General features: G+C 38.5%; 5 protein-coding genes across 9 annotated transcripts; 3 read left to right on the forward strand and 2 right to left on the reverse strand.

Moving 5' to 3' along the window:
* Nucleotides 1-952: 952 nt before the first annotated feature.
* On the reverse strand, nucleotides 953-8,890 carry rbmx2 (RNA binding motif protein X-linked 2). The gene is made up of 6 exons (XM_079847889.1): nucleotides 8,811-8,890; nucleotides 8,154-8,269; nucleotides 5,190-5,241; nucleotides 4,968-5,097; nucleotides 1,712-1,892; nucleotides 953-1,604 (listed from the first exon to the last, which is right to left on the reverse strand). The coding sequence occupies exons 1-6, from the start codon at nucleotides 8,813-8,815 to the stop codon at nucleotides 1,051-1,053; spliced, it is 1,038 nt and encodes a 345-aa protein (XP_079704015.1). The 5' UTR covers nucleotides 8,816-8,890; the 3' UTR covers nucleotides 953-1,050.
* A 1,047-nt stretch (nucleotides 8,891-9,937) lies between these two features.
* gpr119 (G protein-coupled receptor 119) lies at nucleotides 9,938-11,897 on the reverse strand. Its single transcript, XM_079847922.1, has one exon. The coding sequence runs from the start codon at nucleotides 11,306-11,308 to the stop codon at nucleotides 10,220-10,222; it is 1,089 nt and encodes a 362-aa protein (XP_079704048.1). The 5' UTR covers nucleotides 11,309-11,897; the 3' UTR covers nucleotides 9,938-10,219.
* A 7,428-nt stretch (nucleotides 11,898-19,325) lies between these two features.
* slc25a14 (solute carrier family 25 member 14) lies at nucleotides 19,326-31,709 on the forward strand. Of its 5 annotated transcripts, none has more exons than XR_013818918.1 (10): nucleotides 19,326-19,484; nucleotides 20,057-20,155; nucleotides 20,845-20,983; nucleotides 23,148-23,242; nucleotides 26,083-26,168; nucleotides 27,372-27,467; nucleotides 27,590-27,714; nucleotides 27,809-28,022; nucleotides 29,241-29,388; nucleotides 29,502-31,703. XR_013818918.1 is itself a non-coding variant. In XM_079848091.1 (9 exons), the coding sequence occupies exons 2-9, from the start codon at nucleotides 20,092-20,094 to the stop codon at nucleotides 29,280-29,282; spliced, it is 861 nt and encodes a 286-aa protein (XP_079704217.1). In that variant the 5' UTR covers nucleotides 19,326-19,484; nucleotides 20,057-20,091; the 3' UTR covers nucleotides 29,283-31,709. The 5 variants fall into 5 exon arrangements, 3 of the variants coding, with proteins under 3 accessions (XP_079704217.1, XP_079704218.1, XP_079704216.1); XR_013818919.1 differs by having other exon boundaries at nucleotides 19,331-19,484; nucleotides 20,060-20,155; XM_079848091.1 differs by having other exon boundaries at nucleotides 29,241-31,709.
* A 5,254-nt stretch (nucleotides 31,710-36,963) lies between these two features.
* pof1b (POF1B actin binding protein) lies at nucleotides 36,964-65,769 on the forward strand. Its single transcript, XM_079847865.1, has 13 exons — nucleotides 36,964-37,601; nucleotides 43,434-43,502; nucleotides 52,156-52,373; nucleotides 52,916-52,949; nucleotides 53,364-53,444; nucleotides 55,312-55,404; nucleotides 56,886-56,999; nucleotides 58,206-58,358; nucleotides 59,038-59,157; nucleotides 60,961-61,089; nucleotides 62,781-62,851; nucleotides 62,956-63,082; nucleotides 64,849-65,769. The coding sequence occupies exons 1-12, from the start codon at nucleotides 37,089-37,091 to the stop codon at nucleotides 63,077-63,079; spliced, it is 1,719 nt and encodes a 572-aa protein (XP_079703991.1). The 5' UTR covers nucleotides 36,964-37,088; the 3' UTR covers nucleotides 63,080-63,082; nucleotides 64,849-65,769.
* A 19,261-nt stretch (nucleotides 65,770-85,030) lies between these two features.
* LOC307145206 (protein sprouty homolog 2) lies at nucleotides 85,031-92,494 on the forward strand. Its single transcript, XM_079848093.1, has 2 exons — nucleotides 85,031-85,482; nucleotides 89,719-92,494. Exon 2 carries the CDS (start codon nucleotides 89,787-89,789, stop codon nucleotides 90,636-90,638), a length of 852 nt encoding a protein of 283 aa, XP_079704219.1. The 5' UTR covers nucleotides 85,031-85,482; nucleotides 89,719-89,786; the 3' UTR covers nucleotides 90,639-92,494.
* The last annotated feature ends 51,685 nt before the right edge of the window (nucleotides 92,495-144,179 follow it).

Raw genomic sequence — 144,179 nt, forward strand, 5'->3', positions numbered from 1 at the left:
TATACGATCCAGATTCCAGAATGGCAGCACAAGAAGGGATCCAGAAAGGTTTGTTTGAGAGGCGCCCTCTACTGTACAGACGTGAATTTGCATTTCCTTCAGCCTGAGGCTTATTCATTTCATTTATGGTGAGAAAGGGCGTGTTATGGTGTGACATTTGCCAAAAATCTAACTTTTTACATTAGAAAACAAACTAGAAAAAGTAATGTAAAAGTAACACAACCAGTGTTTGAAAATAGGTACCTGTGTGTGTGTATATATATATATATATATATATATATATATATACTTTTTATGGAAAGTATATATATATATATAAACATATGAAATCCAAATTTTATTATATGTGTGCATTTATATATTTATATATATATATATATATATATAAATGCACACATATAATAAAATTTGGATTTCATGTATTAATTTTTTATTCAAACAAAATCCTGTCATCCAGCCATCTCCTCCCTTCCTCTTTCATCATCCTCATTAACAAAAAATGTGTTTTAGGTGGACAGATCAATACAGTACAAAGAACATGTAGGATGTTGGAAAATAATGTATTTTCTGTTAACCAAATGCTTTTTAGTCTTCGCTATTGCTTCAATGCAAATGAACAAGCGTGCCGTTATTTGTTGCGTATTCTGCGCAATACGCTGTATTTAATATATCATGATGACTCACGAGTTGAGTATTTGCGCTAAATCTGCGCAGATTTGACAGCGTTACCCGCCACAGTTGATTTTTACCCGCATAATTTCAAACCCTGAATGCAACCGAATACTTTCCATAAAAAGTAACGTAATTTTAATAAAGTAACGTAACAAAAAAAGGGAGTAACACAATATTGTAACTCATTACTTTTAAGTGTGACTTTCCCCAAAACTGCAAATGAGTATATTGTGTGATATCAGGTGGTCATTATACAGTTAATTACTCCAGACAGATGTTTAATAAAAAATCTAAAGATTTATTTACATTTTCGAATTACACACACACAAAAAAACACAAAATTTGTATAAAAAAAAAAGAAGTAAAATTACTATCTGCTCAATTTCGCCTGTGTTCTCTTTCACGACTGTGATCTCTGTGCTTGGCAAACCCTCTGTCATTACCTCTGTCTCGCTCCCTTCTGTCTCGGTCTCTGTCACGTTCCCTTTCTCTCTCTCGTTCCTCATTTCTCCCTCTATCACCCCCTCTTCCTCTGTCCCCCTCCCTGTCTCGCTGTCTTATGTCCTCTCTGTTTCTCTCTGTCCTGTTGTCTTCTTCTCTACCCCTGTCACGCTGTCTCATGTCCTCTCTGTTTCTCTCTGTCGTGTTGTCTTCTTCTCTACCCCTGTCTCGCTCGCCTTCATACCTATCTCTGAATCTGTCCGCCTCATCTGCTCTGTCCAGTGGATTCCTGGGATCCTGTCCGGGTCTGTCCCTTCTGCTCCCTGCCAGTCCCTTCACAGCGTACTTCTCATATGCCGTGTCCTCCTTCTCCTTCTTCACTCTGACAGGGGAAGACGCTGACGCCTCAGTCCGTGCCTCGCGTTTTTCTTCCTTCAGTGCCTTTTTCTTCTCTTTCTTTTCCTTCTTCTTTTTCTTCTTCTCCTTTTTATCTGAGGTATAACAACATGAGCCAATCAATTATTAAATCAATAAAAACGCGAATTGCCTCTTGAAATAATGTAGTTCCATTGACTGCACAGATACAGCCTCTCCTCACCTTTTTTGGGCTTTTTCACGGGTACAGCCTGATCTTCCTCAGACTCGGCCTCAGAAGACTGGGGCACGTTGGGAGCGCATCCCTCCTCTCGCAAACGTTTGGTGACATCATCGATGTCATCTGTGTCCTTTGGTGGTCGGTAATTTGCGACATGGTCCACACGTATGGTTCGACCCTTAATCTGTAGAGCAGAAAAACAATTCAAAAAGAACAAATATATACATGATGTCAAAAATGTAAAAAAAAAAAAAAAAAGGTTATATATGGCAATGAGTTAAAAAGGGCCCTGATAACTGTACTGATATCATAATGAAGAAAAACAAAATCAAATAAATTAAATATATAAACATTAATTAAACAATACATTAAACAATACATTTAAATTATATTATAATCTATATTAAATAAAATATAATAATTTAGACTTTTTATAATATGATTTGTAAAGAAAAACTAAAAATATTAAATTAAATATATAAACTATATATTTGAATTATATTATAAACTATATTAAATAAAATAATTTAACATTTTTATAATGTGCGACTCCCCGAAAATGTAATATTTCTAAATTAATAATGCATGATATTGTTTAAAAAAAAAAAAAATTTATCTCTAAAAATATATAATTTAACTTTTTTAATATTTGCCTTTTTAAGATTTTTTGAAAAGCGTAGATACAAATAATGTCACTGATCCACAACTAGGCTAGCATTTACCAATTATATACAGTGAGGAAAATAAGTATTTGAACACCCTGCTATTTTGCAAGTTCTCCCACTTAGAAATCATGGAGGGGTCTGAAATTGTCATCGTATGTCCACTGTGAGAGACATAATCTAAAAAAAAGAATCCAGAAATCACAATGTATGATTTTTTAACTATTTATTTGTATGATACAGCTGCAAATAAGTATTTGAACACCTGAGAAAATCAATGTTAATATTTGGTACAGTAGCCTTTGTTTGCAATTACAGAGGTCAAACGTTTCCTGTAGTTTTTCACCAGGTTTGCACACACTGCAGGAGGGATTTTGGCCCACTCCTCCACACAGATCTTCTCTAGATCAGTCAGGTTTCTGGGCTGTCGCTGAGAAACACAGAGTTTGAGCTCCATCCAAAGATTCTCTATTGGGTTTAGGTCTGGAGACTGGCTAGGCCACGCCAGAACCTTGATATGCTTCTTACAGAGCCACTCCTTGGTTATCCTAGCTGTGTGCTTCAGGTCATTGTCATGTTGGAAGACCCAGCCTCGACCCATCTTCAATGCTCTAACTGAGGGAAGGAGGTTGTTCCCCAAAATCTCGCATTACATGGCCCCGGTCATCCTCTCCTTAATACAGTGTAGTCGCCCTGTCCCATGTGCAGAAAAACACCCCCAAAGCATGATGCTACCACCCCCATGCTTCACAGTAGGGATGGTGTTCTTGGGATGGTACTCATCATTCTTCTTCCTCCAAACACGTTTAGTGGAATTATGACCAAAAAGTTCTATTTTGGTCTCATCTGACCACATGACTTTCTCCCATGACTCCTCTGCATCATCCAAATGGTCATTGGCAAACTTAAAGGACAATTCCGGTATTTAACACTGAGTCTATTTTGTAGTTTGTTTTGGATGAACAAGGGTGGTGGACAAAGAAATTTTGACAATGGTTCCTGTCGCGACTTTTTGACTATTTTAGAATTGCCTGTGACCGCATTAGAATGGGAGTCAATGGCCATGCACAAACATGTCCTTAAAACAATCCTTAACGTTCGTTTTCAAAACTGTGCAACTCACCGAGTGGTTAGTGGTGTTCGTTGATAATTAAAAACAAATATATCGCCGCAATGTATGATTTCAATCCGTTTATTTTTCTATAGTGGAACTATTTTTTCAGATACCTCACAACCGCATATAAACTTCCGCTCTTCCGCAACTTCCGTTGCTCTGCTCACGCTAGCCTTCTGAGAGACAGAGAACCGAGCGAAAAGACCTAAAAGACTACAATCAAATGTAAACAGCCCCCTTTCCGTTTCCGGTAGCGCAGTAATATCAACGAGCAATGAGTCCTCCAACGGAAATCAATGGATTTTACAAAATGCCAAATAAAACACGACAGAAACTGTATTTCGCTACGCTACTTGTTTTTAATCATCAACGAACACCACTAACCACTCGGTGAGTTGCACAGTTTTGAAAACGAACGTTAAGGATTGTTTTAAGGACATGTTTGTGCATGGCCATTGACTCCCATTCTAAAGCGGTCACAGGCAATTCTAAAATAGTCAAAAAGTCGCGACAGGAACCACTGTCAAAATTTATTTGTCCACCACCCTTGTTCATCCAAAACAAACTACAAAATAGACTCAAAGTGTTAAATACCGGAATTGTCCTTTAAGACGGGTCTTGACGTGCTGGTTTAAGCAGGGGAACCTTCCGTGCCATGCATGATTTCAAACCATGACGTCTTAATGTATTACCAACAGTAACCTTGGAAGCGGTGGTCCCAGCTCTTTTCAGGTCATTGACCAGCTCCTCCCGTGTAGTTCTGGGCTGATTTCTCACCTTTCTTAGGATCATTGAGACCCCACGAGGTGAGATCTTGCATGGAGCCCCAGTCCGAGGGAGATTGACAGTCATGTTTAGCTTCTTCCATTTTCTAATGATTGCTCCAACAGTGGACCTTTTTTCACCAAGCTGCTTGGCAATTTCCCCGTAGCCCTTTCCAGCCTTGTGGAGGTGTACAATTTTGTCTCTAGTGTCTTTGGACAGCTCTTTGGTCTTGGCCATGTTAGTAGTTGGATTCTTACTGATTGTATGGGGTGGACAGGTGTCTTTATGCAGCTAACGACCTCAAACAGGTGCATCTAATTTAGGATAATAAATGGAGTGGAGGTGGACATTTTAAAGGCAGACTAACAGGTCTTTGAGGGTCAGAATTCTAGCTGATAGACAGGTGTTCAAATACTTATTTGCAGCTGTATCATACAAATAAATAGTAAAAAAAAATCATATATTGTGATTTCTGGATTTTTTTTTTTAGATTATGTCTCTCACAGTGGACATGCACCTACGATGACAATTTCAGACCCCTCCATGATTTCCAAGTGGGAGAACTTGCAAAATAGCAAGGTGTTCAAATACTTATTTTCCTCACTGTATATATATATATATATATATATATATATATATATACATAAACATATACATTATAAATAACAACAAATAGCATATTCCATAAGTACACACAGCGACTGGAAAAGCCCTTCACCTTGATTCCATTAAAGTTATCCACAGCCAGAATGGTGCTCCTTTGATCCTCATAGCACAGGAAGCAGAATCCTTTGGATTTGCCCGTCGTCTTATCTCGCACCAAGTTGATGTTGGCAATCTCTCCGTACCTGAGAAGCACAGAGGAGGACGAAGCTTGACTAGGAGGAAATAAAACAGAAGCACTGCAAGAAGATGTGTTTTTGATGCAATTAGGACTTACTGAGAGAAAACACAGATGATGTCTCCTTCTGTCAGATCATATGGAAATCCACCTGCAGATTACAACACATTTACATTCAAAGCTGAACAGCTCAGCATTTAGCTAAAATAAATGATCAATAAATACAGAACTAGCCTTAAAATTGTTCGCTTTAGTCTGGCAAATGAATGCGAGTAATTCATATGAATTAAAGGTCAAATCAGTATTAGTGTGAACATGGTCTTCTAGAGAAAGAGTGTGATCATGCCATTGTCTACAGAAGAACACGTTTAGTGAAAGAGGCAATGCTGCCATCATCTGGCACAGTGCAAATATAGTCCATCCAGAGAGTATTGCCTACTACACCACAGACCCCCCCCCATGACCATCCTGGAGAGAGTGAGTCGTCGGACACCCATCCTAAAATTTAAAAGGCAGCTATATATATTTTCATGTATAAATATACAATTTATACTGTGAAAAATGAATATTATAAATATGCATAGAATTTAATTTAGAAAATATTTAGTTTCTGTGTTGTTACTATGTTTTTATAAGCACTATAGTATAGTACTGTTAGATTTATTATTTATTATTTTAATATTTTTATACATTTTATTCAAATGATTTATTTAGTACAATAGTTTGATCTTTTTTATTTTTTTACACTTCTTTCTCTGAAACAAATTATTTATTATTTTAATCTTTTTGTGTATTTTTTAAATGTATTTAGTAGGACTTTTTAGTTTTTACACTGTCTTTCTCGTAATCAATTTATTATTTTAATCTTTTTATGTTTTATTTAAATTATTTATTTATTTAGTATGATAGTTAGATTGATCTTTTTTTTTTTTTTTTTTTTTTTACATTTTTTACAGTCTTTTTCTAAATCAACTTATTCTTATTCTATTCTTATTTATTATTTTTAAGTATTTTATTCAAATTATTTCATTTAGTATGACAGTTAGTTTAACTTTTTATTTATTTATTTAATCCTCTTAATCCATTTATTACTATATAATTAAATATATTAAATTATTTATTTATTTAGTATGATAGTTAGTTTAATATATATAGTCAAACCAACATTTATTCAGACACCTTCACATTATCAGTTTAATTGCTATACTTTAGACAATGGTAATAAAATATGACAAGGTTATCAAATCAGTTGATATTTCACTGGTTTTGTCCATCCTTCTGTTAGACTGTCTCACAAATGAATTAGGTTGAATAGCTGTTAAATTTAAGTACACTATTAGATAATACCAATTTAGGTCAACCAATTACCAAGAAATGTTTAATTTTGTTCAGTCTGTGGTGTAAAAAGGTCACATTAACAATAAAGGAAAAAACTTAAGCAAAACATGGTCAGGTCAAAGTGTCTGAATAATGTTTGGTCCCAAATTTTTATACATTTTACTGGTAATCTAGCCTGGTTAAAACCAGACCATTCTCAGTAGTAACTGAGTTATGGTCTGGCAAAGCTTCTTTAATAACTCATTTCCAAAGGGGCGTCACTAACGGACGTCGCTCAAATGCCTCTGGGCGCAATTAGATAGACAGAGCGATCAGAGCGATCGTCATCGTGTAAAGCCATAATGCTGCGTCCATTCGCCTAAGTTACACTACGCCATAAAAGTATGTACTCTTTTTGTGAAGAAAATGTATTTACTTTTGAATGTGTAGCAAAAAAGTAGGCAAGCTTTGGGACATACTACTTCGTCATCTTTAAAGGACGGATCTGTCGCGTGCATCCTGTCACGTAAACTGCCCTGTCAATCATCTTGTCACAGTTAAAATCCTCTATTAAATCTAATTTAATTTCCTACCGTTTCGGAGAGAAATGTAGTAGCACGTTCATCTGCCAGTGGGTCTTTCATGGAGACTGTCCTCATGTGTTTGCAATTTGAATATAATAATGCATTTAAAGGTGAACTAAGTAACTTTTTTTACCTTAACTGAACAGCTTCGGAGTCATTGGAATGGTTATATTACTTATTTCGGGTTGAATGGTGGTCGTTTCGCACCCCCCTGGTGCCCGTGAGCGGAAAATACGCACTTGCAACTTTGAGCGTCAGGAAGTCTCGCGTGATATCAGTTCTCGCGATGTAAACAATTGCTTTATGGCCAAAAGAAATCTGCTAAAATGCGGTCATTATTGCGCTCCCTCACGCTGTTTGAACCCGAATGAAGAAGACGTTTTAAAGAATGTCCCATCTGCTTTGATGTCGTGATCTACTAGCCTCTGGTGTCTGAGAATCGCCAACGAGTTTTTAAAACAGTGTTGTCAAATATCTATTCCGAAGCTGTGGGGGGAGCTCTAGAGAGAAACCTGCGAGCAAAAAGCGAGAATACAGCGAAGAAATCCCGAACTTACTGTAACTGTATGCAGCTTTAAAAGTTGGTGCGCTTCACCAACGGAGTGGACGTCGCTCAAATGCCTCTGGGCGCAATTGGATAGGCTAGACCTAAAACCAATCAGAGCGATCGTCATTGTGTAAAGCCCGCCTCAACATTTCTGATTGGTGCCGCGATTTCGACGGCATGGAAATGGGCTTGAATGAGCTCTTTGCCAGACTACTTGCAGAGCAAATCTAAATTTGCCGAAAGTTGTCTGGGTTTTCCCAGGCTACTGGTAATCCACTGTATGAAGGATTTGTGGGCATAATATGTCACAGTTTACTTTATTTTGCTATCCTCACTTACATAAATGAACTATAGTGTCCTGCACCCACTAGTAATAAACAAGATATCAAAAATGATATCTGGTGTCTGAATCCTTTTTGGTTTGACTGTCTGTGTGTGTGTGTGTGTGTGTATATATATATATATATATATATAGCCTATATATATTACATTAAACCTTTCCCTGGACCCCAGTTTAAAAAACCCTGGTCTAGGTACACACCCAGCTGTGTTTTGGTACACAGTCACAGTGTTATAATCTAATAGGCCTAATCTATAATAGAACCAGTCACTTACCGATGAAAACCCAGGCACTGTCCTTATAGACTGAATGCCAGGACACACTGTCTTTGACACCCAGTTCAGCCTCTCTTTCATTCAGTTCATTGATGAGTTTCACTTTGGTGAGTGGACTAAAGACAGATAATGAACATATATTTGCATTATATTATTTAGTACAATATGCATTCTCTTTAATGATGTTTATTATTATGTTGTGGTCTGTGCATGACGATACCAGAATTACTTATGATTCTTCCATTAGGATGACTTTTCACATCTTGAAAACAATTAACTTCTTTAAAGTATGTCAACTGTATTCAAACATTTTATCCCAAATATCCATTTATGGTAATACAGTATCCTCTAATTATGCAATAACTGTCACGCTGTATGCCGAAAGAGTAGTCGTTTTATGTTTTCATGTCGGTGTCCTATAAATTATTCAAAAAGAATAAATGAATCAAGAATAAGTAGTTTACTTTCATGTTTTACCAGATTAATATTTAGCTTTTAGCTACTGCTACAGACACTGAGGCTAGTTTTCACCTTTAGCGACATTTCCTTTTCCATTACTGAGGGGTCTAGTTACTGTATTAGACTAATAAAAACATATGACAAGAAAAGTAAGGGAGATATTAAATTTCAAAGCATAAATTTCAACGCATCACTTACTTCATTGTGAAGAGCCGGAGTCACTCCGGAAGGATTTAGTTCCACTAGCGAGTTTCGCGTTTTGCACGTGGTACTACTTTTTCCGGGTTGTTGAAAAGGACTGTGGGATATGTAGTTAACTGACTGTTAAACTCATATTTCTCCTTTTGCATTAATTGTGTGTTTGTAGCTGAAAGTGTATTTATCATATTTTGCAGCAAGTTTAAGCCTACGGCTGAAGAACTAATGAACATATGAAGCATACACTGATAGTTTTATTGGCATATTAAAAAGGCGTAACAAGATGCATAACGTTTACATAGGCTAGCCTACATGTAGCCTATACACAATTTAAAGGAGTACAAAAATGAATGGTCTACATTAAAATAAATTGAAGCCTATCATTTAGAAGCCTATCATTTTAGAAATAAAATAATTCACTTATTTTATTTGAATACACTTATTCTAACAATAATTTCACTGTTTACACATGTTTCCTGGCAACTTATGCTTGTTAAGTTTTATGCATTTATGCTTTTTAAGTTGTCTTCCAATTAGTGGTTGGCCTTTTGTCATAACACAGGGAAACTTTTTGATGCCAAAACCTCCACTCTTGTGGAGGACCACAAGCAAATTATATGAAGCCCCATTTATACTGTCGGAAAAAAATGATTGTGAAAAATAAATGTCATATCAAAAAGACAACATGTTTGGTCAATATTAAATAAATTCCTTGAATTTTGTCATTGTACTGAAGTCAAAGCAAATATTTAAATATCATCTAATATATTCTTTAGCACAGTGTTCTTCAACCCTGCTCCTGAAGGACCCCCAACACTGCACGTTTTCTTTGTCTCCCTAATCAAACACACCTGATTCAACTCATCAGCTCATTAACCCATGTGATAATTATAGTTGTGTTAGGGGTCCTTCAGGAGCAGGGTTGAAGAACACTGCTTTAGCAAGTGTTTGCTAGCCAAAATCTAATACTGCTTCAAAGTACATAAACATTTGGTTTGCATAGTTCATTGTACTCTTACTGTTAACCAGACTTCCTTTCCCAAACTTTTTTTTCTATATCACCAAATTACATTTATTTGGGAATGAATAATGGATAAAAAAACACACACACACTGTTCTGTTGAATATGAGTTTAATCTATATTACAGTCATCTATTTTACAACTGAAAAAAAACACAAGAAAAAAAAACAAGAGGAAAGGGGGAACTAAGTGCTGTGGTTATATTTAGAATGTAATGTGTTTATTGCAAGCGGACATGTTAAGCAAATAAAGTCTGTTTTATTTAGACAAATACTCTGGTCTCCACATCCATTAACAAAGCCATTAACGACAAAGCAAGGACTAAAAGGACATTCCCACTCTATTGGCAATATTTTCCTGATGTAGTTCAGGAATTGTGACAGACCTACTATAATTTCCCGGAGAGGCTATCATCCTGAAACGGTACTGCCTGAGTGACAGTCGGGTGGTCTGTGGGGTATCTGTGCGCTGTCTCGGAGTGTGTCACACAACACAACACAACTTTAACATGAGCGAAGAGCTCGCAGATCTTGTTCCTCACCTCTCGCTGCCAGCAGGCGTAGACGAGGGGATTTATAAGGGAGTTCGAGAGTCCCAGCAGCCAGAGATGGTTCTCCAAAAAGTGATAAAGTTTACAGTTTGGACAAGACACCTGCACAATACTGACCACAAAAAAGGGGCACCAGCAGAGAGTGAAGCAGCCAACCAGCATTGCAACAGTCCGCAGGGCTTTTACGTGACCCCAGTAGCGGCTAGACGACAGAAAGCGTGTACCCGATTGCTGGGCGGAGATGCGCTTCTGGTGGCCGCAGGCGATTTTTAGGATGTCCATGTAGAAATAGATGAAGACCGAGAGTAGTGGGAAGAAAAACAGGCAGAAGACCACAATGATGGTCTTAGGCTCGATGACGGAGAAGAACGTGCAGACATTGAGATAGTTTTCTTTCTGCATTGGTTTCAAAAAGCTGGGCGAAAATCCCACAAACATTGAGATGAGCCAGACAACAACCAGAGCCCCAGCAATCATCTTCTCATTCATAAGCCGCGAATAGCGCAGGGGCAACTTTATAGCCATGTAGCGGTCCAGTGAGATCAAGAACATGGTTAGGATGGAGGCCGCAGAGGGTGCGAGGATAAAGGTCATGCGCAACAAACAAATGCCCTTCTCCATGGAGGTCGTCGTTCCTTCCAGAGCATCAGTGGCGATGCCCGTGATGGCAATGCCAACTAGGATGTCCGCAATGGATAGGTTTAAAACAAAACACCAACTCTGGCAGCCCCTTTTGCGGATAAGCAAGACCAGGGCAATGGCGACTAGAAGGTTGGTAGAGATGATCAAAATGGATCCTACACTAAGGATACAGCCCATGGTCACCACCACTCTTTCCATCTTGGCAGGGGTTGTGAGCTCAGGACTGGCTGATGTCACTCTATAGTTCTCCAGTGAAGTCTCCAGAGACATGTTGAAAGCGATCATTGTTGCATTAAATGTCTCATTTCATTTCAAAGTTGAGAGTTTAAACAGACCAAGATATTGATGGTTTCAAGAGGAGGAAATGGACACAAGGATGTAGATTTTTCTTTGCTCCCATTGGGAAAAGCAAAACTTTTGGCTGCTGTGGTTCCGTTTGTCCGACCCTTGTTCTGTCTGGCTGTCTTCCAGGTCCCATAAAAGCATGCTTCCTTATAAGCGACTATATCCGTGAGCATTCGATTATGATGAACCTAACCTTGCTGAAGTACAAAGACAATGCTGATCTATTGATGAAATCTTTATCCTTGGCTTTTCATTAAGGAGTAATCTCAGGATACTATTCGATTTCCAGATGACGATGATGATTCCAGATGATTTCCAGAAACGGTGACGAGAAGCAGAACTCCTTTCTCATGAAATCTCCGTAAAACTCCAATAAATTCAACAGATGAAAAGATGTCCAGAACAAGGATTCCAAGTCTTTCAGATTCGGTTGGCTTTCACTCAAAATGGGGTGATGTGCCAGTGTCCGTTTTGTTGTCCGCAAATCTTAGATGTCTCTCTGTCAGCAAGGGGGATCAGTCCACTTACTCTGAGCAAACAAAAAGGGGGAAGAGAAACTGATGAACATGGAAAGAGGTTTGGGTTTGGAGAGTGGGCTGGGAGGTGGGTGGACACTAACAGCGTGGCTGTGATCACTCATGAGTGAACCAACTCTGAACAAACAGAATCACTCATGGGTGAATAAACCTTTACACAAACCATTTTACATTTTATCATAGGAGCCAGGGTCAATGCACAGATATGGATATTTTTTGAGAGCAGGACGAATCAGTTACATTGATTCCGCAATAATGCACTTCAACTTCCCTCTCGAGGTCATATGAATGAGTCAAAGCCCTCAAGTACAATGGGCTTAAAATTACACAACTGGTTTTTAAAAATCTGCACACAGTTGTCCATTCCGAGGAAAGATCTATTTATAACAGTGCTACACAATAAAGCCTGACTCCCACCGGCCAACAATGTGGTGATGTTATTCATCCCTACTAGACTTTTCACTGCTATTGAAAGTGGATTTTGGTCAGCAGTTGTTGTGCCCACTGCTACGCTCAGCTCACAGAAAGCTCTTGGATGCGATTTGTGCAGAACTGTGTCTACCCCTCGCCGACACATCACTGCCCGTCTTCACCTTGAGGTGGATAAATAAGGAACGTCTTGGGCTCTTTGAAAAGAATACTGAAGATTCTTCAGGTTGTTCAGAGCATCGGGAGAATGTCTTTAAAGCGGAGACTGCTTTCCATGTTGTTGTGCTGTGCGTATTGCGTGGCGTCACTCTTTTGCCTTCACCCGGACAGAAACAACTGTGTCTCGAATGGTGCCCGGTGAGTTTAAAGGCCACCTTAAACTATTTAAAATACATCTAATCTTCATTTTCAAGCAATTAAAGGGATAGTTGAGGCATTTTTCAAAAGATCTTCTTTTGTGTTTAATACATTTGTAGCGACTTGAGAGTGATCAACCCATACGAAAAAAGTTACTTTTATTAAGTATACTTTAGTAAAGTTCAAGTATATTTTTAAGTATTCTTTATGTAGTAAGTATATCAAAATGTACTAGAAGTATACTAGTAGTACTATTTCAATGCTGCTTGGGATTAAATTGGCCCACTTTTTAGTAGACTATAAAGTATACTTTTAAGTATACTTTATCAGTAGTGAACATTGAGTACTATAGATAAAAACCTATTTACTATTTTAATACTTGTAGCACATTTTTTGTTTATGAAAGTAGCCTACGCTTTGAAATATACTCTCAGTAACTTATTTAATAGTTTTATACTGCTTTCTTAGTTTTATAAGTTTTCTTTAAGTGAACAAAACATACTGCTATAGTTTACTATATATATATATATATATATATATATATATTGCACTTTAAGTTTACTAGGCTACTATGTTCCTATTAAGGTTTTTTTTTTTTATTAAAATATTACTGTTAATCTAGCTTCATACATCCTTTTTTTATCAACACTTGAATCTGGGTAAGTTTGGATAAGGCAACATTTTAAACAAAAGCTGAGAACAACGCATTTTTGTTGAAGACTACGTCCGGATCGAATTCAGATCGTGTCCAGCCAAAGCTTCACAGTCGTTTCCTCTTCATGGGTTCGACATTTCATTAAGTAATGTTAGGCAGTTTTGATTTATATGCTGTTTAATGTTTGATGATTGCGTTATTTTACATTTGCGTAAGCAATCTTCTATTGTTTATTCTTCTTCACCTGTGATTTGATCTAGAGATTCTGTACTCTTTCAGAAGATGCATAGTTGCGCTCCCCTACCGTATAACAGTGAAAACATGGATAGCCAGAAAATTCAGTCAATGGTGGGGAAAAGTAGATTGAATGTTTTTAAGATTGAACATTAGTCTGGGGAGTCTGCTCTGTATTTTCTACTGCACAAGAGGTGTGATCAACGGGCATAGTTCAAATGACTGTACGTAATTGGATAGTCCTTCAACCAATCAGACCAACGATCCAGGTGACGCACTTTGCATCGAAAACTCCAGGCAGGAAACGTGTCAACAAACGTGTTGGTTTGGAGTATTGATCAGCGGTTTGCAGAAGCAACAATGGCATCGAGTGATTTTTGCAGGTTGTGCAAAAAAAAAAACATGAAAGTGAGTGGTATTCACACCCACTCGAGTGATTTGTTTGCTAAACTAAAGAAGCCATTGAGCATCTTCGAGAGGTTAAAGGAACTGGATCGGATTAAACCCGCCAATAGCGCGCCAGGTGGATAAGCCAGTTTGTGATTGGTCCCCGTAGATTTGTAACGGAAGCAGGATAGAAGAATGTACAGGTTTCCAGCCTGAGCTGTAGGGCGAAATCAAATCGCCGGCAGATCGGGCTGGGTTTACCCAGTCTAGGGGAAAAGTAGATTTGAAGTAAATTCCTCTGTACACTACCAGTGGACTAGCCTACACAAAAATTCAGATACTCAGACTCAGGAACATATCTGTTTTCTTTATAAATCAATATTTTCAAACAATGTAAATTTATAAGACAGTGTGTAAATCTATGTGAAAAAGTATTTAATAGGCTTCTCAATCAAAAGAGTAAACACAACTAAAGCCAAGTATACTAAGAATACTTAAAAGGGATACTTCAGGATTTAGCATTAAGCTTTGTATTAGTAGAAAACCTGTAGTATTTTCGAATTACCGTGCTTTCCACCCTCATATCCCCCTGAGAGGAGAGATTTATGTATTTTTTGTCTGGAAAAAATCCTCAGATGACGCAAAAAACGTCATTTTGCGTCATCGGAGGATTTTCTGTCCAGAGGCTAAAGACTACAGCCAGTAGGAGGGGCTGTTCCACATGTTTTCAGCCCGCCCATAGAGGGTGGGATCTCACTCACAGAATGTACACATAGTTTCAGCCGTCTTTCTTTGGAAGCTAAGCTAACAGGCTCTTGTTCTGAGGAGAAAGCTGAGTAGTAGGAGAAAGCTGAGTAGTAGGGGTTACCATCCTCTTTTTCCAGGACATGTCCGGCCGTCGAGATCGTCCAAAATGTCCGGGATTCGGCTTTTGCTTTCTGCAGTCGCCATTCATTGTTTACATGCACACCTTTTGTTTCAATCTAACTGAATTCATTCTGATCGGTGAATCTGAATGTAGTGTTTACATGAACGCTAAACAAGTGATCGGTTGATGTGCGTTTTAACATTGCTAAGAAAATTCCCGCTCCTCTGTGAGAGATACGAGACCGGTGCGTCTCACAGCTCATCCGTAATCACGCCACCGGCCTCGCGGCGTTCTCCCGCGGCCCTCAGCCTCGTCCTGCTCGCCACAGTAAACATAATGAATGGCGACTGTAGAACGCAAAAGCCGAATCCCGGACATTTTGGGCAATCTCGAAATCCCGGGCAAACTCGTCACGGAGACTCACTAGTAGCCTAGCCTTGTTGTTTTCAACTGCGCTCTCTAACCGGTAGGCGTGGCTTGGGAGTGGCCTCCTAGGGCAGCGAAGTAAGTGCATTCTGGGAGTTGTTGTCTTTCATCCACATAAGCCAAAAATACATTTTCTGGCTTTTCTCAGTCTAGAAAGCTCCAAATTAAAAAATTTCTTCACATTTCTTCTACATAAATGACCTATTTTAAATACACATTCATCCTTCCAGAGGTGAAGTATCCCTTTAAAGTCTGTGGTGAAAATCATGCTTTTAATGTTGTTTATTTGTCTATGTGGTGTTTTTAATATGCTTTAAGACAACCCATGTGCAAATTCCATGTGCAAATTGTGCAAGTCAATACCATTGCTTGTGTTAACCAACTCATTTTCTCCTTAAAACCGCAGTGAACCAAAAACTCGGTTTAAAATCGCTGGTGTTTCTGACGTCACAAACTACCTTGTAACCAATCAGGTCAATGTGTGATCGTCAGCAAGTGGATCTCTGAGCTGGGCTGCGTTCAGCCCCGAAAAAAAGTTGCAAAGCGTTTTTAAAATGGAAACGACTCGATGTTATAGTCACTGCCCTTGCTGTCCAGAATAAAAGAGAACATCCCAATCGAGTGAAGGGATTTGTGAAAACTGTGGTTCCTAATTATTGTGATCCAACATTTGCCTCGCATTTCAGGATGAAAAGACAAACATTTCAGGTGAAGGATAATCCACATCTTACGTCCGAGACTGTGATCTATATGACCTTATTATTTTTATTGTATTAGGCTTAGCATTATTTCTGATCACTGTTGATATGCTATATTTTTACCATAAAACTTTTACGACAAACATGTCCTCTAATATCTTCAATTGTTGCGTATACCGAGCTGCAGCGGACGCATTTGTAAACGACTTTACTTGGACCCATTGTGCGAGCTGTCTCTTTAATACCGCGTCGTTTATATACATGTTGCTGCAGATTGGGCTGACATTTTTGTCTGACCTAAACAAGAGAAAACGTATCTCAAACCCCGTTGCACACCATTTCCAGGAAACGTGTCGTTCAACCCGGAAACCATAGCAAAACGTTGCACACCGGTTCGAGCTTCAATGTGCCCCTGTTGGGAGTGAGTGGAGGCGGGGCTAATTTGCATATTCATAGATGATTTTTTTTTCAGGGAAAACACTTGAATATGTAATTTTGGTGATAAAAGATTAGTTTTAAGGGATAAAATGATTGACTACAAGGGGATTCTCGATCAAAACATTGAGTACAAGTATAGGCCAAATATACTTACACTTTTCTGTCAGTATAGGTCAAGTAAGTGCAATTTTAAGTATATTTCTGAGAAGTACATTAAAAGTAGACTAAAAGTGTACTTTCTTATTTTTAGTTTTAAGGAAGTGCTAATAGCACACTGTTTCGTAAAGGGAGTAATGACCGAATTTTTATTTTTGAAATGGAGAATCATCCCTTTAGTGAATCACGTGCATGATAGCTATAACTCATGAAGTTCATCACTTCTGTGTGTTGCAGGAATCTGGTATCAGTTGTTCAGCAGCTGTACCAGCGTGTGATGAGGCTCCTACGCACAACTCTGTGACACCACATCTAGAGGGAAGGTGAAACCACAACCAAAGTCTACGGACCACTTATCATGACATCAGCATTATTGACATAAAACTGTTGACTTTTAAGCGTGAGAACTTTAAAATATATTTCCCAACATCATTAAAAGGTGCATCTCCTTTTACAATGAGTTTGTGTGTTCAAATTTATGATACCGAAGCATTAAAAAGCCATATGAGAGATTTACAATGGACGGAAATGACACTTTTTGTGATCTCTTTGCAGGTTGGGGTGTTCATTGCGAATGATGCTTATTGACGTAATGATGACGTCTTATTATGCTGCTGGTGTGGATTTGTGGGAGCATAGTCCTGTTAAAGATGGACAAATTTTGCTTGCATTATAACATGCGATCTGTATAACCTTATAGAGCAAATGGACAGACAATACAGAGAGAGTCAAAAGGTGATTCTTTGGTTGAACAAAGAGACGTTAGTAGAAAGAAGTGGTTTACATATTAGTTATTGAGTGGTGTGATTGGGGAGTTCACAGTTTTCAATTAACAAAATTACAGCTTTTCACAATACATTTTTATTTTTGTATATATATATTTTTTTTACATTCTGTTTTATGCGGGGAAAGAAGACATTTTATTACCGTTGAGTGATAAAAAATGTGTAAAGATGAAAATGAAATAAACTTTTACAATTTCTGATCTCTGAATTTTATTTTATTTTGGTAATCCAATATATATATATATATATATATATATATATATATATATATATATATATATATATATATTGTCATTGCATGAAGGACCACCCACATTTGACATCTCAGCTCTTTCCTTTAAAATATTTTTTTCTAAAATTCCTTCTTACAATTAAGGTTAAGGAAATCTCATATAAAATAAGTCATAGAGTCTATCCTACCAAGCAATTTTTACAAAAAAATTAAGTGATATTTAAACTAAATGCTCTTTCCGTGAAAGTTCTACAGAAACAATTGCTCATATGTATTGATCCTGCCAAGATACACAGTGTTTCTGGAAAGATGTTAAGAGATTCATTGCTGATAATATTTTAAATAGTTCTCTCTATACTTATACTTATCCTATAAATATGTGATTTTAAGTTATTGTATTAACCTCTTAAGTGTCACCGGCCCACCGGTGGGCCCAAAATCATTACATATTTAAAACGGTAATATCCTATAATAAACATAAACTAATATTGACAAACTATATATCATTTGAAAGGTTACAAACTCTAGTTTTCATATTTGGTGAATGATTTTCAAAATAAATTAGAGAGGAGCTGTAATTTATTAATTTGCAACAAGAATATTTTCATATTCCTAAGGCGTGTTCAGACCTTTATTTTGAAATAGCAATGAACATGAAAAATCATGAAAGAATGGTTGAAACCTCAGTTTGTTTTCATGCCAAGAGTTCAAAAGGTATCATCCATTAAATTATTTTAGAAAAAAAGATATTAAAATATTTTTAATAACACATATGGAAATGGAGGCGCCCTTATATGGGCAGTAATGGAGTCTGGTTGTCACCTAGTGAAAATGTTTGGTACTGCACCCAAACAAAATCTCACTGAAAGCTCATTTTTTGAGATATCAACCTAAAATTTGAAACACAACTTATTCAGATTTTTGGCTTTGATTTTCTAGCAGTTTTAGAGTCGGCCAGGTTTTAAAAATATATATTTTATATAAAATATGAATAATAATTTTTTTTACATTGTACATTTTCATAAACTCAAACTTCTATAACTTTTTTTCCCTTTCACTTTCTTAATTTATTTCACTTCAACAAAAATCAGCAAAATGTCTTCTTTAAAACAAGACCAATTTTACGTCTATACTCCAAAGCATTCTTTAATTACAACCATTTAAAGTCGAAATGTGCATTTTCATGTATATTTAAAAAAAGGGGGGTGACACTTAAAGGGTTAAGGACCGTTGCTCAAAGGATGTTGATTTCCTTATACATTTTATTTTATTTCTATGTAAATTTCATATCCACAAATGTAAATTCACAAATGGCAAACCCAATTTTACAGTGCTTAAAATGTGCAAAGCTGCGATGTCAAAATCTAAAAATATGCAATATGTTCTTAATTTAACATTTTCATAAACAGTATATATTTACACTTATTCAACAATATATAGACATGTACCCTCTGTTGTTTTCTTTCTTTTCCTTTAATTTTCTCTTTTTAGTAATTTCTATTGTATTGTGAAGCATGTGACATGTTCTGCTGTAATTATGGACATGCTATTGTACATGCTATTTGTTGATTAAAAAAAAGCATAAAATAACATGAATTTCTTTAACGTCACCCTGGGGGAAAAAAGGTTGTTTTTTTTAAATTGTTGTTTAAATCAAACCTCACTGATTTCTCCCCCTTGACGGACAGGGTGACATTGAAAAATGGAGGGGGCGGAGTCTAGTCTCTTTCAAACTTCCGGGCGGGAACTTCCGGTTGCGGTGAGTTGAGTTCCTGCTAGAGACACATGATGGTAAACTAAGAGCCGTAGGTGCGCTCCTGGAGTTTGACTGCGAAAAGTACAATAATCCTACATGTGGTCGAGACGATGGGGTCAAAAATAAAATAACAGAGGTGACTGAACCACCAAGCGTCAGGTACGTGAGCTCACGGAGCGATATCGCCTAAATGTCGCGATGACTCAGTTTTGTACTTTACGAGAGTAGTTCTGCGTACCTGGCTAACAGTTACAAGCCGTTAGATGTCCGATTCGCAACCAAGTAACGTTATAGCGGTCTTTCACACTACGCCAACGCCATAGACCCATTTTATTTATATTGGTGAGTTTGTTCGCATTCTGTTTCTCTTTTTAATTTGCAATGATAACCTAAAAAGTTAAATGTTACACGGGTTGAAGAGAGAATAGGCGAGAGCCGCGGTTGCTTGCTGTCACTCAACCTTCTTGGCGACGGAAGTAGGTGGAACTTCAGATCACTCCCACCAATCAGGATCGCAGATAAAATGACTGACAGACTTTACAACCAATAGAATTACCGCAAATTTCCTATGGCGCTTGCAATGATTCTTTAATGCGGTTCGTCTTATTCCGGTGCACATTTGTCTATGCATCTGGGAAGACTGGCTGTAACACAGACGGGTAGCGCTATGTTGTACAGTGTGAGATTAAAACAGCTGGTTTGCTCATATTTTGGGTTCCTGCTGTTTTTAGTAGGACTCCATCAAGCCGAGGGGGCCGCTACAGAAATGGCAAACCTGAACTGGAAGCCGTTCGTCTATGGAGGAATGGCCTCAATTGTCGCAGAATTCGGTGAGTCTCAGTTGTGCACCTGCTATTTTTTATCACCTATTAAAGAGCACTTCTTCATTTAAATTTGCATAGTATATTTATTCGGAATACATGTTATTATCTCATATGAAAGTGACAGAATGCATATTCATATTTGAGAGAATATAATGTATTATTTATTTTTGTTCAGACGTATTTTTGTTTACGTGTCCAATAGCTGATATAAAGAACCGAGTTTCTTTCTACATTTTGACACTAATATGTAAATAATAATAAGGTTTCCACAATAAAACGGGCATTATAAATATTTTAATTTTTATTATAATCATTATTATAATTGTTATACTGTTATATTAGTATAACATTATAATTGTAAAGTTGTTACATAATTATTATTATTACTTCTATTAGTTGCTTTACTAAATATACTGTTATTTATAACTGCCAAAGTATTACCTTTAGAATCGCAATTGGCGTGTTTGCACATTGGAAGGACTATATAATGAGCCTTGATTGTTAGTGGAAGAACGATTTGCAGAACATGAAAAACAACATTCCCAGCCACACAAAGAGAGCGAACTGTTCGAAATAGGGTAGGACATTCGATGACCGATATGAAAAACAAAGCAGCCTTTAGATACAGTACTAATATGCATAATAAAGTACTTCTAGATTTGATCTGAAATGTAACCCATAATTGAATCTTGCAGGTACGTTTCCCATTGATCTCACAAAAACGCGTCTCCAGGTTCAAGGGCAGACGCACTGCATGGAGGTCCGATATCGGGGGATGTTCCACGCTTTGTTCAGGATTGGAAGTGAAGAAGGCGTCCGGGCGTTGTATTCGGGGTGAGTTTGAATTATTTAAAGCTTCTGAATGACAACAAATGCTTCACTTTAGCATCAGTGTTATGGTGTTTTACTGTACAATTTCTGAAGATCAGAGTTGTGTTCCCTTTTAGAGGTATATGTGTAACCCGTTCAGTGGGTTTTAAATACAGCTGATAGCTGTAATAAACTCTAAATATAGATGATATTTAATTCGCAAGGTTTGTAGAGGAGCTGAGTCAAGTGAAACTGGCCCTCTGCTTTGGCATGCGCAGAGTCAGACTGCAGTCGTTCCAGGCTACTTGGTCATTTTATCTGTGCGTCTCAGAGCATCTTGTTTTTCAAACCATCATCTCATATTAATCTGCTGTTTCTTTCCCTGGCCTGAAGCTTATGGTTAGGACGGAGGTTACTGCCATTGCTTATCATTTTCTTTTTAAAACACTTTAAGGCTATGTATTAATTCTTAGTGATTCAACTTTTTTGCCTGTCTCACAATAATTCTGGTGAAAAAGTAGACTTGGATTGAATAAAGGACGAGATTGATATATAGAGACTGGTGGGCTTTTTGAAATTATTATTATTTGGGCCAGTAAGCAGCAATCACCCACTTCGTTGATGAACTCAAGTTCACTGTATTCAAAACTTGTTCGTCATTTCACAAAAACATATCAGAAATCAACTCCCTCTCTGAGATGCGATAGCAATGTTTGATTTGTGATCCGGCTGATTCTTTTCAATGAACGTTGAATCGTTTTGCAAAGCGCACTGAACGATTCATTTATGAATTGAACTCATCCGTTTGCTGCGGTTCTCGAGTCAAAAACTCCCTGATTTAATGGGAAGCTTTAAGAAAATTAGAGATGCAGTGATTTATCGACCGCCCGTATTTATTTAAACTACTGTTAAACCTGCTACCTAAAAAGCACTGTTTATTTCATATGTATCTTTGTTCTGCTGTATTGATGTATTTATGTTGGCCTGCTGAATGTTAAATGGATCCGCTCCTTGTTCATTAGAAAATGTTTGATGATGCAGCAATAAACTAGCTAGTACGACTTGTGCATGCGTTTTTGAACTTTGCTCATTTAAAACGTGATCGAAATACTTACTGACAAAACTTAAAATAAGAGAGCAAGTGACAAATATCAGTATCTGAATCTGCCAATAATTGTTTGTTAAAATTGGTATCGGCCCAAAAAAAACCTACAATGCATCCGCATCCCTAATGAAAATCATATTAGTTATTTCAGAACTAAATCTGCTGTAAAAGGTCGAGCTGTTAAGCCCATTGTATGAAATGCTTGATTGTGGATGCATAGCGTTCTTCAAAAAATGTTGATTCCTCTTAGCCCATGTTACGCCTGCATATAGTTTATGCTTCTATTATTTGCCACTACAATTACGGACAATTTGTATTCCCCAATTTTTTAATACTATATGGTATATTTAGTCATTTTCACTTGTTTGAACACTTGAATTATCAGTAGCCTAACTTAAATTGTTATTTCAGTCTATTGAAAGTTCATGTTTTTAGTAATAAAACATTAGCATATTTTCAGATCAGTACATATTAAATGTCTGCTCTTATCTAACCTTATTGACTAGTGCTGGCTAAAGTAAATAATAAATGTGCTTCATCGATTAGTACCTTTTACTATTAATACTTAAGTACATTAAAAGTCAAGTTGTTTTGTACTTTTATTCATGTAGATTTTAAAAGTAGTGCTTGTAGTACTTTCACTGGAGGAATACTTTATTAAGTTTACTCAAGTACTTGATTTGTGTACTTCGTCCACCACTTATCACAACATTTTGTGCAATTTGCATTGATGAGGCCAGCCTGTTTTTGGTGAAATGGTGTACTTTTGTTGAACCAATTTGCACAAATGTTTGCATATGTGCTTTGCATGATTTTGTCTTTGTCTTCTAAACATATGAGAAACTTTTGATGATGTGCACACTTTAATGTTTTCTGACATTGAAGACCATTCATTCTTTTTTAGTTTGGCTAATCCTTAGAACTTAATTTATATAAATCCTTGCATTAATAAATGTGCTTGTTAGTCATTGCATGGTCTTGTGATGAATTTAGTCTGTCATTGAAACTGATTTAGATTTCCATTTAACCTCAGAATGGAAAGAAAGCAATGACCTTGAAGTTGTGTGTTTTTTTTATTCCTAGAATTTCACCTGCGCTCCTCCGACAAGCTTCCTACGGCACAATCAAGATCGGTACCTACAACACACTGAAGAAACTGTTTGTTAGCCATCCTGAAGGTGGGTTTAGGATGAATCCTTTGATCATACTGTTCATTTCATACTACATCTTTTCTTCTCAGTGCAGCATTTCTGTAGTTTGAGAACAGAATGGAAAAGCTACAAAGCTTTAAACTTTGTGTTTGGCACTTTGATGCTGTTATCTTCAATTACATGATCTTACAATTATATTAATATCTAACTATATCTAAAATATAAAAACATTGATATCAAACATCTCTGTGACATAACTTATTGATGATGACCTACTTTGACTGTAGCGGGTAGCTCTATGACAAGGAATGAATTGTTTCCAGAAAATGATCTACACCGTAATGTGTTGAGTGATATGGGGTAGTCAATGTTGCACACATGCAGTCACAAATGTTTTTTTTTTTTAATTAGAGTAGCAATAGCTTTAAAGGGATAATTCACCCAAAAATGAAAATTCTCTAATTACTCACCCTCATGTCCTTCCAAACCCATAAGACTTTCATTCATCTTCGTAACACAAATGAAGATGAAATCTTTTTTAATGAAATTACGCATTAAACTGCCACTTTGACGCCTCAAAAAGTTCATAAAGAGATTGATTGATCACAAATAAATATTCATGAACGCGTGGTGGTAAAAGGAAGCTCAAGCATGTTCACCTGACATGAGAGAACCAATGAGGTTCATTCTCATGTTACGCAGCACGTTTGAGCTTCAGCAAGAGGTTTGTTCTCGCGAATCAAGCAGGTTCGGTTGAGCTTTTGTTTATGTTCGCTGGTCAATGTTTATGTGAATAAAAGCCTAAATTCAATCTGTTCATCATATAAAGCGATAGTCTCTTCAGAAAATTTGGACTAAGCCACTCGATTCATATGGATTAACGATTTCTTTATAGTTTTACAATCTCTTTATGACATTTTTGAAGCGTCAAAGTGGTAGTTGCGTTTGCGTAACTGTCTGTGGAGAGACAGAAGGCTCTTGGATTTCATCAAAAAGATCTTATTATCAGAATTATCATTTTTGGGTGAACTATCCCATTAACTTCCCAGACTACTGAAATTAATGTTGAGAATCAGTCCAACGTTCATGTAGTTGTCCAAATAGTGTTTGTGTGGATTTACATTTAGCAATTGTTAACAGTTGCCCTTGAATGCATTTCAGACCAGTCCCATTGTAAGGTTACATTTTCAGTTAGCTACCTAACACTGTGCCGTAACTAGGCATGATGTAAGTCAGAGAACAATAAATCCTGTCTCTCGTGCGCTAATCTGAGTTTGTCCTAACCAGCTGTGATTAAGTGGCAAGTCGTTTTCTTTGTATAAATCTGGCATTGTGATGAATAGTCATGCCCACAGTGAAGTCTTTTTGGTTCAAGGTGTCGTTCCACAAAACGGATGGTATTCTGGGAAATTTAATGATTTTGGTTAGCTTTCTCTTACAATTCTGGTTCCATCCATCCCATCTGATCCTGACATGATGAAAGAAAAAATTCAGTTCTCATTCATTTCTCTAGGGTGAGTTTCCCGTTGCCAACTAAGGAAACACACCCCTGACTGATTTATAAGTGTTTTTGATTCACTAAAATGAACGGTCACATAAGAGCAATTTGTTCAGGAATTGCACTGAATTGTCTAGCTGTATAGTTTGTGATTTATTAAATGGTTAGTTCATCCCAAAATTTAAATTTTCTCCTGTTGTTTCAAATCCGTTGCAATTAAGATGTCTTTGATGAAACCTGAGCGAATTCGCTCCCTCCATTGAAAGCTCATTGCACCAAAACTTTGACGCTTCATAAAGAGATTGTAAAAGTGTATTCAAATGGTTTTATCCAAGTCGTGAACACATCAAATATGGTGAACAGAAGCTATAATGTGCTTGATTGAAGAAGAAAAAACCCCTCATTGGAACATTATTCTGTTTTCTCACCTCCTGTTGCTTGCTTGGTGGTTTTAAGTCGATGTTGTTACACAATGGGATATAGATAACAGGGTTTCAAGGAACACGTATTTTTGATTTGAGTTTTAAAAAAAAAATGTTTTATGTAGCATTTAGCTAAATTTTCCACTGTTATGAGGCTCTACCAGTACTGTTGTTGAAAACAAGGTGTAACCACCATCACTAATGTGCGGTCCAAACAAAGGCAGGTCTCTAGCATTACCTTATCTGGTGCTGGCGCCGCGGATTTCCATCTGACCTGCTACAGAATCTTCCCTGCTCTGCAAACAACATTAATTGAATCCCTGTGACAAACACACAAAGAAAAGTCACAGCTTGGCCTTTCTATTGTATTAAACATGCTGTATTTAGACTCTTCTGGCCGATTTCTATTGCTTTTACTGCATGGTTTTCCAAGGATGTTGCCACTTTTTGTCAAATGCTTATTTTGATACAGGCTTTGCCTGCTGGTGTGGGGATACCAATACCCGTTCTCCTGCCAAAATGAACGGCTGTTCTGACTGTTGGTCACATTGATCAAGGAATCACTGTAATTATTGATCTAAATTTGATCCACACTTAAATTTTGTTCTTTCTCCTCCTGTCATCACACTGAACTCTAATCTCATTCATTTTTCTCTCCTCTTGGGGTCTTATCATTAGTGCCTTGCTCTATAAAGACTAGGTGCCACATCTTAAAATTCTGAAACAAGGCTTTACTCAGAGCATTTACAAAAATAAGGCTTTAGTGCACTTTAAATTAGTTTATCTATGGTTGATTGATTATTGCATGTCTTATTCCTTCCTTATTGTGTTTGTTATTGATTTGAATCATTAAACTGCTAATTGATTTGTAGCTTCTTTTTTTAGTCTTTAATGAAACGTGTTACAGAACATTCTGAATCTAATGGGTGCTCTTGTCTGTTTTCCAGATGAAACTATGGTGATTAATGTGTTTTGTGGGGTGGTGTCTGGTGTTTTGTCCTCCTCTTTGGCAAATCCAACTGATGTGCTAAAGGTATGTAAACTCTCCTCCGAAAAGCCACAACACATTTTAGTATAATAATGCAGAAAAGTTAATATAACTGTGCATGTAATTAGTCTTTTTCTTTTCTGTTGCGGAATTATCCGGAGAGAATAAGTAAATGTAAAAAAAACTAAATATGAATAAATATAGAACATTGAATTTGACACACAAGATTTGTTTGATCCAAAAACTGTGAAATATTACTACAATTTAAAATAAAGTAATGGTTAAAATCATAAATAAAGGCATTACTCCAGTCTTCAGTCACATGATCCTTCAGAAATCATTCTAATATGCTGATTTGATGCTCAACAAACATCAAATCAGCTTATGATAGTTGTGCTGCGTAATATTTTTGCTTATGATAGTTGTGCTGCGTAATATTTTTGCTTATGATAGTTGTGCTGCGTAATATTTTTGCTTATGATAGTTGTGCTGCGAAATATTTTTGTGAAAACAGATTCTGATTGTTTTGATAAAAAAAGTTCAAAAGACCAATGTTAAAATATCTATTGTAGATATTATATCTTTACTGTCACTTTTGATCAATTTAATGTATCCTTGCTAAATAAAAGCAGTATTATTATTATTATTATTATTATTATTATTTTAAATCTTGCTGACCCCTAACTTTTGAACTGTGGTGTTTGTGTATGTGTGTGTAGACATATTTATTTTCATATTTATGCTTAGGTCTTCTAAAATTAGTTTAAATAAATGATAATAAATTTCGATTCTCCCACATTCCTGAATAGACAGCAACATTGATTTCAGTATTTTGACGGCTTGGCCAGCACACAAATTTGCTTACGGTTACGAATTGCATGTGAACACATTTTGTGTACATACTTTGTGTTAATAACCGAACTGCTTGCGGCTGTGTTAAAGATAAGTATGTTTTCCCATCTAGGACGGCACGATATTGAAGAAAAATGTGACATGCCATAACTTAAATAATGCGATATGTGATACGAAATAGCTTGAAGTGTGTAAAGTAAATAAATTATATTTAAAAAATAAATTCATATAACCTATATATAGGTTTCCGCTACATTTTGAAGTAACCTATTCAAATCATTCAGATATCGCAAGCTATGTACATTTGTGATATTTAAAATTTCAATATATATCGTGCAGCCGCTTAGACCACTGAGATTGTTTTGTCTGATGTCTTGTTTCCCTCGGCTTTATCAGATTCGCATGCAGGCTCAAGGCAGCCTGTTACAGGGAAGCATGATGTCTAATTTCATCAACATTTACCAGACCGAGGGCACGCGGGGCCTGTGGAGGGTGAGTGCTTTCATTACGTCCTGTCTGAGTCTGAGACATCAGTGGTGAGATTTCAAAGCATGCGTGGCCGTCGGCTGTTTGAATATCTCCTTCTGGGATTTTCATGCCTGTCTTGTTTTCAGGGTGTCATTCCTACTGCACAGAGGGCAGCCATCGTGGTGGGTGTGGAGCTGCCAGTCTATGACATCACCAAGAAGCATTTGATTCTTTCAGGCCTGATGGGAGACACAGTGTTAACTCATTTCATGTGAGCATTTCTAGCAGTTCTTGCTTTTTGATGTAAAATTTGAATTATTAAAACATTGACCTCATGAGTCACATTGCTGCTTCTGTTTATTTAGTTCCAGCTTTGCGTGTGGTCTGGCAGGAGCGCTGGCCTCCAACCCAGTGGACGTGGTGAGGACGCGTATGATGAATCAGCGTGTGCTCGCCGGTAACCATATGTACAAGGGCACCCTGGACGGACTCATGCAGACCTGGAGAAATGAAGGATTTTTTGCTCTCTATAAAGGCTTCTGGCCCAACTGGCTGCGTCTGGGTCCCTGGAACATCATTGTATCCTTTATCAGTAAAATACTGTGTTTTAGGACCTTAAGGGGCCAAGTGCGATGGTTCAAGTGGTCTGGTTTCAGACCTGCTTGATTCTATCAAACCCAGTGCTTTTGCTTGCATCTTCATCACAAACTTGCATGGCGCTTTATGAAGTAGGTATTATGCACAGCAGAGTGAACAACACTTGGGTCACTATATGTGTGTCGCATGAAGGCGGCTTTCTGCTGCATGCTAACAGGCTCACGGGAGACAGCTGATTTGCTCTCTCTCGCTCGTATTCAAGGTAAATCATCACCAGTGTCATCCCCTACACTGTAAAAAAAATGATTGTTGGTAACCTGGTTGCCTTAAAATAGAGTTCATTGAAATAAGAAATTTGAGATTGGTTTAATCAACAGAAACTCAAAATATTATGTTATTTGAACCACATAAATTATCCAGTTGATTTGACAAAAGAAAAACAATACATTTCAAGGATAAATCATGAAAATATTTTTTTACAGTGTACATCTTTTGTTGAACTAATGACGTTGTCCTTGGCTAAAACGCATGAGTAGGTTACTTAACTTCTTGAACAAGTGCGGACACGAGTTCACGATCCGCGTGACAGCTTTCACATTCTGATTTTTCATGCGAACCATGCTCTGTTTCGAACTAAACTGCCAGTGTGAATGCACTCTGTGAAATGTCCTTGGGTTTGTAGTGTTTGCATAGTCCAGCCACTAGAGGTCAGTACACTGCAACATGAGATCGATGGATATATAACACACACACACACACACACACACACACACAAAGTGGGCCCCAAAAATACTTGGACACTTATGCCAGAAAAATATGTATTTCTATTATTAATATAGTTTCATGAACATATCACAGGTATTACAATATTATGAAGTGGCATTTATTTTAAGTAACTATGACTCAAACACACTTTTCAATCAAAACATGGTTACAAAAATCGAAACAATAGATATATTGTTGAAATCAAAGACAAAGGGAGTGTCTCAGAAGAGTTAAGTTAGTTCTTGCATCATTTGTTTGCAGATACCAATGGCTTCAATATTTTCTGTGTAATGCAATGAAATTCCAACATTTTGAAGTAGACTTAAAGGATAAGTTTGTTGATTTTCGACCAGAACATGAGAATAAGATTTGTGTTTGTAAACGCATATGTTGACATCTATCTATTCTTCCTGTGATCCTTGACTTAAATTTCAGTTCTTCCTCACCTTTGAGCAGCTGAAGAAGTTTCCGTTGTAGCTGAATCTGTGACTTCGCCGAACTGTGTCTCTGTGTGTGTGTGAGTGAATGGAGCTTTTGTCCTTCAGCATTCATCATCCCTTCTCCATCACACACACACCTATAAGTATGTTTATTTAAGAACTTGTTTTATTCTTTTCTCATTTGTATTGCACATACTTGACACATTTAAACACTCGTTTTTGCACTCTTTAATGCTTTATTTTTCACTCCTGGCAGCTATCTGTCCGTCAGCGTCATGTTCACAGGCCCAGTGGTGATCTCGTAATATATGCTTAGTCAGCTTGGAGCCGCGCTGGTGAATATCTGAATTAAAGTGCGATAGCTGGAAACCATCAGGCGTAGTTTCTCCTCACTCATGGCATCAAACGATTATGCTCAAGTTAAGTTACTAAAGACACGTCCACCGGGTGAGGATGTAGAGCAATAGTTAGTGTATTACTGAATATAAGTAGATTTGTTTTCTACTTTTTTTCTAGAATATTGAGGTCAGCACACTCTAAATGAGATGCTATCCTTGTAAGTTAAAGTGTTCACATGTAGACACCGCTTCAATGACGAATCTTTTTGCTTTATCTGTAGACTGCAGATATGATAGGACATATCCATGTTGCAAACTTGTATACAGGTCAAATTAATACCAAAGGAACTAGTAAGTTGGTGATGTGACCTCACATCCTGGATCTTTGAAATCAGTGGGCCCCATTCATAAAACTCAAGCAAATTTTAGTGTAACTTCAATTATTCATAAGTCCGTTCTTGCTCAAGTTGTCACATTCAAGTCAACGTTGCTTGTTTCACAAGGCCCAGTGTGCGCTAAAAGCTTCTTTTATCCAATGTTATGTCTAAGACTTCTGAAATTCTCAATGAAAATAGGTGAGGAGTTTATGCTTGAACACGCACAGAATTGAAAATCACTTGTGCACAAGATACATGTACTGTTTTTATTTTTTTCTCTTTTTTTTTTTTGCAGCGATCTCTTAATTGCAACATAGATTGTGTATGCAGTTTGTGTGTGTGTGTGTGTGTGTGTGTGTGTTCTGAGAAGCACATGCAAGATATTAAACATTTTGGCAACTGTCAAGAGTGTGTAAATACTGCAACTGTATGATAGAACAAAAATAAAATATTAGCATATACTTTTTTTTTTTTTGCATTTTAGGTCAGATTTTGTGGAAAAAAAGGGGTCAGTAGCATTTCTGGCGCTTGCCTCCTTTGCCAAAGTGTACATGTTTTGAACCAGAACTGCACTGTTGTTTCTGAGTTTTTAAGTGACATTATTATTATTATTGGAAAGGTACTGTTACATATTTATCATTGTATGTCAATATATTTCAAGCCTTACCGCTTCCTGCTTTTGTATTTATGCCTTTGCCTGATCGTTTTATGCCTCTTGGTGTGCTAGCCAAACATGAAGGGTTTATCTTCTGCTATAATTCAATGTGCTCTGTTATTCATAACCTTTAACATGTCCATAAGCAATTCAATCTACTGTAAACTAATCAAACATTCTTGCTTAAGTTATATGGGCAAACTGTTCTTCATACGACTTTAAGGGGTTTTCCTCTTTGATATACTTGCTTCCAATTCTTTCTCAGACTTTGGCTTTTGCTAGATTGGTCATTACAGCATGGTGCATGAAATATTCCTCTGGATAACTTTTGAAAATGCTTATTTCATTGTGTAGCAAAGACCAAGAACCACATTAACGAATGTGCCAGTGTTTTTATTTCAATTTACTGTTAGTCACCCATAGATCATGGTGTTTTTTGTTTTTGTTGTTTTTGTCTTTTTTTGCTTTGCAGATTTTCAATTTTTTTTATTTTATTTAGCAGATATTTGCTGTTTTATCATATGAAATGTTCTTTTGTGTAAATGTACTTTAATTGTAAAGGGTGTTCATTTGGATGTATAATGGAAGTCATGATGAATGTTCTGACGACACTGTCTTACAATGATGAAAATTATACAATTTACTCCCAATTTAAAATTTACTGCAGCAAATTCATTTGATAAATGAGCTTATGAAAAAGGGCAGAATTAAGTGTTCACACACACACACACACACACACACACACACAATGGAATATTTGCTGTGTGTTTTGAAAGTGGGTATAAAAGCAAATAAAATCCCCAACGCTGCTCTTTTCTTTTCTTCAAAAATCGAAAAACATCCAATATCCATTGCTGTGTATTATATATGCTTGCAATTGCCAATTTCTTTGTGATCCACTCTTTAGTTAAATGTCTTTGGTGAACACATTATTTATTATGATCTGTTGCTTGAATAGACAATGATTGTATTAAATATATCTGATTTTTTTTTTTTTTTTTTTGTGTGTGTGTGTGTGTGTGGCTGGTTTGATTTATTTTGCTTTGTCTGATGTAACTGCACCCTGATAATAAATACAGTTTTCACTGAAAGTTCGTTGTCTATAGGTCACATTTAGTTCCATTGAGGCATAGGACCAAACAAAATTATTGAACAGCATCATCATACGGTTGTGTTTGAACGTTTTTATATTTATTTATCTATATATATATATATATATATTACACTCACCTAAAGGATTATTAGGAACACCTGTTCAATTTCTCATGCAATTATCTAATCAACCAATCACATGGCAGTTGCTTCAATGCATTTAGGGGTGTGGTCCTGGTCAAGACAATCTCCTGAACTCCAAACTGAATGTCAGAATGGGAAAGAAAGGTGATTTAAGCAATTTTGAGAGTGGCATGGTTGTTGGTGCCAGACGGGCCGGTCTGAGTATTTCACAATCTGCTCAGTTACTGGGATTTTCACGCACAACCATTTCTAGGGTTTACAAAGAATGCTGTGAAAAGGGAAAAACATCCAGTATGCGGCAGTCCTGTGGGCGAAAATGCCTTGTTGATGCTAGAGCTCAGAGGAGAATGGGCCGACTGATTCAAGCTGATAGAAGAGCAACTTTGACTTAGTGATGGCCAGATCGAGGCCTCGTGAAGCAAATGAAACAGTTGAACCAAATGTGCCATATTGTTTCGAGGCTTCGAATCAATCCGACACCCGTCTCAACGGTGACACCTAGTGGTCACTTGCAGGTGTTGATCTGAAACAACCTTGACGAGCCATTAAAAAAATGTGTTTTTTTTTATTATTATAATTTTCTAATATGTGAAGCTTGTAACCTATAGGCTCCTCACTGTGCATAATGTTATTTTGGTCATGAAAAATGAATATTAATAAAATAAATCAAGCCACAATGTCTCACTTTTTTAGAGATTTTTATTCAAAAAATATTAATTTCTCTGCTGTGGAAGGACTTAGCCTACTTCTTTTTTTACAGATAATTTCTCCAGCCTTTGAAAAAATCCTCTCACAAGGGACACTTGTTGCTGGCATACAAAGATATTTTTTAGCAAGGACATACAAATGAAGAAAGATTACTGCTCTCTCTTTCCAGTAAGTTAGTGGATCACAAGTTCTGGGCAAATATGCATCGTTGATGTATTTTTTCACTTCCACTGTGGCATCAGCTGCAGTATATTGGGTACTCATATGTAGACCTATAAAATGTATATTCACACAATATTATATTATATTCACATTGAAGCTATTTTTAACATGATTGGCAGTTGTGATTTGGACATTAGGTTGTAGGGCATTGGGCTATGGACTTTATAAACAGTGTCCCAAAAGGTTGTAATTATATTTCAATTATAATTATATTTCAAACAATGCATACATTGCATAGATGGCCCAACAGTGTCAGTAGCAGGCCTATGTACAGGGGGAATGCCATCCTCTGCACCCTGCAAAATGGCAGGATGAGTGCTCCTCAAATGGCGCATCATGGATGATGTATTGTTGCAGTAGGCTAGATACCGATCACAATACACACATCTCACTTTATTTGGGGTTTCTAAATGGAAATGCTCCCACACCACAGATGTACGGCATCTCTTCTGGGGAGCCTCCATTTTATCTATCTATCCAAATCTATCTATCTATCTATATGAATCTATCTATGTATCTAGATATGTATCTATAATCTATGTATCTATATATGTATCTATCTATAACATATGTATTTATATATGTATCTATAATCTATCTATATATGTATCTATAATATATGTATTTATATGTATCTGTAATCTATCTATATGTATCTATCTATTAATCTGTCTATATGTATATCTATGTATTAATGTGTCACTATATACTCTGTCTGTCTCTAGCATCAGTCAATGTGTTGTGTAAATTTAAATGTAAGCCTAAATTGCCTAGAACTAATCAAATCGCACTGTCACTATATCACCAAAAATCCGCTACCTCAAAGTCAAACTCCTCTCACAAAAACCCACGAGGTCAAAATGCGTTTATTTCACTTTTATACAGATGTGCGATTGTGTGGTTTGTTCCCGACCGTGTCAATCAAACGCTGATTCGGCAGACCACACCTGATGAAACACTTAGTGAAACACTTCGAGGCTTCGTTTGGTCATAGTCACGTGACATGGGTGTTTCGAATCACGCTTCGGATCAGTGTTTCGACACATCTGCGCTTCGGGATCTCGCAAAGCTTCGGAACGACTGTTTCGCGTCAGCCATCCTTACTTTGACTGAAATAACCACTCGTTACAACCGAGGTATGCAGCAAAGCATTTGTGAAGCCACAACACGCACAACCTTGCGGCGGATGGGCTACAACAGCAGAAGACCCCACCGGGTACCACTCATCTCCACTACAAATAGGAAAAAGAGGCTACAATTTGCACGAGCTCACTAAAATTGGACAGTTGAAGACTGGAAAAATGTTGCCTGGTCTGATGAGTCTCGATTTCTGTTGAGACATTCAGATGGTAGAGTCAGAATTTGGCGTAAACTGAATGAGAACATGGATCCATCATCCCTTGTTACCACTGTGCAGGCTGGTGGTGGTGGTGGTGTAATGGTGTGGGGGATGTTTTCTTGGCACACTTTAGGACCCTTAGTGCCAATTGGGCATCGTTTAAATGCCACGGCCTACCTGAGCATTGTTTCTGACCATGTCCATCCCTTTATGACCACCATGTACCCATCCTCTGATGGCTACTTCCAGCAGGATAATGCACCATGTCACAAAGCTCGAATCATTTCAAATTGGTTTCTTGAACATGACAATGAGTTCACTGTACTAAAATGGCCCCCACAGTCACCAGATCTCAACCCAATAGAGCATCTTTGGGATGTGGTGGAACGGGAGCTTCGTGCCCTGGATGTGCATCCCACAAATCTCCATCAACTGCAAGATGCTATCCTATCAATATGGGCCAACATTTCTAAAGAATGCTTTCAGCACCTTGTTGAATCAATGCCACGTAGAATTAAGGCAGTTCTGAAGGCGAAAGGGGGTCAAACACAGTATTAGTATGGTGTTCCTAATAATCCTTTAGGTGAGTGTATATAATATATATATATATATATATATATATATAAAATTTTACATACACACTATATTGCAAAGGTTTTGGGACGTCTGCCTTTACATGCACATGAACTTTAATGACATCCCATTCTTAATCCGTTGGGTTTAATATGGAGTTGGCCCACCCTTTGCAGCAAAACAGCCTCAACTCTTCTGTGAAGACTTTCCACAAGGTTTAGGAGTGTGTTTATTGTAATTTTTTACCATTCTTCTAGAAGCGCATTTGTGAGGTCAGGCACTGATGCTGGATGAGATGGATGGCTCTCAGTCTCCGCTCTAATTCATCCCAAAGGTGTTCTATCGGGTTGAGGTCAGGACTCTGCAGGACAGTCAAGTTCCTCCACACCAAACTCACTCATCCATGTCTTTATGGACCTTGCTTTGTGCACTGGTGCGTGTTCATGTCGGAACAAGAAGAGGCCCATCCCCAAACTGTTCCCACAAAGTTGGGAGCATGAAATTTTCCAAAATGTCTTGGTATGCTGAAGCATTAAGAGTTCCTTTCACTGAAACTAAGGGGCCAAGCCCAACCCCTGAAAAACAACCCCACACCATAATCCCCCCTCCACTAAACTTTACACTTGGCACAATGCAGTCAGGCAAGTACCGTTCTCCTGGCAACCGCCAAACCCAGAGTCGTCCATCGGATTGCCAGACAGAGAGGTGTGATTCGTCACTCCAGAGAACACGTCTCCACTGCTGTAGAGTCCAGTGGCGGCGTGCTTTACTGCATCTGACGCTTTACATTGCACTTGGTGATGTAAGGCTTGGATGCAGCTGCTCAGCCACGGAAACCCATTCCACAAAGCCCCCTACGCACTGTTCTTGAGCTAATCTGAAGGCCACACAAGGTTTGGAGGTCTGTAGCTATTGACTCTGCAGAAAGTTGGCGACTTCTGCGCACTGTGCGCCTCAGCATGCGCTGACCCCTCTCTGTGATTTCACGTGGCCTACCACTTCGTGGCTGTGTTGCTGTTGTTCCCAATTGCTTCCACTTTGTTATAAGACCACTAACAGTTGACCGTGGAATATTTAGTAGAGAGGATATTTCATGAATGGACTTATTGCACAGGTGGCAACCTATCACGGTACCACGCTTGAATTCACTGAGATCCTGAGAGTGACACATTCTTTCACAAATGTTTGTAGACGCATCTGCATGTCTAGATGCTTGATGTTTTACAACAGTGGCCATGGAAGTGATTGGAACACCTGAATTCAATGATTTGGAGAGGTTTCTCAATACTTTTGACAATATAGTGTATATTTCCTCATGAGTTATTAATGCAGCTTATAGGTTAGAGTCATTTGATTAAAAAAAAGGGTGATGCATTTTTCAATGATATTATGAGATCATCATAGTGTTGCAATCAGGCATGGAAGAAACATTGCACCTCCATGCCAAGGGTTGAACAGTTTGGCCACCTGCCCAGATCTTTTAACCATCAGACTTACACCTACATGCCAAGTTGTGGCGTACTATCGGTAGAATTCAAAGGTATTTTCTTTGAAAATTTTACATTCATGAATATAAAATATTGCAAGAAATCATAACAAGTTAAACATGAAAAGGGTCATTTCATCAAAGAGCACATATTTTTGGCTGATACAAAAGTTTGGGGATAAATTCCTTTCTATAATGTTTGAAAAGTCAAACCAAAACACATTGCAATAAACACAGTTCCAAACTAAGTGAATATGGTTTCTTCAAACTGATGACAAACGAAGCAATTGGGTGTTATACTGGGAGCAAATACCTATATTGAACTCTGCAAGTTTACAATTTACTGTAACAATTATTTACTAGGTAGAATAATTATTTTGTTGAATCCAGATATTTTGAAATCTTTTTATTATGTCACTTGAAATTATTAGATATATCCAAAAAAAAAAAAAAAAGAACAAAAAAAAAAGACAGTTGACGGTAGCAATAATTGACCTCCATAGTATTGTTTTTCCTACTGTGGAAGTCCTACCGTCAACTGTCACCAACATTCTTCAAAATATCTTCTTTTGTGTTCAGCATAAGAAAGAAACTCATACAGGTTTGGAACAACTTGAGGGTGAGTAAATGATGACAGAATTTTCATTTTAGTGTGAACTGTCCCTTTAATAAATGTGCCAAACCTTTTTTCCACAGTGTACAGGTGGGCCTCCCTGTTGCTCCTTTCAGATATTTGAGCTTAGGGAGGAGTGATTGAGAAAACACGCCTCTTCTCATTTATACAACATTACTGGAGAAACTTCAGGACAGGAGTCGGTCAGCGGCGCGCACACGGGCTTCGCAAACTTCACACACATTAATATCAATGATCATTCTTTTTTAATTTTCTGGACTTACACAACCGCAGAAATGACTCTACCATACTCTCAAAGCGTGAGGACAATGAAAACCGTGACCGTCGCGGAACCGAGCACACAGACTGTCATGACATCCACTCCTGTCGGGATAAACGACGGTTCGACGACTTATCGCACGGTAACCCTCGCTGGATCTCAGCTGCAACCAACCTCTCCTGTCGGGATAAACGACGGTTCGACGACTTACCGCACGGTAACCCTTGCTGGATCTCAGCTGCAACAAACCTCTCCTGTCGGGATAAGCGAAGGAACGACTTACCGCACGGTAACCCTTGCTGGGTCTCAACAACTACAGCCCGTCCAGTACATTAACAACCAAATGCAGGGGAACGTGATGTACGGAGGCGCGCGTTACCTGGTGCCCATGCAGCAGCAGCAGCAGCGGCCCGCGGAGTACGTGTACCTGAGTCAGGCGCCGGCGACGCGCGTCATGCAACAAGTGTACGTTCAGAACGCTCAGCCCATGAGCGTCAGCAGCGTCGACGAGGCCGACTACAGACAAGTTGTGAGTGTTTATTTATGCTTCTAACTTTTCATTTTGCTTGACAGTAGTATCTAAATAGTTAATATCATTTAGGCTACTACTACTTAATCTAGCTAGGGGTCCAGGTAGTTTGGAAAAGTGGAGAAAATGACCAAAATTGACAAAAGATGCTGCTGATGCTGTCGTGTCGATACAGCTTATTGGAGTTTAATGTCAGCAGCAGCACATAGTTCAAAAGTTTTAGGTTTCTTTTGAGCCCCCTAAGATCAGAAATTTAAATTTAAAATGAATGTGCTGCTAATGCAGTTTCCCAACTTTTTTTTTTTTTTTTTTTTTGAGTCACGGTAACGTTACCTCTTAAAATTTTTCAATAACTTGTGGCACCCTACACTAGTGTTGTCACGATACTGGAATTTCTAACCTCGATACAATAGCTTGAAAAGTGTCGATATTCAATACCATTTTCGATACCATGGGAAAGAACAGTTGTATCTGTCATATAGATATTTTTGATATTTTCTAATTTTTGTTCATCCATTGAAAACCTAGGAAATCAATAATCAATCCTTTTATATGATGACAGATTTCAATGTAGGCGTTTATATATAAACATTGCTCAGTTATTTTTAGCTATCTCACCTAAATGTTTCAATGTATTTAAGAGATGTATTCAATATTTGTGTTTTACAATGGGCTAATTTTGTTGCAATAGCACAAGATGTCTTTTCTTTTTTAAAAAAATCAAACTAAGTAAACAGTTAGCAATAAAATAAGAACAAATAAACAAATGACTAAGGATAGCACAAATAAATACAACAGAATAAAGATGCTTTCACTTTAAGACCTGACTCACGTATCCAGTATACACGTGCTTTCTTTCTGAACTGTTTACATTCACTCAGGATGATTGTGCTTATGTGAATACTTGGCAAGAAAGACATTGTGGCATTATTATTATTATTATTATTATTATTATTATTTGAGTATTTGTCCGTTTAAGCGTGTTTGGCACTTGCAAACTTTATGAGAGCTTTATGTGCACGCTTTGAATGTGAGCGCAAATGAAAAATTAAAATGATGAAAATGAAAAAACTTTGCATTTTTACTATCCATTTGTGTGTGTTCTTTGCTATCATTAGAGACATTAGAGATTGGTGGTGTATATGTTAAATGCTACACATTTTAGCAATTTAAAAATGTTTGAAGGATTTTTACACGGCAACCCTGCTCTCACCAGACGCAGCACCCCGGTTGGGAATCACTGTACTAATGTAACGGAGGCCAGAGCTGTGCAGGTAAACCTCACTGCCCTGATCTCAAGAGGATATTGGATCCCAATGAATATTTTAAGGGTATATTAGTACCTGGACCAAAGATGGAAAGGATTGTTCAATTAAGCTATTCAATTATGTGACTTCAAAATTGTTCAATTACCAAAATTTGAATAATGAGAAAGTCAGGCTACTGTATGCAGTGAAAGATGTCATAGTAGCTTGAAGCAACAACTACTGAAACTCAAACCGAAAATAGTTAGCAAGCAAAAATGGAAAGTGACAGTGCCATAATATAACATGAATCAACGTCGACATGGCTTTTCAGAAATACGTTTTAGTTTGCATAGCATCACATTTTAGTTCACAACATTGTTTTTTTTGTGAGTTATAATAGCTCCTACCATTTTACCTTATCTGATTATAATAGCAATTAGAGCTGTGCGAATCGCATTTTTGATTTTGGCTTCCAACGATTATGAAAACAAGATAGTCGAGGTAAAACGATCATTGTGGCGCTGTCACATTCAGACGGAGCGCTTTCGTTTCAGCGTTAAGCCAAACTTAACATCCAGATCAGCCGAATAAGTGAGTGTTGTAAAATGCAGTTGCTAAACTAAGGGACGTGCCTAATATTAAACAGTGTCATTAAAAAGAATTAAGCCGCTGTGTTCCCCAGACGGCTTTCCGTGCTCGTGCTCCGAGACGGAGCAGAATGCGCATAAGAAAAGTATACTGTATGATTCGGATTAGCGATCTCAATGCCTACTTACTAAAATGTCAAAATGCCATTTTGGCAAGTATCCTCGTAAACACAGTCGTTTGTGTCTTGACTCTTAAGTGAATGAAAACAGTTGAGAAAGAAAACGAGTGCGTAACTGTATATTGGATCCGTGCATTCGGTCTTATGCCAGGCTCACACATCACATACTCCCTTTGCAGTGCGTGTACAGTATTGCAGCCTATGCAGTGCAGAAGCAGCACAGTCTCTTGTGCTTTCACATATGACACGTTTGCAGTGTGCAACTGATCTGCGGCTGTATACCACAAACACAGCATTTATTCATTATTTTTATTTTAAATACAAAATTTGTTACCGAAAAATGCTTTTTTCAGCATCGTGATTCTCTTTGTACACAGTACCGTTGCACAATAATTTCATTGACGTATTCGAACAATGTATTATTCAATTATACTTTTCTTATTAAAATCACAAACATTTTAAACTAAAACTTACAATTGACAAAAGGGCCGACTCTCATGGCTTTCTTTTGTATTTAAATCTTCATATAAGAAATGCGGGTCATAAAGAACTTGTTTTTTCTTAAATTAATAACTTTTGTAGCTTTAATAAGGATTAATCTAAATTTAATGTATCCAGGGGAGACTATGAGGTGTTATTTTACATTTGATTACTTTTACTTAGCTACATTAGTAACCTAGTATTAGTTTTTGCTGAAGGAGCCCATCGATAATTGTGAGATTTTACTGATATCTAAAATGACTCGTATCATTAAATAAGACGCACTAATAATCATGTTAAATAATAATTATGATTTTTGCCATAATCAACCAGCCCTAATAGCAATCATTGCGTCTAATGTCAGTGTTGCCAAACTTTTGTAACATTATTTTAAAGCAGTTGTTTTCAAGAAGGCATATAGAGTGCTGCAGCAATGACATATTTCATTTTTTAAGTCATCATCACACTGGTTCCTATAGAAGCTTTTTTCACAATATTTATTGTGAAATTTCATCAAGCTTATGTTAACTCTTTCCATCTTTTTTTTTTTCTTGAAAGATTGAGCTAGAATAGCTTGCAAGAGTTATAAACACATCAAGTCATGTTAAGTTTGGACTTTACGTTCAGAGGATACAGGTCTGAAGGTTTCTGTTAAGTTTTTCAAATATGGGTTACTCTCAAAAAATGTCATTGGTTTGACACATCAAAATTATTTTGATAACTTATTGTCATGACAGTCCTTAGATGATCCACATCAAATTTGTGTGACAATCGAACCAGTTATCTAGGACAAGTTTAACAAAGTTAATCTTTATACCAGTATAGTCTCAAAGAATTCTGTCGTTCCGAAGTTATTGGCAAAAATGTAATTTTTTTTTTGCCCACCCAATTGGCCCAACAACAGTTTCCGATAAACGGATGAAGGTTTCTGCGCGTTCGTTTTTTTCAGTGTAGCAAAGTAATTTAATTCCAATTAAACTTTTATCTGACTCCATTTTATCACAACCTCGAATTTAGATTAGAATGCCAATTGGTAATTGGCCATTTAAATAATAGTGTACGCATTTGATTTATTCTATTTAACTCTTTATTGAAATTACACCCATTCATCCGGATTCCTGTAACGCTTTTGAGTCTCGAACCGGCCAGGTATACGATCTCATAATCACAAACTCGTCAGTCTTGGTCATTAGACCGAGCTGGTTGACTAATATTCTAGACGGCCGTACTCTACTTACTCATTCTATATTATTTAGTCCCCATAGATCTGAACACACTTAATTACGGTAAGATTATATCTAACCAGAGGCCACGACCATTAAAGGTCCCGTTCTGCGTGATCCCATGTTTCAAACTTTAGTTAGTGTGTAATGTTGCTGTTAGAGCATAAATAATATCTGTAAAATTATAAAGCTCAAAGTTCAATGCCAAGCGAGATATTTTATTTAACAGAAGTTGACTACAAAAAACGGCTCGATTGGACTACATCCCTCTACTTCCTTCTTTAGTGATGTCACTAGAACCGTTTCTTGACTAACCTCCGCCCAGAGGAATGCTCCCTCAACTCTACTGGCTACTTGTCCACTTCTTATAACTTAGGCTACTGTGTTTACTCAGCTCTTACGGTGATTTTCTGAAGTAAAACTGCCGCTTCATCTTTTGTGTGATGTACAATAAACTTTATTAAACTCATCAGTATATGTTTGATCATCATTCAGACAGCAGACTTGTAGGCTATTAATAAATAATGGATACATAGCCTACAAGCAGATGACAAATACGTTATAATAACCGTAATTAAACTACTAAACTATACCTGTTTCATCTCTATGTGCACTCTGACTCTGTAGGCATTATTGTCCGACTCGAAATGAACGCCGTTACTGAGAGTTTCTGATATTATCATCATTCCGTGAGATGAATTTTTCCTGACAGACTGAGCGCGAGCTCATGAAGCTCCGCCCCCTGTGTCGTCCAGCAGCACCTCATTTGCATTTAAAGGGCACACACTGAAACAGCTCGTTTTTCTGAGCCCCAAAAAATGTCAATTTAAACATGCTGTAAAAAATGATCTGTTGGGTATTTTGAGCTCAAACTTCACATACACACTCTGGGGACATCAGAGACTTATTTTACATCTTGTGAAAAGGGGCATATAACGGGACCTTTAACAAGCTGACCAACTTAACTACTTCTAATGGTAACGTTGTATAATCATGCCATGGTTTCCCACGTACACTTAGTTAGAATAATATTACAATAGTAAGAGGTTGAGGCTCACTCTATTTAGATTGGTCTAACACACTGTTCTAAACGGAAAACCCTTTATTAGCCTCTACAGTCTAAGTATACATGACTAATGCCAATGTGTTAGTTGGAGCTCTAAAACTTCAGTCGGTGCGCTCCTCTGCTCCACCTAAGCTGTATTTTAGTCCGTTACCAATGACACCAAACACGACTGTTAATTAACTTGCATTGACATAGAACATCATAACAATATATATAATCTTTCTAAGTGAACCGAGTGAAGAGAAGAATGTGTTAAGGGAAGGAAATGGGGAGAAGGAACAAATGTGAAGGAAGGACGGGAGGGAAAAAAAATCTTTCCCGCAACTTCTGCCTGTGGGCGTGTGGAGACAAATGGCAGTATGTGTGTCCATATCTCAGGAGATCAAAGTAGCTGAGGTTCTGTTTGTCTTACAGGGTCACTGCATGTCAATTCGTGAGCATTATTAATGTTTTGATGTGAATAAGGGAAAGTAGGGGTTAGCTGACAATGGCCACATTGGCTACGCTATTTCACAGTAACTAAGTGGTTTTGAGTTGCACGCACAAATAAATACATGTTTCTCTATGTTGGTTTCAAACATCTATAAATGTGAATTCTGTCTTCCAATCTAAAATTACAATTATATCCTAACATGTCCTGCTATTGGTCAGTGCATGTTCATTAACTTTTTCTTTCTGTCAAATAATAACCTTCAAGTAGGTTTTTTGTAATCAACAAAATTCATGTTTATTCACTGGAGTAAAAAGTGTGACAACTAGCTCCCCAGTCCCAACAAATGAAATTATGAATCTTTACTGCATATTGCCTATATTATACTTACAATAACTTATAGTTTAAAATGTTTGTTAATGTTAATAATTTAGTTATAAAGTTAGCCTTTTCCCCTTGTACGTTTTAGATTTTTATCTAATTTTAATAAAGACACTCCAAAACCACATGAAAAAAAGTTGTGCACAATGCAATTCATTTTTTTTTTTTTGACTTTTAAGAACAAGACAAAACATGTTCAAGAAGCCTGATTCATTCATGTTTTCTTTTTCTATATTCAGAACATAAATGGACAAACATCTTTCTACAGCCATTCATCCAGTCCCGTCAAGAGCCCTGAACCATCTGAGGTAATAAAATAACATGTACTATGTTTGCAAACAGGCATATATTCACTAACATATAAGGCTGAATACTTTTTGTATGAAATCATATGGTTAGCAGTAGCACACAAACACACACACACACACCTAAAGTTACCCTTGACCTCTTGACTTTCATGCCTTTATGCAGAATACATGAGCAATAGATATACTGTATTACACATGTTTTCCTCTAGGTTTGTTCATGCCTCTGGCTCGCTAGATGAGCTGGTAGAACTAGCTTTACTGTAAGGCAGGCTTTGGTGTGTATGTGTAGTTGCACGCACATGCTAATATGACCGCGTTTGAGCACAAGTGCAGTACCTGCAGGGTTTAGGGTGTGTCTCAGAGAAAGAATGGACTCTGTAATTCCCAGAGGAGACAGTGTGTTAACACCCATTTAGATTGGGCCCGGCAATAGTCATAATATTGCAAGGAAAGTGTTAGAGGGAGTTGTCCTTTATCGCAACTGTTGCTGTCAACCAGCCTGCAGGTGATTAGAAGATGACAGGTATATAAAAGAGCTTAAATGTGTTTTCATAACATACAGTCGAGCTGTGGTCACACTGATGTTTTTTTTTTTGTTTTTTTTTTAAACTTAGTGTATCAAGAAAACAGCAGTGTCAGTGAATTGTCATTTACGTTCAAGTTGCAGTATTTTAAATGATGCAAAAAGTGTCTAAATATTTCTTTAATTGTGTGTATGTGAGATTTCACAGATAAATAATAATAATCTTGAAATTTCAATATGTCATCCACACTACTTTCCTGCAACACTGAGAAATAAGGTACGATTTTTTTGTTTTGTTTTGTATTGAGCCGAGCAGTTAGGCCATGTGTCCACCGAAGTGTTGAAAACACCAGACGCTCTTCTGAAAATGCCTTGCTGCGTTTTTTTCAGTTGAAATGCTTTGGTTGCTCTGATACGAAATATCCGCGGAAGTGTAACTAGTATCTGATTTCACAGATAATTTGTTTCTATATATAAAATGACAATACAATGAAAAGTGTTTGCTTTGGCTCTTGCTTTAAATGATTTTGTTCTGTTGTTGTGCTTGTTTTTGTCGTCTGATGCCATTGTACAAGCCGAATGTGGCAGTTTATCGGTGTGGTGTTTGTCCCTCCCCTCTTCCACTGTGATTGGACGGCTGGGTAAAAAGTAGGGGTGTGCACGAATAGTCGAATATTTAAATATTTGATCTGACTGTAATTATTATTCGAAAAATAAAAATACTATTAGAATTTTGCTAAATATGTTGCTTTGCTGGTCGTAAGAGAATGAAATCCTAAACGCGCAAACTAAAACTCATTGTTATAGCTAAATGCGCTGTGAAGCTTGTTAACAAGTTGATCGTATTTGATCACAGAATGTCGTCGTCTGCATCGAAGTTTGGAATTACAAGGTCCCCAGATAATACTAATCCAGTGCGAATAGTGCTATTCTCGGGTGAGACACCACGAGTTTTCACCACCATGAAATCCAAACACCAGTCGAATGAGGAAAGACCGCTGTCCATCACTGCATTCACGACTGAGTGAGCCGAGAAGATAACTTATCTGATAGCAAAATGATGTCGAGACATATGCTTCCTTTAAGTTTGGTCGAGGGAGACAGGTTTAAAGGGGTGGTTGATTATGATTTCACTTTTTTAACTTTAGTTAGTGTGTAATGTTGCTGTTTGAACATAAACAACATCTGCAAAGTTGCAATGCTCAAAGTTCAAAGCAAAGGGAGATATTTGCTTTTAAAGAAATCGCTTTTTAAGGACTACAACAAACGGCTGGTAGGGACTACACAACATTCCTCCAGGGTTAGTGACATAACCAACCCTAGAATTTACATAAACCCCGCCCCCGGAACACGATTTATAGATTATCAAGACAGAATATGCTAATCAATGACTAGAAGATAACTACACATAAGCAACATAAATTCATCAACTAACCATTCAGAAATGTCCTGTTGCATTCTACATATTGTCACTTCTTCTTGAGTCTCTCCATCATTGTCTGAATCCGGTTATAAAACATAAAAGGCTAAAAGTTTTTGAAATTTTCAGTGCATGTCTGTGTGAGTGCAAGCTGTTGAAGCTCCGCCCTCTGTGCCGGGAGCAGCAGCTCATTTGCATTTAAAGGAACAGACACAAAACGGTGTGTTTTTGCTCACCCTCAAAAAGTGACAATTTTAACATACTATATAAAAATTAGGGCTGGGGGAATTAACGCATTAATCTTTGCGATTAATTTGAGATGTTTAACGCGGAAAAAAAAAAAAAAGCGCAATTGACGCAGCACTTTCTTTTTTGCCTCGTTTTAATGATTTCCTGTTGCGGCTGCTATTGGAAATATGCCGTCCCGCCCCTCCTTGTTCGGCGATCAGGTTTCATTCTCGCGCAGCTTTCATGAGCGGGTCTTTTCCACTCCGTGTGCGTGTGTGTGTGTGTGTGTGTGTTAACAGCCCAAACGAAACGCTCCAATCATGTACCGATCACGCACTGGAAAAGCAAAGTCCGCTCAAATAATGTGAAATTTCTCTGTAGTACACTTCTGTTTGCTGAGCTGGTATAGCCATGCTGGGCAACAATGGTAAAATTACCTGCTCTGATCACATGCTCTGGTAATAATAGCTTTGTAGGACTATATTTTATTTTGATAATTAGTAAAAAAAAAAAAAAAAATCTGTTAAACTGATTATGTTGATTGATTATTGAAAAGAATAATATATTGATATATTGATGATTAATATTATTTTAATAGGGCTATTTTTTCCTGTGTTGTTTAATTTAATTAGGTGATTCTAAGTTTAAATAGGCCTATTGATGATTACAAGCTTGGGGAAAATGCAATTAATTGCAATTAATTACAGCAAATTGTGCAATTAATTAGTAAAAATTTTTTAATCGATTCCCAGCCCTAATAAAAATAACTGTGGGGTGAGCTAAAACTTCACATACACACTCTGGGGACATCAAAGACTTATTTTACATCTTGTGAAAAGGGCATTATACCACCCCTTTAAGAACAGAAAACACAAAGCGTTGTAAGAAACTTCGCCTAGCACACCGTTATTGGTGTCTCTGAAGCGTCTGTCGGTGGAGCGCATTTTCCCTGAACCCGGACTCATTGTTATCAGACTTAGGAGTCAACTTTCACCCGAGCATGTGAATATTCTTTTTTTTTTCCAACATGAACATGTGAAACAGCGCCAGAAACAGCGCCAGAATTAAGCCAGAGGTGCCGAATGTAAGCCAGACTCGGCCCAGACTTTGTTGCTATCTGGGATGCATTTGTTCTGTATATTTTATTGTTTGCACATATTGTTTAATGTTTTCAACTAAAAGCTATAATGTAAGCTTATATAATCTTGTTCAAAAATGATGACAAAAACATAATGTTAAAAAAATAATGGGTCTCATTCACTAAGCATGCTTACACACAAATGTATGTGTGACGTGCTTACAAACGATTTCATGAACAAATCACGATTCACCAAAAATTCGAAATTTACGGAAAAATATAGGAACAACTGAAACCACACGTACGCAAAAAGCACTTACTCTGTACAGCCTTATAATCGTGTTAAGAAATTATATTTCATCCTATCATGACTATAATTATATTGAAGTATTTTGCATACTCTGAGTGAAATACATGCTTAAATCACCCCGGGGGAATAACCTGTTTTTTAATAAACTTGTAAACGCAGTTTACTTGCATTGTCAGATTATTGATTTGCATGTAAACTGGTAAATCGTGTTATTTCAATAAACTGATTTTTGGTCGTTTTAACTTCGGTACTACGTATCAGAAGAAAAAAAATTAGACCTGTAAGTTGTTATCTGTTCAGGTTCCTATCAGTTTTATTTTTAACACCGTCTCTATGGGCACTGCCAGTTCATTCTGTTTTTAACCCTGGAATGTGAAGGTCTAGTGCTAAGGTTAAGTCGTCATCGGTCTTTCATGTGGCCTATCCTAAAGTTTGAAAAGCATTACACTCAAGCTGTCATAGGGTTGTGCTGGCAAACATGCTGGGACAGGAGTTGGGAGCACATCATAAGCTTCGAGTTTCGTTCACAAAGGAGGATTTAGTTGTGATTAGGCGTATTGCACTCAACACATTTAGGTTGAATTGTAGAGTTGTAATGTGAGATAGCCTAGCACTGAAGATTGGAGGAGTTTTACATAATTTCATTGAGCTGATGCAGGCACAATGATGAATATAAAAATGGGTTTTAGTGCGCGAGCATCTTATACGAACAAACTGTAACTCTGTGCTGTGGTTCTTTTGAAGAATTCTTGCATCAGATTCATGCTATCCGAGGAGAGGTGAGGATTGTTTAGCAAGCAGTCTTTAAGCCCATGAACATACAGACACAAGGATTATCCAAACAAGAAGCCAATAGTAGTAATCCAAACTGACGTTACGGGAGACTTTACAACAAGTGTACGACGACTGACAAACACTGATTAAAAACATGGGGGTGTTTAATTATATACGCAAGAATACAAGAGGCTAATGAAGTAATCATGAAGACTGATAAGGGTAATTATGCAAACTAACCAGACGGCAATGGAAACAAAGGAAACAGGAACAAATGCACAGAAAATGAAACCAGGAACATCAAGGCAACAGAATAACAAAATAAGAGTCTTTGAACAGGGGAACCGTGACAGTAGTGGGTTTAGCTAGCTGTTTTGTTGACTATTATTTGATATTGCACTTTTACAGATCAATTATCTGCCGTCTCCAATGGAATAGTTTTACATAAGTTTCAAGTTTTTAATAATTATATTTAAAATTCATTTTTCCTTATACATATTTTTTTTTAATAAAAGCAAATTTAGAAATGGCTTGTAATTATGATTTTATACATTATTATTATTAAGACTTGAATGGTTTAAATTTGGAATTTAACTTGAATTAGACCCTTCAACTCATTACTTGACTGTTTGACGTTTTCCTGTGATTTGACTGTTTGACAGCTGACTCTGAAAAGATCATGATTTAGGCTTGGAGCGAAAATTGAGTGCAAAAAAAAACATGTTTCTTTGCCACATCTCTGAGGGATTACAATATGTAAAAATTGTATTAATAATTTTAATGTATAGTTCTTGTGTGCATGGGAGCATTTGAATTTGGCATTTAAAAATCCTAGGTAAGACCTTAAATAAATTAGCTTTTAAAATGAACCAGAAGGACTCGGGATCATGTGATTCTAAATCTTATGCAAAGACTCTTTGTAAAGGGTTTCAGTCTATTTTCATTTAGAACATTCAACACTTAATGACTAGTTTGGAATGATATGGTTTTACTTTGGTAAAAAACAAAACTGTAGTCCCTCCATTCCTTCAAATGTCAAATCTCTCAGTTTCTCTGTATCTCTCTCCACTTGCTTCCTGTGGTCAGACACAACTTTAGTTTGAAAACCGAGCTCCTCCTTCCTTTCACTGTAGACAAGAGCAATGACCTGCTGTTACACTGGAACAGAGGAGCTTTTGGCTCACACATTGACCTATTTTTGCACACAGTAAGGTATTGTGGAAAGCAAAAGGCAGAAAGGACATCCCACAGCTGCAGGATTAGTTTGTTTGTTAGGTAGTAAAGATTAGTAGTGTCTTCTCATAATTCTTGGGAACTCGCTTATCAAAAGGTTAGATAAGACTTAGTTGTTATTTTCACATAAAAAGTAAAGGGACACTAAGCTGCAGTTCCTATTTTGAGTAATTGTTAGGTGAACGTAAAGTATTACTTTTGCCCACTCAACCATATGTACATTTCTGGAACATGTCAACAACAACATGTCCTATGTGAACAGACTTGGACTCGAACTTGGACTCTACATATCATATAATTAATTTGATTAATTATTATTCAAATGGAAGCCCTAGTGATTATGGATTCAAACTTATATATAATATAATATAACCCTACAGTTTATATAAAGGTAAAGTATTTTTCATATCTTTATTAACATGGTGGGATATATATACAGTATATACATTTTTTTTTTATGAACTTTCTGTAATGTTGATTTTAGGATTACAGCACTTTCTGTGCATTCCTGTGCAGAGTTGCTCAATCCTGCTGTGGGAATCGATGTTACAATAGTACAACTGAATGAAATTTGCATATAAGAAGGGAGTTCAGGTGATCTGGAATTACTCCTAGAAATATTTTGTGCATTGACTCTTGACATAACCCATATAGAAGTTTTTTTGGTCACACTTTAGACTATGGTCCAATTCTCTCTATTAACTAACTATTAACTAAGACTTTTGCCTCAATAAACTCCTAATTTACTGCTTATTAGTAGTTTTTATAGTATTTAAGTTTAGGTATTCGGTAGGATTAAGGTATGTAGAATATGATCATGCAGAATAAGACATTTATATGTGCTTTATAAGTACTAATAAACAGCCAATATCATAGTAATATGCATGATAAGCAACTAGTTAATAGTGAGAATTGGACCCTAAAGTAAAGTGTTACCTTTTTTTAAAATGCACACTCTTATTGATTATGCATAGGCCTAAGTGGCAGTTTGTTGGACTTATAATTCTAGTGATACTACCTCTAGTCACTGAGTGAAACTAGAAGAATTAAACTATATTATGTGTCCTTGCTTGCTGTGTGCAGAACATGCTGCAACTTGTCAGATGGTAAAAGTAACTAATGTCCAAAGTACGTTTCAATCATTGATGATTTCTTATCTTCCTAGTCTTGTAAGAACACACCCAGACACAATCTTTTATTAACACAACTCTGCATCAACTCATGCACAGCTTATCCTGTAAAAATGACAAGTTTAGTAATATGCGCAACTGTTAACAAGCTGGGCTCTTTGTTGTTGCAGCTCCAAACCGGTTTCGGCACAGTAGTCTCAGTAGTCCTTGAACTACTCTGAGTCTCAGAGTCAGTCCACACACCCAGTTAACACCGTCACTGCTGGTCTTCCTGCTACAGAATGTGTGGAATGTTCTCAAGGCCTGACACACCCACTGTCAAAAAACACTTTTGTCTTTCTATAAGTGCTCTCAAAGCAGATGCTGACCCCTGCAAACACCTGGACGAATGTCTCTTTTTATAGTACTTCTGCTGCATTGCTTAACATGCACTTTTTGCAGAATGCATAGGACAGAGCAGAGAAACTTGTAGGATACTTGCTCCAGTTGCTCTTCTAGTAGAGCATGGTGCTACTAACACTAAGTTAATACTTTTTAAGAGAAATTTCTCTTGAAGTTGAAAACCTGGTAATCGTAAATGGTACGATGGTAATGGTAAATGACTTCTAGTTGTGTCAAGATTATTAAAATTGAAACCTAAAGATCTTTTGTAGTGTCAGTTCAGTTATTAAACCAGACCCTGAGTGATTCTCTCTCACGGATGAGTGGAATCTGGCCCGACCACTCAGACACACCTCAAGTTCTCGAAGTTACTGGAGGATTGACGAAACTGCTGCTCTGTCTTGCATGTCATCAATCATTTTGTTACCCAAACACTGCTGAAGCTTTTAGAATGCAAAAATGTCAATCAATCTGAAACGCTATTAACTAGGGATGAAAACGCTATTAATTATGGATGCACCAAAATAGAAAATTTGGCCAATGATTATTTTAAAAAGTAGCTTTCCAGATAGATAGAGAGATAGAGAGATAGATAGATAGATTTGACAGCACTTATAAGTTCTATATAACTTAGCACTTACAAGTAACTTAGCTATAGCACTTATAAGTATATAGTTATACTATATATTATATATAGTTGCAAAATGTAGCTATTGGCGCCCAGCTCTTTATATAAAGTTGGATATATAACTTAGTCCAACTTAATCCGTTTACATACAGTATACTCGATACTCGCATAGACAATATATACTATACAGCAAAATTGCTTATTGCTTCCTATATTATCGCCCAGCTTCTTCTAAATGTAACTTTAAGGCTTTGAGATATTTTAAACATTAACGTCATGATTTTTTGAAAAGCTGCTTTGGAACAATGTGTGTTGTGAAAAGTGCTATGCAAATAAATTTGACTTTGAAAAATCATAGCAATGCATATAATTAAAAAAATGGTAATATTGGCCGAGATGATATTTGTGCATCTCCACTACTACTACTATTACTACCGTAATGCTTTCTAGCAGATTACAATGTACAGAATGCAAAGTTTGCATAGAGACAGATGAATATTTCCATCAACAGCTTCAGTAGCTGCATATGCCAAAGTCTTTGCGCTCCCCTGGAGGCCTTATACCTTTATGGTTCACTCAATTCCCAGCATGTAGTTTGGTCTTCTGCTTTTAAGAGTATTCTTAGAGATGTCACTCAGGAGTGTCTGAACTGGATCGATAGTATGCATCACTCACAATCTACTACTAAAATGTAACACATATTTGTAAACGTTAACCCACATTTCTGAGCAGACATAGGCAGAGTTTGTTTGCTTCTTTGAAAAGTTTCCTCCATTTTGACATACTAACAGTTATGTAAGCGTTATGTTTTGCATGTGTCAAGGAAAAACAGTGTTGATCCTGTAGCTGATTTGTTTAATATTAAACTTGCAGAATAACATCTGATAAAATTCATGTAACTCAACAAAAGTTGTGCACTCATGCTCTTCACATCCTGCCCTTTTCCAGTCGGACTTGGTGGAGAGTTCAAGCATTCAGGAGGACATCGTGGACTTGAGGGACTTGAAGAATGGCTTCTCGTCTGAGATTAAGACCGAGGTATTTGAGGTGGAACCCGTCGCCAAGATGGACAACCGCTTCTTTGGTGAGCTTCTTGCTGAGGTTTACCGCAAGAACTCCGATATTCACACCTGCATCTCCGAGCATGTGGCGAAGATCCGGGGAAGGTAGAGCACATCCTTCAGCATTTTAATGCTTTTTAAAACCGTTATTTCATAATAAGTACATTTTCGCAAGCTAATTCATGAAATGCCATGCTTCAATTACAATAATGAGATATAATGTGCAAATTGCTTTTCACATATTCTGTCTTAGTGAATTCCTCCCTGTGTGCCTTAAAGGAGTATTTAAATTAAAGATTTGCATGCTGATAACAGCCCTTAACCCTGTCAAACACTAGCTAGATGATTGATGACTTAACTGAGAAAACCTATTACATACCAAAATTAAATCTCATCTCTTCACCTAATCTGCAGCCACTTTCTCAAATGATTCATTAGAGTGATCAAAAACCTGAATCCTCTCCGCCTTGTCTAAAGCTGTCTGAGAGCAAGGCTCAATCTAGTGATTCATGGCAAGTTAAGAGGTTCTGTACTTTACACCTTAGAAATGATTGTGAGAACAGCAACACCAATGGACGCCTCTGCTTTAAGGCTCTTTTTTTTTTTTGGTCATTTTGACTCATTCATATTGTTCTCCGTCTCTGCAGGAAACACCTTCTGGACTCCACCATTGACTACAAGGTAGGGAGTGGCAGATTGTTCAGTTCCTGTGCTTTGCAAACAGGATTTCAAGTTTCAATCATGGTTAATTCTAACCCCCTTTAAATAAGTACATTTTAAAGTGCAATTTATAATATGAACAAGGTGGCTTTATTACACCTCTACTATTATGAGAATGTTTTTTGACGTTTTCATTGGGGCATAAATAAAAAAAATAGCAGTGTGAAAGAACTGTCCTTAAATCTCAAAATCTAAAAAAAATTAAAATATAAAATGTCATAAAATGCAACTGCCCAGAAACATTATATTTATTAATTAATAATTCATGATATTTTGGAAGAAAAAAAAGTTTGAAAATAATGTTCTTGCAGCTCTTGGTCGAAGAATATATGATGAACTTGTTAAACACGTGTTTGTCTGTATGTGTGTTTGCAGGTGGACAAAGATGAAATAGAGTCTCTGATTCCCAAAGGAGTGTCTGAACTGACTAAGCAACAGATCCGCTACCTGCTGCAGGTGAGCGCACATTATGAACGACTGCCCTGCCCACTTCCAGTCAGCCCCACCCACCTCTCAGTACACCCCACCCTCAGACGCCTCTCCTGACTGCAGCAGATTATTAGCTCATAAAACCTGTCCCAGGAACACATGTTCCTCCAGGCACAATGTAGCCTCTCAGTCATTGTTTGAGCTGGGAGTCTGATAAAAACAGATAATTGCTTCATCTTCAGTCATTTTTTGGATATTCAGTCAACTTTGAGCAAGTTAGATTAGATTAAGTGCTGTCCTTATTTTCTGTTCATATATATAAGAAAAGAGAAGAAAAAAGAAAAGAAAACATATACATATACACATATATATATATATATATATATATATATATATATATATATATGTATGTGTGTGTGTGTATATGTTTTCTTTAATTTTTTCCCACAAAAAAACGTTAATATATGTGATTATTCATTTAAGATACACTATATTGTCAAAAGTATTGGGACACCCCTCCAAATCATTGAATTCAGGTGTTCCAATCACTTCCATGGCCACTGTTGTAAAACATCAAGCATCTAGACATGCAGATGCGTCTACAAACATTTGTGAAAGAATGTGTCACTCTCAGGATCTCAGTGAATTCAAGCGTGGTACCGTGATAGGTTGCCACCTGTGCAATAAGTCCATTCATGAAATATCCTCTCTACTAAATATTCCACGGTCAACTGTTAGTGGTCTTATAACAAAGTGGAAGCAATTGGGAACAACAGCAACACAGCCACGAAGTGGTAGGCCACGTGAAATCACAGAGAGGGGTCAGCGCATGCTGAGGCGCACAGTGCGCAGAAGTCGCCAACTTTCTGCAGAGTCAATAGCTACAGACCTCCAAACCTTGTGTGGCCTTCAGATTAGCTCAAGAACAGTGCGTAGGGGGCTTTGTGGAATGGGTTTCCATGGCTGAGCAGCTGCATCCAAGCCTTACATCACCAAGTGCAATGTAAAGCGTCAGATGCAGTAAAGCACGCCGCCACTGGACTCTACAGCAGTGGAGACGTGTTCTCTGGAGTGACGAATCACACTTCTCTGTCTGGCAATCTGATGGACGACTCTGGGTTTGGCGGTTGCCAGGAGAATGGTACTTGCCTGACTGCATTGTGCCAAGTGTAAAGTTTAATGGAGGGGGGATTATGGTGTGGGGTTGTTTTTCAGAGGTTGGGCTTGGCCCCTTAGTTTCAGTGAAAGGAACTCTTAATGCTTCAGCATACCAAGACATTTTGGAAAATTTCATGCTCCCAACTTTGTGGGAACAGTTTGGGGATGGGCCTCTTCTTGTTCCGACATGAACACCCACCAGTGCACAAAGCAAGGTCCATAAAGACATGGATGAGTGAGTTTGGTGTGGAGGAACTTGACTGTTCTGCAGAGTCCTGACCTCAACCCGATAGAACACCTTTGGGATGAATTAGAGCGGAGACTGAGAGCCGTCCGTCTCATCCAGCATCAGTGCCTGACCTCACAAATGCGCTTCTAGAAGAATGGTCAAAAATTACAATAAACACACTCCTAAACCTTGTGAAAAGTCTTCCCAGAAGAGTTGAAGCTGTTATAGCTGCAAAGGGTGGGCCAACTCCATATTAAACCCAACGGATTAAGAATGGGATGTCATTAAAGTTCATGTGCATGTAAAGGCAGGCGTCCCAAACTTTTGGCAATATAGTTTGTAGATTCACACATATATAAACCAAAACGTTTATGTTAGCTGTGATTAATCACAATTAATCAATTTGACAGCACTAAATATAATATAATATAACGGTCAATACATATGAAGCACTTTAGTTGGCAGTAGTTTCAGACACAAAGTAAAGTCTTTCTCTCCCTCATCTAGACTCGTGTGACGGCTGATAAGACCATGCGTCTGTTGATGGCCACGTTCAGCAGTCTGCGAGAGGAACTAGTGCGTATGCAGGAGGATCTGAGGGTGAGTGCGATTATTCTACCACTAAACCAGCCGACAGCCTCCTGTCCAGCAGAAGCAGTAGATATGATGATGAAACATATCAGGTTTTGCCTCGTGGGCGTGCGTTTGCTTTACAGTCCAGCTTTCAGCTGACCTTGTGTTTTTCAAGGTGTGATGCGTGTATACACCGATTCAATGGTATGATGTAACAGCTACACAACAGCCCCCAGCCCTTTAACACTATATTAGCATTATTTTGTTGAAGGTAAAACAATTTTTTTTCTAGTTCTTCGATTATACATGAGAAAATGACAAAAGTCAAATGTAATGTCAAATGTAATAATATGCACCTTACTTCTGCAAATACAAATTCAGATTGTGATACAGTATGCCAAAAGAATATCTGCTTTGTTGGTATAGCAGAGGTAATTTCCTCTTTGACTGAACAAAGCTTCTGCTCAGTTTAACATGAATCATCACAAATACATGCAGCATATTTTCAATTGGTAAGCCAAAATGGAGCAGCCAACAGCTACTGAAGACAGCAACTACGTCAGTGTCTGTGTTTTCACTAATTAGCCACTAAAAATAATCAAAAAAAGATAATTGCTTATAATAAAGCTTTGTGTGCGGTCTCTTTTGAAGCAAGACGTATTGCAAACTTGATTGAGAAATACGGAAGTGATTGCACTGAATGCACTGTGCATGAATGGATGCTTACGTGTGTGTGTGTGTGTGTGTGTGACATCTGACTGATCATGATTGGTCAGTTGAAGCATTCTGATGTCATATATTTTATGGTATGACTAGGGCTGCATGATTTGGGAATTTTTTTTTAATCAATTATTGCACTCAATTAACATGACTATAAAATATGAATAATAATAATATTGTTATTTATTATTATTATTATTATTATTATTGCTATTGTAATATTTCACCTTAAAATAAAAAACTACTAATAGTAATATTTATGGCTGTCTTAATTTTCAAGCACCATCAGGCTTTTATTTACGCGGAAACCGCAGGGAGCCCTTAAAGCTTCTCTTTTTTTGAAAACAGCTGCTTTATACAGTAAGCGCTTCTCATTACATTTGGGAAGATGGTTGGCACTTGTTGTCTTCCGAAATGCATGTTATGAGTGACCCAAACTCAGGACACATGCAGAGATGATTTCATGTGGAGTCGCTCTGAAACACTGAAAACACCAGATTGCTCTAAGCCATATTACAAATTCAGTTTATTTTGATAATTTTATAATTAGCTCTAAAAGGTGTGGTAATGTACAGTCAAAATAAATTAATTGATTAAACCAGACAGTGATAAGAGTCACCGTTTTGTAGTTTGTGGAGGGTTTTTGAAGATATAACCTGTTAGCATATAATTTGACTAGCATCTACTGAATTTACAAATCTATAAGCCTTTTTTTTTTTTTTTTTTGTGCATGCACAATTATATGGTTAGTTGCAACTTGCATTTGGATTAACTGTGTGCATTTGCAGAATCTGGAGAGTGAGAAGGAGGAGCTGGAGAAAGAACTGAGCTATAGGAAAGATCAAGGTTTTCAATATGAGAAACTACTGGAGAACGTACGCGAGCAAAGCAGACAACTGCAGGTACCATAAAACTTCACTTCATCACTCCTGTCAACAATACAACAATTTAACAGCAGCATTTAAGTAAGAAATGTATTCTTATTAAATCTACTAAAGTTGTTCAATCAAGAGCAGTGAGTGAATTTCTGTTTTTCTTTTGTTGTTTGACTTATATTAACAGCATATATAGTAGCAGGTACTGTATATTACGCTGTTGTCACTTTAATCTAATATACACATGTGATTTCTTTACTTGCTGTTTACATCCACAGATATAACCCACTGTGCTCATGTGAACTTTGTGTGTTTTTGACATAACCTTGTGTGTATTTGACAGTTTAAGCGCAATAAGACGTGAAAGAGAACTTAGTTTAATTCTCTCGGGATGCGCCGTCTGACATCCAGCTGTCTATGTGCGAGCTACGGATGTGTGCGCTCAGAAAACCATATATCAGAAGTTTAGACTGATATGGCTTTAAAACACATGCAGATAATAAACTTACATGATGATGAAGAACTGCAATGTCACGTCAGCGTGACCGATAATGATAATCAAAGATGATAATCAAAACCAAACAGATGTTTTAGTTTTTGACAGAGTATCTGATGCACCAGATGTAAAGGCTCCGCCCTCTTCTGGAAAGCAGGGTGGGGAGCAGCAGCTCATTTGCATTTAAAGATACATGCGCGAAAAAAGTATGTTTTTCCTTCCACTCAAAAATGGTAATTTACAACATAATAAATTATCTGTGCGGTATTTTGAGCTAAAATTTCACAGACACATTCTGGGGACAACTGAGACTTATATTGCATCTTGTAAAAAGAGGCGTAATAGGTCCCCTTTAATCAAGTCAAATACTTTTGCATATGCCTGCTTCCAGAGCAAGACATCGACGATTAGTTTTTCATCATCGCACCATAGGCCCCGCCCACTGGCATTCAGTCGCTTAACGACTGACATTTGCCTACGCTGGATGCTAGTGTTTCGTCTCATCCCAGGCAAATAGAACCCATTATAATCAATGACGCTCTCTACACTGCCCTTAAAATGTATAATTTCAGATAGAGGGTCAGAATGAGGATTGAAAATAATCATTTTTCCACACTTATATTTGTTTTTTTGTTTTGTGCAAAAAACTTGTCATGACCCCTTTAATCATGACAACTAACAACCTGTGCATGTTATTAGATATCTATCTCAGATCTTTCATTTCCATTTTCTCTTAGGCGGCTTTGAAGGAAAGTAACAATGCTCAGCGTTCTCTAGAAAGTCAGCTACTGACCTTCCAGAGCAAAGACCCCAGCAAAGACTTCCGCATCAAAGAGCTGGAGGGCAGCAAGAGGGCCCTGGAGCAGGAGAACGAGCTGCTCAGGAAGAAGGTGGGCAAACCTCAGGGTCTTCATCAAAATTCTGTTGAATAATTATACACCATACACTCACATTTATTATGTAAACACAAACTTTTATTTCCGATTCGATTAATCGCGATTAATCATTGCCCAGCACTATTTATGTATATATGTATATATGTCAAAAACCTTTATTATACACATAACACACACGACTCACAAGAACAGTTAATTTCCTATCAGATATAAATGAAAATGATGATGACTTGAAATGACTTGTGGCTCATTGAGTCACATCCATCACCGCTCTGAAGTTTTCAATAAAAGAACCAGTCAAACGTTTGTAAAGCAAACGACACTGGTCACACTGCATGTTTGTGTGCAGTGAAGTGCGCCGTAAAGACGTCACAAGAGAAACATTGTTCACGGTCCTTTAAACTCATCACTCAATTCACATTGCAAAAAATATAATTACTTCTTTGTAGACTCTGGCTGGTCCAATCTAACTACATGCTATAATATTATGTTTCAGTATTTACTTAGCATTATTTACTATTTTACTATATAATTAGCAGTCTTGTAGTTTGCTCAAAAATAGGAAAGTAGACATTATACTGTGGAAATCATTGATTCTAGGGTTGTATTTTTTGTCTTCCCTTCCCTCATGTGTCTTCTTCCTCTTTTATGTTTGTCTGTATCTCTTCCGCAGTTGACAGGGCAGTGCAGTAGTTCCACTGTCCAAATCAAAACACAGGAGCTGTCTAGAGAGTATGAACGGATGCTGAATGATCTCCGGGGGGAGAAGGACAGAGAGCTCCAGAACCTGCGGGTAAATAAGGAAGAAACAAAAAAATGCAAAAGAGTTGATGAATTTGTACTCAATGTACAGGGTTCCCATGCTTCTTGAAAGTACTTGAAATTATATTTTATTACCAAAGAGCATGTTCAAATGATCTACTCTATCAGTACGATCCGAGGCTTATTTATATAGCCGAATCGTCTTGGTTCCTCGACAGGAACCAAGCATCCCTCCGACGACTCACTCTCGTCTAGCTCCTATCCCAGTCAGGGATGCGGGGGAGAACTCTGGGTTCGGGCCACATTCCAAGCTCGGAGCCCTCCCTCGGACATAAGGGATTGAGCTACATAAAATAGTTTAATCAAATTTCCATCGAATAATGCCTAATAAAGTATGTGTGGTAATGTGAGGTTATATATTTATAAATATTTGTTATTGTCAAACCTTGTATTATTTGAACTGGAAAGTTGTTTAAGTCCTTGTTTTATAGTCATTTTATGGTTTAGGATGTTGCATAAACGCTGATCTCCCCCAATTAATTTTATTTGTGCATGTCTTAAAGGTCTTAAAAGACTTAAAATTGATTTAAAAAACCCTGCAGATATCATGTAAAATATTTTGAATATTTTGTAATGCCTAACAATTACCTTGTCCACATCAATTTCATTTAATTGCAAAATGTATGTATATTTTAATGTTTTAATCAAGTAATTATTCATAAAAAAAACTAAACTAAAACCAGTGTAAAATAAATGTTAAAAGCAGGAATAATAAAGCTGAAAACTGCATCTCTCGTTCAAACTCGCTCTCTCTCATGCACTCTAGTCTCTACTCAATGTATTTAAAAAAAGTCATATGCCCCTTAAGTTTGATCTTAGTTGTCAGTAGACACAGGTACAGTAGGTCTTTGATAGTGTCCAGATTGGTAGTAACAAACCCACCTTTATTGTGTTTGATTTAAAGTAAAAGGTGCTTTTAAAAAGTGCTTGAAAGTCCTTGAATCTGGTGTTCGTATGAAAGAGTGGGAACCCTGAATGTATTAAATTATGTTTTTAGGTAAAACGCACTTAAGTATGGAAAAGCTGTTTATTGCTTTTATAAGCATCCTAAAATGCTTTTATAAAATGACTAGTATGATAAAGACTCAAATGTTCAATAAATATTAAGAGACAAACTATTTAATTCAGTAATATAATTTAGTCAAACTGTAGGCTTAGGATGATTGATAAACAATTTGGGTCATTAATATACACTACTGTTCAAAAGGTTGGGGTCAAAAAGATTTTTAAAATGTTTTATGTCTCTTATGTTCACCAAGGCTGCATTTATTTGATCAACATTACAGTAAAAACTGTAATATTGTGAAATATTATTACAATTTAAAATGATTGTTTTCTGTTTTTATATATTTTAAAATGTAATTTATTCCTGTGATTTAAAGGTGAATTTTCAGCATCCTTACTCTAGTCTTCAGTGTCACATGACCCTTCAGAAATCATTCTAATATGCTGATATGGTGCTCAAGAAACATTTATTATTATCATATTTGATGATAATATTTTTGTGGAAACCATGATACAATTTTTTTCAGGATACAGTACTTTGATAGATAGAGCACGTTTATTTGAAACGGAAAGATTTTAGAACATTAGAAATGCCTTTACTGTCACTTCTGATCAATTTAATGCTCTTCGCTGAATACAAATAATTTCTTTAAATACATTTATAAACAAATCTTATTGACCCCAAACTTATGAATGTTAGTGTAGAATCCTTCAAATGCATCCCATCTAGTCAGAACTATCTATTTTATGTGTATTTCTTCTTTTCCAGTCTCAGCTTATAAAAATCCAGTCGGAGCGCACCGTAACACACACCTCTGACAGCACCTTGGAACTGCGCATCACTGAGCTCCTGACCAAACTGGAGCAGCATGAAAGCGTCATCAGACACCAGCAGGAGGTACGTCAACTTACGCCCTCATACAGACATAAAATGCTCTGTCAGTGTTGTTTTTAACAAGCACGCAATGCGTTTGTCATCAGATCTGCCATGTGATGCGACATTTTCCCAATGTTTCCTTGAGCTGAAATTTGACAGCTTGGAAACCTGCTAGAAAAACATAAAGCTCAATGAGTTGAGGCAGTCCTTATTCCTGGCCTTTTATGCCTTTATTATTAGATATAGGACAGTGTAGATGAGACGGGATCGAGCCGGGACTCGAACTCAGGTCGCCTGAGGCACATCTGCGTCATTTGTCAGAGCACTACCCACAGGGCTATTGGTCTGACAGACAGTCCCTCTTTGAACCATTTCATTTTCATCATGCCATGTAACGTATGCAGTCTGTCATTCTAGAAATGCCTCAGGAGCAATTTTAAGTTAAACCTGACTTAAAGGGGATCTATTATGCAAAATTCAAATTTTTTCTCTCCAAACAAGTGGTTCCAGGTTTTCCCCATACTCTTACATAAGAGTAGGGTGAAGCCCCACCCATGACTGGTGACGATCTGCCCTATTAGCATAGATCCCGTCCTGAGTGAGAAGCACAGTCTCTGCCATATCTGTTTACTCGCTGTATCAGCTAGCTAGAGTATTACAATGTCTGCTCCAAAAAAACATTACAAATGTTCTGTTATTGGATGTACCAACAAACATGAGTAACCATAGACTCCTGCCGTCTGAGCCACTGAGGACACCGTGGGTGAATTTCATTTATCAAGGAAATGTGCCAAAGAAAGTCGTTAATGTGTTATATATTTGCGCAAATTTACACCTGACTGCTTCGCAAACCAGTGTCAGTTCAACACTGGATTTGCTCTAAACTTGTTTCTAAAAGATTTTTAGATTAACATGACGGTACATGCTAGTCAATTGAATCAACTTAACTCCACAACAACTACATAAATGTATCCACTAAACATTCAGAAACATCCAGTTGCATTCTAAAAGTTGTAACGTCTTCCTGAGTCCATCAGTGTCCAAATCTGGTTCGAACATGTAAGGCTCAATACCGCTACTGACCATTTCTGACATTTTGGCTATGTGACATTCTCCAGTTTTGTTGTTGTGGAGTATCAGAGGCATGAGCTGTAAAAGCTCCGCCCTCTTCTGGAAAGGGGGCGGGGAGCAGCAGCTCATTTGCATTTAAAGAGACGCACACAAAAACGGCATGTTTTTGCTCACACCCAAATAGGGGCAAATTTGACATGATCTGTGGGGTATTTTGAGCTGAAACTTCAGACACATTCTGGGGACACCTGAGATTTATATTACATCTTGTGAAAAGGGGCGTAATAAGTCCCCTTTAACTCAGGATTAACCGGATTACAGATTCTAGGTTTACTGTAAAACTAAAACAAGGAAAGTTTTATTTTAATGTTTTTGTTAGATGTGTTTGTTGGAAAAATAGATATTTAAAATATGAATTATATCAGAAGTCGGTATTGACATGTTCAAGGAAAACAACATCTATTTCTAAACGTATCACTGAACGAGGGCATGGTTCTCATTGTAAGGAACAGCACTTGATAATTGGCATTCTTTCGTTTCTTCCGTCTCTGCGTTACCTCAGCTTCATTACCCTTGAGGAATGTGAAGTCATAGTACAATACTGGAGTGCTTCATTCTGACCTTTGACTTTTTACTCTCAGGAGATCATGCGACTCAGACAGCAGAAGACTGACAGCTCCAGCAGTGCGACGAAGACTATCGTTACAAAGAGGTGTGTGTGTTTTTATTGCTTATGAATAGTCTGAATACCATGTGAAAACTAAATTGCCATTCAGTCCTAATGGTTGTTGTGAACTCTTTCTTATCATGGAACAGATACGCGACCCAGTACCCTTTACTGGGTCTGCTGAGTGACGATTACAAGTACACACCACCCATTAAAGAGGACAGGACCATCATCTTCGAGAGTACGGGGGAGGTCACCAGACGAGTAATCTAGATTGTAAGACTTGAAATTGTTTGTTATAGGAGGCATTTCTCCAGGTGTTGTGTAGAAATGACTTTTTACTATGGTCACCTTAAAGGGATAGTTCACCCAAAAATGAAAATTCTGTCATCATTTACTCTCCCTCAAGTTGTTCCAAACCTGTATGATTTCCTTTCTTCTGCTAAACACAAAAGAAGATATTTTAAAGAAGGTTGGTAATTAAACAGTTGCTGGTCCCCATTGACATCCATAGTATTTTTTTTCCCTACTATGGAAGTCAATGGGGTCCATCAGACTTTTGGTTACCGACTTTCTTCAAAATATCTTCTTTTGTGTTCAGCAGAAGAAAGAAAGTCATACAGGTTTGGAACAACTTGAGGGAGAGTAAATGATGACAGAATTTTCATTTTTGGGTGAACTATCCCTTTAAAAGGGGTCATGTAAATTATAAATGTTCTATGATATTTTGAAGGGGAAAAAAAGCTTTTAGAAAAGGAGGGCGTTTACATAGAGGGGTTAAAGGTACAGCAGCCAAAAAATGTTGTTGTTTTTTTAACACAAATGCTCATGTAAATCTAAATTCTGAATTTACTGGATAATTTATTATATTTAATATTATAAACATACACTACGAGTAAAAAGTATGGGGTTGGTAAGATTATTTTTTTATTTTTTTATTGATACTTTATTCAGCAAAGATTCATTAAACTGATCAAAAATGACAGTAAAGACACTTATGTTGCAAAAGTTTGTTTTTAATCAAATAAATGCAGTCTTGGTGAACATAAGACTTCTTTCAAAAAACATAAAATTATACCGACCTCAAACTTTTGAACAGTAGTAGGGTATACTTATCATTGACTTTAACTAGAGTTTTCTGGGCACATGTATATTTTCATGCAAAAAGAAAAAAAAGTGGTAAGAAGTTTTCTTTAGTTGCACTAGACATTTCACATAATTTCCATCATTTCACACCTTGTCCAGAGCATTTATCTTAAGCATGTTGTTTGTCTGGGAACAGTACACTGTTCACTAGTTAATAATAGATCAGTCTCTGGCGTAGAGGGCCAATGCTAAATTCTACTGCTGGCATAAATGAATGATGTCATTGAACTCGCTTTTTGCCAGTGACCTCATTATTTTATACACAATAACCAATGAAAAACAAAATGATGCAATAAAGCGGGATGCATATTTAATCACATTTCTGCTTAGACAAAGAATTGCCAGTAAGCACCACAAAGACCACAGAAAACAGGTGCTGTTCTTGCACCAGATAAAACGTTAACTGCATCATGTGATGTACGTTGCAGCATTTCAGCTCTAAACAGTGCCAGAACATCTTCACAAAATGTGTTGAGTCGACAAATCTTGTGGTCGTATCATATTTTCAGAATGGATGAACCAATATTTCAAAGTCTCATCATCGCTGGTCGTACTTTCTGGGAAGGAAGCCAGCGTGTCTGTATCCATTGAGTTTCCTACAGATTTTTGTTTCCCCAAAGAATGTCAGAGCGACATTTTATCACTCGGAATATTATCAAAACTACTACAATACGAAACGAATCCTGAAATCTGAAAAACTGCCAAGCATTCTCAAGCTTGTAATGAACGCTGACGGGGAAATACCCAGAATTAGCTGAGATGGTTATCAGGTGGTTAGTGAATGTAAAATGCTTTTCCCACTAAAACACAGCATGCACAAGTAGCCAAACTGTCTAGTGAATTTGTCCATGTGTGTTTTGTTATTACCAATTCTTAGAAGTGTCTCTTTCTGACAGGAATGAACAGGAAGAAGAAGATTCCCCGTCTGAATCTCACTCCCTCTCTCTCTCCCTGCATGCCGCCCTCTTCCCAGTGGCTCCTATTGGTGGCGGTGGCGCTGACTTTTAGTGCTTAGGCTTTGGAATTGGATAATGCCATATGAAGTATGAACCAACCACAACATTTAATGACACAAAATCTTCCAGAAGCATCTTCTTTATTACGATATAGCGTGACTACTGATAGTTATTTTTATATTTGTGTCATCTCTTCATATGATGCACCACAACGCTACTGTAAGGATGTAAATATTTGGAGAGAAACGACTTGCAAGTATCATATACCTTGGCTGGAATGAAAGTTAAGCATTGTCAGTGATGTAAAAGGTGATTGCGGGTTTTCTTGTTCATTTGGGTACATTTATTATGCTAATTTTTTTTTTTTTTTTTTCTTTATAAAAAAAAAATTGATGCTTTATATAGAAAATGATGCCTATAGGTAATAGTGGTCGACCGATACATATATGGAGAGCAGGATGACCCACTAAATGCAAAAAGTTTGGGGTCAGTAGCATTTTCTAATGTTTCTGAAATAAACATCAACCAGGCTACAAAGCACGTTTGATTAAAAATACATTAAAAAACAGATGTTGTGAAATATTACATTTTTAAATAATTTCAAATATTCTATTTGAATATATTTTAAAATGTAATTTATTCCTGTGGTGTCAAAGCTGAATTTTCAGCATCATTACTCCAGTCGTCAAGTCAAGTCACAGCTTCACAGTGACAACATGTGACAATAATACAACAGTGTTCGTTTCTAGAAGAAAATTGTCACATGATCCTTCAGAAATCATTCTAATATGATGCTCAAGAAACATTTCTTATCAATGTTGAAAACAGTTGTGCTGCTTAATGTTGTGGAAACCGTAATACATTTTTCCTGTCTGTCTGTCTATTGTCAGGATACTTTGGTGAAAACAAAAGTCAATATTTTATTTAAACAATATATTTTGCTGTAACAAGTTTTTTCTCTCTTTTGATCAATTTAATGCATCCTTGCTGAATAAAAGTCTTACTGACCCCAAACTTTTGAATGGTAGTTTATATAGACTAGAAAACGTACACGAGAAGCACAAGAATGTAAAAATAAAAAATAAAAATCACATTATCTGTTTACAAAGCTGTCGGATATTGTAACTGACACATGGGGGCGCAAACACACAGTTATCAGCCGATGGCAGATCGTTTTTTTTTTTTTTTTTTTTTTTATATATCACTGGGACCCTCCTAGCGATTGTTAAAAAACAAAGTGTAGCCTAATATCTCTGGCTGATACATCGGTAGACCACTAATATGTAATGTAAGCTGGTGAGGGGGTTTACTGCTTTAAAGTGGTTGATAGCGCATGGGAGAACTGATTAGTGTAAGCTAATTTCTCAAAGCTATACTGTATGTAACTTTTTTCTTTATCTGTCAAATGGTTAATTTTAGCCTATGTAAACATTGGTTGTTTTTAAATAAAGTTAATAACATTAAAACCTCCATAAACATTTCTGTTTTTTTTTTGTTTTTTTTTCAAATATTTGGATTGTCAATTTGATTTATTAGTCTGTTAATTGCTTTGTTTTCTTTTATGTTGTTACAATAATGGTTTCAACATTTTTCCTGTCTGTATTAGTTGTTTTTTTCAGTGTCACTGATGTATAGGCTAGCCTACTATTATAGTTTTTGTTAAAGTCCCCCTGTGGTCAATAATTGTATCCATTAAAACTCATCTTTGATCATCAAAATGACATTTCAACTTTTCACCCTTGCCTTTAGTATACGCAGTTCTATGAATATGCAGATGAGCCCCGCCTCCACTCACTCACACCAGCTCAGAGATTCACTCGTTGATGATCACACGTTGATCGCACGGGGCGCAATGCGGGGTTAACATAACCCCGGGTAAAAAACGGTACCAACCCCACTTCTAAATTACAAGTGTGAAATATTCCTTTACCCAGGGATAAAAGCTATCTTTAGACCGAAGATAACCCGGGGTCGAGCGCAGTGTGAAAAGCCTTATTGGCTTGTTAGTCGTGACGTAGGGAATACTGTTTCCGGGTCCAAGCCTCCATTCGTTTCACTTGAGAATATAATCTCAACAGCTGTTTATGAGCACCAGGGGCGGACTGGCCATCGGGAGCACCGGGACATTTCCCGGTGGCCTGACGGTCGTTCTGGCCTGCCGGCTGCCGCTGTGCAGACGATCAGCCTGGCATGTGATAGACTGGTGTGCAACTACGAATTAATTGACGGATCTCTCAATCGACGAATCAGGCAATTGCGGAGTGAAAATGACACTCCCACCCAACGTCAGCGACGCACTGCCTATTTGAAATCGTTCAAAAAATGGAGCGTAAACGCAGAGGAGCAGAGAGGGAGCGTATAAAAAGGAAAAAAGCCCTGGCCACAGACGCAGCAAGCTGCTGCAAAATCCCAGCCATGTTCGCCAGTAAGGGAACAGGTCGGTAAAGATTACATTTACATTATATTTATAATAATTTGGCAGACGAACGCTTTCATCCAAATCACTTAGATAATCACAATAGATAAAATTAAACCAACAAACGAGCAACAATATGTAAGTGCTGCTGTGCTGTGTCAAGTCTCGTTTCGTCTACATGTAGCATATTTTTTATATAATAAATAAAAATGAATAAAAAGTAGACAGAATAGTGTTAGTGCAGGGCTCGACATTAAGGCTTGTCTGCTTGTCCGGGACAAGTGGATTTTTTTGTAGGACAAGTGGAATAGAAAATTAGTTGTCCCACTGGACAAGTTAAATTTCAAACAAAATAAAATGCCATGTTACTTCACGTTATGTGCCACTCATTACGTCTATAATTTTACATATTTAATTTTACCGTTTTGAGACGTCGCATAACTGCCAGATTCAAACTGTGCTTTCGCGCGTTGGCTGGCGCTGAGCCAGAGTCGGACGCATACAGCGCTGTCATATATCACAACTAAGCAGTGTTTTCAACCTCATAATGTTATTATTTTAGGTTTCAGATATTTAAATACACATAAGCACGAGAAAAACAATACATTTGGAGTTTGTAAAATACACACTGATGTCTGTGGAAGCAGCAATAACAATCTTTTCAAATATATAATATCGCGTGACGCGTCGCCATGGAAAAATTAAAGGGAACGTTCGCCTTGAAAAAACTCACTCTGGGGGTGGGGGTGTCAGTTAGAATATTTTAAACTTACGCGTGAAAGGGTTAAAGTCAAGAAAAGATAAAAAATAAATATTTGTGTGTGCTGTAAAGTGGTTAGAAAAAAAAATCGGAATCGGCAGGTCAAACTCAATGAAAAACCGGAATCAGCCTAGAAAATTGTAATCGGTGCATCTCTATGTCTACAAAATTTTTATATATCGTTAGCCTCATAGCATAATTGCCTAAGTCATATTTCAATGTCTTTGGAAAAGAAGAAACAAAAAATGACTTAGGCAATTATGCTATAACCTGTTACATTAATAGGGTTAGCCTACAAGTTTATCAGTCCAGTAGATTACATGAATAGGGTGGTGGTGACTGCAGCAGCAGAGGTGGCCTGGCAGTGGAATCAAATTCCCGGCCTGAATTATTGTCCCAGTCCGCCACTGATGAGCACTATTTATTCATATCACACTTTTTTAAGTTTAAGATTTTAAAACGATACAGAGTACACTAACAGTCTCCTCGTGGCGTCCCGGACTGTCTATTTGAAAGATTTATAAAAGACGAATCACTCTCTGGCCAACTGAGATTTCGCTATGGAGATAAAAGTTAAGATCATGATTTTTTTTTTTAAGGATCATGTTGCCTTGGCAACTAGATGAAATAAAATAGGTTTAAGCTTTTTTAAAATATTTAATTTTACTTCAGTTAAAGTTTATTTTGTTTTAAGTAACGGAAATGTTCGTTTTGTTTTAGGTAAAACCCTGTCATGAATTGCTTAAAAATAAAGTCCAGAAATCACTAGTCTATTCACCAGAGGGCGCCAAAACAACAAACTTTTCCTTTCTAACACAGGACAGCTTTTGACATCCCCTCCATCAATGAGGTCATTATATCTGAAAGGGCTTGAATACCACTTTGGTAGATTCATATCTTTGATAAAAAGATTAAATTAAAGTATTTCCCTCTTAAATTCTACCTATGATAATCCTAAAGTTAATTTCAGAATGCAAACAAATGCTAATGATGGTAATTTTGGCGATGTTACAATGTACAATACAGTGTAGATACACTGTATTCAAAAATGTATTTGTTAAATGTAATATCACCAGTAGACTATATAAGATCACACAAAAATTGTGATCAAGCGCTTTTGAAAGATTGTTTGCACAATACTGCAACATTTACAAAGATGAGATGCAGCATTATACAAACCCTGTCCAAAATGTCACCAACCAGCAAGACCCCAAAGCCCACCGTTAAATGTCCAGCCCAGTGCCCGGTGTCCCACAGCACCTACAAAGACTTTAAGAACAGACATCACCCCAGACTAATGCCATTTCCCCCTTCACTGGTTTCCCTGCTCTCTTTCTCTCTCCGGATGATCCCACGGCCCTGCTGTGCTGTACAGTGAGAGGAGAGCAGGGGCAGTAATGCAAAGGCATTGATTATGGCTGATAATTCAGAGCTTTGATGTGGATAATGCAGCCCATCTCTTCCTGCACTGGCCGTTCACTCCCAGCCCCTGGGGCCACAGAGGATATTGGGTTTACAGACACTGCTCAGTCTCTCTCTCTCTCGCTCTCTCTCTCCAGTATATCACTCAGTCCATTTCTCCTGCACATTTTTATGCGCTTCGGACTTTGGCGAATTACAGTATTTTATTAAACAGATTTGCATTCATTTATAATGCTGAATTTTATTAACTATTAATCTGATTATCAAGAGGAAACATTTAGTTTTTTTCTGTCTCGGTTGCTTTGCTTTGCGTGTGTGTGTGTGCGTGTGTGTGTGTGTGCGCACACCTACTTAACTATATTTTGTGGACAAATTTGTACCCAGAAGGGACCAAAACCTGGCAAAATCTCTAAAAACCTCCATTTAGCGACATCCTTATTTGTAAAACTGGTATAAAAATAAAGTAATAAAGGCTTTTTAAATATGTAAAATTGCTGAAGGTTTTGTGTGATGGGTAGGTTTAAATGTAGGGTTAGTTAGTGTAGTGGGATAGAATATACAGTTTGTACAGTATAAAAACCATTACGTCTATGGAATTTCCCCATTCAGAGCTAAGTGCGCATGTATGTGTGTGTGTGCAATTGTACAACTAGTTTTGTGAGGTCTGGTTTGAGTTTTAGACCATTGGAGTGAGGAAAAAGAAAGTAAAGTGTGGACATTTTGTCCGATCCTCACTTTCTGAGACCCCTTTAAAGGCCTGTTTGAGGGTCAAGACATGATTTTAGTGATACGGTTATAATTAAGTTAAAGGTAGGTTAGGGTAAGGGTTCGGATTAGGCAATTAGTTGTGATGGGTAAGGTTACTGTATGGAACTAGAGATTGCATTGTGTCGATGAATGTCCTCACAAAGATAGATTTATGAGTGTGTGTGTGTGTGTGTACCTACTTAACTATATTTTGGGGACAATTTTGTACTCAGAAGTGACCAAAACCTGACAACATCTCCAAAAACCTCCCGTTAGGGACGTCTTCATTTGTAAATCTGGTATAAAAATAAAGTTTTTTAAATGTAAAAATGCAGAAAGTTTTCTGTGATGGGTAGGTTTAGGGGTGGGGTTAGTGTAAGGAGATAGAAAACCCATTACGTCTATGGAATGTCCCCATTTAGATTTAGCTAAGTAAACGTGAGAGAGAGAGAGAGTGTGTGTGTGTGTGTGTGTGTGTGTGTGTGTGTGTGTGTACCTGTGCTGCATCCTCTGAGGATGTTTGTGTGTGTGTGTGTGTGTGTGTGTGTGTGTGTGTGTGTGTCAGGATATGTCTCTCTTGTGTAAATCATGTGTTCCATGATCTTTTTTCCTCTGTTTCTCCAGTGTGTCTCCACTGTATTTATTTAGTTGCGTCTATTTGTGTCTGGAATCCTTTGCATGCTTATTTTTTTCACTGCCTGTTTTTCCCATTTCCCATAGACACTGATTCATGTGAACAGACGCAGACCTCGTTTGACAAAAGAAAGGATCCAACTCATTTTTTGTTAACATTGAGCTGTGGTTGACTTAGACTTGATGAATGCTCAGCTGGTGCTGTTTTTGCATTGGCGAATTTAATGTAAAATAAGTTTATTTTGTATTTTAGACAGCATCTTGCAGGTCCTTTTGGTCCTGTGGTTTAAAACACACTTGTAATACTAACACTAGTTTATTTCATTTGAAGACCTGAAGGCCTCTGTTATTTTTGCATTTTAACTGAATCAACAATTGTCATATCTCAAATGATGTATAGTGTCTAATATAATTATGTGGTGGAAATAACATTTCAAACATTTCAGGAAAAATATATATAAAATATACAAAAATTTAATATTTTTTTCATCACGTATGGTTATATGTCAAAATAATAATTACATATTGAATTTGAATTGAATTTGAACTGGGGGTTGCAAACAAGATTATAAGGAAGCAGAAATGAAAAAAGAGTAGATTTCAAATAAATAAATAAAGATAGATAGATAGATAGATAGATAGATAGATAGATAAGATAGATAGATAGATCACTCTCAAACTACTCAAACCACAGAACCCCAACAACAGAACCAGACTCAACAAATGAAGCACATTTTCCAAGACATGCCTAATGATGATAGAACAATCCACCAAAGACAACACTACATAACCCCCCCCCCCACACACACACACACACACACACAAACACACACACACACACACATTCCCTATGTGCTCTCTAAACATGGAATGTAGCTACAAAGTCCTTTAAATGACCTGGCAGTGACCGGGTGCGAACAGGTCGCTGGGAGGTCTAGGCCTGACCTGACAGCATGAGGTGTTGGAGCGTCTTGCTCCACTGTGGGAATGGCCTGTGTGCCTTTTGTGACTACTGGGCATGGTTTCGGAACTTTATGAAGACTGCTAGACTGCCAGTGGGTGCCATCGTTCAAAAGCTAAGATATGCCAGGCCAAGCTGAAGGAGAATTCTCAGAGGAAGGGACCAGGATCATGCCAGTTTGCTTCCCCTGTGAGGCCTGCGAACCCTAAACCAGTCATTGACAGCAATGTCTGGTGCTTTGGCGTGCTTGAGTCTGTCAAACCTGGGAGGGGTTTCAGGGTTAAGCTTTAAATTGAGTACCGTACCCAACATGAGAGAGATGGGGGAAATGCCCGTGGTGCAATGATGTGAGGCCCTGTAGTGCAGCGGGGTGAGGCGAATGGCCTGGTTGAAAGAGCACCCTTGGGCCAGGTGTGCTCCGAGACCATTTTTAAGGGACTGATGGAAACCCTCCACGCCACCATTGGGCTGGGGGTGATAAAAGGTTTTAATAATCACATTGTCATGGCCTAGGGTAAACTGCAGACTATAATTATACTGGCAAAGATGGTGGTGCCAGCAGTTTTCAGTGGTTTGTGGCCTGTTCCTGTCGTCAGCAATGTCATTAGTGTAATGCTCCATCCTCACTGTGAAATGGCGGCTGTTATCTTTAAAGGTCTAGGAGATGGAATGCAACATTTAGATATCACACTACTGCTGGTACTGTAGATTGGAAAAAGCAGAAAGAACCATGAATAGGAAACAGCCAGTGTTGGAAACGTGATAATTTATAATAAAAAGCTGAAGCCACTAGATGCAGTGAGTGAGCTATGTACAATGCAAATGAAGACGCAACACTGAGGACTGAGGACACTGAACACACACACACACTGCTGCCAAACGAGACGTGCTGGAAGTCTTTTAAACCAGCGGGGCGACAGCAGATTGGATGCAGAAGAGCCTCCCTGACGATGATTGACAGCTGACATGGCCTCTCACAGGAACCTGAGAGCGAGATAGCGAATAGGAGACGTAACAAGAGAGGGAGGGAAAAACAAAAGCAAAACAACAACAACAAACACGCATAGAACGTAACAGTGCCATCTTCCGCATGCCCAGACGCATGCTAGCGCTTCCCGCTCCCCCACTGAATACCATTGCTCTGTTGGGTCAAGGGCCCGGGGGAGGTGAAGGCTATGGACCTTTCAACGCCACTTTGTGTCTTTGACAGCACGGCTCCGATGGCTGTGGCAGACGAGTCGCAGGTGACCAGGGTATCACCCTGAAATGTGCCAGCACTGGGGGCAATGTGAGTTGAGCCTTAAGAGTGTGTCCCATAGCCTTAATGCTTGAGGGTTCATCTATCCGCAATAGTTGCTGCTGTCTTGGCTGTAGTTGGGGAAGAACATTCAAGTAATAGCCTGTCATTCATAGAAAGGAAGCCTCCTGCACTGGCAAAGTTGGTTTAGGGAATGGACTGGATAGTGGAATTAAGTGGGGAAATGTCCTCCGTCGACAATTTGAATCCCACAAATTCAATGGCGGGTGCAGCAAAGAATCTGTCACTGTTGAGGGTCAAGTGATGTTTGGCAAGTGCATCCAACACCTTACTGAGGTGCTCATCATGAAACATCCTGGTCCCCCCATTCACAATCACATTGTCAAGATTAATCTTGACACAGAAGTCATTATCTTCTGTAAGCAGGAACGGTCAGAGTTTGGGTTGAGAACATCCAAAGAATGCGCACAGAAAGCAGCCTCTCATACTGCCTTGAGCACGATACTGAACTGAGTTCAGTATAGAAGGGCAAAGCGTCCACATGCTCAATGATATCTGCATCCCACAGCCACTGCAGCTGACACACCATCACAAAGGGCCAGGGGAATACGGTGTAGTGGTTGAATTACAGGGGTGACAGCGGGATTGAGGAGAGGTTGATGGGTAAACTTGGTGAGGCAGCCCAACCCTTCGAACAGTACTGGCCACTGTTGCTGCCACGTTGTAGTCACGGCCAGAATAGCAGCCCCCCCCCCCCCCCCCCCACATGTCCCCCAAAGCGAGCCCCAAAGCAGTGAACAGATTCAACCCCATCACATTTGCTCCCTTACGGGCCACATTGAATACAAAGGAGGGCAGTGTTCTTTTCCCATAACAAACAGTCAATTTAAGCGACCCTAGTATCTCTATTTTGGAGTTGCTATACCCACAAATGTCAGTAGAGGGTGCAGCCAGGGGGAGCGCATTAAAAAAAACCCTCTCTGTATGTGTTGGCATTCAGAAGAGAGACACTAGCCCCTGTGTACAGCAGCAATGGAATGCACACATAATTTAGGGATACAGTTCATTATTTGAAAGTCGCCAATCCACCATAGACGACAATACATATTTTATCAGTATGATAAAATTATGGACCAGGGTGGAAAATAGTGATTGCCGAAATTGATTAATGACCTTTTGAAAAGATAGAGCTTTTCTAGCCAATTCAGCTTGCCATTATACAATAAGAGAATATGAATCACCATCCACTTTCAGTGAAATTAAAAGAGCAGCTTAGACATTCTGCTTAGCATCTCAATTTGTGTTTCACAGAAAAAAGAAAATAGTACAGGGTCAGAACAAAATGAGAGTAAGCAAATGAAGACATCATTTTAAGTTTGGCGTGAACCATTCCTAAAAGGGCATGGAAACGGCTCAGCCCCAGTGTTTGGAGACTGCAGCAAAAGCTTTGAGTAAGTTTTTCTGGATGTGCTATTAGGCTCTGTCCACTCTACACTCAGCAGTGAGAGAGACTGATTCAGACAGAAGTGCTTCCGCCCCAGGTTCATATTTCCTCACTTCTTGCTGCACTTCAATAATTAATATTCATAATCGCATATCATGTCAGCAGAACACCCTCAGCTTCCTCTGCGGAATGACTGATCCCATCACCAACATTATTTTCCATTGTCACATCAGCATATATTAATATCTTTATTCTACATTGCATGCAGCTGAAGTTGGCAAGCGTTGGCCAGCCTCCTGTCACACGATGCTAGTGGGTGGTCACTTAATACAATTAAGTGCAGTGACACATTTCAGAGTTAAAAAAGGCTAAGAAGCAAACTTTTTGCAATATTCTCTCTTTCTTTCTTTTTCTTTCTTTTTCTTTTTCTTTTTCTTTTTTTTTTTTTTTTTTTTTTTTCTGATCAGATTGCAGTGGGGTGTGGAGGACTTGAAGTAAAATTCACCACTGGATTTGGTCCAATAACTAAAATTGTAGCTGATGTTTCAGTACAGTATACATTATTTTTGATACCCCCTATCAACAAGGAGAAACACTGCAGTATTAATAACATTAAACTATAATGTTTGTATTAATGAATAATTTATTAAAATGATATTACATCAAAGTCTCATCAACATTGCATTTTTTTTTTACATCGATTCAAATATAATAAATTAAATAATACATTATCAAGCATATTTTTTATCTCATATTTGTTGTAGTATTTGGCCTAAACCAGAGTGGCCTATACAGAGATGCACATAACTGGTGCGCATGAGTGGTAAAAATAAACGATGTACAGCAGAAAATGTGGAGGGAAGTGCTTTTGAGTACCAACATTTTGGGCAGTTTTGGGGACAGGGACCTGTTTACTTACTTAAGTAGGATTTTTCTCTATCTCTGGTAAGATAGCATTAGCAATCATCATGATAAGTATGTCCATTAATTATTAGTTATTAATAAGGGTGCAACGGATCGCAGTTGATCCCGTGATCTGTACAGACCAGGCCCCATGGATCGGCACCTACGTGATTCGCAGATTAACTGCTAAGTTTAACCATCATAGAGTGAAAGTTTTTAATTTGGACGTTTTTTTATCTTGACAAATGACACATTCAAACGATTTTAAACGTGGAAGAAGAGGTGAAAATCGGGACTCCCGCTCTGTTACCTGTGCCCACAGCCGCACACACCCGAAGTGTGCGCACGCAGAGAGAGAGAGAGAGAGAGAGAGAGAAAGGCGCGTTTCAGACAGCACTCCAACACCAAATCGATTCCTCTTTCGTGACACATACACACACAATTGTGTCAAAACAACCATCTAATACCTAATTCTCTCAGTTATGTCATAAGTGAACAGTTGAAAAATAAACCAGATGTGTGTCAGTCTTAAAGTGATAGCAGCCTAATATTTCTGCTGTTGTCTGTGTCATTAATGTTAATAAAATTAAACCAAAGATTAACCTATATTTTAATTTCTACTGTGAACAAATAGTGTTATGGTGAGGAGAGCAGTCAGGAGGAAAGTGATGACGACAACTTATAGGATAAGTGTGCCACGTAAAGCGTGAGTACCAAGCAGCATCTTCAGGTGCTCTCATGAGAACCAGACAAAAAGGTTATGTGCACCCCTGTATATGGGTCTATATATACAGAATATAGTGTGTGTGTATATATATATATATATGTATATGCTAAAACATACAGACTATAGTAAGTAAAACATGTATGTTACCTCTCTAAAACAACAACTCTTTGGGTGAAATGTCCTTATTTCTCCACTGTGTAAGGAAGTGGTTAGAACCAGTTCACAGTGATTTCCTCCGACTTGCTATTCATCACTACAGGTTGTCATCATCTTTGTCCATTTCTGTCCATTCCATGCATTTCTGCGTCCAAGTAAATACTTACAGTAAGCACGTACTGGACACAGCAACGATAAGGCTGGATCTGGCTTGTCTTGAGGCAGCGCTTGCAAGTTCACCACTTGATCCCTAAAAGGGATAGTGGGGACTTTGGACATTTAGCCCGGAGGGGGTTTCAGGATAACGTGAAAGGACAGACCGAACTCAAGGCACGTTTCACTGACAGAGAACACCTGTAGGTCTCCCACCCTCTTGATGGAAGTGAGCGAGGTCAGAAACACTGTCTTCAATGAGAGAGCCCTACGCTTGACTGACTCCAGTGGCTCAAAGGGAGCTCTCTGTAGGCCCAGCAAGTCAACAGAGAGATCCCACAAGGGAATAAGGGTATTCAACCTCCTGGCACCTCTAAGGAACCTGATGATCAGGTCGGTCTTCTCTTAAGACCTACCATCCAATGCGTTGTGATGTGCCGCTATGCCACATACACTTTCAGGGGTAAGGGGTACAACCGACCCTCCAACCTGTCTTGCATGAAGAAAAGCTCTGACATGACTGCACATCTCTGTGGTCTTCCAGTCTTCGTTACTTCCACAGAGTACACATATGCCCCAGCAGCCTCTGAATTATTTTCAGTGGGACAGCTGTTTTTCCTCTGAACGAATTCAGGCAATTCAGCACTGACTGTGTGAGATGCGCAATCGTTCATGAGATGCGCAATCATAGTGACTGAGTCCAACTCCATCCCGATAAAGGAGATTCTCTGCACTGAAGAGAGCTTGCTCTTTTCCCAGTTGACCTAAAGCACCAATCGGCTGAGGTACCTGAGTACCAGGCCCCTGTGTACACACCGGTGATCTCGAGAGTGTGCTAGAATCAGCCAGTTGTTGAAATAATTGAGAAAGAGGGGGGCGTTGAGAAAGCAGACTTTGTCGATCTCCCTCATCTCAGCAAGGTTCAGCCAGAGATGGCGTTCCTGGACCACTAGTGTGGGCCTCGTCTGACCGTGAGCCGGTATTGTAACTTTTGTCGATCTCAGAGCGAAGTCAATTGCCAAACGAAGTTCCTGCATCAATCCAGGATGGCCATGGCATGCAGAGTGGAGGCGGCCTGTCCAGCAGCAACCTACAGGCCCTGGACAGGAGCCTAGGACAATTCCGTCAGGTGGCGGCGTTTTGCAGCACACAGCTGTATGCTCCACCTGAGGAACATCCGTGTACCCCCTGGCTGCCCCACCATCAAGGGTAGTGAGGGTGGAAGAGTCTGTAAAGCATGATCTGACAGTAAAACATCTGGCTTCCACAACTTCGTGAGCTCCTCATGCACTTCAGAGAAGAAGGTCACTGGGGTGGGGCGTGGCTGTGAGTCGGGGTAGATATACCGCTGCAATGCGCTGTAATCTTCCAGCAACGAGGTGAATGAGAATGAGCGTCTGTCTGTAGTGACATGTTAGCTCTTTTTATACCCGTATTATTTATACCCAAATTCTCATTGGCCTTTTCTGAAGTATCAGAGGTATTTGGGGCTCCCAAGTGCGACCCCTAGTGTCAGCATTCAACATCACGCTAAACTGACTGACAGATAGGGAACTCATTAGACAACTAGAAAAAAAATAAACTTTATAGAGGACAATTTTGCTAAATAGCAATTGAATTTAATAGTATTGACTCTGTTTTGTAATATTAACTACTAATGTACCAACTGACAGGGATCACTGTATAGTTTACAGCTAAATGAGAGAGATTTTTTTTCCTTAATTGGCGACACACTGTACCCGATATGTATCCAAATGAAGCTATATTGAATCAACATCGAAATCGAATCAAATCAAGACCTTGTAAATTGGAATTGAAATCCAATCGTGAAATGTTTTGTCAATATCCAGCCCTAGTCAACAATGACAAAATTTTCATATTTGCATGAACCATTCCTTTAAAATCTCAGCGTATCTACTTCATATGACCTGTCAACCCCCTTGCTCCTGTAACTAGGGCTCCTATCAAGGGTCAACAGAGTCCCCCCTCACCTTTGGCCCTCACATACACAAACTCTATTGACACTGAGACCTCTTTGGGATGGGCAAGTACCTTTGTCTTCTCCAATTGGCTGTGACTTTCTCTCAGCCATTTGACCTCTCCTCCTCTGTGCTGATGGAGTTTAATAAGAAATGGGCTTGTCCGTCAAGTGTCTAGGCAAATGTCTTGCCTAGACATTTAACTTCCATCATCTGTTGAATCTCTATCTCCAGTCATAAGCCTCCTGATCTCTTCAGGGGAAAGGTGACTGACTGCCTTTATTTGTGTTATTCTCCACATGTTCTCTTGGCCTCCTTTCACTCTACTCATACTAGTGTACGCCTACAGTAAATGTTGAAAGTATAAACTATTCAGCAGTCTACCGGACCCCAAGCTGAGTATTTATTAGGAAGAACTGGTGCTTTCTCTCGTTCTCATTCATCAAGTCTTGTCTTTTATTCTATCTCCCCATTTCTTCATCTGTTTTCTCTTTATCTGTTTATGAGACAACGAACAGACACTTATGGCAGGTCTGCACTGTCTTAAAGATGTTCTTAAAAGGGCATTCTGGAAACTCTCCTTCTTCTTCCCTTCCTCTATCAGAGCTCAATCATACTTAATGCTGTCTTTCCCCTCACTCCATCCATCTCTGTCATTCTCTCTCTCTTTCTCCTTCGCTGAGCCTTTGCTGATGCACTCCTGGCCATTAATAAAAATTTTATACATAGTCAGGAAGTGCATTTGCAGCGGGAGCGGCTGGAGGCTCTCAGGCCGGCAGGAAATGAGCCTCTGGCTGGCGGCCAGCTCGGCTATTCCGAGGGGCCGTCAGCTCAGCCAATCAGAGAGTTTGGTTCACTTAATGGAATATGGATACTTCACCCCCAATCTATTAGCGACAATTACGTGGTGCGTAGGGGGGACAGGGAGTGTGTGTTTGTCTGTTATGAGAGGAGTTTGGGGTGTGTTTTGATGGGTTGTGTATGTGTGTGTGTGTGTGTGTGTGTGTGTGTGTGTGTGTGTGTGTGTGTGTTCATATCTTCGCCCATGTCCATGTAATGGGGTGATGATGTGTAAGTATCTCCATGTGTGCATGGGACCAGGCGGCGAAAGGGGCAGCGGGGAAAGATGGAGAATGTGGAGGGGGGTGGGCATTAATTCTGATCAGATACAGATGGTGGTGTTTACGTAGCTCAGTGGTACAGAGCAGGAGGATGAGAGGGCTTGACTAGTTGTTTGGAAGAATAAGCTCCACTTGAGTGTGTGGGGTTAAAAATGATGCTTCAAGAAATCAGGAAGAATAGCTCACTTTGCTTTCTGCGGTGTAGTTTAAATGGACAGTTGTCATTTCCTCACCTTTACCAAAACTATTTTACTTTATTTGGAACACAAAAGGACTTTTTTTTTTTTTACTCTATACCGGTCACTCTTTTCCATGACAGGGGTTTCAAGCTTCAAAAAGGACGCAGAAGTACCATAAATGTAAAATTTAGTGATTCATTTGACTCGTGCACTCTATTCCAAGTTCGACCACTTGGCACACATATATACAGTGTGAGTGAGTTGAACTTGACAACCAACTCGGTCTGATTTGTGAACAAATCATTCAAAACAATACTGTGAAAGTCAAAAATTCAGAAATCACAGCCATTTGTAACCAATGTGTCGAGGCTTCCGTTGTCAGCAGCTTTGCAGGTATTTAGCAGTACAAAAACAGTTCATTATGCTGCTTGATATTGCAAACGGGTATTAGTTATTGCACTATTTTAATATATTATGATCATAAACTGATTTGGTGCACTTTGTTATTCTTCTAGTTATCTACTAATAGCAGCTCAATTATTTTATATGAACTATCCCTTTAAGCGATCTAGAAGAGGCAATGAGGAGTGTTTTGTAACTCAATATTACAGCTTCATCTGCAGTGGTGCTTTGACATGGGAAGTGATCTTTACACTAACACTGTCATAACAGAACACACACGCACATTCACACATACACTCTTTGTTTCTCTATTTATCAAACCCCAAAATCAGCGTTTGTTTGTTTATCTAGCCTTGTTGGGTCTCTTTTTCTGCTTTTAATTTTCTCATTCTCTCTCTCATTTTCATATTTGAGTTTGAAACACACAAACATGCAAATCCCTCTTGTTTACACACACACACAGAATACATAGTGCCGGCAGAAATGAATGACTTTGTCAGCTGTGTGCCGGTCATTAACCAGGCCTTTTAACATTGATCCTTCTATGGGCCAGTAGTGCCTCTCTCTCTCTCTCTCTCTCTCTCTCTCTCTCTCTCTCTCTCTCTCTCTCTCTCTCTCTCTCTCTCTCTCTCTCTCTCTCTCTCAGGCAGTGAGTGCCATGGGCTGAGGCAGTGGCAGGCCTTGAGGGAAAATGTTCCCATCACACTCACACACATACTGATAATGTGAGGTGGATACATGCTATTGCATCATACAGATGGGTAGAGATAAAAAAAGGACATGAGTAATTGTACGTCATAGCTATAAATGTATTATTTTAGGAAATTTGTACTATAACACCTATAAAAAAGAACATTTTTTAAAATATATATTTTAACTTATTTTTATTTTAAAAAGATCAATTTAAATTATAAAATGTTTAGGTCACACTTTAGATTATGTTCCAATTCTCTCTATTAACTCTTTAAACCCAAAGTGTAACTCCGGTGGTAGGCTACTTCCACTTTATGTCACGTTTTCGCTTGTAACTTCATGAATCATGCTCCGATTTGCTCAAATGATATGCTCAAAAACCATAATCCATTGCGTCTATCACAAGATATTCTATCCTCACGGAGTTAGGACACATAAAACCGAACAGGTGCAAATGTATAGCTAAGTAAAATCAATTATAGCTTTCATGTGACGTTTACACTTGTAACATCAAGAAACTTCATAGATCATAGAAAATGGCACATCATTACTTACAGTGCATGCTCCACACTGAAATGAGTCCAAAATCAACATAATCCATTGCGTCGATCACAAGATATTCCTCATGGAGAAATCATTTTAAAAATGGCCATTAGGGGGTGTCAAGGGCTAAACAAAAGGCTACCTTGATTCCAAATGCTGTAACTTGATTATTTTATGCTATCACCACAAAATTTTATCCAGATGCTGCTCAATATAGAGGAACTTCACCAAAAAAGAATGGTCCTCCATGTTATTTCCTTCCTGAGTTATTGCATGTCAAATAAGAAAGATATGTAACATAATAATAAAACAACCGATCATTTTAACTTACCCTCTCGTAACTTCTGCATCCTTTAGCTTGGACTACAAAATTGCAGCGAGAAATAATAATGGCGGATCGCTCGAAGTGTTGGGCCGGAAGTCAATGTCCTTATTTGGCAGTTCCGCTGCAAATACTGTGACGTGATAGTTCACAAAACGTCATAGATAACAGAAAAATCTGAACAGGTTGAAAAATATGACCAAAACAGAATATAAAGATATCAACGAAGCACCTGAAGAGAATAATTTCATCTTTTCTGTACTTCTAAACACTCCAAATATACAACAAAATGCATTTAAGGGCTAAAAAAGTGCATTTAGCATGATATGTCCCCTTTAAGGGCTTAAATGGTTAACTATTAACTACGACTTAGTATTGTGCATTCATGGCCAGCTACAAGGCTTTAAGATAAACAGGGATATTATTTGAAGAATATATTCGTTTTTAACTAAATTAGATGAACAATTCTGGGCCATTTTCCATTGGTTTAATATAGCCTTTTTTAAAAAAGGGCTTGCCTTTTACAAACATTCATTATAACCATTTTTAAAAATGTTGTTCAAATGTGAACGCCATTAACAATCAGCATACAAACAACCATGTAAATGATCAAATATCTAATACAAACAAACCATAAAATCAGTAGTTAAAAGTTTTACAGTTCTTGGTAAGAGGTTTGAGGACATTGGTTTCAAACATTTATTAAACTTAGTCTTAGAGCCTTTGATTGTCAGGCATTACCTTGTAAATTACATTTAGTTTTATTTACTTCTTTTCTTTTTAGCAAATCATAAACATTATGATGAAACGAGTTGCTTAAAAAATTGCTAGAACTTTAACGGGAGCATCTCTTGAATTTGCTGTCAGTTTCTAAATTTTAAAGTTTCTTTTTTAATTTTTTTTTTAATGTGTGTTAAATTTAATAACATACTTAAGTATGGTATGTTTCATGAATAGTTGAATATTATGAGACCACAAAATGATGGGCAAAAGTAGAATCAAATACGAGTAAACAGAACTGTTACTGCTATTTATGCAGTAAATTAACATCCATCTCATTGAACATTAGGTTATAGAGAGAGCATAAATTATACAAATTACATTGCGAACATAGTAGATATGTAGATAAGCTGATTCTTTTTTGAGGCTGAAGCTGTTCTGTCATGCGTTTTGAACGTGTTTAGTATAGAGAAACCTTATTCACTCTCCTCTCTCATGCACTGTTTGGTCATCCTAGCTATTTCCCTCTAAAGGAAGCCAGGAAGCACCCCTCTTCCTGACCCATTACACGCACACACACACACACACACACACACACACACACACACACACACACACACACACACCTCATCGACACGACAGCCATCGACACTGATCCTCAACAAACTCATCTCGATACCAGTGTGATGACTCCGATCTTCAACCAGATGGAACTGGATAAATATTCTGAATGTTCTGATCCAATCTGACTTCTGACCTGTAATGCTGCCTGAATCATAATCACACACTATTTGTTCATTGGCCAGAGGAGAACGAGACTGAGCCTGGTTTCTCCCAAGGTTTTTTTCTCCATTCTGTCACCTGATGGAGTTTTGGTTCCTTGCCACTGTTGCCTTGGCTTTTGGCTTACTTATTCGGACATTTAATATTCAACAATATTATTGATGTGCCTTACTTAAGGTGGACGATGACACAATTTTCTTCTATTATTTTCACTGTGAAGCTGCTTTCGTTCTTGATCATTTCACTGCGATAATGATAAGGTTAAAACTTGTTGTCAGTTTGGCAATGACTGAAGTGAAGGAACATGGGCTGGGTTCCAATCTGTCATGCACTCGATTGAGACACTGAATTATTCACTGTTCTAGGATGTAACCTGCTCTAGGACAGCTGCTAGCTGGCACAAACACATCAGAATGGGTCAGTGAGTTCCCAAATGTTGAGTCTACAACCACATGAGGCTCTTAGAGTTAAAAATTGCATGTGATGTTCATATACCTCGATGTTCTGTCCATGTTCACCAACTGTGACGTTCTGTAAAATATCGAGGTCTTCCTATATATATATATATATATATATATATATATTCCATATACTTTTTTTCCTATACAGTGGTGCCAAATGTTCTTGGACACTTAAGACACACTTTTATTGCATTGGGTTAATTGACCGTTCGCAAACTTTTATAAAACTTTTGATATAAACAAAGTCTCAACTTTCAAATTTGGTCATTTTTTAACAAAATTTAAACAATAAATACCGTTTTGTGGCTCTTTAATGTGTCTGACAGATCACGGTGGAGCCTCAGTTAAAGCTGCTCGTGAACCAATCATCTTTTACTTCTAGCATCAAATAAACATAAATGAACATAAGAAGGAATGTTGTTTTAACCGCGGAAAGATGTCAGTACATAACGTTTTTCAAGTTCAAATCCTCCAACGTTAATCTACTAACTCTCCTGACTGCTTTGTCGGACAAAAATGGCGGATTATGATTGGTCAGATCGCCTGTCAATCAAACTCCCTGCGAAGGGTCAATTCTGAACAAGATATCTACAGTAGCCTAAATGTGATATTTTCTAATGCACAGATTCTACATACTTTTAACGGTAGCTTAAGTGCCCAAATACTTGGTACCATTGCATGCAAGTGAAAGATCAGCAAGAATGAAATTGTTTATATGTCTACAGAATGTTTACAGAACTGTTTGTCTCTTTATGGCTCCATGAACTTGCACATATTCCTCAATCAAGTTCTTGTCAGTTATTGTCTTTCTCATCTCTCTCTCTTTCATTGTTTTATCACCTTTCATATTGTTGACTCATATTTTCCTTCTTTATCTTTCTATCCATTTCTCACTGTGTTCTCTCTCTCTCTCTCTCTCTCTCTCTTTCTCTTTATCTCCTTTTCCCTTCCTCCCTCTACCCATCTTGTTAGGTTTAGCTCAGGGAATCATATAGAAAAGTTCCTGAGGGGGAGAAAATGAGAGATTGGGTTTCAGCCCGATGATGCCACTTAGCCATTAACTATCTCCTGCAAAACCAAGTGCCCCCCACCCCAACCCTCCTCAGCCCGGCCCTCCTTCCTTCTACCATTCATATCCAACCACCCCTCCTTCTCCTCCCCATCCCATCTCCCTCCCTCTCTCTCTCCCTCACTGTTTCCCACCCTTCATCTCTATCTCTCTCTCTCACACACACATACATACACACACTCTGGGAGTGAGTGGATGATCGCATGAGCAGGAAGCGCTGACCATACACAGATAGAGAGAGAGAAAAAGAGAGAGAGCGATAGACAGTCCGAGAGAGAAAATCCAGCACTCACACTTTCAGCTCATACTGAGAGACGACAAACTACAGAGCTGCTGCTGTGGTCTTTCCACACTGTTTTGTGGAAGTACTTTTGAAAAGCAAAGCTCCTCTCAGTTACTTTGCCCTGGGGACATTTTTGTTTCTTACTCAAATAAATTGGGATATTTCGTGTGACATGTTGCCCTCGTTTCTTCGTCTTACTTCTGAGTGCTCTTTGAACATGCAGTGCTCTGGCTTGATAAAGGCTGTTGGTGTTCTTCAGAGGGAATGACTGAGCACTGAGGAACCAGGATTGCTTGCACGTGTGGGACACTTGTGAAGAAGCATCAGGAGGCAGAAGAGAGAAAACTGCTTAAGAAAACATAAAGGAAAGAAAGAAAACAAGAAACAAACAAACATAAAACACTGCTTTGGCGCAAAATGGATCTCCCTCCTTTTAGGGGTAAGAGATTCTTTATTTCAATCTCTTTAAATCTAGTCTTAATCTGTTTAAATCTATTTTTTTTTTTAGCTCAAACTGTGTTCTCTTGAGATTCTCTAGATCTAGTTCTCCGAATGAAATATAATCTAGTTGACATATAATGGGAGAAGAATAGCATCCGAGTGAGAGATGATCTCTGTGTGTCGCCTACCCTGACCCAGCCAATGTACTGAGCTTCGGGTGTACAGGCATGGAATTGATTGTCCTCAAGGTTGGAGATGTCAATACTACCCAGTTTGTGCTGGCAGAGGCTGATGGAGAGTTTGGAAGTGGACATGGGACAGCGCTGCACACATGTGCGCTCACAATGGTCTATAGTGAAGTTTCTGTGTATTTGGAATTGGTTTGTGATAAAGTTCTCGAAGTAGAGGCCAGCGTAAAGGAATGTGAATTTTGTGAATGGAATGTGAATTTTGTGAATGGTGCAGGTTAACAGTGAAAATTTCCTCACTGTGTCAATTCGTTTTATATTGTCATAATAGTTGTCAATATCTATTAATATTAATTTATAGTTTTAGATTTACATGTTTGTCAGTGTTTTGTGTGTGTGTGTGTGTGTGTGTGTGTGTTTTGCTCAATAATACTATCTTTTTCTTATATATTCCTCCTTTCTCTAAGTAACCCTCCCCCCTTTCTCTTCTCAGTCTCTCTCTGTCTTTCTCTCACCCAAACTTGCTGGTCTGCAGTGTCTATTTCAGTCCTTCCTGGGGGTCGGATTCGGCACATCCGGAATCTCATACAGTTTATTGTCATTCAATCCCACTGTGTTCCCAGAGGGGCCTGTAGGGCAGATCCCAGGGTCCTGGTGCCTGACAACTCAAGTCCAGCCGCAGTTAAGCCTGGCCCCTAGGAGCATATATATGCCCTCTGCAAGGCCCCCGGCCCCTACCCCCCACGACTACCAGCTAATCAACCCTCAGTCAGCAATTGCCAATCTGCCACTCTATCTGAGTCAGAGAGAGAGAGCAGAAATGGAAAATGGATATCTCTAATGACAGTTAGCCTGCAGGAAGTCAGACTGGCCTGATGGCTGGCTGCAGAACTGCTGGATGCTTATCAGTGGCAGCAGGGGTCAATGAAAGGAGACTGGAGGCTTTAAAAATAGCACCACAGCATGATGTCATTGGCCAACTTCTCATCAGCCCCCAAACAACAGCAGCAGCACCTTATTCACCTGATGGTCACACCCATCAATAGATAAACAGGCTGAACAATCTTCAGCTATTCCAATGTTGTCCAACGACCCTTTACGGGACGACTGTTTTGCCTTTTCTCATTTGCCTGTTCTCATTTGCCTCCCTGTTTGGAGGTTTAAAGTTTCTCCCAGTCAGTGGAGTGTGGTGACTGTTATGAATAATATGCGCTTCTCATCCTCTTCCTGCCCTGGATTGGATTACTCTGGCCAAGGATGTGTGCAAGGTAACGGGTGCAAGGAGCCCCGGGGCAGAGCCGCGAGGTACAGCTCACTCAGCACTGATACTCCCAGAGCGCAGAGGCCTGTCTTCAGGTTACCCCTCATGGCAGGCAGGGCTGAGTAAACAAGGCCACTCTCTCCCTTCTTTTTCTCTCTCTGGCTCACTAGATGCAGCTGTCTCTCACTTGCTCTGAGCTGTATGCACAGTTCTGGGACATAAAGTGTGCTTTAACCTGGGACAGGTGTTATCTTCTTGTGCACTCACAGTCTTCCATTTTCTTTTTTAGATCAGATGTCTGTTGCGTGAATATTCCCCCTAGTATAGTGGTTTAAATGTGATAATAAAAAAAAAGTTGGATGAGTGCTCATGTGACCTGAAAGAAAAAGAGAAATACAGACAGCCATTTGTGGTGAATGGGTATGGACTTGCTTTACTTCATCCAATGTAAGAAATGCTATCAAATTTGGAGAGCCAGATACAGAATATCCTTTTAAATGATAAAACCATCCAGCAAAAAATAGAAGATAGATTCTTCAGATGTGGGATCGGGAAAAAACAATACTTTGGATGAATGCTAGATTGCAGAAACAGATTCTGAACTGGCCTAAACTGATCCATTCAAGTGCTATGCTGAAGTAGTGTAGTGTAGTAACGTTCCTATTTCCCTCATTCCCAGTCATCACAGTTTTATAAAATGTGTCAGTTTCAGCAAAGTTTTTGCGCATTTAGAGTAATTCTTTTAGAGGTCATGGTCAGAACTTACAAATGAGAAGACTTGACCTGAACAGCATAATCAATATCTCAGCATACACTCACAATGCAAGTAGACTTGAATCAACATGTCCAACATCTATTGAATGTTCCCTAAACAACAGCCAGTAGCACTTTGGAAGGCACTCAAGTAGCAGTTATCCACAGAATTTGTTTAAGAGAAAACAGTTGTGCAAGCTCCACTGTAGAGACATGATAGACCAGTCCACGGCCCTAGTACGGTCTCGCTCTGGTGTGCGGTCTGGGGCAGGTGGAGCTAAAGAGTACTCTGGGACTCAGTAGGGAGTGGTAGTGTGCTCTTTGTTGGGGGTTTAAGTGTTGGGGTGATCTGCTGGACTTCCTGATGTCAGCACCTTACCTGCAATGCCACTGTAGTGTGACTTATCGACCCTCTGGCACCCGGACTGCTGCTGCTGGGTGCGGTGGAAGAATGTTTCAGGGGCTTTTATATAGCAGCTTCTGCTCTGGTCTTTTGCTTCACAGCTTATTTTACAAATGCACTATGCTCATTGACAGGGCATGGAAGTGGTTGGTGAACTCTACTGGGAGGTAGTTTACGGTTAATGGATGGTGGCTTTCCAAACGGTCTGGCTCAAGGGAAGTAACTCATGGGATAAATGGGTATTTCATTGATGATAACTTGAGAGGAACTTTTGTGGATGGAATTAATGGTGAGTGGGCAGTTAATTAGAAAGTAATAGTTTAGAATTTTTCTTTGTACCATTTCTCAGAGCCCAGGAAATACATCTTTTTGAGGTGTAATTTGGGTCTGTTTTTACACAAGATCTCTGCAAGTCAGTGGAAAGTTCCAAATAAACTCCAGTGTAGCCGCGAGTGATAAATGCTCCCAAGTGCCGACACACTTGAGGAAAACCACATGGAGAGGACATGTGCAAATGCTCAAACAAATATGCAACCAAAGTGCCTGACATGACACAGATGAGCTAACCCAAAACTTCCTCTCTGGCTTGCCCGCAGATGCGAGACTAAAAGTCCAATGTTGTTTTCGAACTCAGGCCCCAAATAATGAGCTCATGGAAATGAACAGCAGACCCCTTTCAACAATTAGATGGACTGATAGGACCTGACTACAGCTCTCTGCTGGGTTTGATGTAATTACTCTCCAGGACTTCTCTTTTCTCCTCTGTGTAATTTGCAAATGCATTTTGTGCTTCCGACCTGGGCCTCCTTATCTTGAGTTTCTGGCTGGGCAGTGGGAGCGGGGGAGGATGCTATCTTACTTTTTTTTTTTTTTTTGCGAGAGCATTCAGGGCTCTTGCCAGGAATTCAGCTGACTGTGCCCCGGATGCTTGAGGGACTGGGAGCAGACACTGCTTCTTCTAATCACTGCTGTTGTGTATGGATTTCCGTTACTTGTTATGTCAGAAACAGCTCTCTTCTCATGGCCAATCTCTTCCTAGGCGACCTAAAATGTTTGCTTTTTTCCCTATCACACATTGACTTTTGGAACAGTCTGAGAGTCTGACAAACATCAAAAAGTGGTCTTCTATCTCTTTATTGATGGAAAAAAACAAAACCCATCGCTATCTAATCCAATGCAATCCAATGTCTTGTTTGCCTATGACGTCCAATAATGCAAGCAACATGTTTCTCAATTCCAGGATGCTGATTATTTCCATGCACATTCCAAAAGCCATGTTGTTCCTGTTTATGAAGGATAAGGCCTAACAAAAGAAGGGCTGCAGGGAGGGGCAAAATTCCGCCAAGCTGCTGAGGAAGAGATACCTCAGGACACTAACACTAATTCTTTTGGGTTCCCCAGTTTCTCACAATTCATTGCTGTCAAATTCTTTGCTCTGGTTCCTATCCCTTGTGTCAACAGCTGTGTTCTCCAGATGCTAAATTACAGTGTGTTGTCAATGGCGTTATCTCTCCATCCTCTGTGTCTAATAATAACCATAGCTTTAGCCATAGACTATCTGAACTTCAACCATTTAATTTGATTCAAAATCTAACACTGATCCATTTATTTTATCTTTTCATTCTACAGGTTTATCCGATGTACCCTGATATTGGTCAGCCTTGCAGCTCAGCCCCTATCCTGGTGGCCCTGAAAGAATGGATCCAGTACCACCTTTTCGGATGGACCCTGAAAGCCTGGATCTTCAACAGGTCCCTGTTTTGTCCATAGACCAGATCCATGCTATAAGGGCTAATAATGACTATGTGGAACGCCCTGTGGCGCTGGAGCCTGCCACTCAGGTTGGTGTCTTTTATGTGCATGATGAGCGACATCCTCAGATGTCTCACAGTCAAAGTCAGCATCAACATTCCCACTTGGCCTACTTGAGTCGTTCCAGTACTGTGAGCTCCATGTCCCGCGGCAGTGCTGCTTCGGACCAGAGACTTCTTACAGGACTAACGCCTTCCCATTCTGGTCTGGCCACTGTGGTGCGGTCCCAGCCCAAAGGTGACTTGAAACCTGACTCACTAGGCAAAGGACTGGCTGACAGTGAGGACTTGGGCCTGCATCTCTTCATCTGTGAACGTTGCGGCCACTGTAAGTGCCAGGAGTGCTGTGCCCCTCGTAATTTGCCCTCCTGCTGGACCTGTGGCCAGCGCTGCTTGTGCTCAGCTGAAAAATTCTTGGAGTACGGCACTTGCCTGTGCTGTGTGAAGGGTCTGTTCTACCACTGCTCGGCAGATAAAGAGGACAACTGTGCTGACCGACCATGCTCCTGTGCCCCGGCTCACGCCTGCTCCCGCTGGAGTGCCATGGCCTTCCTGGCGCTCTGCCTGCCTTGCCTGTGCTGCTACCCTCCTGCCAAGCTGTGCCTCACTTTATGCCAGCGTGGCTACGATCGCGCCACACGTCCAGGCTGCCGATGTAGCAACACCAACACTGTGTGCCGCAAGATCTCTGCCACCAACCCTGCACCCTTTCGTAAAACCCTGGAGAAGCCTGTATGACAGGCTGAATGAGACTCTCGCAATTCTCCTTCGAGGAGACACCTCTATTGCTGAAGCAGCCCGACAATTCTGCTAAATGAACTGACCAACTCTAAACCAATCAGGCCTCCCTGCATCATGTTCATCATCATGTATGCTATCCAACCCCCCCCCCCCCCCCCACCTCCCCGATTTTTTTTAGCAAACCCATGTCTATTTATTTATTTATTGGACTTTCCAAGATGGAGTTGGGTAATGTGAACCATATGTAACACAGGGAGTATGCTATCAAAATAAATGCAGAGGCTGTACTTAGTAAAAGGATCATCTAGGCATCGCTTTCAACAGAAAGTCAGCTCTGAGTGTGTCTTCTTCAGCCTTACTGAATGGAAAAACTGTAAGCAAGCTGGTTCACTCTGACTTTACGTGGATACAGGGCACTGGTTAGGGAGGAGAGCCCAACCAAAATCTGACTATGTAAGTCAATTCTGTTTGACACCAAAAACAGGACCATTTAAAATCAGAAAATTAAGCTCACCTAAGAGGGATGTGTTTCAAGAGAGGCGGTAAAGAGAGACATTGTGTGTGAATGAGTGTGTAAGGAAGAAGAAGGGAAAATGTGTGCGTTTGTATGTGCATGTGTGTGCAGTCTCAGGCCGGCATCTGCTGTCAGCAGAAGCCTCTCTTTTTATTTTTAGAGGAGCTACTCTGAAAGACAAAGTGTCTGGTCAGGTTTCCAGCCCAGGGCAGCCTGACGCCAACCTCTCCCAAGCACTCTTACATCCTCAACTCATTTTTTCTCAGCTGCCCATTGTACTTTCCAACTGTTGAACATCAGTGATAGGATCCCTGACCATTTCTGCATCCAACTACGCTGTGGGACCAAACATCAAAAGGGACTGTCTGTCCACCTTTGACAGTCAGGATGAGATACAAGCCAATACTTTGGACAAATCAGCCAGAAAACCTGTGGGACCATGCTTTAGGACGGTTATCATCAGATCCGAGTTGTATCAGCAAAATGAAGCCATTGTGGTTCCCCAGTTCTGCTATACACGATGCATGAGTATCTCTAAAGACTTTGGCCTTTCCTGAGCTTCTCTGGTGTGCCCTGAATGCTTTGCAGAAAGTGAGGTTAATGGAAACTGTTGTGTCATCTGACAGGGAGAAGGGATTGTATTGAGACAAGGGCTTAGTCACCTGGCCAGAACGAGGTAGAAAACCACAATTGGGAACAAGGTGAAACAGATGCACTGGCATCCAAAACTGGGAAGCAAGATGAATGAAATCCGTTTCAAGTGTGTGTGTTCTTCCCCAAAAAATGCACATCCTTGTGAGTTCCTTTGCTATATTTTTGTATGTACATAGAATTCTTATTGTATTTGTATTTTTATTCCATTTGTTTTAATCTGGTTATTATTATTACCATTACTTTCTATTACTGTTGGACATTAACCTTGTCAGAGACCTGGCTAATACTTAAGACTAACCATAATGCTGATTTTGTATTGTGGAGGAGAGGTCCCTTGTGCATAACACTTGTTTTGCATCGCAGTACAGTAAATTTCCATAAAAATGTGAGAATTCTCTCTTATTGGTCACATCTATCAATCATAAATTGCTTTTGTCCTAAGAACAGAAACAATCACTCAAAACTGATTTAAAATATGTTGTGGTGTTCAGATAAGACCTAAACAGCCTGAAATATATTTTTTCCACAAAAAAAAAAAAAAAAAAGCTTGGGGTTTAAGTCACACACAAGCTTCCAGAGCCAATCATATGTTTTTCTAACTACTCAATATTTACTGGCATGAGAGTAAATAACATGCTTTACTATCAGAGTGTGTGGCAAACTTTCACAGTATGAAATAGTGAGAAGATACCTCTCCTCCACAGTTGCATCCCATAAGAATGGCTCCTCTAAGGAGCGTCTATGCTGTGGGGTTTCAGTGTGCAGGTACATACAATTTACAAGAATGCCTAACGGGTGCTGTCCGCAGTCTCTAAGTTAACCACTAAAAGTTCACCATGTTGTATTAGTAAGTATTGCTTTGGTACAATTGGCATCTTGTAAGTTGTAAAAGAATTAAAGGAGAATATATAAATAAATATATATATAAATCTATACAAATGAATCTATGATATATATATATATATATATATATATATATATATATATATATATATATATATATATTTTACACTTTTTTGTTGCTGATATTATCATAAAGCCACAGATATTTATTTAAATGGTTGCAAGAAAAGCTATGTATTTATTTTGGGTGAATGATAAAAAGACATTGAATGAAAAGACCCATGTGATGATTTCAGCTTTTTTCAAAGAGGATTGGTGGATATGGCCATATGGCCATGGATAATAAATAAAAAGTTTTCAAATATTCTGTGTACAAAACTTGTTTTTACATCTGCGACAGTTTACAATTCTGACTGTAAATCGAATTGCTTTTGATCAAATTTAATGCAAGGCTTTAAAAGTACACGTACACCCACAGCTGCAATGCTGAGTCTACATGGTTGCATCATGTAGTTTTCTGGCGTTTGACTGCTATTCTGCAGATACCTGAATGAGTTATTAAGTGCATAAGTGATCTGTTTAGAAGAAAATGCTGTGAAGTAGCAAATACTGTATATGCGTGGACACTGGTTTCAGTGCCGAGGGGTTCCGGTCAGTCTTTGTCTGTCTCTTTACTCCACTCCCCGCACTTCTGCCTGTTTGCCTCATAAATAAGTAATCAAGGCCAGCTTGTACTAATGGCCTTGGAAAAGAGGGACTAGAGATGTGTGTGTGTGTGTTACTTCAGATGTGTGAGAGTGTGTATGAGATGTGTTTGTATCACCATTTGTGCTGTTCATCACAGACACACAACCACGCCTCATTTTCCCAGAGCTTCAAAAGCATTAAGCCTGTTCCCCAACATCTTAACAGCCAACCATCTCTCTCTGCTTTGTCTATATGAGAAGGCACTGCATGAATAATACAGTCTTGCCTTTATGTGTGAGTACATTCAGATGTACAGTGCATACATCAGTCTGGCGTTTGCAGACACACGGTTCTTGATAGTACAGTATTTATTAAACCCATTAAAAGGAGAGTTCACCAAAAAATAAAATGAATTTACTCACCCTCATGTCATTCCAAACCTGTCTGACTTATTTAAAACATATATATAAAAATAATAGCGTAAGTTCCATTTGTATTTCAGTATTCGTATAGTCTTCAGAAGCTACTGTATGCGATAGATTCAACCCGATCTCACGGAAATTCGTACATATTTTACTAGGTGGCTAATTGGTACGAATTCATATGACCTCACTCGTATGAATTTGAACGATTTTTGCTAAATCGTACATATTTTACGAGTTGCCCAATTCGTATGAATTCGTACGAATGACCTACACCTGACCCCGCCCCTAAACCTACTGGGGTTTAGACAAATCGTACGAATTCGTACGAGTGAGGTCATACGAATTCGTACGAATTAGCCACCTTTTACTCACTTGTACGAATTGGTCGTGAGATAGCGTTGGATAGATGTGTGTGAGGAACAGATGGACATTTGTGAGAAAATTTAAACATCAAAGTAAACTAGGGTTTATAAAAGTTGTTTTGCATTATGGTTTTTAGTTAATATATACAGTTCAATTTGGGTTGTTTCATGAAACGTGTGCTCAAACAAGAGGTTATGTGCAATGACACAGGGTTCATCAAGATGTGTCATGGGATACAGTAAACCAGGACTGTCAAAAGTCAGAAAAGAAACTGACTCTGGAGGGATGCTCTTTGCTTTCTTAACCTTTAACCCAGCTAATAAAGAGCAAGAAGGGATGGGGTCGGTTGATCTTCTACCATCCTGACCTCATGGCCTCTGTAACCAGTGAATCCCCCTATGAGGGCCTTGTCTGGCGGGGACAGGCACTGTTGAGGACACTCCAGGGGTCGGGGATGGAGCTATAGAGGCTGTCAGTCAGAGCTCCATGCATGTGTCAATCACAGTGCTGCGGTGTGTGAAAATGGACCTTTTCTAAGACACCCTAATCCAAATGTAAAAACACTCCACTTAAAAGCAGCAGCATTAGGGCTTACAAATCACTTACATAATTGAGCAATATCAAAGCTCTTATTCTAAAATTAGATGTTTGCATTTATAATAGTTCAAAATCATGTGTGTTTGCAGCTCCTTCTGTTTTTGCACTAACTGTATTAGCTTACATGTAAATGAGCCATTTGCCTTACTTAAGGCAAGACACTAGTGGCAAAACCATTGTTTTTTCACGCACTGGTCAGTTTTGAAATTTTGAGCTGCATGCATTTTCCTTCCATAACTTGTCTTCTCTCAGAGTAGTGGAAAGAAGAAATCCCAAATACACAATGAAGTGTTTATTTTATTCCACTTTATCTATTTGCATATGTTGATTTCAATTACAGTATATCTTTAAAGGCCATGTTCTCAAAATTAGTTTTTTCTTGTACTGTGCCCGAAATCTCCACATCAGTAGCGGTTACAAACACCAAACTTTCCAGATGTAGGCCTATTCCTATCTCTATTCTGTAGGTTTTTTACAGAGCAGTTTGTTCATATAACATTTGCCTGATTTACTGTATATCATTTTTTATTCCTAAAAATATGTTGTTTTTTTCTCTGGCTGTTGATAGTATTTTCTGATTTATGGAGTGACAAAAATGAGATATCCATAACCTCCTCTGTAAAAACCTTTAACTCTAATTTGTCAACAAATGGAAACAAGAATTTTGAACCGGGAGTTATCCAATGTTCAGATTTCTGTTGTGGAAATTAGTGCATATTTAATTAGACAATGGCTCATTCATTTGTATATTTAAACACAACTTGTTCTTGTAATACAAAACAATTGTACAGTTTTTCTTCACTCGCTTTTTGAAACAGTCTTAATATTCTCTAACCTGTAATTATCACTGACTGTTGGAACATCACGGGCCTCATTTATAGAAACCATCGTAGAAACCATAATTTTGTCTTATGATCATTTCTCAAATGTGCGTACATGCAATTCAGAGAACCAACGAAAACAGTGCCCCTCTCTTCCAGATGTGAAATTGTATAAATCGCAAATGGTCTTGAAATTGTGCGTAGCGGAATGGTTTCAGACCTCCGCCTTGTAAACGCCACCTAATTAATGTCATGAACATATAAAAGAGCACCAGTCAATGTCCAAATGCTTTACTTGAGAATCGCGAGCGGCAAGAATTGCTTAGATTTCCTGCAGTAGGTCTACTCCAAAGCTGCGTCGCAAATTGCGTATTTTCTGAGTACGTACTATATTTGAAATTTAATTGACTTCACGGCCGTTAAAACAACGTTCTAGGCTAGTATGAAAATGGGTAGCATGAATGTTACTGTCACGTGACCTACCAGCATCCAGTGTTAAGGGTAACGCATTACAAGTAACTTGAGTTAAATAATCAGATTACTTTTTTCAAGTAACTACTTAAGTAACACATAATTTTTAAAGTTACATCAAAATATCTGAGTTACTTTTTCAAATAAGTTACACAAGTTCCTTTGTTTTTCCATTTACTGACTGACATTCAACTAACCAAGTAATGCAGTTAGTTACTCTTTTAAGGGAGTAACGCAATATTGAAATGCATTACTTTTAAAAGTAACATTCCTCAATACTGCCAGGCCAGCGTCAGTTGCATTGCAACACTTCCATTCAACACAACAATTCAAAAATCCTCTGGGATAGTAAAGTGTCCATCGAATGCGCACTTCAAAATCTCTGCGGAAGTTGTAGGTCACCCGGGGACTTTTTGCCTACTTTTTTTCACATACTACGTATTCGGACATGCTACTCTTTTGGCATACTGTTTTTCACTATATAGTAGGGAAGTATTCGATTTCGGACGCAGCGCGACTCTCTGCCACAAGGGAAAGTGTGCACATCTGTTTAAACCCTGACTTGGCGCTAAGCACTTTTCCATGTCAACGTTTTAAATATGAATTTTGGCGTTGGATTTTCGCGTTTTATAAATGAGGACCCTCAACACTATTGCATGTCTGCAAAATGTAGTAACTCAGACCAAAAAAAAAAAAAAAAAAAAACCCTAATTAATTTATGCTTCAAAATCTACAGTAATTAATGTGTCAGTAAATTGCCCAATGCTTTGCTTTTTATCATCGGGTGTGCCACACTATTGAAATATTTGTTATATACAGTACAAATATCATATTTTTTAAAACTTTTCTGTTGACACTGACTGCTTCTATACTACAAAAGAGCACTGAGCTTTTTAGAAACAGATTTCAACAGTATGAAACAATAACTGGGAAAAGTCAATCCTTTATAAAAAGAAAATGAACATTTGTATTCACACAGTACATTTATTTTGTCGAAATGTGTTATATGCCAAATGAAAATGACTTGACAGTTGCTTGTTTATTTTTACACACATATTACATCTTCCCCTAATACCACCACCACACATTCTTATCTTCCTATAGCTGTTCCACGACAAGGAAACTTTTCAGTTTACATGTAACACATTTCTACAAAAATAAATGTACTGAATAAATAAACATTTATTTATGCTGTAGCTGCTGCTGTTTAGGGTTGTGACATTCCTCCGTGTTCAAAAATGGTGGTGATTGTACTTGGAAAAATAAATGTGCATGTGATAGCTCACACGATAAAAAAATGTTTAGAAGTTGTTAAGAGTTTGACAATGTCACTGAGAATCTACGCATTGATCAACAAGCCTTGTGCATTTAGTTATTGTGCAAATTGTAGACAGCTGCACTTACTCTTTTACACACGTGCCAAAACAATCAATACAATATCAACAAAATCAATAAGGAATTCAAATCTAATGAGAACAACAAACTAACTGTTCAAAGATGTAAACTTATTGTTCTGAGGGGAAAAAAAAATCTAGTTCAAGAACTGAGTCTAAGTGACTGAGAAAAACTGTATTGTGATTATTCAACTGGTGAAAGTATGATGATATCTATTAGTTACATGTTCTACCGTATTCACGATGTAGTGTCTTAAATAAAAGCCATTTTTGAATGCATGGTTACTTCCAGCACGGTGACTCCGAAAAGGTGAGACTGGTGTGTGTGCAGGCCTGAGCTGGAGCCTCAGAGGCTGGGGGAGAGCTGGAGCTGTTGACAGGTGGAGGTGTGATGGAGAAGCAGGCGCCAGAGAGAGCTGAGAGGGGCTGAAGAAGGCCACGGTGCCGGGGCAGAGCGGAGCCAGCCTACAACCCCTAACAGGGATTTTGGAAAGACTGGGCATCATTGGTCATATATTTGAATTCTTTTTGCATTTAGAACATATATACTTTTATTTATTTTAAACTGAACTTTATTCAATTTTTTTATTATTGAAATCTAATGTTTAATTTAATGTCATGATGATTTTCTTTATTTTTCTTTCTTTTATTTTTTACTTAATTTTTTGATAATGTTGTGCTGCTCATCTTGGCCAGGTCACTTCTGTAAAAGAGATTTTTAATCTCTGAAAGTTGTATCTCGTTAAATAAAGAGCAGAAATATATATATTATTTATTTATTTATTATTATTTATTTATTTATTTTTACAAAAATTATTTATGTAAATTCATTTTCTACCAAGACATTTTTTTTGGCCATTTTTTTGTATATTTTTGTATATTTTAAAAATAAAAATATACATTTTTAAGGCATTAAAAAATATATTTTGCCCTCCATATATTTCAAACCAAGAAAATACATTTACAAATCTCACATTTAAAGAAAAACTTTAATTGTTGTACATGAATACATTAAGTTTGAAATGTAAAAAAAAGTTTTATTTTTTATTTTAATTTTTTTTAAACACTGCAAAAGTTGGAGTTTATAAAAAGATTGGAGGAATAGTTTGAGGAACATGACCAAAAGTTCAAGATGTTGGCAGGTGGTTTTAATGTTGTGGCTGATCAGTGTACTTTAGAATGTAATTTTAAATGATGCATGCAAAATATCGTTTTGATCTTTAGGAGGCTATTCCATCCACATTTGCATTTAGAATAAATGCAGTATACTGTAAGATTGGAAATGTGTTTTCTTGCCCCTGAAATATATTTTGGTATATGAATGTTAAAACTAAATATATTTTAAATTTCAAAAATGCATATATTTAAATATATTTTAGCCAGAAAAAAGTTTTTTTTTTTACTGTATGGGTAACATCCTATGCTCCCTAAAATTGTGCAAAATGTTTCATCCTCATTTCAGTTTGTTAATGGACGGATATGGTCCAAGTAAATGAATCTCAATTATAGACTGTCTAGACATGACTGAACGCCATGGCTGTGATAGAGTTTCTGTTGACTTGCCGAGGGCCCATCTGTGTTGTGGTGATCGGTTAGAGGTTGGCGGTGTTTGTGTTAAAGTGTGTGAAGTGTGTTTTAAAGTCGGGTTGGCTGAAATCTATGTATCCTGCTGCTCTTATGTGGCCAATGAGATGGTGGGAAAGAGCAAATTTGGAAAAGATGGGAGATTTCCTCCCCGCTAACAAGTTCCCACCGAACCAATTTCATCAACCCTGTGGGACTCAAATCCTAAGCAGTTTTTTTTTTGCATAATCCCTTGAGAAAAATAAAATATTCAATTATTAAATAAAAATAGAGATTTTTTTGACAACAGTTTATTAAAATGTGTTCCACACTATCTATCTATCTATCTATCTATCTATCTATCTATCTATCTATCTATAGCTATCCATCCGAGGTGGGACTGTACTCGATGAAAGGATGGCATGGTGGAAGAGTGATGTGCGGCGGGGGAGACAGAAGAGCACAAGGGAAGAAAGAGCGAGGGAATGGGGGAGGAGAGGAGAGGAGAGGAGAGGAGGAGGACTGTTTGCGGGCCTGCTGGGTGGCTGAGTGCAGACAGCTGGAGGAGGAGTTGATGGGAATGGTATCTGCAAGGTCAGGGGTCACTGGAGAGAGCTTTAGCACACTTCCGCTGCCGGCCCCACGGCTCTCCAGTCTCTGGAATTCTGCTCCTCCAGCTCCCACTCAAACTTGTGTGTTTTAAGCCACGTTTCTTCCCTTTTCACTGTATTTTCTTTTTTTTTTTTTGTCTCCCTCACTCCATTTATTTATCTCTACTAACAAAAAAAAAAAAAAAAAAAAGGAAAGTGGAATAACCATGTTTATTGGATGTGGTACCATGATATTATTGTGTTTTTGGGGACATGTAAAAAATGATTTTTCGAAGTTGTAAATAAAACAGATTATTGGAATACATTTTATGTTTAAAAATGCCATTTCAGAATGTCATGTTTAAATCAATACGTTACTTGCTGTTTCTTTGCAATTATTAGCGATTTACTAGTGATTTTTTTTTTTTCAAAGTAAATACACCATTTCAAGTCCTTAAAGTCATGAACACATGACATGTCCACCAAGAATATTAATGAACCTATATTATTGACATATTTAAAAAGATGGATGGATGGATGGATATAGATAGATCAAAGGATGCATGCAGCACATAGGACAACTGTACAAATGTATGTCAACTACTACAACTACTACTATACCATCGATGCTGTAACAGTTCTTTTTCCATAAGCATTCAAAGTCTTTCTTTATTTTTACAGTCATTCCTCTCCACGCCATGGCCTACATGCATATTCCTGTGTGTGCTCCCACAGTCAATCAATGGCAGTATGGATCTACTGCCGCATCTGTAATATAGATCTGCCCTTGCCCGATCCATGCAGTCCTGTCATTTCAACAGCGGAAACGCTGAGCTCTTCTCTCTCTCCATGGTCGCGCGCATATCGAGTGGCTGTTTTTCTCTGCGCTCTCTGATGGCCCTCGCTACAGCCGTGCAAAGAGGCCAAACTATGATGAGGATAATATCTGTTATTTGGCCCCAGCCAGGGAAGCAGCACACACTGCACTACCATTAAAGGGCATTAGTGTGTGTGTGTGAGAGAGAAAGAGAGTAAGCATATATCTGTAGAAAGTTTGTGTGGCCTCTATAAGGAACAAGATAGCATGTGCTGAATGCTATACATGCGTGTTTTTGTAACATGATTCTGTCATCATCTGTGTGTTTCTCGTTTAACTGTCCTCCCCCTCCCACACACACACACACACACACACATACATACATGCAGGGGAATGAGCAGTGCAAAATCTCCCTGCAGATGTTCTCGATTGTGGTGATCCAATATCCTCTTGTGTTCCGCTGTCTAAAAAAAGAGAGCTGTTTTACATTTCCCCTGGGGGCAAGAAGGGAGAGATTCTCACAGCGATAAAGCTGACCCAGGTCCTTCGAGGGCTGCCCCACATTATTTTAGACTGAGTCTGGGTTTTTTTTTTTTTTTTAAATTTGGGAGTCATTTACTTTCAGATATGGTGAGGAAGATGGGATAAAATCTTGTTGTCTGGTCTCTTAACAATTGCAATCCGCACAATCAATTCATTTGATTCGCGACAATTCTGAGAGACAAGACAGAAAAAAACACACATAGTTTTTATTCTCAGAAAAAACACCTATATAACCTTATATTTTCCTCAAGTGTTTCTGAAAACATCTCCACTTCACAAACTGCTTAGATTTGCCAAGATATCAATGTGAAATAAATATGAAACATTTTTTAATCCAAATCTTTCTAGGACTGCGCGATCCATTTGAAACTCTATGCTCTATACTTTTATGATATGCCATAATTCTCTCATACGTTTCTCTTTTTATTTTTCCTAAATTTATTTTACATAATCAACATTAAACTTGAAGCTTTAAAAGAATATTTATTGGTTTAATATAATTTAAGCTCAATTGAGGCTGATTACCACAAAAAGTTATTTTGACTCGCCCCTCATTTTCTCAAATTGCAGTGAGACACTTACAAATGGAAAGTTAATAGGGCCAATTTTTTTTTATAATAATAATTTAATATTTTATAAAAGCACTTAAATTAATTCCGTTAAAATGTGTTTAGTATTTGAGCTATAAAGTTCATTTTGGGGTTTTAGGTGCTATGACAGCTAAGTTGTAAAATTGGATTGCAAAATACTGTAACTTTATAGAGAAAAGGTTAGTAAGTGTTTTTCGTGCTATAATCATGTCAACGCATATTATTTGCATCTGTTGAAACAATCATTTATTTGCTTAATGGCCCCCATTTCCACTAAAAGTGCCTCACTGTGCCCTAGATTTTGTTTTGTTTTTTAAGAAAAGGAGGAAGAAAGAACCCAGACAGCAACATAGTGTCGGCCCACACTGTGTTGCTGTCTGGGAAAAATCTAAATAAATTTGTGTGGTAATCAACATTAAACCACAAGTGCTGTCGATTGAACTTAACGTGTATTAAACTCTTTAATGAAATAAAACTGAGACCTCAATTAACTCTGACCCAGACAGCAACATAGTGTCGTGTCGGCCCAGATCCGGCCCTCATCTGGGCCGTGTGGAATACACGTGTATTCCGACCCTATGTTGCTGTCTGGAAAGCTATGAAAGAACAGAGCATTCCCCCCCCCCAAATATATATTTTTTTGTAAATAACGGTAATGTTAATTATACGTTATTATGCATCTAATATTATGGGTAATGAGATGTGATGAATGTATAGTACATTAAACAACTGTGGTTTTAAACGTGTGATCATGATGCATATGAAGGCTGATGTACCAGCTGTGTGTTGGTGTGTCTAATCCTGCGTGGCTGGAAGCTGGAAACAGGAAACGCTGGTGCATTCCTCACATTTTTCAAAATGCTGCAAATTGCTGAGCACATCCTTTTGACCGGACATGATCACTGACCTGGGAGGTAAAGCGAGAGAGAAATCAGAAGGAATAGAGACTGATGCACATGTGGGAGAGGGAAAGAGAGAGAGAGAGAGAGCGAGAGAGAGAGAGAGAGAAAGAGAGAGAGCACTAAAACACTATCTGTTCCGTTCCACTAACATCAATCCATGCTTTCAGATTTGTGGTCACATTTATAACCTGCAAACGGAAATATTAGTCAATCTAACAGATCCGTTCAACAGGATCTCAGCTTGAAAAGACAAAATGATGCCTTTTACAAATGGGCCATTGCATCTTGTGAAAGGATGTACCTTTAGGACTTTAGTCACCAAAGCCAGGATGATTACTCAGCTTGAACAGCAACAATAACCAGAATCTCGGTCTTAACAAGCCTGATGCGTGACTCAGACTGAGGAGAGGAAAGGCAAAGAATAGAAACATCCAGTCCTTCCGAAAGGCAAGCGCATAAATAGGTGGCCAGCTCAAGCAGGAAGTCTCGGCCACTGTGATGGTCAAGCCAGCCTCGGTGCTGTTTTCCTTCTCTTTGCACGTACAAAGGGGGAGGGAACACATTTTTTTTCTTGCAAAAAATGAATGATGAATTCTGACCATCCTAAAGAAAGAGCCGCTGGATAAATTATTGAGTGCATTCTATCAAATCTGAGCACTCACTCTTATTCACTGCCTTCCACTGCAGGTTAAGTGTAGGTCCATTCAGTCTTTTAAAGGGAGACTCCGGGACGGTGGACCACGGTACGATGAACAGATGTTCTCGATTGTAAATTGTAGCTGGCACATTCCACTTGAAGGTTAACAGGAACGACTCAAACCTAATATTAAAGGTGTAGTTCACCCAAAAATGAAAGTCATTGACTTACATAGTAGGAAAAACAAATACCATGGAAGTCAAAGGCTAAAATCAACTGTCTGGTTACCAACATTCTTTAAAATATCTTATTTTGTGTTCAACAGAAGAAAGAAACTCATTCAGGTTTGGAACAACACGAGGTTGAGTAAATGATGACAAAAATTACAATTTTTGGGCAAACTATCCCTTTAAATACAAATACAATACAACAAGTATTGATCATCCATTTCTCTTGTGTCAAATCTGTTCTGTTCAATCATATGTATTACATATAGTAGTAGCATACAAGTCAAGTCAAGTCACCTTCATTTATGTGGTGCTTTTAACAATATAGATTGTTTCAAAGCAGCTTTACAGTGACAATAGGAAATTAAAGTATCAGAGATTGTTTTGGCTTTACAGCAGCTCTAGAATAAAGTTCCTGTCCAGCTAAAGTTAGTTTTGATTGATTCACTTCTGTCTCAAGATCATTAGTTATTAACTTAGTGCGTCCTTTATACACAAATATAAAGGGAAATGTAATATTATATAGCAGATAAATCAATGTAAATACAAAATATATAATTTGTCCATGCTTTGACCCTAACTTGCACCTATTCTATATGACAAAGAGATTAATAATCTTTGATGTGATGAAATACACCTGAAAGTGGCGAAACTGCTTGAAAATGAACTTCTTTTCTTTTCTTTTTTACTGGAAATAATTATTTTAAAAATATTTATTTCCCTTCTGACTCAAAAACCTACAAACGACTGAAAGACAAAAAAGTCAAACTACTTAATTTAAAGGTGCAGTATGTAATATTGACAGCTAGTGGTTGAAATGGGTACTGCAGTCTATATTCAAAATATTGGGAGAGGCTTGTTGCTCCCACCCTCTCCTCCTCAGACTCGACGCTCACGCGTGTTGCCAGATTGAGGACGCAATAGGAATGATCGCAATTCACAATGGAAGACGTTGATCCTTACCCTCTGACTGGATTTATCCGCGTTTTAATATGCGTTTGGTTGTAGAGCTTATTGTGGATGCCGAGGCTTTTTAGGTCGGGTAGAAAATGCGACCTTTGACCCAGTTTGTTTGCTGGTTTCCATGGCTGAAATATACTGTTTTATGGCAACTGGCATCCTGGGGAGTTGAAATAATATTAGGTAAATTGGCAGTGGGCGGAATCACACAGACAAAAACAAAAACAGACATTCCAACACGTATGTAAACTTAGCATGTTTCAAAAATATCTGAAACATATTATGGTATTTTTATGCTTTAGTATAGTAAAACATTTTTTTAACATAAAGCACCTTTAAGGTAATTGTCAAATATATAATCATGTTTGGTTCCTTTTGTGAAGAATTATAATTAATTGTCTCGCTATCAGCATTACAGAAATAAAATGCTTTGTAAAAAAAAATGTAACCACATATTATTAGCATTAGCAATGTCTATATGATAATGCTAATTTTAAGGCATGTGGACTCTCATATTCACAGGGCTTTGAAGATAGGAATTCTTCAATTCAAACTAGCTCTACGGTATGCATCTTGACTGTGCAGTCGCTGCATAATCGACCCTATAATACACTGACTCAGAGGGACACATTCATGTAGTTTTCATTTCCTCTTCCTGCTTCTCGTCTTCATTCCTGCTACCTCACACACCATTCAGGAAAGTGAAGCCCATTGCCAGGCGGGAAGAACGTCAGTGGCCGATAAAGCCATCGGGAGGAACTTGGAAAGAACATGTTTGATGTCAGCGCCAGCGTATTTTTGGGCCCGTGCGGAACAAAAGGCCTGGTATATTTAGCGGTGGTCAGGAAGCAGGCCGAGAGAAGGGCCGGGGGGTTCAACAGAGGCCTCGTCCACTTTCCCACACTTGCAGACCGGAAACAGGCGATGACAACTACTCCACCAAGAGGCCCCAGGTCGCCTGTTAGGGGAGCCATTGAGCTCAGAGGAAGGAAGAGGTTATACAGCCCTCCCCCCATCAACATCCCAGCTTTCCAAGAGTGACCTGAGCTTCCCCCATGATGCATATTTTGTCAACACCAAACGTTTTAGGCAATATGAAGGTCCTGGCCCAGTTGCATATAGGCCGAAACATGTTACATTTTTTTATAAAAGGAACATTGTGCTTCCTAAATGTGTAAAAATGCCATCTCAAATAAATTAGTTTACAGCAATTCACTTCCAAACAAACACGCTGTGTATTTCTCCACATCTTTTTTGGTTACATCTGTCCTACGCTCCATCTGCACATGGCCTGTGTTGTCTGACCCTGGCTTGTACTCAAGCTTGGCATACTTTAGTGGCATGCTTATCCTAGACACATTTCCTCCGCAGGAAACACAGTATTAGATTGCAGTTTTATTTATTTACTTCATTCACACAGCTTGATTGCAGAATGCTCAGGGGATGATGAAGTTTGCTAAAGCATTTCCCTTGCAATCTGTTATTGGTCTTGTTTATTAAACAGACCTTTGCCATTTCTGCTTTATTTTCTGTTAATATGTTCAGGGATTAATTTGACTTGTTCTAGAGTAAAGCTATAGGGTGAAGTGAGATGATTGTCAGCCCATCATGCAATATCTACAATAAATACATAGCACAATCTCTTATTCCTTAAGGGCATGAATTGCTTGTCTTTCCCTGACAATGTCTCTGCATTTAATGTCACTAAACGTCATACTGTATATGTTTTAGACTGTATAATATGTCTATAACTTCTCTATTACTGTTCTTCACCTACTAACTAATGTAAGTTATTTCTCAAAATATTACTTTTCCTCACTAATTGTAGCCTACCACAACTTATTTCTGAACTTTTTTGCTTGGTTTCACAGACAGGGTTTATACTAAGCCAGGGGATTAGGCCTTAGTTCAATTAGAACATTTAAGTGGCTTTTATAAACGTGCCTTATAAAAAACATTACTGGTCAGTTAAGCTCAAACATGCATTTTAGTCTGAGACGGCTTAAAAAATAAGAGGTTGTAATGTTCAAAGAAATGAGCACATCATAAACGGGACGCTGTTGACCTCAACCTCTGCATGTACTGGGTTTTGTCTCCATCTAGTGGTCAGTGGGTGTCTCTGCACACAGCACACAGTTGTACATTTATTGAGCTTTTATATTTGCCCCGAGTCACATGAAAAATGCAACGTTAAAGCATAAGACACAGACACATATTAATTTAAGTCAGATAAATGAAGGCTCAGAATAACAAGTGTTTGTCGTGAGACCTGTTCAACTGAACATACCGGTATAGCCTATGCCTAATATAGTTTGTTACCATATGTCACCGACAGAAGGCAGTGTTGTTATATTATCAATGTGTTTTCATGGTTTTCACGCGTTTGCAGCGCAGTCGTTGTCGAAAAATTGCTCTGGTACTAAGGCCCAGATTCAGATTTCATTTGATGTCCAGTCATAAAGCTTGTTGATTTCCCGCCACTACTTCCCACCACTAAAAGGCATCTTATTAAAGTTGGAATGCCCCCTTTTAATGTAAAATAATTTTAATGACTGTTTCCCCCTTAAAAAAAGAAAAGAAAAAAACGTATCAACGTTACATGGGCAGTTTCCTGAGCTCATATCTCATATGTGTCAGAGAGGGACTTATGTGACTCAAAGTGTCTTGATATTTTACCATAACAAAATGCCAACAGATTAGGCTACCAGTGTAACTGTCTTGGTATTAGTTCAGTTTGATGTTGAATGTTAACAGTCATTCATCTTTAAAGATTAACAGCCATTCACCTTTAAAGTGATTGTTTGGAGGTTTCTGCAGTTTGTTTATTTGTGTTCGATATAAATCATATATGTATTTGATATATTTCATTGATGACACTTGGTTTATCAAAATTGACTAGGTGCTACCAATTGCATGGATAAGCCTCTTTGTTGAAATCGTAAACTTTCCCCCTCAAACTACTGCTTTATGTCAGTTTGAAAGTTATGTTGACATGTAGAAGCAAATTACTTAAACAATCATTTGGCTGTAGCTTGATAAAACTCACATGCATGTCGGTCCAGGATCTGTTTACAGGCGAAGTACAAAAAACCTTGAAGATGAAGTGAATGCAGGCAAATGAAGAGGAACGTAATAAAGAGGTGTCTGAAAGGCGATATCTGAGGGATTTATTTATTTTCTGATGGGGGGAACGTAGGCATGAAATTGTTTGGGGAGTTTAAACGCTGAAGTATTGAGGGAGTTCAAGGCCAATACATTTAGAGAGCACAAAAGTCTGCAAGTAAAGAGCAGAGTCTATTTTTATTATTAATCCTCAAAATGAATTAGATTTTTTTTTTGGGGGGTTGAGACAGAGTTGATTTTTCTTCTTTTTTTTCTTTTCTTTTCCCCTCCATTTTTCAACAGATGTAGAAATGATTGAATTCCCACTAGGCCTCATTATCTGAATCCTCCTGATGCCCAGGGAGGGCTTAAGGTCTTAAAGAAACGATTCAAACATGATTTGTATTAAAGCCAACAATCTCCCGCGATGGAACATCAAATTACTGAGAACTTGCACAGAAAAATGCGTGTGTAGGGGAGTTGTGTTTTAATGTGTGTGTGTGTGTGTGTGTGTGTTTTGGGGCGTGGAGTATTCACTTTCCACTGTTAATGCATTTGGCTCAATGAATCTTAACTCAGATTATAACTGATTATGTCGAAATAAAAAGTATATAGGTTTGGTCCGGTATTTTATTTTTGATGTGAAAGTCGCCTCAGGTTACATTGTTTTGACATACTAAGCTTTAAAAAAGTCATTGGCTGATACCTTGCAACTTTCAGCACATCTATTCATAAGAGCAAAAGGATTTAGCATTAGCAGAGTTTATTAGCGGATACATATGCAGCCTTGCTAATGACTTAAAGCAGGCCTCATGGGAGCTTCCTTCTCTTCTGTGTGTTAATTAGTGCTTTGTTTGCTCTGTTTATTAATGGTTCAGCTTTAACCTTACAAATCCGTCTCCGGCAAGCATGCACCCATGCCAATTCTGTTCTTTTTTTTTTTTAAATGTCTCTTCTACTAGTGAAAGCAATTGACATAGTGCAAACAGCTGCACGCAACACTAAATAGATGTGACTTTAGGCGTCCTCCGCTTTCGAAAAGCGATGTTTGATCCGTATTCTGTCATACTGGTTGAGATAGGCCTCAAAGGCTGGAGAGAGAGCAAAGAAAAGAGACATGAATGAGAGATATGTTTCTTTGTACCGACTGTGGCTTAGCTTTTGACTGTTGTGGAAAGAAAATTGACTGTGATAGTGAGGCTCACAGTGAAATTGTCTAAGGGGACGATATGCCCACTAGTGCCCCACATCGGGCTCCTCTGAATGGATTCCCACCATGGGACTGGCAACCACATATTGCTATGACCGATGGGCAAGCGCAGTTCTTTGATTCTTAATATTCCTAGCAATCCAGGGCCTATAGGCAGCGTGAGCGCATGCACGGCCTCACGATCCACTTTCCTGTTCTATCCGCTTCTCTACTTCTCATGTCTTCCACTCACTGTTTCTACTGAATAAAAAGCTTTGAAGAGGAAAAAAGATAGAGAGGGTGGAAAAGAGAGGGAGGATCGATGCCCCCTCTGAAAGATGCAGGGCCGAACAGGGCCCGGGCTGCATTGTGAGTCCGGCCCCTCGTCGATCGATAGCGCAACTCGAAGTCAGGAGGAGGCTGAAATCCCTGGTTGAATGAAGCACAGCTAAAAACACCAGAGGAAAAGCAGGAATGTTGAGAGGAAAGGCAATTGACAGGCAGATTGATTGATAGAAAATCTAAATTCAGATTTTGGGGCAGGGAGCAGCACATGGTGCTGGGTGTAAATGTTAACATTTGTGTAGTGAGTCTGTACTTGGGTGTTCTTGATACGTTTGTGCATATATTAAACTGGCAATTAAAGGTAGATGCCACACCAAGAGATGCCGAATGACTGATTCAGTGTGTTTCAGTGAAGATTTGGCCACCAGCGCAGTGTAGCAACAGCGATGGGGTAGAATAATAATAGCCAGAGCAAGACGGCAGCCCGCCTAGTGGATTATGACTTCATCTACTGCTAATGAGGGAAAGACTGCTCTTTGTTCTTCTTCAGATCAATAGACAGATCATAATAAGACCTGGCTCATTTAAAGCTTTCCAACAGGATCAGAGCAGCGTGACTTTTATGAGGACAGACCCAAGCTGTTCCACATTATCTCAGATAAGAAGGCCTGAGCAGACCTATGGGAATTGGGGTTCTTTTGTGTCTCCAATCATTTGCCGCCCTATCAGGGCACAAGAATGTGGACAAATTATAGTACAAAGATTCAATTACCCAGGAACCTTTTGAGACATTTTAGCACGTTGCAGTCTTAACGTATTATTTTGAATTTTACGGTCTGATCTTGCCTACCCTTGAGTTTTCAAATCGAGTCTTCGTGAGTTTCTTTCTTTCATGTCAGATTCATTCCGATTCTACTGAAAAACGTTTGTGTGACTCCATGTACGCATCATACGCTAGGCCCCACCCACACTATTTCATCGTACAATGTACATTAGTCTTTGAATTAGCATCTGCACCTCCCTGTGCCTGAACAAACACTTCCTCGTGCAACCCTGCCTGACTCTCCAATAGACCCGTCAATGCTTCCCCATCTCTGGGGCACTGTTCCTTGATAACCCATTAATCTGGCCAGGCATCCGAGAGCCTGGGCAAACACCATCTCTATATGGTAAACACCCTCCCCTCTCCCCCTCTGTTGCCCAGGTGGCTGGGCACGGGAGCCTGGCGCCGTGGGGTTAAATTCTTTCAGATCATGTACACATAATAGGCCCGGTTAATATTCATGACAGGGGCCAGGTACAGGGAAGGTTAAATTTGACTTACTTTTCAAAAGCGCATTACTAATGCATGATGCCAATAAGAATATTCAAAGAGGCCGGGTGACCAAAGGTTGATGAGATCCTTACCTCTCCACTGACATTTTAAACACATTACCATGTGGGTGCCCTGCCTCTCAATTGTGGGGAGAGAATAAATTGCTGGCTAATCATGGCTAACCCCCGGCCTGTCCGAGCACAGACCTGCATGATGATGTTACTGGTGAGAGGGCCACTTAAGGGTTATGTGGGTATTATTGTGGAATCTGGGTAACTGGAGAGGAAGAATCTCTTATGATGAGCAAACTGATCCGTCTTGAACTTTCCTCCAGATAACTGTCAAAGTCAAAACCATAAATATGGCAACGTTGTATACAATCTGTTGTGGCCACCAGCATTAAAAGCACCACAGTTATGTTAATCTCATGGACAGTAGCTAGGCTTTTGAGTACCATCATACAATCTTGACAATTTTGCTGAAGGGGTCATGTGACACCTTTTTCACATGGCATTTAGGGACAAGTAGATCTTAAATTGTATACAAGTCTGAGGGCAAAACAGGATCTACTGTGTTCTCATGGATATCTTTACTTTGTACCAAGTATCCAAGTAAGTAGTCTTGTGTAGCCAGACCTTTGCCTGACATGACATGAGGGCTGCGTCCGAAATCACATACTCTCTTGAGTAGGTACTTATTTTGAATAAGTAATTAAAAAGCACCTTCTATATAGTATGAATGTAATCTGGATGTACTACATTCGCTATGTTGTCATTATCATGTGACCAGCGTCAGTTGCGCCGCTTCAGTGCCATTCACAACTCCTATCCCGTGGCCTCATGGGATAGTAAAGTGTCCATATGCACAATTCAGAATCTCGCCAGAAGAAGTAGGCCATCCGGGTACTTTTTGCCTACTCTTTTTATGAGTACTGTGAATTCAGACATACTTTTTTTGTCACATACTCTTTTTCGCCTACCATATAGTAGGGAAGAATGCAATTTTGATTGCAGCCACGGTCTGGGATGTATAGCCACTGCAATTGGCCATGGACCACCTATTTTGACAGGAAGATGACGTCTGACTGACATGTAAAGTGACTAATCAGAGTTCGTTTTGCTCAGCGTCAAGTTTATGGACGGGTAAATATCGCTACAATGACCGGCTTGCAAGCATACATCATTCATTCAAGTTCGGCATAAAAGTTAAAGCAAATAATGCTGCAACAATCTGCATTAAACCACCTAATTAATTAGTTGGAGATGTCTGTAAAGTTGGTCTAAAATGAATAAGCACCAGTTATTTCTGGTGTGAACTCTGTCAAGAGCTATTCCACTCCAGTCTATCCTGGTACACGTCTGTTTGGAGCATGTCTCCGGTCAATGCCACAATTCGATCTTCCAGTGAAAACGACAGACGCTACTTCCTTTTAATTGCAACTTAAAGTTTTTTTAAGATTTTAAGTTTTTTTAAAATTGCAACTTTAGACCCTCAGGCGTGTGCCCGACAATGTTAGCTAGATCTAAATTCGGAGGATTATTTATATTATTGTTATATCGTGATATCTCCCAAACCTAAAACTGCTCAGAATTGAATATTTTGCCGTTGTTTCAAATCATCATTTAAAATTTGAAACTGTGAAGAAATTGAATGGGAATTTTAGAAAGTTAACATAGCATTCTGGGAATATAAGTGTTCTTACACTCTGCTCTATAAATGAGGTACAAATTTATACTGGGGACATTTCAAACTCAATTACCCTTTTGTCTGGCCTGTTAAACCTTCAAGACTTTTTAATCTTCATAACATTTTCAGACAAGTCTTTGTCAAGCCATTGTTCTAAGCCTGAGACAATTCTTGGCAAACCCTCATTTTTATAGATAATAAATTGTGGGGAGAAAATAAATTGCTGGCCAATCATGGCTAACCCCCGGCCTTTCCCGAGCACAGACCTGCATGATGATTGGCCACTTAAGGGTTGTGTGGGTATTATTAGATATGCTCACTGAATATAAACCTAACAGATCACTCAGATCATTAGGATCACATCAACTAGAAATACCAAGGGTTCACTCTAAGCATGGCGTGTCCGCTTTTAGCTATCATGCCAGCCGCAGCTGGAACCAGCTTCCAGAAGAGATCAGATGTGTTCCTACAGTAGTCACATTCAAATCCAGACTCAAAACACATCTGTGATTGCACTGTATTTTATTTCTGCATCCGCCTTTTGATTCTAAACTCAAATGGCGCTGAAAATTGGATAAGAGACAAACATAAATTACTTAATTGGAGAAATTGAGAGATGAAACCATGCTGATGACCTGGGTCTGTGGTGGAGTAGTGAGCTTGATGTGTCAATTAAACTTGAGGTTCTGTGGGGTGCGGACTGATGGGGCAGTGAACCCGAGGAGTCAGTCCTAGAGCTCCTCCAGTCTGATTTTAGGGAAAAATCGGGTCCATCGGAGATGTCCAATGGAACCACAGACACAGTGTAAGAGTAAAACTATATGCAAAATAAGATACACCGGTGTTTTGCCAGATGAGAAGTTTATTCTATGTATCATCTTTTTACTACTTTAATTCATTTTACTCTAATTAATTTTATAACTGTATCATTTATCTCTTTTAATTCCTTTTATAACTGTTTTAATTTCCCTTGCTTTTATTTTGTGCTTATTTTCTATGCAAAGCACTTTGAATTGCCATAGTGTGATATTTTAATTCCTTTAAAGCATTTTGAATAACTGTTTTAATTTTTCTTGCATTTATTTTGTGATTATTTTTATTCCTTTCTATGTAAAGCACTCTGAATTGCCATAGTGTATGAAATGTGCTGTATAAATAAACTTGCCTTGCCTATTATGGAATCTAACAAACCCTAATATTTAGATTTAAAAAATCACACTGAATTCCAGTTGTTTTATTTCTTTCTACTTTCTTTCTGTGAGTGAATATTCTTGATTTCTGTTTGCTTCCTCAGTTCATATTCAGGAATTTAATTTTCAGAAGCAATCATAGCAAAAGCAGTACCATGTTAATATGAATAAGTTTTTAGATAGACCAATAGAAACAACGTGCAACATGATTTTAAGAAGTTGAAATTAATTCAACTCTTGCCAGTTTTGTTTGTAGTGTACATAAGCCTGTGTGGGTTTTTTTCCAGCTTCTTTTGCATAGTCCTCTTCGAGGGAGATGATTAATGTGGGAAGACCCCTCTCAGGGTGGACTCTTGAGGTCTTGGCGGTGAGCAATGAAATTCTTCTCATACTGAAGAATTGAGTCACATCATCAATTATATGAAATATTTCAGTCATTCTGCATGTGAATGAGGTAACAATGAATACATCAAATATAACAGACATTTTTCATTGAAGAAATGAATTTGTCTTGATGCTGCTGTATCAAACCTTCCCCCATAGTCCAGAAGTCCACATTATGGCTGTGTACCAGAGGTAGTCTCTCATGGCTTGTCACAGGTTGGTCACCCGCAGGCATCTGATGGACAAAGCGATGTGTTAGATAACAAACAGAGAGCAAACTTTCATCTTTCAGACCTAATCAGTGTCAGCGGCAGCTGAAATGGAGCTGTCTGTCACCCTGAGGCACAACAGAGCTACAGTCAGGAGGTAGAGGAGCAGCACTGGGGGCTTCAGGTGACACACATGCATTACTGGCACTCGCAATGCCGTTTGCTCCAGTTGTTTTTTTCTTATCTGTTACCAACAGCACAGGCATACAAGCACACACACATTTATCTCACAATCCTGAATATAATCTAAACCTGGAGTCTAAAAAGTAGAATTTTATCAAATTCTCCATCAAAGCTTACAAATCATGCTAACACTTGTTTTGCTGATTTTGAGTAAGATAGACTCACTTTCTAATAATGTTTTGTTTTTCTTCACCATCTTCTCTGATCAAAGTCAAGTTTGCAGGGTTATTTATACACCACATTTGGCAAGGGGCGTGTTGTCCTTTCTTAAAACATGTTGATGTGTCTCGCTTTCCTTCTTTCGATTTTTGTTACTAAAAGACTGACAGCCCAGGGGCCCGCCTGATGTATAAATATGATGTATTTTCCACGCACATATTGGGATTTATAAAAAATAAACTTTGCATGAATATGTGTGCAAAGTCCGCACACTCCAGACCAAGCGTATGCACTCGTTTACAGAACTGAGCGAAATAATGAAGAAAACAGATTGATTTTAAAACAGTGTTTTCATTTTGATATACACATTTAGATCAAATATTCCACTCTCATTAATGGAGTTAAGTACTCAAATTAGGCTACATAAAGTCATCATCCAAAAGTTCAAACAAAAATGTTAAAGTTAGAATTGAATTTAGATATTTGTAGTGAATACGCTGCTCTTGAACACCTTTCCTGTGGCATGCTACCTTTTAATGTTTAATGACAGACAATGTTTAAAGGGATAGTTCAGCCAAAAATGATATTAAACCCATGATTTACTCACCCTCAAGCCGTTCGAGATGCATATGTCAATCATTTTTCAGACAAACACATTTTCAGTTATTTTAGAAAATGTCTTAGATCTTTCAGTGGTTATAATGTCAAGTTATGGGGTCCACCTCCTTCAAGTCCCAAAAATGTGCATGCATCCTTCACAAAAGTAATCCATCCGGCTCCAGGGGGATAAACGAAGGCCTTCTGAGGGTAATCCGTGCGGTTTTGTCGTAAAAATATACAAATTTAAAACTTTATAAATGAAAATAACTGGCTTCCGGCAACGGTCGACGCGCGTTCACGGGAGATGGATGCCGGCGTATGACGTAGGACGTAGCGTAGGAAGCGTCGTGACGTAGAACGAACGCGACAGCACAGCCAGAGAGCAGAGCAAAACAAAACTCCACTCAGGATTTCCGTGAAGAGTTATTTGATTTAGCTATACTTAAGTTTTTTTCTACGTCATAAAAATATGTCATAAAAATATATGTCGTACGTTCGTTCTACGTCACGACGCTTCCTACGCTACGTCCTACGTCATACGCCGGCATCCATCTCCCGTGAACGCGCGTCGACCGTTGCCGGAAGCCAGTTATTTTCATTTATTAAGTTTTAAATATGTATATTTTTATGACAAAACAGCACGGATTACCCTCAGAAGGCCTTCGTTTATCCCCCTGGAGCCGGATGGATTACTTTTGTGAAGGATGCATGCACATTTTTGGGACTTGAAGGAGGTGGACCCCATAACTTGACATTATAACCACTGAAAGATCTAAGACATTTTCTAAAATAACTGAAAATGTGTTCATCTGAAAAATGATTGACATATGCATCTCGAACGGCTTGAGGGTGAGTAAATCATGGGTTTAATATCATTTTTGGCCGAACTATCCCTTTAGTGACATGATCTCGCGAGATCAATGATCAATGATGTGCAATTTCATTTGGTGGTAAAACGGTTCATTGGCAGGTTTGAAAAGGTTCGATGACAATACTTTTTAGTATTTATAGTCCGTATCTCATATTTTCCTAATAGGAATATGCATATGTACATAATGTAGATGAGGATATGCACAGTAAAAATAGGCGCTGTAGGCTCCATATATGGTGATGTCGGGGAGGAGATGGGATGGAGATACATATACGCACAATCTTCCGCTGATTGGGTTTTATATCTGGGATAACTTACTTGGATAGCATCCTTTTTATAAATCTGAAAACTTTTGTGAGAACCCAAAATATATAGCTTTAGTGCGTACGCACACTTTTAGGATGAAATCTATAAAGTTTTAATACATGAGGCCACAGGTTTGTAGGCCTTTAAAAAATTACTAGTGGATGAATTTTTCATCTAATCTCTTTCTGTAAATGATATTATCTAAGTCCTTCCAGACCTTACTCCCAATGGGTGTCTCCTCAGACCTGGGCCCTGGTTCCTTCTTAAACGGTGGTAAATGGCTCTCGGCACAAATAATGCATAAACAGCTGTTTTGCCCAAGTAAGTTATCCTCTTAAAAGATTTAGAAGCCTCTCTCGCACTCTCTCCCACTCACTCTCTCTCTCTCTCAGTTAATTCATCAATTTCTTATGATAGCAACAGTTCGGAGCAGCGCAAGTGTTTAAGTACCAATTAGGGGCCTGGTTCCCTTGGTCCTATTTGCCACACCTCTTCTCCTCCCCAATCTATATTCCTCCTTCCTCCTCCCACCTTCCTCACTGTCCATGTCCCTTCACACCTCTTTCTGCCCCCACTGACCACACATCCATTCTGTCATCTTCCCATCCATCGAACCCCCTCCCATCTTCTAAGATGCCTTCTACTTAAATTATGAGGTTCGTCGCATTTTCTTTATTAAGTTTTTAGTACCCTAAATTATTTATCCTTGATAATCACTGATCATACGATTAAAATAAGAGCACATCAATCAAACGGAGTTTTATTAAAAGCTCCCTTTCCCTCGGCCAGGGACAGTGTCTCCACCAAGAGCAAACATCATGCCAAATGGTGGTGTCCTGAGCTGGCGCACCCCAATCTAAGATGAACCCACTGGACTCAGTCAGCTCAGTCAGAAACCCTAAACAGGACATTCACTTCAACCTTAAACACACAGACATATGCACACACACATATACACATCTTGTAATAAACAGGCCAGAGACAGATGGTGTTCATCTCTCTCATGTCGGAAGATCTTAAGTTGTATCCCTTGAGGTAGAGCTCGACAGCCGTATCTGGGTTTATAATTAGCCTGTAACTGATTGGTCATCACTTTTAATTCTGATGTCTTGCCACTTCTTGGAAAGCGGTTCAAACTTGATTTGCTGAGAGTCCTCATGACTGAGAAGAGGGCTGGACACATATTCTGTAGTACCATATTCTTGTTCAGTGGGGGTGTCTTTTCATACAAGGCCAGGCCGAAGCGTAGGCAACTCTGACTCCTGAAGAAAGGAATAAAACAGATGGTAACAGCCTAAGAAGCACTTGAGAGAAAAACCTTTTGGGACATAGTCTGAATTCATAACTTTTGCATGTGGGGCATGTGACATTCTAGGAAGGAATACAGTCTTAGGGTGTGCAATGAATTTTCACACATTTGATTTTCTTTGTGTTTCTGCAGATTTCTTTGAGTGGTCTTTTCAGTGTTTACAGCTGAGTACAGCTACCGTTCTCACATTTCATTCTGTTCTTGTGGATATTTCTGGCATTCATCAACATTAAAATTGTTGAAGCAATATAAAAGAATATAACTTGAACAACTTCTGGATCCTGGACAAGCCCCCAATTTATGTTACAACCCAGGATGATTTCAATGTCTTGGAGTTTACCGAGTCTTAGCTCTAAACATACTTTAATAGACATAGGTAATGCTCATACAGGATCTTAGTTCTTTCAATTGTATATCACATTTTGTCACATTAGGTCAGGAATATAAAAGCAGAAGAAAACACCTGCTTTTAGATCCCTGACCTACTACCACACAATATGACACACAATTACCTACAAGAGCACCAGTATCTTATGCAATGGCATATCAGGATATATATATACTGTCCTCCATAAGTTTCTCAGTTACAGCTAGGTCTATGTTTCCTGCCACAAGTTCTCTGCCCCCTTCTTAAAAACTTTGTCTTATATTTCTGTATGATTATTTCATTTTCCCTCACTTTGATCTGAGTTGCATGCCAAGGGACACCATTTTTTTACACGTTCAAAGATGTTTTGGAGCCAACTAACTTTTTCTGTTTTCTGTTTCTCTACCCCTCCCACCTCATCTTTTCCTGAATGGCAGGAGAGAGGGTCTTTATTCTGATTTGACACCACTAGTCGGGCATGTTTCTTTTTCCTTTTTTTTTTTTTTGCTGACGTTCCACATCAGAATTGCACTCTGAAGAGGAATAAAAGATCATCTTTGAGAGTCTCCCAAGATTCCCAGCGCCCTTTCAAGATGCGCTTCTCGATTCATTTACTTGCCTTTCATGTTAAAAATTCGGTTTCATTATGGCAATTAGCTACTTTATCTCCATGCCAATTATTGCATTAAAATAACCATCCTTCTCATCTGAAGCACCGTCTTTTTTTTTTTTTTTGGTTTTCTCTAATTGATTCTTCTGGATAGCACTGTTTCCTTATTGCTGTGTATGGTGATTTGTTCTTCCTCATTTGAGGAGCATTTGCTTGCTCATTAATGGTAGCTTGTTAAATTTCAGGCTTGTGGTTGCACCATGAAATTTCCACTACTGCCAAATCAGTAGTGCAGTCATGTGAAGTAATTTGTCAAACATGCCAGATAATGGGCTGAACCACGGAGCCACGACACAAATAAACTCCCGTCCTTTGTTGCATGCTTCATGCCTTGCTCGAAAGACAGTCTTTCATAAAAAGAAAGAAAGAAAGAAAGAAAGACAGAAAGAAAGAGCAAAAATATGATGTGTGTGTGTGTGTGTTGCATGCATGATTTATGAGGTCCACAGAGAAAGGGAGCGTGGAGAAGGAGAAACAGAGGAGGAGACAGCTTCAAAGGGGAACGCTGTTGATTTTCTGCTCCGTCCAGAGATCCGGGAGGTCGGGCAGAAGGGGAGCCCAGGGGAAAGGCTCCTTGGTGGTTCATTCGTCTCTCTCGCACCCCCAGCCCCCACCGCCCCCGATATCCAGAGATTCCTGCACCCCCCTGATCTGTGCCCTGCGGCAGCCAGGGTCAGCCTCTGGCTCCCTCTAATGAAGCCCCCGGCCCCCTTGCCTGCAGACTGAGTGGCATGTGTTCGTTTCACCTCCTACTCGACACATCCCTGTGCGCCTGCTGAAGCCCAGCACATCGAACTGTACACGCACGTACACACCAGCCACCCAAGCCTTTGATTTGGACTTCTCCAAACAGACATAACCATTTCCAATCCACCTTCACTCACAATGCCCCGTTGTATTCCAGTTCAAGCAGCTGAGTTAATAGAAAATAATTTGGAGATGATTGTTGGTAACTTCTTTTCATTTACCTTACTGTAACTTTTAATACAGTTTTTCTCGATTGCTTAAACACATTTCTTGAAACTATGCCTCGTATTCTCAAAACAGTAAACACAAATCCATAACGTCTCACCCAATTTCCCAAACATCCTATTTTCAGGTCAAAATGAAGCTCTACACTCAAAACCATTCACTCTTGCTGAAAAACCAAACTTTGCCCTCAGACAGGACACACAAGCCCTCAAAATCACACACACTACAACATAGTCGAACACACTGGTGCAATAAATTCAAAACAACATTTCCAAAACTGGTAAGTTATGTTGCTTGTGCCCCCCACCCCACACACACACACAAACCTTTTCACATGATGAACACAAAAGACACAACCAATGGATACATTGGCACATTTTTATTCATTCATGTACGACACAGTACAACACACACACACATTTTTGTTCCTGTTTTACTTTTTTTTTTACTCTCTCCTCTATTTTTTTTATTTTTTATATTTACAGTACTTACAGTAAGATGTGTGTGACCATCATATGACAGTAAAAGAGCACACACAAACCTTATTCTAATATGGAATTGTATTGGAATGGTAAATAATGTTGGTACGTGACAGGAGGGCCTCCACTCAAGGAGACAATATGATGAACAAGTCTAAGAATGTTCCATGTATAGTTGAAAATACCACAATTTGCCTAGAAATATAACATTCTGGGAGTCAAGTCTATAAAGGAGAAAGGATGCCCTCCCTTCACTGTCACACTCTGTGCCACTCTGTGTGACTGTACGACTGCTGGCCTTTTCTTGCAAGAAAATACACCTCATCAAAGACTATTGGAAATGTTTGTCTCTTATTCAGTGATAGAATTCTGTTTGCCACCACACCTCCCTGAAGGTTCTGGAGGCGACGGTAAAGCGACTCAAATTTGGCCTTACTCGTAGCCGAGCCTCCCTCATAGTCATACCATTGATAAAGACATGGGCAACTAGAGTGGCTTGAATTTAATCTGAGACTGCTTGTCTGCTCGCCCTTCCTCCTCCTCCTCCTTATCCCTCCTCGACCTCTTCCTTCATGTCTTTCTGGATCCATTGTTCCAAAACTCAATAAACTGAATTGGGCCCTTTTATATATCTATTGAAGGATCTGATTGATGTGTGTTAAATTTTGACTCTTGTTGTTTCCACCTGGGTAATTGTGTGCTAACTGAGCTGAAGTTGTGCTGACTTGAGTGAACAATATTGAATGCTAGTGCTTTCTAAATGACAACATGGTCTAGGAAATGAGAAATGAAGGGATTTGTGTGTAAAGTTTTGCAGTGACAGTTCAACAAATCTGACTCATGTGTCAAAACAGGGAATAGTGTTTATAGTTTAGGGAAATGGGTGTGCTTTTTGATAAATGGCGTTATAGTTTTGAAATTTTAGTTCAAAAGCCTGGTTATAGTGTTTAAGCAATCGAGAAAAACTGTAACATGATTGTTACTCATTGATTGATCCTATTCACTTGGAATTATGTCTTTTTGTTTGCACAGTGAAGAAACCAGGATTATTGTCTTCATTACATAAGGAACAGTTTCTATTCATTTTCTAAATTTCTGTGACATTTGATAACTGAAATCATTTAAAAATGGGAACCTTTTTGACTTTAACTATTATCTTTGTACGTTTTAATATGACCATACCTCCCTTGCTTTCTCGCTAAAAAGAAAATTGGAAGAAAAAGCTTCTGGGAGGCTTAGGGGCGGCTTTGGCGGCTAATTAAATTAGCAGCTAAATTAAAGCTTGATTATTCCCATGGTATATGGTGTAAATATATTTACATACTACCCTTTTTTTTTTTTTTAAACAAGACTGTCTTTTTCCTGGGGTTCTTTTTTGAAGCCGTGCAAAGGAAGTTCTTCAAGGCCATGTCTTGAGGGGATCGTCTGGAGGACGGAGATCTTTAACTCACTGCTAATTGCATTAATCTAAACTCTTTCAAAGTACTTCTGATGAGGCTAATTCTGTCTTAAGCTCCTCTCTTTTTTGCACAGTTCCTTGAAAGGGGACAGTGCTTACGGAGACACAAGCAGCAAAGTCTTTCAAAGGGAATTCAAACGACCCTCCTGCCGCTGTCTGACGGAAGATGTCTCTTGGGACTGGAGTATGGCTGTGCATTTTGATAATGCTGTTGTTGTGGATTTATCCTTTAGTGTTAAGGATTTAATACAGTTGGGAACTGACATTTTGACAGTTATTTGTTGTTGTGGCCGATGGGTTGGATGAGCAGTTAACACTGCAGGTGGTGTAGATTCAGAACTGAAGTTCAGGTGATACAGTATAGATCTAATCAAGGGCCAGTGGTGTGAGAATTACAGTATAGCTGGCATAATAGATACCATTCCATTACACAGCCTTTTCCATGTTTCATGGTTTTAAAGTCATTTTTGACTTTTCAAATCCATGTGCATCAGGAATATTCTGGGTTTATGGTATGAAATTACCACAGAAAGTTATGACTTATACCTCAGTTTGTAAAAATAAAAACATTAACAAATGATGTGTTCACAGTTTTTCAGTTGCAATGGATGCAAATCAATTAATCTTGATTCATTATAGATGTGGGCAACGGTTCCTTTTGAATTTTAATTGGATTGTTGTCCGTACCTAACTTGCCGATTAAGAGATATTTAATTTACACTAAACAGAAGCAAAACTTTACAGTCTATAAAAAGTATGTCACAAATAAGAACCTTTTTTTTCCACATGCCTTTCTGGAGATTGTTCATTAGGAACATAGGGTAAGTGATGCATCGTCAAAGGTTAAAAAATCCTCCTGTTTTTTCTTGGCCTTGGACCCATTTATGTCACAAGCATTTTTCATTATGAATCTATCACTGCACTTTTGTGTGGACAGCAGGCAGTGACTTGGAAAACATAACCCTCCATTCATAATTTACTAGTATAGCATAGGACCAGTTCCATTAATGGTGTATTCTGGTACTGAGGTTCTGGACATAGAAGCATTTATAGAGCGTTGACTTCTGGGAGCCCAGGGCTCTTTGTCTTTCTGTTGCTCCCAATGCCAGGAATCAGATGAAGGCTTCCAAGGGCACTTTGTTTTGTTTAGTATTTTCATGTTCTATCCGTTTAAGTAATGGTCGTTCATGGTCATTCACGTTCTTATGTTTTCTATGGCCTTGATATTTTATGTAAGACTGTTTGTGTTTGATTTGAAATGTTCAAGCAGGACCTGCAGTACCTAAAAAAACGTCAATGTTTGTTTATGGTTGTGTACACATGTACAAGTTCTTTGGCTTTGTAAGTAAGGTATGACTCACAATACGATACTACATGATGGGGCTTTTCACACTTGAAATAGTTAACCCATGGGTCATTCCAGCCCCGCGGGTAAATGGGTTATCTTGCCTCACGTTTCACATTGCTCATAATTTACACAGGGTTAACAATTAATTTTTGGTGTTCATAAGCTGCCGTTTCACACAGTACACTCCTAAACCCTGGGTTAATGTTCTTACTTGCATATTTGCGGTGTCTGTGTCATTGATTGAACAAACGCAGTAAGCGTTCGGTGTACATAAATGCTCTAGAATTGCATATCCATGTATTACCGACTATACTATCAAATTTATACTGAATGGACTTTTCGTATTATGAAAGTAAGAATGAAACAATCTCTTCTTTACTCCAATTGTCACGTTTTCTGTCACCATAAGACATTTGTCATCCCACTGAAATGACTGTTTACAACATGCAGCGTTTCCATGACTGTCCAAAGCACATGAATATGAGCCACTCGATTGGCCGTCAATTGCCTAGCATCTAGCTGTAACTTTCTAGCACCACTGCATAGTTTCACACTGTACATGTTTGGCACCGAAATGCAGGGTTTTAACACTGCTCCGGGGCAGGGTTTCATAATTGTGGTGATATGCATATGTACAGTTCACCAATTTGTCTGCTCCACGTATCATGACAATAACCACATGTAAAAAACAGTGCTAACCCCGCTTCTAAAAGTGTGAAATGTTCCTTTACCCAAAGTCGAAAGAGTGATTTAGAACGAAGACAACCCAGGGTTAAGCGAAGTGTGAAAAGCCCACAATATCAAAACAGGTCAAAACTGATATTGTGATATAATGAAGAAAAAAACTCATGGAATGAAGTAGTTCTGCTTCACTATTAATTTTTGAAAGCCCTTTATCCTCCAAATCAAGTCATGAGGTCCAACTAATATTTTTCAGGCTGTCAGGTTTATGAGATTAATGTTACATGAGATTAATTTGTTTAAAAACAACAACAACCACACCTTTAGCCTTAAAAAAAATTAAAATGTTAATGGTTTTGAAAATAATGAGATAATGCGTATGTGTACACTTATGTATTCAAGGTGTAAGGAAACTATTTTAGTATTTTTAATTTAGTATTTCAACTTTTTATGCGTTTTGGCCGTTCGTTTACACGACAAGTGCCTGAAAACACAAACTTTTGAAAACGTGTTTCAAAGTGCAAGTTTTTGAAAACGGTCTCCGTGTAAACAACAAAAACGCGAATCTCTGAAAACGATGACGTCATGCACATGCGTATTACATGTTCAGTCTATTGTGTTTCATCGCCATCTAATGGTCGGGCAGCAGAATACAGTGTTTATAGTCGTTTTCGTGGATCCGTGTGAATGGGGATCGTTTTGACAATGAAAATTGTCCTTTTCTGTCTGTCCGTGGAAAACTCAGGATAAACTTCTTTGTTTTAAGCATATCGTTGTCGTGTAAACGTAAATTGAAACATTTCTTGATGATGGTTTTCAAGACCATATGAAACCAACATGAATACAGAGTGAGCAAGTTTTTGAAATAGAATAAAAGGACTTTCTTCCATATGGACATTCTTGTTTTTTCTTGCCCAAATACGTGTCCAAAAGATCTGTGGGATCATTTTCAGGACATGATATAAATGCACAAATAAATTGTAAAAATATCAATCTTATGGAATTATTCAAAGATGATTGCGAGTTTTGTGACACATGATTGTATCGGCACAACACTGTTTGTAGGAGTGTGTGTTTGCGAGTTGGAGGTGGAGATTGGGGTATGGTGTGGACCCAGAGGAGTGAAGCAGTAGGACGGCTGCTGTCTTTCCGCTTTGCTGAGTTTTCCTTTTGCCCCTTTAGTGGGGATCCTAACCTCTCTGACAAAGACACGGCTTTCTCATCGATTCTCGCTCACTGACTCTCCCTGTGGCCTTGTCCTTTAAAGCATGGATGTTATGAATGCTCTGCCCTGCCCTGTGTGTATGTGTGTTCACAGAACCATGATTTTGAATGCCTGAGTGGATCTTTATGTGCGTGTTTACAAGGTCATATCAGGTGTGTGTAGAGAAGAAAAAAATTCGTAGAGGTGGGGACCGGCAGGGAATTTGTTTCTGTTTGCTTGCATCTCATCTTGAGAATAATACACCTCCTTTCTCATTCTATTTCTTTTCTTTCTCTCTCTCTCTCGCTCTTTGTCTTGACAAAACTTTGCTCTGGTTGAGGTAAAGCCTCCCTTGGCCCCTGTCCTGGCCCTGCTGAGTAGGCGGATGTTCATCCTGCCCACTTGTTTTTACGTGCCATTGGCCTTCCCATGTAAGAGGACTGTCTGGTAGCTTCTGCATCATTTAACAGGCTGTAGCAGCGGGATGCCAGGTACTGTCCTGACATGGCAAGGCCCCCAGGTGAGCCGTCTCACCGTTGGCACCTCTCTACAATGCCACTCAGGGCTTACTGAGTAAAACTCATCTCTCTTGCCTATATCTCTGCTCTGTTATCTTTGCAATGCCGAAACAGAAATATTCTTTTTTTGTTTTCCAGCAGTTTTCAGAACGAAAAGTTGGCAACTACATACACTTGCTTGGTACTTGCTAAGATTAGTTTTCTCCCTTTTTCCATTTTTTTTTTAAACAACCTCAACCTAGTGTGAAAATACCGCACTTGCAACATCAACAACAACAACAATAATAATAATAATAATAATAATAATAATAATAGTAATAATTGTGAGCTATTATGGCGGTGTGTCTGATAATATTCTGAATTCCTGTATGGGATCTTTCCCAGAAGATTTATTGTCAATTGCTATAGATTTAGTTATATTTTAAACGCTGCCCTATCGGTGATTTGTTTTATGATTCCACAGACATGGCCTAGTTTCAGATAAAATGCTTATTTTTTTAAAATATTATATTATATTATATTATATTATATTATATTATATTATATTATATTATATTATATTATATTATATTATATTATGTTATATTATATTATATTATATTATATTTAGGGCTGTGCATTATTATTTTGTATACATAAATACACACACATGCATGTATATATTTAAGGAATATTTACATGTATATACTGTATTTATATTTATATAGAATTTATATTATATATCAATATTTTATATATAAATAACACATACATGCATGTGTGTGTATTTATATATACAAAATAATAAAATAATAATACACAGTACACACACAAATATTATGTAAACACAAACTTTTATTTTGGATGCGATTAATTGTTGCACAGCCCTAATTATAATATAATATAATATAATATAATATAATATAATATAATATAATATAATATAATATAATATAATATAATATAATATATACGTAATATAATATATAATATATATATATATATATATATATATATATATATATATATATATATATATATATATATATATATATATATGATATACATTTTAAGATTCTCAATGCATTTGTTGAAAAAAAAAGATGTTTTGTTCACAAAGATGCTTTCAGGTGTGTCATAAAAAAATGCAGTATAACAGCTACTAGTCTGTTTTGTTAAAGGAAATAACCACAGCTGGATTATCTTTATCACAAATAATGTTTGTGTGTGTGTGTGTGTGTGTGTGTGTGTGTGTGTGTGTGTGGGCAGAAGTGTTCTCTTTGTAAATGAGTTGAGTTTAAACTAAAGCAGGTATGAAACTTGGAAAGATGCTTTGCTTGTTTCTCTGGATCCCTCTCCTCATTGCCTGTTTTAATCTGACTAAATACGATAACCTGCTCTTCATAAAAAATGGATGCTACTTCATTCAGTGGGACCACCGAGGGCCCCAGGAGGCCCCATAAGCGAGGAGGTTGAGGGGTCTGCTCGCCAAAATCACCGGGCGTAATTAATTTCCCCATAAATGAAATTTGGTTAAAAAGAAAAAAAAGAAGCCAAAGTGGGTGGTGGTGGGGCAGAGCGACGGAGCAAGGGGGAGCAGAGACGCTCTTGCCCAATCATGTGGGAGAGTTTGTCAAGCAGGAGATTGCAGTCTAAAATATTTATCAGCCTCCCTCCACCAAGAATGAGTGAGCCAGCTCCAAGAAGGGACACGACCTCTCAATATTTCATGAGCCAGTCCTGGCCCAGACATGGGGCCCGCAACTGGGCTGCCTTCCCCTTTAACGCTACATGCATCAGCCGTCCCTTTAATGGACCCAGAGGTTGGGGCTGGCATAGGGTAGGATAGGGTATGTATTTTGCTGGGGGGGGCGGGGGGGGAGGGGGGGGGGGAGGGGGGGATTGGTTAGGTAAATAGAGGAGTGGGTATCCAGGCAAAACATGACCTTTAAAACTACACACAAAAGAAGAAGATAACAATGACTTCTTGCCTGCTTTAAATGTTAGTTGGGATAGAATTAGAATGAAGTCAAACTCGATTGAAAATGCTTTTCCTAATATACACTTAATATTGGTTGTTTCAGACCTGTGTGCACAATCCCCAGCCCGTATGCAACAATAATGCAGACTAGTGTAGGAATTCACCCTGAACTTGAGCTCTGGCCTGCTGTAAAGCACCCACTCAACCTTGGCTGTGGTCAGAGGAAACCCCGTGTTTAAGAATACAAGAGATCACATGAAGGATAAGATACACCGTCTGCTGTGGGGACAAATGAACACATTCTTAGCCCATGGCTTCATAAATACAAAATATCTGGTAACATTTTATTTTGATGGTCCTTTTTGGCAACTAACTCTCACTAGAGTATTAGTAGACTGTCTGCTTAATATCTGCTAACTCTTTATTGTGATTGTCCTCCAACAGACATTCTACTGACAATAAGTAACTTTGCAAGTACATGTCAACTTATTAAAACCCTAAACCTATCAGTCTACTAACACTCTAATAAGAGTTAGCAAACATGTAGGTGCAATGTTACTTATAGTCAACAGAATGTGTTAAAGGGACCATCAAAATATCTCATTCAACTCTGAAATATCCATGGCTGACTAGAAAGGAAAAATATCTGCAAACGAATTGCAGATATTCAATTTAAAAAATGGGTAAAGGATTGAAGGTTCAGTATCAAGTAAAGTGTGACTGTGCATGTCTGCATGATTACCATTGGTTGTGCTCCAAAAGAGGTGCTAACATATTTAACCTCAGTTATTTTACCTTCCTAACTGCCTTAAATCTATCCTGACATTGACATACAAGAGATCAAGGCATGGAAGGTTTAGAAGTGACAGAAGTGCAATTAAACTCAAAAGCTTCCTGGTGATCGCTTGCATGTGGGAGGTTGAGTTTTAGCATTTCCCCAAAACCACATTTGAATGATTGTTGATTTTACATCTGACACACTACAGTGATAGAGCAGTGCTACTGATCCATGCTCATATGTATGCTTGAAATGAAGTACTTGTGGCATGTTGATGGCAACAGACCAAGTTGATGAAGAATGTTGCCTCTTATCCTCACTCAACTCAAACTGTGCGGCCTATTGGGTGGTGCAACAAATTCAGCAGAAACTCTTTAGGGTGTGATTCTGGCCATTTAGTATTTTTTTTAAAACGTTTAATTTTAACTTTTAATTTCGAGCTCTATGAAAATATCTAGCCTATCATTACAGGCAAATAAATATGGGTAACATCCAGGGCATGACAGTCCTTGCCAACAAGAAGATCATTTCTGTTTGCTTTGGAGTGTCACACCTTGAGCACCACTGGGTGCTAGTGTTTGACCTTTGACCTTTCAGAGCATTGCATGTGCCTGGACCGCTCAATAATTGATGTGTGTGCATCATCCTGCCATGGGAGTTGGGCCACACCCCCTGTAGGCCTGGTTTCACATGCACACTAGTATTGATTTTGTTAACTGAGACAATTCAGCCAAGTGAGTAGCATAAACACTGCCCACTTTCTTCAATATCAGTTGGATGGTTCATTTTTGAGCATCCTTCTTTTTATTTTAAATACAGCAGAGAGAGAAACATGAGATATGTAATGTCCTTATCTGTTTGCACCATACCTTTTCTAAATGTCGTGGGTGTACTGGCTTTACATGTTTCTATTCCCAAAGTACCTACCTAGTCAGTAGAGATACATCGTTCGACCGGCCATAAATTGGAACCGTTTTTTTATTATTTTTTTTTATTTGGGCCGATCTCTGTTCTGAACTTTCACACAAACTGCATTGCACTCATTTCCCAAAATGTAATTTGTGTGGAAATATTACAAAGTCTGTAAACAGGACGTTAACACAGGCCAGAGACGGGACACGCTGAGGACGATGGCAAAGAGGAGAGCAGGGACGCACCAGCAAAATACAGTACCAGGCACAACAAACTCACTGTTTGCAGTGCAGGAAATATAGGAAGTAAAATATACATTTTTAATTGGTGTTGAGGTTAAATGTATCTCTGGAAGCAAATATCTTCAGAAAAGTTTTGATGGGGTTTTGTTTTCCTCTTACCTTAGCTTTGATCTTATTTATAATATAACCGCCCCTTAAGTCAAGTCAAGTCAAGTCATCTTCATTTATATAGCGCTTTTAACAATGTAGATTGTTTCAAAGCAGCTTTACAGAGACAAACGTATAATTTAAGGTAACAGAGATTGTTTTGGCTTTATAGAGGTTCTTTAAAGTTATTTTCCAGCTAAAGTTAGTTTTGATTGATTCGCTTCCGTCGCAACAATCATTTGTTATTAAATTAGGGGCCGCTAAGACGACACCATTCTCTCTACACAGACTTTAAACGCGAACCTGTGAGAAACGCTGATGGCGTTCACATGCGCATTAAGAACTGGTTCTATAGTTAAGTGCGTTTGAATATATGTGCGCAGGTTTGGAATTCCCTACAAACCAAGCCTAAACAAAGTACTGGTGTTTCCTTATAATTTTTGATACAGAATTTTATTTTATTTGATCAATTCGGGGTAGATACGCGAATTGAGTTTCCCGACGACGCTTTATCTGTAGAGTGGTAAAGGGATTCTCCATAGGGAGAGACTAGTTGGCACTTCAGCACTGCGTTGTCATCGGGTTAATCTGCCTTAATCTGCAAGTTTCCACCCACAGCACCGCCATTTGATTATCGCAAGCGACAACAGTGTTACCAGTTCTAACGCAAAAGTTCGAGCAAAGCATGCAAACTGTTCTGTTGTTGGCTGCGTAAACCAAAAAGTGCCACAGCTGTCTTATAAAGGCCTCAGGGAACTGTGTCAACTTGTGTAAAAGTTAAACATGATGGTACATGCAAGTCGATTAGAATTAGATGCATCAATGTAACTCCACAACAACTACATAAATGTATCCACTAACCATTCAGAAACGTCCAGGTGCGTCTAAAAGTTGAGGAATCTTTTTGTCAAGTCTGCAGCCTGCGTTGAGTAAGCTGTATTGTCGCTGCATATTCTACGTACATGGTTAAATTGACTGATCGGAAGACTTTTGATCAACAGCCTGGGATGAAAACTATCCCCATGCAATATAGTATTGCAATCCGTGGGCTTGCGAAAAAGATCACTTTTTATGGTCGTGCCATCTTTGTATACCTGAATGTCCAGGAAACTGATGCGATGTTTTTCATATTCCAAAGTAAATTTCAAATGTTCATTACAAGAGTTAAGACACTCATTCTTAATTCATCTAATGTGCAGTCAATAATCAGAAAAATATCATCGATAAACCGCTTGTAGAATAAGATCTTAGAATAGAATGGATTTCTCTGATGCAGCACAAATTGGTTTTCAAAGAGACCCATATATGAGCAGGCATAGTTAGGAGCCATTTTACTTCCCATGGCAGTGCCTTTCTTCTGTATATAGAACTCATTTTGAAAACGAAAAAAGTTATTGGTCAGAACTATATTAGCCAAGTCTAATATGCACTCAGTGCTGGGGTTTGGCTCAACCTGATTTAAAGAGAGAAAATACTGGAGTGCTTCAAGGCCACCGTCATGTGGAATATTTGTGTACAAACTCTGAACATCAAAAGTAGCCAACAGCAAGTTGTCAGAGGTAACATCAAAGGTTTTCAGTGAATTGATAAAGTCGATAGAGTCACGTATATAAGAAGGGAGGGTAACTACTTCTGATTTCATAAAATGGCATCACTGGATGTTCAACCTTAAGAAACTCAAAGGCATTTTTCTCAAACTTGCCATTGTTGAAGTGATGTTCAGCTGTGGTTGGGAATATACCCAGATCTTCAACCTATTAGTAGGATCAGAGGATAATTTCTCATAGAATGTCAAATCACTTAATTGTCTTTTAATTTCATTTTCATAATCCACAAAATTTTGCAAAACAACAGCTCCCCCCTTATCAGTAGGCCGTACCACAATCCTATTATCCTTACTCAAATCCATTACAGCTCCTCTTTAGACAGATTATTGTTCACTTTATAGGCTATCCTTTTTTCTTTTTTAGTAGACCCTTTACATCATTCTCGACTAAACGGCAGTACGTGTCAAGAGAGGCATTGCGGCGCTTGGGAGGAATGAATGTAGACCTTTTCTTGAAGCGACTAAAGGCCGAGTCACCAGGGGGAGAGGTGGCAGACGAGTGGACTTGGTCCAAAGAAGAAACACTCCTAGTTAGACTGTCTCTCATATCAGAATGGAAAAACTCCCTCAATCTCAGATTTCAAAAAAACTTCTGGAAATCAATAATAGTCTCAAAGTCATTAGTGTGGGTGGTTGGAACAAAACTCCTTTTAAAGTCCTTTACGCCTGCAAAAGTCCTTTACTTAAGGCTGACGTACAAGCCTCAGACAAAGTTTTTTCAGAAAGATGAATTACCGTACTCTCCTGCTGGTCTGGATGCAGGGCTGCCTGCGTCCTTTTTCGCTGACTTCTTCAACATCGTTTTTGCTTGGAAAGCTTGCTCTCCGCCAGCGATGTGGATTTTGAGGTCTTCTTCCATGAGTGTCTTAACTCTTGTAATGAACATTTGAAATTTACTTTGGAATATGATAAACATCGCATCAGTTTCCTGGACATTCAGGTATACAAAGATGGCACGACCATAAAAAGTGATCTTTTTCGCAAGCCCACGGATCGCAAAACTATATTGCATGGGGATAGTTTTCATCCCAGGCCGTTGATCAAAAGTCTTCCGATCAGTCAGTTTAACCATGTACGTAGAATATGCAGCGACAATACATCTTACTCAACGCAGGCTGCAGACTTGACAAAAAGATTCCTCTATAGAGGTTATAAAAAAGATTGGGTTGATTCGGCCAAAAAACACAAGATGAGTGTCTTCGGTCAAATAAGTGCACTAAAAATCCAAACAAGTCCCCTTTATGTTGCGTAAAACATTCCCCACTTGTGTCAGAATTTAGAAAATCTGTTGATTGGCACATTGGCACATTATTGATTAGGACCCTAAACTAATCAGAGTTTTCCCCGAAAAACCTAAGCTTATTTTTAAGCGTGCCCCTAACTTAAAAGACCACCTAGCTACAAATGATATACGTCCGCAACTCACGACGTCCTTTCTTAGTATGCCAGATGGTAACTATAGATGTGGCAGTTGTGCCCAGTGCTCGTACACGCATAAACGCAAAATAATTAATCATCCACACACTGGCAAGACATTATCCATTTGCAGTGTCATTACATGTAGCAGCACATGTGTTATTTATTTAATTCGCTGTGGCTTAGCATATGTGGGCAAAACAACGAGACCGCTACGGACCAGAAAAAAATAAAAACCATTCTTATAAAAAAAATATAGATTTTTTTGTAAGAAATTGTCTGTTTCTATGCTGACTACATTGCAGCAGGTTTTATGTAGGGTAATGTTCTTTAATTGTTTGATGTTGGGGTTGTATACAGTATATGGAATTGTTTCTTCCGCTGATTGTTTTTCTTTTTACTTTTCTCTTTTTTTGTTTTCTGTGGATAGCTATGTTATGTACTCTTTTGGGGATATTAAAATTTAAAAAGCCCCCTTTTGAGATGTATAAGTTTGTAAAAAAAAAAACCTGTAGGCCTATGTAAGTGTTCTCTTACTGTAATTGGTGGGGCTATTAGGCTTTTTTAGACCTAATCAAACTAATTGAAATCACATGGTGTTTCAGTTGATTGTAAGGCCTTTATATATCCCTTCATCAAATGTGTTTATCATTTGCCTGAAGAAGACCCAGCAGGGTCGAAACGTTGCCTTTTTTATTAAATATGGGAGTTAAAAGCAGTGTTGCAGACATTACATTTTTTTTCACTTGGGTTTCTCCCATCCCCATACAACGTCACTTCTCTGTCTTTTACGGCCCTGACGAGAAAGTCAGTCTGCTCGGCTGTGAACTGCTCCTGGCGTGCGCCTGGCAAATACGCCATTATAACAGCAATCTGCAATGGAACAAGCGCGTCTGCTTTTAAAGGGAATGTGAGATGACGCTCTGATTGATTTATTTCACGTTACGCCAAACCACACCTATGAGTAATGTAGCTACTTCAGACCAACCCATTTTACTTGCGTTTCGCGTTTGATACTTGCGTTTCAGATCGTTAAAATAGGGCCCTAAGAGTCTCTTAGTAAGGCTGCTCTCCGCTACTGGTACAGTAGTTATTTCTGAGATTTTGGATGAGTGACATTATTCACGTGTTTGTTATTGCCGGAGTGTCCGAAACGTGTGTAAAGGATCGGCCCTCTTCTGAACAGGGCGGGGAGCATAAGCTCAGTTGCATTTAAAGGGACACACACATTTTAGCTCACATCCAAAAAGGGGCAAATTTGACATGCTATAATAAATGATCTGTGGGTATTTTGAGCTGGAATTTCACAGACACATTCTGGGGACGCCATAGATTTATATTACATCTTGTGAAAATGGGCATAATATGTCACCTTTAAAGTCAGACCATTCTGTTTTTGCTTTAAATCATGAAATTATACAATTTAATTTACATTAAATGCAAAAACATCAGCTCATGCTGTATGTGTGTAGCATATTTGTTTGGACCGTGAATGCAGTGGTTGCCTATCATTTTAAATGGATACAGCTGTATTTTTTTTTTTTTTTTTGGTTAAATAAAACGGCAAATAAATTTACTTAAAAAAAAAATAAAAAAAATAGGGAACTAGTATTGGATTCGGCTATAAAAAATCATAATCGATACATCCCTTCTAAACAGTATTTTAAGGCATAAAATGTACAACCAGCATTTGTTTGTTTCTAGGCGTTGGTGTTGTTTTGCTTAAAGTATTGCGTCATTCACTTAACAACATGCTGATTACAAACTTGAATCAATTCTGTTTGGTGTGTTGAGTTGCTACCTAGGCCTATATGTAGTTTCAAATGGTTATTTTTTTCAGTAAAATTTCATGGGTAAAAGAGGTCTATTGTAAATAGTGTAGTGATGCATGAAGCACCGACCACACAGAAGTCACTTTCGATCCAAGCAGCTTTCTGTTGGTAAGTGCAGAGAATTCGCAAGACCAACTTGAACACAAGCTAAATCTGCATGGAGAACTTTTTTGCCTTTCCGATTGCACACAAAATTTCTGCTGAACAACGGTAAGTGTGACCGCACCTTTATTATAGCTTGACTAATGAAATATGTCAGTTATTTTGGTTAAAAGCATCTGTCAAATGTGTAATTGTGTGACTTTAGATAACATTGATAAGTAATCATATAATGCTATAGTGTGATTATCAATGTTTATGTCTTGTCTATTTATTATTATTTATAGGTTATCCATACATTAACAGAAATGGAAATTATTTTCTATCCAACAGGAAGTGGTGTTTCAGGATGAGTGGTTAAATCTTAGATGATGTGCTTCAGTGCATTGCATGAGAAATATTTTTTTTTTGCTTGAGGGATTCGTAGAAAAACTTTACATTTTGTTGTCTACATACAGGCTCATGGTTCAGATGTTTTTCTGGGTCAGTTCTGGCCCCATTGGTAAAACTGACCCCATCTTGTCCTCATGAGATCCCCTCCCTGTCCGCCCCAGGTGCCCCTGGCATGGTCTTCACTCAGTTTTGTCCGTTAAGTACCACCTCAAATATTGATGAGTCTGTGTAGGTCAGGAGGTGGTGCATGCATGAAGTTACTGTTGACCACTGAGGTTTAGCTAACCCCCTCTGAAAGTGCTCATCTACAGAATGTTCAGCTTCAGAAGCCTCTGAGGAGAATGTACTGTACAGTAGGTCTCCATAAAGCTGATGTTTTAACAGTAGCCATTAGGGGTGTAACGGTACATGTATTTGTACAGAAAAGTTTTGATATGGGCCTTTCGGTTCGGTACCCATGTATACCAAACAAATACAGTGTTGTTTTAACCACTGCATGTTCAGTCTGGCTCAGTGTGCGGAACATAATTTCAAACTCAGAGTTTGCCCCATAGGATGGGACAATATTGTTTTGATATTATTTATATTAAATCTGAAAAACGATTGCCGGAAAAGTTATCTTAAACATGGGATGTGCTTTATATGAAGCAATGCAACTCATAAACCCTTTATATCATACATTTAAAGACAGGCATAGTTTGCTTTTTGTCCCTGATGTACCAAAAACATACCAAACCGTGACTTCAGAACTGAGGTACATACTAAATCGTAATTTTTGTGTCCCGGTACACCCCTTCATGCCCTTCTTTTTTGTTGTTTTTTGGAAATAGGAGTAGTTTAAATTGTTACAATTAAAATTTTGGTCAAACTTTAGATTGGGGTCCAATTCTCACTATTAACTAATTATTAACTACAACCTTTAATGCCTCAGTAAACACCTAATTACTGCTTATTAATAGTTAGTAAGGTAGTTGTTAAGTTTAGGTATTGTGTAGGATTAAGGGATGTAGAATATGATCATGCAGAATGAGTTATTAATATATGCTTTATAAGTACTAATATATCCAAGTTATATGCATTATAATACAGTAACTGTCCATAACTAGTAAATTGTCCATTAGTGAGAATTGGACCCTTACCTAATTGGACCTTGTTACCTAAATTCTTTGTATATCAAAATGTGTATCTGTTTCCAGATCAGTAAGGGTTTATATATATAAAATAATCTTCTTTATTTATTTATTTCATACATTTGAAAATTTTCATGACGGTGAGTCTGAACTTAGGTATTTGGTAAGATATTATCAGACTGTAATGATGGTGTGTAAACATAATATAACATATGTTGGTGCACCATTTACAGTTTTTCTCGATTGCTTACACACATTTTCAAAACTAAGTCTCCTTTTTTCAAAACTCTACACACAATTCTCAAAACTGCACACACAAAATGCAAAATGCCTCACATCTCCTTCAAAATGCAACACTGCATTCAAAATGCCATAAACACAAGTCAGAATGAAGCATTTGCATCAAATGGCAAACACTTCTTTCATAATAGTACATTTTTGGATATAACATGTAACACTGTTGTTCTAAATCTAAAGCTCTATGGTCTTTCTTAGGCTTATATCTACATTTCAATACAATGTTCTACAGTGAAAGTAATCTGATGTAACAAGTACACTGTAAACACCAATGCAATGTAGAAACAGACAATATTTATTAGGCCTAACATTATAGCATTTTGATTGGTTGTGTTTGGAAAAGGAAAGCAAGTCACTTCCTGATATATCTTTGTGTTTTAGGTAGAGAATTGTGTGTAGTGTTTTGAAAAAAGTGTTTTATGCAATTGAAAGCTTATGGTTTTGAAGATTTGGCATGTAGTTTTGCACTTTGAGTGAGAGGTTTCAAAAATCGTGTGACATGAAAAGATTTTGTGTGTAAGCAGTTGGTAAAAACTGTAAACACATTTCTTGAAACTATTCTCAAAACAGTAAACACAAATCCATAACGTCTCACCCAATTTCCCAAACATCCTATTGTCAGGTCAAAATGAAGCTCTACACTCAAAACCATTCACTCTTGCTGAAAAACCAAACTTTGCCCTCAGACAGGACACACAAGCCCTCACAAATCACACACACTACAACATAGTCGAACACACTGGTGCAATAAATTCAAAACAACATTTCCAAAACTGGTAAGTTATGTTGCTTGTGCCCCCCACCCCACACACACACACACACACACACACACACACACACACACACACACACACACACACACACACACACACACACACACACACACACACACACACACACAAACCTTTTCACATGATGAACACAAAAGACACAACCAATGGATACATTGGCACATTTTTATTCATTCATGTACTACACAGTACAACACACACACACACATTTTTGTTCCTGTTTTACTTTTTTTTTTTACTCTCTCCTCTAATTTTTTTTTCTATTTACAGTACTTACAGTAAGATGTGTGTGACCATCATATGACAGTAAAAGAGCACACACAAACCTTATTCTAATATGGAATTGTATTGGAATGGTAAATAATGTTGGTACGTGACAGGAGGGCCTCCACTCAAGGAGACAATATGATGAACAAGTCTAAGAATGTTCCATGTATAGTTGAAAATACCACAATTTGCCTAGAAATATAACATTCTGGGAGTCAAGTCTATAAAGGAGAAAGGATGCCCTCCCTTCACTGTCACACTCTGTGCCACTCTGTGTGACTGTACGACTGCTGGCCTTTTCTTGCAAGAAAATACACCTCATCAAAGACTATTGGGAATGTTTGTCTCTTATTCAGTGATAGAATTCTGTTTGCCACCACACCTCCCTGAAGGTTCTGGAGGCGACAGTAAAGCGACTCAAATTTGGCCTTACTCGTAGCCGAGCCTCCCTCATAGTCATACCATTGATAAAGACATGGGCAACTAGAGTGGCTTGAATTTAATCTGAGACTGCTTGTCTGCTCGCCCTTCCTCCTCCTCCTCCTTATCCCTCCTCGACCTCTTCCTTCATGTCTTTCTGGATCCATTGTTCCAAAACTCAATAAACTGAATTGGGCCCTTTTATCTATCTATTGAAGGATCTGATTGATGTGTGTTAAATTTTGACTCTTGTTGTTTCCACTTGGGTAATTGTGTGCTAACTGAGCTGAAGTTGTGCTGACTTGAGTGAACAATATTGAATGCTAGTGCTTTCTAAATGACAACATGGTCTAGGAAATGAGAAATGAAGGGATTTGTGTGTAAAGTTTTGCAGTGACAGTTCAACAAATCTGACTCATGTGTCAAAACAGGGAATAGTGTTTATAGTTTAGGGAAATGGGTGTGCTTTTTGATAAATGGCGTTATAGTTTTGAAATTTTTGTTCAAAAGCCTGGTTATAGTGTTTAAGCAATTGAGAAAAACTGTAATATAGTGCAGATTTGCAAACTATGAATCAAACGTTACGTATGCATAATTTTGTTTATCTTTCTGGACATCTCTTACCTGTCTGTGAGATAAAGATCTGTTTCTGCTACTGAAATGCAAATGGTATGGTTACTACTGATTTAGTTTTTATCTTGGTTAGATTTTACCCTGCCTGAGGTTAACACTTTCACACAAACTATCACACAAACAGCAGAACCTCATTGTCTGTTGGCATGTTTCGAACCCAGTGTGGTGAAAGTGAGAAGTTGTGGGGGAGGAAGCACCTTGTAACCATGATCTGACTCGCGCGTGTTTGTGTTTAAAATTCAGAACTCTGCTGATTGACAGAGCCTTGCGTGTGGCTATTAAAGAGGATTCGAGCAGCCACTCGACGGAGTGTGAAATTACACCTGTTCGCTGTTTGCACACACTCTCATATCTGCATGAGCCCAAAATCACCATCAGAATTATATTCAAATACCTCCATGAGACAGCCAGTGACATGTGAAGGTCAGGTTAGAAATGTTTGTTTGGAATGTCAGTTGTCTCATTATAAATTGGATATATATATTAATCCCATGTTCAACTTTTTAAGAGATATTTATGTTTAAGTAAAAGTAGGACTAGGACTTTTTATACTGACAAGGGAAATGGTAAGTAAATAAACCAATGCTACTGTATCTCACGACCAATTCGTACAAGGTAGCTAATTTGTAAAAATTCGTACGACCTCACTCTTACGAATCCGCACAATTTCTTTTTTTAAATCAAAGTGATGTGTTGGTTTAGGGGCGGGGTCATTCATACGAATTGGGCAACTCGTAAAATATGTACGATTTAGCAAAAATCCTCGTAAAATATGTACGAATTGCCGTGAGATCAGGTTGAAATAAACATGAAAGAGAGTACAAAATTTAAACAGAAGAGCACAGAAAGTAATGTTTGCATAGGCTAGGATGGAGGGGTAGATAGATAGATAGATAGATAGATAGATAGATAGATAGATAGATAGATAGATAGATAGATAGATAGATAGAATCAACAAATAATTGAGCCTTTCTTGAACTCATAACTGCTCAATATTTGATCAGTTATGTGTTTTTTGAATTTGTGTCCTCCTTTTCCACAAGATTGATCTACCCGTTCTCATGCGATTACGTTATCCAAACCATCTGCGCACATTGTCTTCCTCAGTGCATAGACGTGGATGAGCCGGGCCGCTCGACTCTTGCGTGTTTTTACTTTAATTTGTCTGTGCTGTTTGTTGAGTGGTCCAGTGGAGCGCGTGGTGACAGATGATGTGAATTATTGATTGCAGCCTTCCTGTAGCTGAGTGTAGCAGGCCTTGTTCTCCTCCTATCCCCACCCATCAGCCTCTCTCCGGCAGCACCACTCTACTCCGCCTGCCCTTTGCTCCTTCACCACCTGCAGACTGAGCACTCACTGAGCGCCCTGGGCTTCAGAGAGAGAAAAGATAGATGTTCACTTTGGCTCCAGTTCTGTTCACCAGATCCATGCCTTAACTTTCAATTCAGGCGGATCTCTGCACCCTACTGTACAGCTGTTAACAATAACCCTTTAAAAATGGCACAATTGTTGCAGTAGTATTTATTTATAGTGAAATTGGTACAAAAGTTGGAAATTGTAGAGAATCTTGACTTTTAAGGGACTTGTTAAGTACAAGGTGTTAAATACAAAAATTAAATTAAGAGTTTTTGTTTCATGTTTGTTTTTAAGTATCCTCTGATACTCCTCCATAGCATGGACTCCACAAGGTACGGTAGATATTCCTTAGTTGCCCATGTTGATGTAATGGCATCAGGCAGTTGCTTCAGATTTGTCATGTTATGACTCTTTCATTCCACCACATCTCAAAAGTGTTTTGTTGGATTGAGATTTTGTGACAGGAAGCCAACAGAGTGCCTCGAACTCTTGTTTATGGCTTATAAATGAACCGGCTTGAGGTGATGTATGTTTTGTGACATGGAATGTTATCCCACTAGAAGTAACCTTTAGAAAATGTGGTCATAAAGGGATGCAAACCACCAACAACCAGCAGAAGGAATTCCCCCAACGTCAGTCCTGCTAACCATAGATGATGAAACAAGGTGGGATGGATCTGTGGATTCAGGTTGGTAATGCCAATATATTCCCCTACCATCTGTATGTCAGAATAAATCAAGAATTATCAGTCCATGTAATAATCTTCAAGTTGTCTGCAGTCCAGTTTTGGTCAGCCTGATGTGTCCAGGTTAGGTTTAGTTTCCTGTTCTAGGGCTGACAGGAGTTGAAGCTGGTGTGGATTTCTGTTGCTGTTGCCTATCCATTTCAAAGTTTGACATGTTGTGGGTTCAGATATGTTCTGCTGTTTGTCTGGTACTGTCGTCTTCCTGTCAACCCGAGCCAACCCAGCCATTATCCTCTAACCTCTCTTACTAATTAACAAGGTGTTTTCACCCACAGAACTGCTGGGTTTAGCTTCAACCTGTTCCAACACACTAGCCTGTAATTGTGAGGTAATCCTGAAGACCTTGATTAGCTGGATCACTGGTGTTTAATTAGGGTCGGAGTACCCCGGCTCTGAGAGCCTTGCAAATCCCGAAAGGCAGGCAGTTTCTCTGATCTAATACTCTAAGGCCATGTTCAGACTGCCAGCAAAAGTCAGATTTTTTTTGCATATCCAGATTTTATCCAGATGGGTTTTTGAAAGCCTGGACAACATAAAACACATGAAATCAGATTTGTTTCAACGTCTCAGATGCAGATGCTACAGACGTTACAGATCTCAGTCTGGATGCTCTGGCTGCTCAAATCGAACTTGAAATAGTCTGAGTAACTCTTAACATGACACACACAAAGATAAAGTCAAACCCGGTGATGGAAATGCTGGAAGTATTCAAACAGTATTCAAATGGTTTTTGAACAGTATTCAAAAAGATTTGCTGTGACTACAGCATAGAACATCACAATATATACCAGTCTCCAGTTCCAGTCTACCAATTCTGCACTGTGCCTTGACAGGGCGTTTATTTGGAGAACGTGATGATGCACCTCCATTTTTCATGTACTGTATATGTTTTGAAAGCCTTGTCACATACGTGGGTATGCCTACTTTGTTACCAAAGCAACCCAAGCAGATAGGTTGATTAATGCCTGGACACACAAATCTTATTTGATCACTTGCAGTTAATAGTGCAGAGAGTCTGCCTGAAAAGAAAAGAAATCCAATTTGCCTACAGTCTGAACATGTCACTTGGATCACATCTTTACTATTCTGTTGTTTGGTTTGAACAACAACTGAACCTCTAGAACATGTCTGGATGCTTTTATATGGTACACTGAGTTGTGGAACATGATTTAAGTTTAGATATTTACTTAGTTTATCCAGTTTTGACTGTCAACAAACTCTTGCACACTTTGTAGCTTGTTCTTGCCAAGAACACTCTTTCTTAGAAAGGAAGAGCCTGACGTGAAGCGACCATCTGCTTCCAAAACAATCCAATATGTTTTGTTTTAAATGCCATTTAGCGATGGGTAAATCTCAAATACTGATTATACAACAATAATAGACTGGTGTGGATTTTTCTTTTCTTTTTTTCGGTGCCCCAGTCTTCAGGAATGGTTATACTGGGTGTATCTTTGTTCCATAGTGCCTCTAGGTCCCTTGAAGTTAACCAAACCATTGTGAAAGATATAATGGCTTTGCATTACAGCTTAGATCCCAGTTCAGAGCACTATATCAGTCCAGTTCATTACCTAATCCCAGCATTTCATTAGTTGTACATCTGTGTAGAGTCCCATGGTGAATTCTCAACTTGGAAACAGAGTACAGATTTTTTTTAGAGCATTTTAGCATGTCTTGCACTGCACAGGCTCTTTTGTAGTAATGCAAAAGCTTTGCTTCTGAATATAACCTCAAGCCCTGACTTAGCCACTGTCTTGGCCATTAGCAGGGACTGTTGCATATTTTTATATAGCATGGTACCGCTGCTGTCACATGTGTCAGGGGCCACTTTTGGCCTGATGGATTGGTGCAATGGAGATACCATGAGTCGAGGTGATGGCATCCGTAGTAGCAGGCAGGGGAAAAAAGAAACAATTAACTTGCTGCAAAAACGTAAAAACCTCATCAATATTTCAGCTTGCTTCTCATTGTACAAGACTGTTGTTCCTCTTTGCTGGCTGAAAATACTTTCTTCCCAGGCTGCTCTTTACCTGGAGAGTCTCCAGCTGCCGTGGCACAGCCGACTCTAGACAAGAGGGCAGGGGAGTGAAAAGTGGTCATACTCATTGAGTAGTTTCTCCTCATAGCACCCCCATCTCCTCTGCCCAGGTCCCCATCACACCACCAACATCTCAGGAAAGCTCCTCATTTTGGTGATGATTAGCTTATTACTAATTCATGAGGCCATTCAGCTGTATGGTTGCCCCTTCCTATCATCAGACCCCTTCTACCCATTCCTCCCCACCTTGGTCAAACCATCTAGTAACCCGCCCCCCCCCCCCCCCACCCCCCCCCCCCACACACACACACACACACACACAAACACAAACACACTTCCACCTTTTTGGGCTCTGAAGCACATTGATTTCTCCATTAAGCAGCACTCCAAAGCCACTCCGTCCCCCCATGGATTCTGGTCTCCCTTCCTTCTCTTTGACTCACCCTCGGCCAGTCATCTGGGAACAGCTGAGAGACAAAATTGCTGTCAACACTCTGATTCACATCACATCTCCAAGTGCTCCACAAATGATCCATGCAAAGCACTATAGACATGGAATGGAGACTGTCTATCCATAGTGCCTCCTGCTGGATGGATGTGAAACTATTTAGTAGGCTGGGTTTCTTCTGCTTACGGGAATGTCACTAGAAGAGGTACACCAAGATGTGTTGGAGCAGAGTTGGAGCTAAAATTTACAGGAGCAGGTTTTAACAGCCCTGAACTAGATACTACAGCAATAGTTTATATTACATGACTAATATATGTTGGGACATTGTTGCGGATTGTGATGTGCAACGGATTTTTTTCAGATTCAGTCCATCCCTTTTTTATTGTGTTTATATTAGGCCTTGTGTGGGGAGAGCTGTGTGAATGAAATTGCTGAATTTGGAATAAACCGTGCTATGCATTTTCTTTCAGGCGATTGAAACCCAGGGCCACAGGCTTGATGGATTTCTGCTGAAGTATGTTTCAACATGTTGAACCTGTGGGCCTGCTGTATTGTATCGGAGCACAGCTCTAATGGTGGCAAAGGCAAAGTGCAATGCTGCATCTAGGAAAATCAATATGGATCTGCCATGGGTTTAGGTTAAAAAAAAAAATCTCAGATATGCATCCTGATGAAATATAATTTCTCCTCCCTCCTCTTTTTTTTCCCTGTTAGAGTGATCATAAAAACCATGTGCCCTCTTTATAGTATCGATCAGTCAATAAATGACTTCTCCGACCAAATGGTGAGTACATTATCAGGTCATAAGTATACCTTAGCAGAAAAAAAGCATAATTTGCCAAAAAAAAAAATTTTTTTAAAGATTTGAATTTTTTCTTTTGTTTTGTTTAAAATACATTTACAACACTATTATTTGTTATATTGCCTTAGCATTAAATTACAAAGAACTAGTAGGTTTCAAATTCATCGACTGAGGGATGGTACATTTGACATCTTTGTCTTTTCTGACTGCCGCAATCAACCTCTATATTTTCTTTTGCTTTTAGAGCTAATGAGGACGCAGAAATCATATTTGCTGACGTCTCCCTTTCACCACTAGTTGACCGAGCTATAATGAAATGTGAAAAAGGTCTGTTCTAAGTGCCTCGCTCTAAGTGCCACAACAAATAGCTTAGCTCTTAGACATTCATATTGTTGGTTTGATTGTTTTTCAGAGTAAATGATGTGGAAACCACGACTAATGTGAGTAAATAAGGCAACATCCAATTTATTTCCAGCCATTTCACATATCATTGATCCTTCCTTGGATGTACATTCATTAACATGCATAATTAAATTTTCTCCAGAATATAACACCACTCAAGGGGATATGATTTGAAGGCAAGTTATTGAGCAATGTGCAACTGATCGTGAGGTCATCATGAGCTATGATTGAGAGTTTCAGGTAAGCTAAAGGACGCTTTACTCCAACTGAGACCCCTGGACGTCTCATTTTCCAGGGTTGAGTTAGTGGTTGAGTAGGAGGAGGTTGTGTTCTACTTTGAGGAGGTGCTTATTTACATGGCTGACACACTGGGATCACCTTCAAAGCAGCTCGTAATGAGACGGGACGAGTGAGGAGGGAGGCCAGCCGCTGCATGTGGTGCAGGGGACGACCGGGGAATGCACTGAATTATAAATGAGTCTTCTGCACAAGAAATGTGACAGTTAGCTTTAATTCCCCGTTTAGCCGGAATAGGCTTAGACAAGACTGTGCTAACTAATCAATAGAGCCCCTGCCTCAAATGTTCTCGCTGCTCCGCTGCTCCTCTACTCCTCAAGCAGGCCAAGACTCAGATGCCTTGAACTCTTCTCTGCTCTGATTCGTCTTCGTGTTACTCTGTATGA

This window comes from Squalius cephalus (assembly GCF_949319135.1).
Source record: "Squalius cephalus genome assembly, chromosome: 17".
NCBI classification, from domain to species: domain Eukaryota; kingdom Metazoa; phylum Chordata; class Actinopteri; order Cypriniformes; family Leuciscidae; genus Squalius; species Squalius cephalus.

Excerpts from the sequence above, each read along its gene's own strand:
- rbmx2 (XM_079847889.1), bottom strand. Across the intron at positions 5,242-8,153 it reads CAGTGCCTGGGTTTTCATCG|GTGGATTTCCATATGATCTG; the intron begins GTAAGTGACTGG and ends TGTAATCTGCAG. Across the intron at positions 5,098-5,189 it reads ATCATCTGTGTTTTCTCTCA|GTACGGAGAGATTGCCAACA; the intron begins GTAAGTCCTAAT and ends TGTGCTTCTCAG.
- gpr119 (XM_079847922.1), bottom strand. The coding sequence starts at position 11,308 with ATGATCGCTTTCAACATGTCTCTGGAGACTTCACTGGAGAACTATAGA.
- slc25a14 (XM_079848090.1), top strand. The coding sequence starts at position 19,951 with ATGCATCTGGGAAGACTGGCTGTAACACAGACGGGTAGCGCTATGTTG. Across the intron at positions 20,156-20,844 it reads CTCAATTGTCGCAGAATTCG|GTACGTTTCCCATTGATCTC; the intron begins GTGAGTCTCAGT and ends TGAATCTTGCAG. Across the intron at positions 27,715-27,808 it reads ACAGTGTTAACTCATTTCAT|TTCCAGCTTTGCGTGTGGTC; the intron begins GTGAGCATTTCT and ends CTGTTTATTTAG.
- pof1b (XM_079847865.1), top strand. The coding sequence starts at position 37,089 with ATGACTCTACCATACTCTCAAAGCGTGAGGACAATGAAAACCGTGACC. Across the intron at positions 37,602-43,433 it reads AGGCCGACTACAGACAAGTT|AACATAAATGGACAAACATC; the intron begins GTGAGTGTTTAT and ends TTCTATATTCAG. Across the intron at positions 43,503-52,155 it reads AGAGCCCTGAACCATCTGAG|TCGGACTTGGTGGAGAGTTC; the intron begins GTAATAAAATAA and ends GCCCTTTTCCAG.
- LOC307145206 (XM_079848093.1), top strand. The coding sequence starts at position 89,787 with ATGGATCCAGTACCACCTTTTCGGATGGACCCTGAAAGCCTGGATCTT.